General features: G+C 35.0%; 13 protein-coding genes and 3 pseudogenes across 23 annotated transcripts; 8 read left to right on the top strand and 8 right to left on the bottom strand.

Moving 5' to 3' along the window:
- The first annotated feature begins 8,207 nt into the window (after positions 1-8,207).
- Positions 8,208-13,378, top strand: LOC147291229 (uncharacterized). The gene is made up of 4 exons (XM_086236718.1): positions 8,208-8,607; positions 8,873-9,156; positions 9,418-9,924; positions 12,386-13,378. Exons 1-4 carry the CDS (start codon positions 8,418-8,420, stop codon positions 13,031-13,033), a joined length of 1,629 nt encoding a protein of 542 aa, XP_086092844.1. The 5' UTR covers positions 8,208-8,417; the 3' UTR covers positions 13,034-13,378.
- A 3,000-nt stretch (positions 13,379-16,378) lies between these two features.
- On the top strand, positions 16,379-21,303 carry LOC147291228 (NAC domain containing protein 2). Of its 4 annotated transcripts, none has more exons than XM_086236435.1 (6): positions 16,379-16,751; positions 16,865-17,142; positions 17,233-17,427; positions 19,704-20,276; positions 20,355-20,469; positions 20,675-21,303. In XM_086236435.1, exons 1-6 carry the CDS (start codon positions 16,586-16,588, stop codon positions 21,082-21,084), a joined length of 1,737 nt encoding a protein of 578 aa, XP_086092561.1. In that variant the 5' UTR covers positions 16,379-16,585; the 3' UTR covers positions 21,085-21,303. The 4 variants fall into 4 exon arrangements, with proteins under 4 accessions (XP_086092561.1, XP_086092560.1, XP_086092559.1 ...); XM_086236434.1 differs by having other exon boundaries at positions 20,352-20,469; XM_086236433.1 differs by having other exon boundaries at positions 17,230-17,427.
- A 290-nt stretch (positions 21,304-21,593) lies between these two features.
- Positions 21,594-26,244, bottom strand: LOC147291227 (lactate/malate dehydrogenase family protein). Its single transcript, XM_086236925.1, has 14 exons — positions 25,936-26,244; positions 25,760-25,853; positions 25,058-25,144; positions 24,705-24,789; positions 23,901-24,082; positions 23,730-23,800; positions 23,527-23,617; positions 23,342-23,416; positions 23,156-23,257; positions 22,933-23,055; positions 22,643-22,711; positions 22,490-22,558; positions 22,057-22,110; positions 21,594-21,955 (listed from the first exon to the last, which is right to left on the bottom strand). The coding sequence occupies exons 1-14, from the start codon at positions 26,097-26,099 to the stop codon at positions 21,902-21,904; spliced, it is 1,320 nt and encodes a 439-aa protein (XP_086093051.1). The 5' UTR covers positions 26,100-26,244; the 3' UTR covers positions 21,594-21,901.
- Positions 26,245-33,915: 7,671 nt separating this feature from the next.
- Positions 33,916-36,182, top strand: LOC147291226 (beta-phenylalanine coenzyme A ligase-like). Its single transcript, XM_086237879.1, has 4 exons — positions 33,916-35,322; positions 35,683-35,750; positions 35,853-35,961; positions 36,044-36,182. Exons 1-4 carry the CDS (start codon positions 33,922-33,924, stop codon positions 36,170-36,172), a joined length of 1,707 nt encoding a protein of 568 aa, XP_086094005.1. The 5' UTR covers positions 33,916-33,921; the 3' UTR covers positions 36,173-36,182.
- On the bottom strand, positions 35,912-40,688 carry LOC147291225 (Ubiquitin carboxyl-terminal hydrolase family protein). 4 transcript variants are annotated; one of them, XM_086237881.1, is made up of 3 exons: positions 38,805-40,688; positions 37,495-37,552; positions 35,912-36,051 (listed from the first exon to the last, which is right to left on the bottom strand). In XM_086237881.1, exon 1 carries the CDS (start codon positions 40,277-40,279, stop codon positions 39,017-39,019), a length of 1,263 nt encoding a protein of 420 aa, XP_086094007.1. In that variant the 5' UTR covers positions 40,280-40,688; the 3' UTR covers positions 35,912-36,051; positions 37,495-37,552; positions 38,805-39,016. The 4 variants fall into 4 exon arrangements, with proteins under 4 accessions (XP_086094007.1, XP_086094008.1, XP_086094006.1 ...); XM_086237882.1 differs by having other exon boundaries at positions 35,957-36,101; XM_086237880.1 differs by lacking the exon at positions 35,912-36,051 and adding an exon at positions 36,192-36,886.
- Positions 40,689-43,427: 2,739 nt separating this feature from the next.
- LOC147291224 (Galactose oxidase/kelch repeat superfamily protein) lies at positions 43,428-49,117 on the bottom strand. Of its 2 annotated transcripts, XM_086236693.1 has the most exons (15): positions 48,936-49,117; positions 48,166-48,291; positions 48,013-48,090; positions 47,819-47,932; positions 47,588-47,654; positions 47,432-47,493; positions 46,878-47,017; positions 46,666-46,792; positions 45,758-45,872; positions 45,523-45,611; positions 45,051-45,134; positions 44,303-44,614; positions 44,116-44,175; positions 43,805-43,994; positions 43,428-43,711 (listed from the first exon to the last, which is right to left on the bottom strand). In XM_086236693.1, the coding sequence occupies exons 2-14, from the start codon at positions 48,289-48,291 to the stop codon at positions 43,815-43,817; spliced, it is 1,554 nt and encodes a 517-aa protein (XP_086092819.1). In that variant the 5' UTR covers positions 48,936-49,117; the 3' UTR covers positions 43,428-43,711; positions 43,805-43,814. The 2 variants fall into 2 exon arrangements, with proteins under 2 accessions (XP_086092819.1, XP_086092818.1); XM_086236692.1 differs by having other exon boundaries at positions 43,428-43,994.
- A 5,511-nt stretch (positions 49,118-54,628) lies between these two features.
- EMB3101 (Tetratricopeptide repeat (TPR)-like superfamily protein) lies at positions 54,629-57,038 on the top strand. Its single transcript, XM_086237846.1, has one exon. The coding sequence runs from the start codon at positions 55,170-55,172 to the stop codon at positions 56,679-56,681; it is 1,512 nt and encodes a 503-aa protein (XP_086093972.1). The 5' UTR covers positions 54,629-55,169; the 3' UTR covers positions 56,682-57,038.
- A 5,611-nt stretch (positions 57,039-62,649) lies between these two features.
- On the bottom strand, positions 62,650-65,328 carry LOC147291222 (uncharacterized). The gene is made up of 3 exons (XM_086235900.1): positions 64,236-65,328; positions 63,742-64,150; positions 62,650-63,289 (listed from the first exon to the last, which is right to left on the bottom strand). The coding sequence occupies exons 1-3, from the start codon at positions 65,326-65,328 to the stop codon at positions 62,650-62,652; spliced, it is 2,142 nt and encodes a 713-aa protein (XP_086092026.1).
- An 8,332-nt stretch (positions 65,329-73,660) lies between these two features.
- On the top strand, positions 73,661-74,613 carry LOC147291221 (uncharacterized). The gene has a single exon (XM_086238716.1). It carries the CDS (start codon positions 73,765-73,767, stop codon positions 74,377-74,379), a length of 615 nt encoding a protein of 204 aa, XP_086094842.1. The 5' UTR covers positions 73,661-73,764; the 3' UTR covers positions 74,380-74,613.
- Positions 74,614-77,464: 2,851 nt separating this feature from the next.
- BTR1L (binding to TOMV RNA 1L (long form)) lies at positions 77,465-86,506 on the bottom strand. Of its 4 annotated transcripts, XM_086237376.1 has the most exons (9): positions 86,140-86,506; positions 84,231-84,469; positions 83,982-84,088; positions 81,929-82,122; positions 79,011-79,141; positions 78,199-78,294; positions 78,056-78,117; positions 77,863-77,967; positions 77,465-77,718 (listed from the first exon to the last, which is right to left on the bottom strand). In XM_086237376.1, the coding sequence occupies exons 1-8, from the start codon at positions 86,222-86,224 to the stop codon at positions 77,871-77,873; spliced, it is 1,011 nt and encodes a 336-aa protein (XP_086093502.1). In that variant the 5' UTR covers positions 86,225-86,506; the 3' UTR covers positions 77,465-77,718; positions 77,863-77,870. The 4 variants fall into 4 exon arrangements, with proteins under 4 accessions (XP_086093502.1, XP_086093501.1, XP_086093503.1 ...); XM_086237375.1 differs by having other exon boundaries at positions 77,465-77,967; XM_086237377.1 differs by having other exon boundaries at positions 77,465-77,967; positions 79,011-79,078.
- An 11,622-nt stretch (positions 86,507-98,128) lies between these two features.
- On the bottom strand, positions 98,129-99,563 carry LOC147291219 (uncharacterized). Its single transcript, XM_086235899.1, has 2 exons — positions 99,253-99,563; positions 98,129-98,864 (listed from the first exon to the last, which is right to left on the bottom strand). The coding sequence occupies exons 1-2, from the start codon at positions 99,561-99,563 to the stop codon at positions 98,129-98,131; spliced, it is 1,047 nt and encodes a 348-aa protein (XP_086092025.1).
- A 2,327-nt stretch (positions 99,564-101,890) lies between these two features.
- LOC147291218 (agamous-like MADS-box protein AGL61) lies at positions 101,891-102,541 on the top strand. Its single transcript, XM_086235898.1, has one exon. It carries the CDS (start codon positions 101,891-101,893, stop codon positions 102,539-102,541), a length of 651 nt encoding a protein of 216 aa, XP_086092024.1.
- Positions 102,542-103,924: 1,383 nt separating this feature from the next.
- On the bottom strand, positions 103,925-106,036 carry LOC147291217 (L-type lectin-domain containing receptor kinase IX.1 pseudogene; annotated as a pseudogene).
- Positions 106,037-112,966: 6,930 nt separating this feature from the next.
- On the top strand, positions 112,967-119,236 carry LOC147291216 (heat shock 70 kDa protein 4-like; annotated as a pseudogene).
- Positions 119,237-124,374: 5,138 nt separating this feature from the next.
- LOC147291215 (uncharacterized) lies at positions 124,375-126,112 on the bottom strand (annotated as a pseudogene).
- Positions 126,113-126,355: 243 nt separating this feature from the next.
- LOC147291214 (O-fucosyltransferase family protein) lies at positions 126,356-134,036 on the top strand. Its single transcript, XM_086235180.1, has 10 exons — positions 126,356-126,494; positions 126,580-126,748; positions 128,655-128,733; positions 129,787-129,857; positions 129,962-130,050; positions 130,724-130,847; positions 130,950-131,233; positions 132,479-132,608; positions 132,834-133,562; positions 133,740-134,036. The coding sequence occupies exons 1-9, from the start codon at positions 126,487-126,489 to the stop codon at positions 133,449-133,451; spliced, it is 1,572 nt and encodes a 523-aa protein (XP_086091306.1). The 5' UTR covers positions 126,356-126,486; the 3' UTR covers positions 133,452-133,562; positions 133,740-134,036.
- The last annotated feature ends 4,019 nt before the right edge of the window (positions 134,037-138,055 follow it).

The following is a 138,055-nucleotide window of genomic DNA, read 5'->3' as shown; positions in this document are numbered from 1 at the left end:
AATAGCTCGGCCTATTTATAAAACCTTACACTGATAGGTTGGTCTATTTTAATGAGCCGAGCGCTTATTGATTATTGTTTTTCGTTTTTTATAATACAGTTATTGTTGGACCAATAACAACCATTAACTATAAAAAGAATGCATATAAATAATACTTATAAATATATTTTTTTGTCTTTCTCTTATATGAACATATCAAAAATTAATAAACTAACATAAAATACAAAAATCAAGCTTATAGAGTTATATACATCATAATTTCAATAATAACAATGATTGTTACTGTTTGTTAGTAACTATTTGACAGTGTTTGTTTGTAAAAAATAATAATAAAAGAGACGTCGAGCGCTTGGCATGGGGTGTCAAGACGTCATTAACGGAGTATAAAGTTGATTTATGTTTATTTAAAAAAAAATTGTTTTTAATTTTCAGTTTTTATCCTATAAACTATTTTATATAGTTCCTCTCTCCCACAATATCACACCCATCATCTCTTCTCACTCTCCTTTTTTTTTTTTCTGTTCTTTTATCTTTTTTTGTTTGGCTTGATTTTCTTTTTCATCGTTAATTTAAGAATATTGTTAGAGCAACTACTTTGTATTTCAACTTATTAATCTCAACTAATGTGGTAGATGATATATTAATTTTATACTTGTAAAATTGTAAAATAGGACCATAAATGAAAAACTTCAACATAAGTTGAAATTTATAAAATTGTGATATAAAATGGTGCATGTAAATGTAATAACTCTTAATTTTTTTAAAAAAAAATTAGAACCCAAAAAAATGAGAGAAACATGTATATAATATTATATACCTATGAAAGGCATGTGAGAGTTTATCGAAGCTCAATACCCAGTTTGTCCTAAACTCGTAACTCAACTCTTTTAATGGTTGCCAGCATGTGGACAACCTAGTCTACTGACTGATGTTGGCTGTCTTTATCAAGACATTTGCTTTATCTCTCGTGTCAAAAAGTTGTCTCTCTGACTTTACTGCAAGTAAGTACAAGTACCACTACAAAGATTAGGGCGGGGCCCACTTGAGACATTTCTCTACGCAAGCAAATTTAGTGCCAAAAATAAAAAATAAAAATTGGGGGAAAGTTAATTAGAAAGTTAGTTTTCTTTTGCTTTCATTAAAAACTAGAAAAAAAGAAAAAGAGAGAAAAGAGATGAGGGGAGGGTGTAGGTGTGGGTGGCAAGGGTGCTGCGAAAGGTGCTGGGTGGGTTTTAGTTAGTTGTCTTTTAATTTTTAAAATCTTTCATTTTTCTTATTCAATTTATAAATAATTTTATGAGATAAAATGTTTTTTAGAAGTTTTTTTTTTGTTTAATTTTTTAAAAGTCTTATGTATGATTTGACGAAATTACTCTTTAATTTAAAAAAAAATAGACGAAATTAATGGTAGATATGACATTGTTATACGGAACATAATTTGTATGGCAATTAGTAAAATTTTTTTGTTGGGTGATACATGCACACATTCCCTATAATCTGAGTGATAAATGTGCAAATTTCTTTAAAAACTATTAGCATTGTTGTTTTAGAGTTTTCAAAATGTAATTACGAGTAAATACTCGAATTCCTCTCATGTAATATTTAAAAGGGGTTTAAATCGTACCTAATAATTATATTTCCAAGACTTTTAAAGAGTTAAATTATGGAATCTTTAATATTCAAATTTTGACTAATTTTTTAAATTTCTCAAAATATTAATTACAACCGGAGGTTTTACTGCTGCTACTCTAACAATACCTTAAAAGTCAAATTGCTCTATGCTATATGCTAGCTTCACCTTGCATTTTATGCAATCCTACACATGGAATAAGAAGTCTGCAATCGATGGACAAATAAAAACATTTTCAAGATTCGCACCGAGTCATGCACTTAGTGTTACTAAATCCACAGATTCTTGCATGCAATGAATGTATAAAAAAATGTGATTAATAGTAAGGGTAATGTTATTTATCTTCTTCACCGACCTTTTTTTTTATTATTCTCATTCTGTAATATATTTTCATGATCAGAACCGTTTATTTTTTATATTATTATTTGAAGATCATTTTTATAAAAAATTAATTAAATTAAAAATCATTTGGTCAGGTAATCATTATTAAATAAACAAACGGTCTAAAAGTATGATTAACCTCATAGGACGTGTGATGCATGTTTGATAAAAACATTTCTTAAAAAAAAAAAAAAAAAAACTCATCAAGTGCGCATGCATGTAATTTATTGTTTGTCAATTTTATCTAGTGTTAATGTTGAGGGTAATCATATCACAAATGTTTTTATGTTGATATTAGCATTTTATTAACAAAAGAAACTAAAGGAGGGGGTTATACTAAACTAAAAAATGCATACTGTAGAATATAAATTTAAGGCCAAATTACACAAATGATCCATATGGTTTGGATCCTATTTCAATGTTAGAGCATCTCCAAATTCATTAGGAGTTTCTATTTAGGGTACCAATACTATATTTGAAACCTCATTTTATTCCTCTTTCAAATTAAGTTGCTTCAAATTGTGAGATTCTCTTTAGAAGTCTCAAAAATAAAGTTGGTACTATTTGGAAGTCTCAAAGTTTGACGCAGCGAAAATCTAAGGGATTCAAGCGAAACCCTAAAAGTAACAGATTCTGGAGTCCACCAGAGAGATTGAGAGAAAATTCTCATTTTTAATATTGATAAACTGAATAATAATCATCCAGGCAATTGTAAAATTGCTTAAATATGTTTAGGAAAACCCTAGGGTGCTAACAACCTCATAACTAAAGCCCACGGACATTAAGAAACCCAAATAAAATAGAAGCAAAAATTAATAAAATGTATGAAAATTTGGAAAATAATTAAAACGCTATTTTGCGACCCTAAACGAAGGAATTTAGCCAAAAACTGAACGGGCTCATAGTTTCCTATGAGTCTTGTAGATCTCGTCGTTTCTCTTGAAATCGATATATTATGCGCCCAATTCTGACACCAAAATATTTTTTCTTGCCTTTTATGTCGCCATATTAACTGTATATGATTTGTTTCTTTATTTCGTGTCTTCTTGCTAATTTTCAGCCGCTTTCTTTTCCTGGTTTTATTTTTCTTAAATCGAACCCTAACTCGTCCTACATCAAAGTTGCTCCAATGAGGAGGTTCTATTTGTCTAGCCCACTATAGTTGGTTTTGTCTAGACAAAACGTACAGGCCAGCGTTTTATCTAATACCATTTTCATTTGAAATCTCAAATTTGATAAATTTTTTGAGATTGTACTAAAGTTCGTATAACTTCAGTCTTAATTCATATGCATTGGAGCACATGTTAATCACTAGTGTACTAATTATAGTATAGCACCCCTACTTTCTAGTGCATTTGAGGTGGTGTTGCACTTATGTGATTCTTTTTTTTTTTTTTGGTGAAACACTTATGTGATTCTAATTTTATTTAATAAGAGTAATTCTATATATACTGTCATAAATGCTCAATATACCTTACTCTCAAATTTTTTCATCAAATCTTTTTATTTTGCATTTCTTAAATAAAAAAATTATAAAATCAAATGAAAAAAAACACAATTAACACCAAATGCCACCCCGACATACTCACCCCTTTTTCTAGCCACCGTGGTCGCCACCATGGCCTCCTCATGTTGATATTTTCCCTCCTTGGCTAGCCTCCCCTCTAGTGGCTTTTGGATCATGAGATCGTATAGAGAGAGAGAGAGAGAGAGAGAGAGATAAATATAGGGGAAAAAAAGAGAGGGAGGGAGGCGGAGAAGATGTTGGTTGGGTTTTAACTTTTTTTTGTTTTAGTTTTGTTAAGGGGTAAAAATGAGATTTAGAGTTTACATCAAAATATAGGGTATTTTAAGTAAACAATAATGATTACTCGCTCATCATAAAACGAGGAATTCCCGCCTCACCTAACCACCACCCAGCAACGAATTTTAATGATCGAAAACATTCATATTTTAGGCCATCATTCAAATATCACCCTTATAAAAAATCAGCCAAATCAGAAATTGTTTAGCTATTATATTATTATCAATATCATTTACCCTTTTATCTGACAAATTGTATTTTGTCTGCACAGTTTGGGTGACCAAACAATTACGAATTTAGCTGATTTTTTACATAGATGACCTTTAAAAAGGAACCTAAGAAATGGATGGTCCCGATTATTGAATTCTCCGCTCTATGGTTGTTGGGTGGTTAAGTGAGCGTATAATTTTTAACTTTATGATGAGCGAGTGATTATTTTTGTTTAAGCAAATGATACGGTATATATAGAAATTTTCTTTTAGTAATATCCTTGTGGTCAATTTCATTACCAATCTTAGTATAAATTGAAAATTTTGTCCACTTGGAATATAGGTAGGTACATATGTGTCATTTTACAAATATTAAGAAATTAAAAATCATTTTAACACTAAAAAATTAAGAATCTTTTTCCCAAAGGAAAAAAATGATGCGTATAGTGTACCATAGCTTAGTTACTCCAATTAGACTAATTTAGACTAAGATTCGTAACAAACTTGACCACAAATGTATTATTTTAAAAATTGAAACTTCACGAGTAACATTGAAATTTGACCCAACCACATTGATGAGATGTGTAATTTAGCTTAAATCTAAATTGAGATGAAAATAAAGTGACTAAAATTAAATATTGTATGAGAATTCCTGATAAAAGTCATTAAATTAAATTTTTAATTAATGATTTGATCGAACAAGGAACGTCTTTAGCCATGTATGCTACTATTATTGGACCGATATAATTATAATGTGGTGTGTTTTGAGATGGATTCTTATAGATGGTATGAAATTCTTGCAAGAATTTCCAAATTGAGGGAAATTAAAAAATTGTTATCAATAGAGGATCGTAGGAACTTCAATTGTTGAATTTAGGGGTGGACATTTAGACTAAAAAATCGATAAACCCTGGTTAGTATGATTTGTTTTTTCATTTTTTGGAAAAATTTGATTTATGAATTGAACCCAACTGGTTTATTTGGTTAAATTTCGATTTGGGGCATCTCAAACTGTCGGTAAACCGAATCGATCTATATGGGTCCATTTACACACACAATTTAGAAATACATTAAATGTTCATAAGACGGAGTGGGGAAACGAGCCATAGACCTGTGAGCGAGATAAGGGTATAACGCCTTACCAACTAGGCCAATGACACTTTTGTTATACTATCACACATACATTATATTCAACCACTTTCAAGCACGTCTATTGTCTTAATATAAATATGTTGCAACCAAACCCAAACCTCATTTTGTATCCTAGTCGTAACTCTTTCAATCTCATCTCTCTCTCTAATTGCCCCTCACGAATATGACCGTATAAGCTCTCAGAGATCTAATAATCGCTTGACCTCTCTCAGCTCATAGATCATCGTTTAGCTTGTGTTCACCACTTCTCTCGCAGAAACCGACACCACTGAACCAATTTCTCAGTGCACAGACTTCATATGAAAGAGACTTTATATGGACGGTGTCAGTGCCGGAAAATCACATATCGACATAATCGATTCGGTGGGGGAACGATAAGAAACCCGACTGCACCAAACCGTGCCCACTCCTAGTTGAAGTATTCAAAAAATAGTTAGTGGTGTTATTAATGCGTATTAGCTTAATTGATACATGTTCATATACAACATGCATGTTTGTGACCAAATTTATATGGTTGTTCACTCTTTTAGTAGATATGCCATATGTGATATTAGGACATTGAGAAAATGTAGAGTATCATATGGATTTACTTCATGCACAAAATATTTATGTCGTTGATGTCTTGGTGTATTTGAAATTTAGTTTGTGACATTAAATACCTATTAACTTAAATAATGCATGTTTAGACACCACATATCTGTGGCAAAATTAACATTGTTGCTGATGTTCTATACATTGGGTTTAGAATATAGAAGATACAAAGATTTGGCATTCTACCAATTTTCAGTACACTTAATTGGTTTTTTCTTCATGGTTAATTTGTTATTTATTCATTTTATAAAACGTTGTAATTATTTTTTGGTTTGTCTAATATTAGGGGAATTTGTTTTTTGAGTTTTTTAAGACCTAAAATAAAAAATGGCCTAATAGGCCGACCTACCTACACAAACATGGTGAGTGATCGATTCACTTTAGTGAGTCGGGCACTCGGCATGACGAAAAAAAAAAAAAATAAACACCCTTACTCACCTTCTTTTAAAAAGCAGGCTTTTAAATTATTAAATATATTTTTTTAATATTCTAGATATTATCATATTGGGGATTGAATAAACTTATTTATCATTTACTATTGTTTTTTCTTTTATTTAGGAAAAAAGAAACAAAAGAAAAATTGTGAAAGCTGCTTTGCAAAACCCACTTTTTGCTTATAGGCTTATAGCAAAAAAAAAAAAAAAAAAAACCCACTTTTGCTGGCTCGGGTAATGAATGACCATTCACAAATCTCACCGTTTAACTTCTACAAGTTCTACTTTGGGAATATGAACACAATAACTAAAAAAGAAAAGAGGGTTATCATATTTTGCTTTTTCCTTCATAGAAAAAAAGAAAATTTACTTTCCTTTCAGGTGAAGCATGTGATGGTAACGTCTGGTTTACTCTCTGTGTGCTAATTACCTTATCTATACACAGCTTTTGTTCCACCAGAAAATTGTCATTTGTCTCACTAAACCCACTTGTCAGATTCATTTAGCAAAAACCCTAAAGAGGACAAAATTTTCTCACACATGCAGAACCTCCCTCCTTCTGACCAACATGGAAAGTGCTTGGCTGATGTTTGAATCCTAAATAAATGCATCTTTATCGGCTTTTTATGTGTAAAAACACTAATCCAATCCAAAAAAATCCAGGTTGGTCTTTCCAGCTTTGGATTCTGCTCTCTCTAATTGACAATTAGCAAACATGTACAAAGCCAGATGATACTTGGCAGGCATGCAATAAAGATTTTTAGAGTATTAATGTATTATCCAGAAATTGTTGTCCAATTTTCTTTTTTGGATTGTTTTGCCATATATGGCTTTATGTGTTAGATCCTTACCATAATAGCATTCACATGAGGGATTGTTATATCTTACATGGTTAAGTACTTGCCTGTACAATTCAAATTGCATTTGACAAAAAAAAAAATTTAAAATAAAAACGAGTAATTCAAATTGCAAGGCAGTCTGAGTCTCTCCCTCTTTTTTTTTTTTTCTTTCTTGGGAAATGATTACTATTTCTTCTGAAATTGTTTTAATTTTGAAATTTGAAAATATCTTAGGCAACTGACACAAGTTTCTATGTGGTAATTGGCTAGTTTCTCATTAGACCAATCAATGTTTAAGTCACAGCTTTTAGTCTTTGACCCTAAAGAAAATGTTTTTTTTTTTTATAAGTGAAATATGGATTTTGTTAATTTTTAAATTTTATACTCAAACAAAGAAAATATATATGAACAAATTTAGTAACTTACAAATGGACAATATTATTCCAAATTTGTAATGAATACAGATTTAATTACCAAAAATCTTTAAAACAGAAATGGATAAAAACTATTACTAAATTTGTCTCTGGAGCTGAGCTTAAGTGACATAAGAATATAAGATGGCATGGATGAAGGATAAATCTGTATTTGTAATTCTATTTGTTTTATTTTCTTATGATTCAAGAAATGAGTAGGGTAAAATTCGAACTATTAGAATGCATGTTAAATGTAAAGTATATTGTCATCGGAGTAAGAATAGGTAAACTAAAACTACTTTTTAAAATTTAAAGAAAAGTATGCAAAATTCTCAGTAACTACTATCTTATCGTTAGTGTATAACTAATTTTCAAAACAATAGCATACGGGCCATCAACTACCGTTAACTACTTATAAAATATAAAAAACAGTACATGGTAACTATTATCTATTTGTGATGGAAAGGAAAATAGTGTAACATGTTTTTTATTTTTATTTTTTTTAAGAAAGAAAGTGTACACTAGAAACACATTAATTTGTAAAACAATTTATACAGACAATTTCCTTTACTAGAAGCCCCATAAACAAAACAAAAGGCTAGACTCAAGCAAAAAAATAAAAATAAGAGTGGAATATTTTATTTTATCATTTTTTTTTTCTTTATCAGGAATATTTTGTATACAAGCCAAAAAGGAACTTCCTGTATAAATAGGAACAATTATCTGCCATACACTCCAACAAAACAACCATGACATAAGAAGTAAAATGAAAGAGAGAGAGAAATAAAAATTAAATTCCAAAACTGTTTCTTGTAAACTAAGGTATTCCCATCATTTCATTTCTTCAGCGCCAATCAAAGCCCCTATCTCTCTTACCTTTCCCCTCTTCCACCAAATCCCTAGCCTCCTCCATAGCTGAGACCACCACCACCACCAGAACTAGACCCATCTCTCTATTGGGCTCATGGGTCGCGAGTTAGCAGTAGCATCACCAGCGCCAGCGCCTACTGCTTTGGCCCCAGGCTTCAGGTTCCACCCCACCGACGAAGAGCTGGTCATTTACTACCTCAAGCGCAAGGTCTGTCGCAAACCCTTCAAATTCAACGCGATCTCCGATGTCGATGTCTACAAGAGCGAGCCCTGGGACCTCTCAGGTCATACCCTCCTTTCCGATTTTTTTAATTTCTTTTTTCTTATCTGGGTTTTCTCATTTTTGGGTATTTTTTTATTTTTTGTTGATGTTTTTTTGGGTATTATTTTGTTAATCCTTGTTTTGCAAGCTAAACTTGCCTTATTATGTTTGTGGGTTTTTTTTGTTGCTCATTTTTTTGGGCAAGGTAAGGGTTTTTTCTTTTTGGGCTTTTGGTTTTTTGGGTTAACATTTCATTTCTTTTTGAAAATTTTGAATGGATTTTTTAGGTAAGTCGAGTCTGAAAAGCAGAGACCAGGAGTACTATTTTTTCAGTGCATTGGACAAGAAGTATGGAAATGGGGCAAGGATGAATAGGGCTACAAGCCAAGGGTACTGGAAGGCAACAGGAAATGATAGGCCGGTCAAGCACAACAATAGGACTGTGGGGATGAAGAAAACCTTGGTCTTTCATAGTGGCCGAGCTCCAGATGGCAAGAGAACCAATTGGGTTATGCATGAGTATAGACTTGTTGAGGAAGAAATGCAGAGAGCTGGGGTTGGTACCAATCAGGTGAGGGCTTGGCCTAATTTTCGTTAATGCTTTTATGTGCTATATGCAATTCCTTGGTTTATGACAAAATTTTGTGAGAAATTAGAGAAATTCTATTTTCGCACTCATACTGGTGAACTTGGTTATGTTGTGTTACACTAAAAGGAAATACTAAGATCCATGCCTACATTTTATTTAGTGTTGGGTATTGCAATATTGTGGAGACTGATTTATTATTTTTGTTATCTTTTTCTTTTCTATTTTTTTTTTTTGGGCGTGGAGGATCCATATGTGCTGTGTAGAGTATTTCATAAAAGCAACATAGGGCCACCAAATGGGCACCGATATGCGCCTTTTGTTGAGGAGGAATGGGATGATGACAAGTTAGCTTTGGTTCCTGGAGCAGAGACCAGGGATGAAGTTGTAGCTGGTCGTGATGCATTTGTTGGGGGAAATGGCCATGTTGCATGTATTGAAAAAAAGGATCATGTTGCATGTATTGGTGGAAATGGTTGTGGAACTATTGTTGAAGGAAATGGTCATGGAACAATCATTGAAGGAAATGGTCATGGAACAATCATTGAAGGAAATGGTCATGGAACTTTCGATGAAGGAAATGGTGATGGAACTATTAATGAAGGCAATGGTGATGGAATTATCAATGAAGGAAGTGGTCATGGAACCATCAATGACGGAAAAGCTCATGGAACTATCAATGAAGGAAACGGTCATGACACTCGTATGGAAGAAAATGGTCACAATGTGCACAGTGCTGGAAATTTTGAGCAGGTTTGTGCTTTTCAGTAGAGTTCTTCTCTTCCTAAATTCCTCACATAAAGCATTTTTGTTTTTTATCGTGGAGGCTAAGGTTTGCTCATTTGCTATGCAAGATTTCTCCACTTTGTTAATTAGTTAAAACCATGATGACACTGAGTGATAACAAGACAAACAACTTTTCATTAGCATAATCCACTCAAAGCATTCAAACAAACAAGTGAAGTGTGCACCTTGATTTTGATTTAAGGTCATTTTTATACAGGGTTTTTTGCACTAATACCACTCAGACTATAGTCCATGTGTAAATTTACCACCCAGAAAAGTTTTTTTAACTATTTTCCACCCAGAATTATCGCCGTGTAGCAATGCCACACTTCCATCAACTTGGTGGTGCTGTGTGATTTGGGCGGGGGTGATAGGGGGTCTGTTCGATTTGGGTTGGTGGGTGGTGGGGCTGTGCATAGGGTGGGGTTTGGTTGACTATTTCCCTTTAATTGATTCAAATGTAAAATAAATTTTTATTTAAAGAAAAAAGATTTAGTAACACTTTTAAAAAAGATTTTATTTTTCTTAATTTTACTCCAGGACAAAATGTAAAGTTTGGGAAAAAGGTAATTCTGTTTTAACAGAAAAGTTGACGGAGGTGCCACATTGCTACAGAGCAACAATTATGGGTGGCAAATAATAAAGTTTTTTTGTTCTGGGTGGTATTAGTGCAAAAAACCCTTTTATAAATTCCAATGACGCACATGAAATAATAAATAAGGCTTCATTCCTTTCATAACATCCTATATTCACCAAATGCAAGGATTTATACTGTACCCTTAGAAACAAGAGTTTTCATGTCTTCTTTGGTTGTGTGGACTAAATTCATAGATCGCTAACGAAAGTTCTCAATCTTATGGATTACAATTTCCTAAACTAATACATGTCATCCATGTATTCTTTCTTTCCTTGAAGAGGTTTGGACAATTTAATGATTCATATTTCTTAGATGATAAACCCAGGCCCCTATGTTGCTCTGTCATCTGTGCACTTATCATTTTAGTTTATCATTTTAGACTTTAGAGGCATCATCACTGTATCCCTTCAAAGTGGAATTATTGCATAAATGAGGAAACTGAAGTTTGAAAGACAAAAAGATTTAAGGGCTACCTTATGTGGAATGAAGCATCCAAAGATTGCTTGATAAAATAATAAATTGTCTGACAAGGTACTCTGAGTGGAAGGATGGTGTATTTTCTATATCCTTGGTTTGGGATTAGAACATGTGGTCTGACTGAATTAAACTGTTTTGACTGTTTTAAACTGTTTTGAACTGTTTATGAAAAATCAGGAATGAAAAGTTTAAAAGCAGATTTTGAAGGTCTTAATTAGCCCTTGTAGTGAGTAGATACATAAGGATGGTGTATTTTCTGTATCCTTGGTTTGGGATTAGAACATGTGGTATGACTGTTTTAAACTGTTTTTACTGTTTATGAAAAATCAGGAATGAAATGTTTAAAAGCAAATTTCGAAGGTCTTAATTAGCCCTTGTAGTGAGTAGATACATAAAGGATGGCGTATTTTCTGTATCCTTGGTTTGGGATTAGAACATGTGGTCTGACTGTTTTAAACTGTATTTACTGTTTTGAACTGTTTATGAAAAATCAGGAATGAAATGTTTAAAAGCAGATTGTGAAGGTCTTAATAAGCCCTTGGAGTGAGTAGAAACATAAGGATTTCCATTAAACTCCAGATATTAATTTGAACTAGTGACAGGGTTCTCAATCTTCTAATTGAAGGTTTTGCCATTGTCTCTCCAGAGCTTTACGTTCGAGGATTGATATCAAGCTGTTTTTCCAATTAGATCTAATATTAATTGTTTGTTGTTACATGCATGATTTTTGTTGGCGATCAAATAATAGATAACAGAAGAAAATAACAAAATGATTGAAATGTACAGTTTACCATATAGTGGTAAAAGATGATTTGAATTTTTCTTCAACACAGTGGTCTGTTACTCTGCAGCATATGGAGGACCTGCCTTACATAGAACTTTAGAAGTGCAACATTGTCACTTGCTAAAACACCTTTAAATCATTAAATATTAGCCTTAGAATAATTTAAATCACTATCATTCTTTAAACTCTAGCTAAAACAAACCAAAGTAGACAAAAATATTCTATTTAAAACAGCTACTGTAGCTTGCTTATAATGCTACCTGTTGATGCTGACACTACAGTATGAGCTACATGTTTACAACCAATGTGATATGTATGAAACATTTTCATCAGCATTGTTCTCTTATATAAAATAGATCTGGCTTGTGTCACACGTATGTATTGGATTTATTTGTTCATTATATTGGATACATTTGTTTTGTTTTGTTTTGTTTTTATTTTTTTATTTTTTATCATAGCTCCTTGGAATTTGCTTTTGTATTACCAATTCTCCATATATCTTGTTTTTCTATCTTGGTTGCTCATTTCAGGATACTCAGGCCATTAAAAATGCTCCTCTTAGTGCCGCTGAACTTCCAAAAGACAATAAAAATGTTTTACCTCCATTGAAGATAGAGAGAATGGATGATTTTCCTATGACATGTGTGGTTAATCGAGAAGAGAGATTGGACGACTATCCACCGTCACCATGTGCAGATGATCAACAACTCCTGCTAACCATGTTCGATCGACAACCCGGGCAACTACGCCAGTATAAAAGAAGGCGGAATAATGATTCAAATTCTAACCAATCAAATGCTTCAGAGATTTCAAGTCGGATGACTCATGATCCTTGCTCGTCTACAACAACAACAGCTTCAACAGAGACATCTGTGGCGACAACGAGAACAAGAAATTTTCTGTCTGCACTGGTGGAGTTTCAACTGTTAGAATCCCTTGAACCCAAAGATCCTACTCCAGCACCTCCGCCTGAATATAAGGCTGCTATGCACGAGTCATCTGTGCCTCCTAGCTGTGTGAAATTCATAGAGTCTTTGCAGAGTGAGATCCACAAGATTTCTATTGAGAAGGAGACACTGAAATTTGAAATGATGAGTGCCCAAGCCATGATTAACATTCTTCAAGCTCGAATTGAACTTCTAAACAAGGAGAATGAGGATTTGAAGGGGAAGGCCTGAGATGTCTACTGCTTAGGAGTATCGGTATGTACTCTTATTTGTTCGTCTTTGTATGAGTTGTCGGCCCCTTATGGGCCCTTTTCAAGTTATCTACAGTGCGTCTGTTTTCTTTATTAGCGTCGGGAACTGTCTCTGTTGTTAATTGAACAATGTTGTAACATGCAAGCTTGTTGCAAGAGTAGCAAGCCGAACAATGTTGTATCATTTTCGGTGTAGATTAGCCCTGTCCTCAAAGTCAGTAGTTTAGAACTCAATGGTTTTTAATTTGAACCTTATTGTCTTTGTTGGAATTAATATTTTGTTGTAGACTTTTAGGACAGAAAGATTATGTGCTTCATGGTGATATATGCAGACTCTAGGATGCTTCAGCTTGTGTTATGTTGACGTAGTAGTATTGGTATTACCACCAACAGATGCTACTGACCAAGTGGGGAATCGCTTAAAAAGTGAAAAGCATATAGATAGAGGCTTTGGGTAGAAGCTTAGGTCAGAATTTGTTCTTACAAAATCAGTTTTTACGGAGAGGGTGTTCATATACTGGCTCAAAAACTAATTTGAATAAATATGTAAAAACTTCTTATAGGTTTCACGGGTAAAACAGATATGCATTTTTTTTTTTTTTAATTAATCAAGTGTCAGTCTATGAAATTTGAACTTATAATCTCCTCCCACAAAGGGAAGGCTAAATATCACTTACTAGACCAAATGGTTATGGTCAAACAAATATGCAAGTTTGACAAACAAAGGTGTCTTCTAATCCACCAGACCGACCTAAGCAACACTTCTAGTTCTAACATGGTTTTCAGGGATTAGATATTTGGGTTGGAGATTTTGGGCATGAATTGTGTGGTAAAGGGAAAATGTATTTTCTTTCTTTCTTTCAGCATGGATTGGGCTCTGTTGGACCAACCAGAGTTGAATAGAGCTGGATTGTTGGACCAGTAACGGTCATACGTCATATGAGTATTTGACTATTAAAGGTTGAATATTCAATATTGTATAAATGTTCACTGTTGAAAACTCTAGTTAGCCAAAAGGGCCACAAAATTGGAAAGAAAAAACAAGATTTCTGAGTATAAAGTAGAGAAATACTAAAATATTCCTAAACAGTTATTTGTTTATCCATTGTGCACACAAAAAGCTACATGAGATGAGAGAATGAACAGATCAAAAAAAGAAAAAAGATGAGAGAATCAACAGACCAAAAAAACAAAAGATGAGAGAATGAAAATGTGATTTGTGTAAAAGGGAGGGTGGAAGATAAGGGAGGGAAGCGTAGGGATTGGGTTAGGAACTTAGGTGAGATTGTGAGAGTCATGTTTTAGGGTGTGTTTTCTAAACTTCCTTCTTCCTTTCAGTAATTTTGTTCATAAATAAATTTAGAGTCAATTACATTTTACACTCCTCAAGTATAGGTCGTTTTTTACATTAGTAATTGATGTTCAAAACGTTTCAATATAAAATCTAAAGTTTATGAAAATTGCAAAGTGCCCATTCCGTTAACTTTTCTGTTAATTTTGACTGTCTATAGCATGTGTGAAATTCATTTACACTGATATAGATAGTAAATTTACGCTACGTAGACAAATAAAATAAACAAAAAAGAAATTAGAAAAAGGCAACTAAATTATTATATATTAAAAAAATTTAAAGATAGCATTAAAACTAAATATAAAAAATTATCTCCTTCATCCCTACCTCTCTCTCCTCCTTCAATTCGATTATGATCCGAATTAGATAATCCTTTAACTTAACAAATTAAATATGAATTTGTACTAATCGGACTTGACTAAAAGTAATGTATTTTTATATTTTTAATAAAGATGGTATGTGCCTAAAAGTAATTTGAGGTTTTTACACATGGAAAAATACACTTAAGTTACTATACTAATTTATATAAGTTAAAAGTTAAAAGTTAAAAGTAAGGATATATACATTGAACTTAATACTAATAAAGTTTTATCATGTCTAGGTCTAAATATATTGGTTTAAAATTTGACCGACTCAATCCTAATCGGATATGAATTAACATGTTAAATTTGATCATCTCAATATAATTTGAATTTGATAATTCAATTATAAATGGATTCAAGTTTGAATTTACACTAATCTCAATCGAATTCGATCCATTTTCGGGCCTAATTTCACGGACAATATTTGGGTCACTCCCAGGGGATATTCCAAGGTCACCTCATCCCCTCAAATTTCGATTTCAGCAATACCGATGAATGATAGAAACCGTTCACTTTTTAGATAACCAATTAAAGATCATCTCTGTAAAAAAATCAAATCAATCGGAAATCGTTTGGTTATATAACTTTTGTCAATTAAGTAAAAAAAATTGATGGTTTTCAATTAAAGAGTGATTTTTTGACCAAATTGTTGATTTTTTTCATTTAATTAACAATAATTATATAATCAAACGATTTCCGATTGAGTTAATTTTTTACAAATATAATATATAATAAGTGATCTAAAAGGTAAACGGTTCTGATCATGCGGCAGCATTACCAAAATTTCAATTTTGGAGGGAAGGGAACAAAGGAGTGAGGCTATGCAGACCACCCTTAGCTACAGAGTTGACCACCCTAACATATTTTTTTCAACTTTTTTCCTATTTTACCCTTTATTGCAAAAATATGATGAAATCACTCAAATCCATTCGGTGGTCATCTACCGAAACATCCACCAATGTTTGACAGATAAATGTCGAATAAATACAAATATTTCGGCAGATAACTGTCGAATGCCTTTTTCATTTCTATTCGGTGGTTATCTATCGAATAATTCACCAATTTTCAGCAGATAACTGTCGAATAACCATAAATATTTCGGTAGATAACTGTCGAATGACTCGACGAACAAAATTGAAATTTTTTGTTTTAAGGGATAAAGTTGAAATTTTAAAATATGGTGGTCAACTCAACAATTTAGGGTTGACGAAATACACTAACCTGAACAAAGTAGTGTCCCTAATTTCACACACCCTCTTTAGAAAACCCTTGCGGGATTTCTACCTATATTTTGTCTAATATTTATTTCTTATTATTTTTTCGGTCCATAACTTAAACTTCCTGCGTCCCATCTTTTTAGTAGCTTGACGGAAGCAGTTACATCAGCCGCAACGAAATAAAGACACATGCCACGTGTAACCCGTCCACGATCGCCACATCAGTCAATTATGCGTGGGTCAGGGTTAATGAATTCTCAAGTACGCTTCCTTATGTGGCCACGTCATATCGGTGACATAAACACAAAATTACCTGCCTGTGACATTATAATATCCCAGTCATTCCTTCGCTCCGTTAAGTAACCAGACTATATATTTACCTAACCTTGTTTTCGTCGCACTCTCGCACCCACCAAAATGGATTCACCAGCTCTCCTCTTTCGTTTCCCACTTTCCACTTTCTGACTTCGATTCGATTCAATCAAAACCCTAATTCCCCCAAACCCTAATTCCCGATTCTTTCAATTTCAATTTCTTTCTCTCGCTCTTGAAACCCTAAACAAAATTTGGATTCTTTTTAACTCAATTTGATTGATTAATTCATGGGCCGTGAGTCAGCGAATTCACTTGCTCCCGGGTTCCGATTCCACCCAACCGATGAAGAACTGGTGTGGTATTATCTGAAGCGCAAGATCTCCGGCAAACCCTTCCGCTTCGACCCCATCTCCGTCGTCGACGTCTACAAGACCGAGCCTTGGGACCTCCCTGGTCAAGATCATGAAACTTTATATATTTCCCATTCATGTGTGTCTATGGCTGCGCCTGTATTATCTATATTTGTAATTCGTTTCTGTTGGGTTTTGTTTTTTTTGTTTTATTAGGGAAGTCGAAGCTGAAGAGCAGGGACTTGGAGTGGTACTTCTTCAGTTGTTTGGATAAGAAGTATGGCAATTCGTCCAGGACGAATCGGGCTACTGAGAGGGGGTACTGGAAGACTACTGGTAAGGACCGCCAGGTTCGCCATAATTCCCAGACAGTAGGAATGAAGAAGACCCTTGTTTTCCATAGCGGGCGAGCGCCCAAAGGTGAAAGAACCAATTGGGTCATGCACGAGTACCGCCTCGAGAACGAGGAATTGGAGAAAACTGGCATTCAACAGGTTAGGATTTTGTTGGTGTTGTTATTGATGTCGGTGGCATTTTTGATGTTATAGAATTGTGATTGATTTGCTGTGGTTTGGATCCAGCAGGATGCGTTTGTGCTTTGCAGGATATTCCAGAAGAGTGGTACGGGACCAAAGAATGGGGAGCAGTATGGCGCTCCATTTATTGAGGAGGAATGGGACCTCGAGGATGAGGTGGCTTATGCACCTGGTGAAGAGGCGGCTGCTTGTGAAGTGGTAGTCAGCGACGGAGCATATGTTGAAGCAAATGACCTTGATCAGGTTCGTAGTTCATTTCAACTTTTGCAGTTCATGCTTGGTAGGTGATTTGTTTATATGGGGACAAGTAGGTTTAGCTAGAACTACTAAATATATAATTAGACCTCTGATGTGTTGTGAAAATTGAAAAGAGATATCTTGATTTTGCCAGCATTTGGAGTTCTAATATGGTATGCTTGAATAATCATGAAAAACTATGCTCTAGTTAAGTCGAATATTGTAACTTGATTCCGGCTGTGCTTTACATGACTATGTGGAAAGGTCTCCATTGTATTCTAACTGGAAGGTATTGAGAATACAAAATGCTAGAAGAGTGAGAATTCATGGACATGTATGCTTCTTCGAAACTGTACGTGCATCAGTAACCCAATATCTGCAAATGAACAAGTTATTGCATTCCGTTTAGGTAGCTCCTTTCCAATCGGTAAAGGAACTAGGTCATGTTACACTTTGGGATCAATTGTGTAAATTTCACTACTTATGCAGAAGAATAGCTAAGATAACCTCTCAGTTACTTAAATAATAATTATCTTCTTGCTGCTGCTGTTTTTTTGTTCTGGAAAGCATTTCATTCAGCATAACTTGCTCATTAGTATTTTGATGCATCTTTCACATGATTGTATATGCTTAAGCTTTGATGATTCTATCTTGAAGTTCTGAAAATGGTTCTCCTAATTAAGGTTGAAGCTTGGCTTGGAATTAACTCTTAAGTATTAGTTCTGCATGTTTTGCATCATTAATTTAAATCTTAAGTATTTTTATGATTGTCAGGAATTTAATTCCCTGCTTTTCCTATTAGAAAGGTTTTCATTTTTGGAACTTGGCATGTATAGTTGTCAGATCGTGCATTGCATTTTAGCGATGAACATTCTTCCTTTCCTAATATCAACTCAAAGAGCAATATCAACGTATGCAACTGAGAGTATTGAAACCTGTAATGTACACTTACAGGTGAAGATGCAATCCAGTGAATTTTAACGCTGAAATATTAGATTAGATATAATTCAACATATAGCCCGTATTTCTTTGCATGATAAATGTAGAGCATGCTGCATAAAATTATTAAGTCTTGAACATTATATTTCAAGTGTATTCTGTATACCAATTAAAGTGATAAACATAGTATTACAAGTCTGCTTTTCCCTATTATGGTTTCGATAATCACTAAATATAACATGTGTCTCATCTGTGTTGTAATTTTTTGTGTTTGGATTCTGAGGCACAATTTCCAAAAGTTGGTAAACACAAATAACTATGTGTTTTAAAAGAAGGGTAGGTTTTGCTGACATAATAAGCTCCAAATGGCATGCTTTAGGGAGTTTTTCCCCCTTTCTTTAATTTAGAGAAGGCTGTTGAAGTGTGAAGATATTGTATATTCTGTGTACAGATGTATGGTTTGAGATGATCTCGGCCATTTATATATTTGCATATGATTTGTGTTTTCGTTATATCATGTCTGTTATAACTTTGACAATACACTTGACTAAAACAGAAATCCTCACCAGTATAAAAGTTACTCATCTCTGATTTATCTTGGATAGGGAATTGCTCAATATATGGAGCTCTGGTAATCTTATCCTGATATTAGTCTAACAGCTCAACCTGCTTAAATCCTTACAGTGTGATCATTTGTATTGTAATCTTCCTCCAGATCATTATTTCAGAAAATTGTTTAGATATCTTCCAATTTTATCGGATGCCCCCAAAGAGATGAATATGGTTTAGATATCAAAGTCTCAAGGTTGTACAACCCAGTATTGTACAATCAGGACCTGAGAGGACAATGTTCTATAGAGTGCAAAAAATTTTATGGGTAGTTTATATCTTCCCCTCTCTCTCTCTCTCTCTCTCTCTCTCTCTCTCTCTCTCTCTCTCTCTCTCTCTCTCTCTCTCTCTCTCTCTCTCTCGGTCCTTGATGGCGCCAAGAACTGTCTTTGAACTGAAAGAGCATTGCTGATGCTGAGGCAGATATTTAGAAGATCATTGTGTCATAGAATTATGTGTTGCACACTATTATGATTCTTCTTGACATCTGAAACTTCATGTATTAGGACATAGAAAATAAAACATTTTCTACATAATGTTCTTGTATTTTCCTATTTTATATTGATTAGTTGCATAAAAATATATAATGCCAGGCGTGCTCCATTTTATCAGGCTTTCTTTAGTGTAAACTCATTCTTTATGACCTCCGTGCTGCCTGTGCTATCTATGTATATCTTCTTGATTCACTCATGCTCGTATTCTGTATATTTAGAAATGTTTTTTTTTTCTTCCAGGATCTAGACACGGGCATTCCATTTGAAAATGCTTCTCGTCCATTGAACTTTTATTATGGGGAGACTAGCAACTATGTTGAGAATTCTGGGGCCTTCGTTGATGATACAAAGGTTGTGATAGGCACTGGGGAGACTTTGGAATATTGTGAAGATGATAAGTTCCTTGACTTACCAGAGATGGAAGCAAAACCAGTCAAACATGAATTTTTAACTTCAGAATTCAATGAAGACCAGAAGTTCTTTGACTTACCAGAGCATTATGAGACGGATGCAAAACCAGTCAAAGATGAATATTTTCTTGAACCAAGCAATGCTGTGAATCCTGCGGATGTCAATTACTCACTCAATGAGCCATATTTAAATGCTATGGAGAATCCGCAAGTTGGTGATGGGCTATACCTAGAGACTAATGATCTTTCAAATCCAATCGAGTCAAATCCTGCAGGTTTTGACATGCTCGATGAGTACCTTACATTCTTTGATGCAGATGAGGACATCTCTCAGTATATTGATTTTGATTCTTGTGTGGGGATTGAAAATTCTGTTCCTAACCAAGATGGGGCTGACCAGACGGTACAACTTAAGCTTCTTCCTCCTGTTATTTTTTATTTTTGAGTTGCATTTTTCAATTAACTCACTGTTCTGTAGCAGCTTGTGAATGGTGAAGCTCAGCTACTACCAACGGGGAGCCAACATCTTGTAGAAGCACATGATATCAATGATGCATCTTCATCAAAGCAAAAGCCAGAGCTCAAGTTTGACTCGGGTATAATATCTTGTTTTGATTCTAGCAGGCTAGCATCATTAGTCGCATTGATAACTTATCCTTTTAGAATTTCATAATATGAACTTATAAAGAGTTTTGAAAGCTTAAGTTAGGTCTAATATTTGAAGAGCGTTCTGCATTCTGGCATTGGTCTTGTTTTCCTCACTATCTGGGCTCATTCTTGTGTGCCTTATTTATGGTGCAGATGATAAGTATCCCTTCTTTAAAAAGGCCAGTCACATGTTGGGCAGCATACATGCTCCTCCTGCATTTGCATCAGAGTTCCCTTCTAAAGATGCAGTTCTTCGGCTAAATTCTGGAGCAGAATCTTCCAGTTCGATTCATGTTACTGCTGGCATGATCAGAATTAGGGACATAACTTCAAGTGACAACAGGGTGGACTGGTCTTTTGGCAAGGATGGGGTTGTCAACCTTGTCTTTTCTGTGCAGCTGCCGCAAACTGATGTCAACTCCTTCAATCGGGTGCCAATTGATAGCTCACTCTCGGGCAAGACAGGATCTGTAGTGATGCGGGGCTGGTTTTTGTTTATGTTCTTTTGGGTCCTATTTCTTTCCCTGAGTTTCAAAATTGGGAACTATATCTATACTAGGTGATGCTGCCTCAAAATTCGACTCTAGGACACGCATCTTCTTGCAGATTCAACATTTTAATTATTTGATATACTGACTTCTGAATTTACACTTTATACAAACCATTTGCATACGATAGTTGCAGGACTAAGGAGTGTGTACTATTTTGAATAGTTATGTACTGAATGTAAACCTGAATTTTTGTTTTATATATTATTTATTTATTACTAAAGCTTGCACAAACTATATGGTAGGGTGTATTTTACAACTATTATGCTTATTTTCGGACTCCCAAATTGAAGATTTATAAAACGTGCATCAAAGTAAGAAAAAATGCAAGGGTGTCATTTTCACAAGCAATTGCTCAGATTGGCTTGTGCATATTTATTCTTAATTAATATTCAATCTCAATGTACTATTGTATGAGAAGACCATAGTAACACTTGTTATTCTGCATGGCATAAGAGTTTCTAGTAATGATCCATGCAAGACTCAAGAACATGTTGTGGGTCGGAAGATATTTGGGTAATCAGTTGATACAATGGATCTTGAATATCATATATATATATCATTTCTGAATATACAGTTATTTGCAACTACTTACATCTAGGCAACAACTCAACAGAGCAAGCTAGAAATAGGCATCAATCAATGTTCAAACTCCAGGCTGCACAACAGAAACTTATTACAATCTCAAAATTTGACAATTGACCTAATATTTTACTCCCTTTAACTTATTCTCATGCTTACTCTACATAACCAATACTATATCGTTTGCCACATTTGCTCATTGTGGTAGCTTCATAACAGTTCTCAAGATACAGAGTTTATCTGCTTAGGATTACATCTCTCCAGGAAGCATAGTGTCCTCGGGTAAATCACACACTGCAACACCCTGAGAAGCAGTAAACATGGAAATTAATTTTAACTGGTGTATCAACACAAGGGAGCAAAAGCAGAATTGTAAACTGTAAACTGTAACAATCAAATGTGTACCTGTCCAATAAGGTGACCCACACATCTTTTCTCAGCTAGTAACTCAGCTTCACTCTGCAAAATTATAGCATCAAATGAGACAATTAATCCAAACTATGGAAATACTAGCTGGGGATGATCTCTCTCTCTCTCTCTCTCTCAAACACACAACTTCTCACTCTGTGTGTGAAGATCAAATTATTTTCAATTATGCAGCACATAACACATTCTGTCTCTTTTAGATTAAGTAGTGAGACTTACTGCGAATCTTATTATAATTGATGTCAATCAGTTAGGTAATCAGTTAATCCTAATCATTTTTATCAAAATCTATTATGATACCTGCACTTATTCATTCAACTGCATTGGATAGAACATAACTTCCCTTATTTCCATGCATGCATAGTCCTTTTCTTATTCCATAATCCATGCACAGGATGAGAAATTGGCATACCTTTGTTATTCGCTCGAGAAGATAGTCGTCAAATTTTATGTCCTTCACAAGTTCATAGTCACCATCACCCTGGAGACACGAATTAACTTTATTGAAAGTGCCTATATTATAAGCACAAACATTAGGAAAGAAAAATCTCCAACAAAAACTTACTTTAGATCTGCATGGCATACTGAATACTATATCCTCTGCTATACCATAGGGATTTCCGTTGGTGTAAACCTACAATAAAAATGTACACAAAAACTGGAGATTAGAATCACCATGAACTTTGTTCTATTGAGCAACCAAAATAATTGAAATTCATGCTTATGATTGAAGTTGTCTAAAATAAATGAAGTTCATTGGTTGGACTTTTTTAAAGGACCTGTGGCATTTCATATACATCTACATACACACACAGGACTTTTTTTGGCAACAAAAAAGTCGAAACATGAACTTACCCCAGAAGAAAACCAATCACCCTCAGGGGTAGGAGTAACCAAAGACTTTATGGCATCTACAATCGACACGGAAGTTGATGCAGCTGAAGATCTTCCCCATTTTTTGATGAGCACACCTCCTCTCTGCAAATTGAATCTGTGTTCAGTGTTTGATGCTGAGGGGCAGACATGGTCTTATAACAGACAATGCTGAATTATGGAAATATGTGTTCCACAGTTTTACCTTCTGGACCTTTTCCGTAAACTCCTCTTCTAACCATTTTTTATCCTTGATGACCTCTTTGACAGGCAAGCCATTAATTTTAGCATTTAAGAAGTCTGGCACCTGGTAAGAATTACACAATTCTTCTTCAGAGAGAGAAGCAAGAGAAAATATCCATGCATTTACAACAGAATGTTTTCAAATGACCTGAGTGGTTGAGTGATTTCCCCAGATGGTCACATTTGACACTTTATCATAGAAGACACCTGCTTTGAGGGCTAGCTGAATAAATCATAAGCCAAATATGTTCAACAACTATTCCTTTTGGTCCTGACATCCACAGCTGAAAATCATATTTATGATTATACTACATGTTCATGAGCTATTTTTACCTGACATTTTGCTCTATTTTCATCCAGCCGTGTCAAAGCATGGAAATTTTTTGGAGGTATGTTTGGAGCATTTTTCAAACAAATTAGTGCACTGCATAAGGAAGAAATATAATTAGCAGTGACAGCCATAATAATTTACTCCACTACTTTTGCATCCCTCCACCCCAAAAACAATTTTAAAGAGAAGGAAGATAATATCTTACTTTGTGTTACAAGGGTTGCCAACCACCATTACTTTAACGTTACGAGATGCAACGGCATTAAGAGCTTTTCCCTGTTTTTTCGAAATGAATAATATATAAGCTGAAACTATAGAACTACTTGTGTAAGCAAGAGTAAGCATAAATGATATCATCTGAAAATACTATAGGCACCTGCTCGGCGAAGATCTGCCCATTTATATCCAACAAGTCAGCTCGTTCCATTCCAGGACCTCGAGGTTTTGCTCCTATTAAAAGAGCCCATTCTACATCTTGGAACACCTCATATGGATCAATGCCTATGCTCACCTCCCTCAACAAAGGAAATAGGGAATCTTCCAATTCCATAGCAACTCCTGCACATACATACTGTCCTCTTAATCAGCATGGAGATATGTCAGTCATAATTCAGAAGAATTTTCTTTTAAAGATGCTAAAGAAGGATGACTAATCAGAACACAATAACTTCCTGAATACTCGGTTTTCGTGCAAGTCATTTACTTATTACTTACTAACTAACAATGATAAATGTAAATATTTTATCGATTTTCTCACTACAGAAACACAGGCACATCCTCAAGTAGGGCATCCCAGTGTCTGATACAGTGGTCAAATGTGATCCACAATTCGAGATTGGACTCAGTGCAGACATAGAACGCATTGACATCCTTAAATCTATTTTTCAGAACATAAAGTTAACATGTGATTACTTGCATTGTATCAGTTACTTGATTACATGACCATATACACACATAGACATCATGTCTACATGTGTTTCTTTGCTTCCTCACAAGTCACAACTATTAAGGCTGAAAAATTAATCATAAGCGGCTGCACAACAATTTATGTTTACTAATTTTATTATATGCGTGATTCAGGTAGGCTTGTAGGTTACACGTCGTGCAATAAATAAATGCTGCTTGGTACTGCACATTTTTATAAATCTGTAATTAAATTATATCTATTTAAAAACCAAACCTTCAAGAGCTTGGAATGACCTTTCAGATCCCAATAGTTTCAACGCAATAGGTTGGTCTGGCCCAAAAACCTCACCTGAAGCAAGCTGGATAATATGCATGTCATGAACATTGTTAAGTTCTGATAAAAAATTAAAAGAAGTTTTATTTCACTTATGAAAATATTCTCAAAAATAGAAACACAGGAATTTCTTTTTACATTCTAAAATAGAATAGTCTAAATCTTGAAATTCAAAGGATGAGCTGAACCACAAACTAAAGATTGTCATTTGGAAATGGAATCACTTTCAACTAAAGAGTCAAACTACAACTAATTGTCCAGTCACTAAGGGATTGGGTGGAAGAAATACTTACTTTGAAAAGTAGATGATTAGATATCATCCCAGCTGCACCTGAGACTGCAATATTAATTAATTTCTTCCAGGATTTTGTCTCTTCTTCCTATGAACATTGGACCAAAGTTATTAGACAGACAACATAAATAAAGAAAAGATTGATCTGAATAGCCCATCATGGAATAGAAAAAGCAACTTTAAGTCAGTATTCAGATTCATGGCATACACCATGATTCTGTAAAAAATTGCATCTACAACCCCATGAATTTCAAACACGCAGTAATGTGCAAACATATGTCCATCTAGCCTTGAGCAAAGCCCATTTTCCATTAAAATCCCCAGTTTGGAAATTCTTAAACTGCATGGTTTCTGTTTTATGAGGAAAAAAAATTAACGGTAAAGTGATTGATTTTTGTGATTCACAGATAAACAGTAGAAAATTCTTTCAAATAAATAACAAATGGGTATAGTTGGAAAAGAAAAATTATTTCATATAATAACTACTAAAGGAAACATAACAAATTGTCAAATTCTACTAGTTGGTAAAGAGAGTCAAACATATTTGAGTGACTTGCACAAATTGACAGTCAACTTCAAAGCACTTATATAACAAGCTGAAGCTCCACAGTTAAGCCTACTAAGACAGGGTGAGAACCACAGAAATCTATAAGAAATCCATAAAATCAGCATAAACGCAGAAAATAAAATGAAGAAAACATACAGCTTTGAGATCATAGGTGAGGCAGAACACGCCAAAGCACTCAGCCTTGTTCTTGGGGTCCTCGGTTTGCGCAGGAGCAGGAGCTTGAACTTGACTGAAATCAAGAATAAGAAAATGAATATTAATACTAGCAGAAAAGAAAAAAAGAAAAGAAAAGGATGAGAATGGTAGCTTACTTTGGTGCAACAGAGCAAGAGATTCTGGCATTTTGGGTCCGAGGGAGCTGTCGAAAAGCGACACGGCGGAGACTGTGGAGATGGGTCAGTGAGAATGAGAGCTTGGATGAGTGGACAAGGCGGGCCTTGGTGTATGAAGGTGTTGATAGCTCTGCTACTGCCATGGCAGCAGAGACAGAGAGCTTCAGAAAATTTCAGAGAGAGAGAGAGAGAGAGAGGAAAAGGGTATGAAGAGAAAGTGTGTTCAAGACAGAGACTGATTTGGAGGGAGAGGGAGAGAGTGGGGAGATGAAGAGAGAGAGAGAGAGAGGCAGAGGGTGTTTGTGTTGGAAAAGGATGATTTGAAATATTAGTATAAGGCCGTGCAGATGACACTTGTCAACACTGCCTCATCCATAAATCTCTTTTCTTGTTTTTTTACTTTTAGAGTTTTAGGTTCACCCTCTGAAATTTGGTGGCCAGGACTTTCAGTTAAGCAACTAATATATACATATTATTGAATATATATATATATATGAAATTTGCCATGTGAGAAAAATAAAAAATAAAAACTGGTCCTAAGTTCCTAACAAATGGCTAATAGCCTAATACTACTGCCAATAAGACAATAAAGCGAAGAGGTCAAAAGGAATGTCAGACCAACAATGGACCATTTGTTAATTAGACAGTAAGTGAAGCTCATTAACCTAATACAAACTACAAACTGCATGATTAATAGTTATGATTCTCAAAGTTCTATAGAAAAAGTCAATCCAGAACCTCTTAAGGTAAATAATACTTATGAACAGAAATTCTGTCAGAATATTGAGAGGATAATTTGTTAAGCATCAAAGAATTTTTACCAACATTACACTGGTATAATTTTGATAACAGTTTCTTGTTTTACAAGGTTTCTGAAAACAACACACACTACCAAGCAAACTTATTACCATTGGTCCAATTTACATAAAATTAGGTGCACACACACTACTATTAAACCATGATGCGCAGTAACAAAAAATGAGCAATGTTATCTCGTTCAACAAATTTCCGAGGGTGTAAAAGCTCGTATTTATACAAGACCAATCTAGATCTAGGTAAAGTATGTACATCTAAATCAATTATGAGAGAGAATGAGGGAGAGAATAGGGGATGTTAGTCAATTAAGAGAATTAAGGATAACAAATTATTGTAGTTGGTGATGCATATATATTACTTTTGAGAATGTAAATTTTTAGTTGTTGATATTAAAGGAAAAACTTTCTTGCTAAAATATAATGTTAGTACCACTTAAAAAAACAAGAGAGTACGTATTACTATTATATCATGTCATCGTATTGATGTTGTGTCTCTAATAATTTATAGCTAAGAAAGCATTTGTTCATGTGCCTAGTGTGCTTTTTACAAAGTGCAAACCCTTGGATAGCCAATTATGGAGGAATTAATTAAAATTAGAAACTATTAAAATATTCATCCGTCTTTCTTTGCTTGCTCAACATTTCAACAACAACTAGGAGGGAATTTCTGTTGCTCATGGCTTTATGTATTATTTGCTGCTTATTTGGCTGAGAAGGTCAGCCATTCAGCTGAAAGTCAAGTAGCCTCTACTCTCTAGTGACTATTTTGAGGTATTCTTAATTTTTATAGGTTTCAACTTCCAAAGGCTGGATTCACATGTACTGTTTAATTATGTATATAGTTAAGTTTGTTGGACATGCACTTGGACCAACTTTTAAATAATATTTTTGTCTTGCAGATAAAAAAAAAAAGGCACATCATTTTCCACATGAACTTATTTAATCTTTGGAATATAGAATTCTTCATTAGGAATGTAATGGATTAGAGAAAATAAAAAATAAAAATCTAAGCCATCGATCGTTTAGTCACATGCTTCCAGCTTAAATAATTATCTTGCAGCCTGGCCTGAAACACTGGATGATAGGTTGGGAAATGTTCTAATCTGAATCATTGATTAATTATATAGATCCTTATTTGATCAAATGTTTGATACAAATTAATATTTTGATAATATAACATATTACATATGAAAGTATTTGATAATATCAATGTATATATAAATAGAGAATATATGAGAATTGTTTAACCTGCTAGATCACTTGTTTCTTGTATACTTGTGGTTTTTGTTGTAGTCCAAAACTTTATAACAAGAGGCTCAAAATGCAATTTTCAGACAATGGTGCATATATATGCATATTTAAATTAATTAACTTTTCAATATTTAAAATCAATAATAATGAAATAAAAGAAGAAGCAATTGATGGACTCTCGTGAACCTGTTGAAAGGACCCCGTTGAAAGGACCGTAAAATTTCTCACTCTGCATTCAAGTTCGATTCCCCCTTCTTTTGAAATAAAAGAAAATAAAAATAAAAGAAGAATAATAATTCAGCAGTAGCATTCCAACTGCCAAACTCCAAGACTTGGACATCATCGGCTAGTTCTGTGGTACCTACGAGTGCAAGTGCAAGTGGGGTTCAGTTGTAAAATGTCAAACAGCTAAGAATGCAATTATGAGTGACAAGTTGATAACCTATAATATCCCTTCACTCTCTGGACACAATTTCATGAACATAAAAAAAGTGCACAAGTCACAAACTCAAAGGGGTCTATCTCCATCTCTAATATTTATCTCCTTTTTAGTTCCACCTTAATTTATTTTGTGTTGCTTGAGCTTTCTAAATCCCACACGCTAAGACAAGAATATCACTAGCTATAACAGTTTGTATTGATTAATTCCCACCATACATATTCGGTTCCGTTTCAACAAGCCAAAAAAAAAGAGGACAAGTTTCTATCTCCCTTTATGTAGAGATTGAAAACGAAGTTCCAATAAATAAGAAGACTAGAAGTATCACTTACAAGAAAAATCATTAAGCTTATTCGATACACTTACACCAACAAGGTAAATATCCTATACCATATCAAAGTATTACACACAACTTCACTTTCTCTCTCCTACATCCTTTTTTTTCTCACTCCCATTTGCAAATGCATGACAAGTGTTAATATTATTAGCTATTAATAAAGAAATGGTTAATTATATATAATACTTCCAAATTATGCTATATATTTGACACTTTACCCCTCACGGCCTCACACAAAATTTGTTGACACTTTACTGCTAGTTAGCTATTCTATATGGGCTCAATCCCTTGTCAGACTAGGAATACTCTTGTAATACTTGTGTCCTAAGTCTATGGGCCCTTGTGTATTTGTATAAATACGTTTATGTTTAATGAGAAGATAATCAAGTTTTACCAAAACTCACATTTACCTTAAATTTACTTTCGTTAAATATTTTACACAAAAACTGCTAAAAATTCATTTTTTTCCGTCAATTTGCACATGTGACACAACAGGATCTTTTGACGTTTAGAGAAATCCAATTGACATGAGATTCTGAAAAGCCAATCTTTATGACTTAATTTGAACGAGGTCAATTAGGCTAATATGCAAATCAGAACTAAAGAATGTCGACTACTTAATTTTTTTTCATACAAAGTTGTTGATTATAATTTTCTTGTGTGACTTTTACGAATTATACAATTTCGATATTAACATTACTTGTTAAATTTATTATTATAATTGTTTAAATTATAGAAGTATACAGATTAGTAGTACGGAGTAGTAGTGTCAAACAACAAATTTATTATTAGGTTCTTGGTGGTACATACTAACATGCACTAGGGTTTTACATGTAATTAATCTAGCATTCATTAGTTCTTAATGACTACACGAAAGGTGCCATCTCGTGTCAGGTTCACTTTGTGTGGTTACCTTATTTAAGTCTCCCACCACATTCATAACATTCCGGCATTCCACATGTTAGTCATTTGAAAGGGTAATCGACTCAATCAATTCGAACAAAAATGCTTTTCACTTTTTTATTTTATTATTATTATCAATAATTATCGTTCATTATATTTGAATTCAGATCTTCATTTCATAAAAAAAAAAAAAAAGACTGAGTGTTATAACTAGACCAAATAATTATTAACACATAATTGGACAAAAACTCAAATACGATCGTTGATTTTGGATTAAACTCACCGTTTTTTGATTATCAAATTAGGCCCAATTTTACCTTGACACGTTGGATTTCTATTTTTATTGTATTTTTTTATTTACTTTGAATGTCAATTTTACCATTTAGTTGACAAATGACTAGTTTTAATATTGTGTCAATTAATTTCTTATATTAAACAATCTTTAATTATAATTTTCCTAGTAATTACATTCTATTTTAAGTTAATTCCGTACATCATATAATTGATAATTAATTTATGATTATGAATATTGATTGAGAGAGGAGGTCTGCCTCCCCCTTCCTTCCCCCACTCCCTCATGAAAAATTTCACACTGTGTCTAATCTCCATGGCAGATTGCCATGACTCTTCGTCTATGCCCATCCATCTCAGAAAACAAAACCCACTCTCTCACACCACCGACAAAAGCAATATGACATATGTGAAAACAAATTCCATTGAAGACCTACAAGATCTCCGTACTGAGGAAAACAAATTCAAGAATGGGGTTTCTCACTTTTGCAGCTACGCATGCTCCTTCTGTTTGGCTCTAGTAAATTTATTAGGGGAAGGCAAGCCTTATTCTTATCATATTGCCTTATTTTACCTCTTTTTTTCTTATATGTTTTTTTTTTTTACCTGAACTAGAGATATCTTCTTCTTTCTTCCTTTCCACCTAAGTCAAAGGTTTGTTGTTCTTCTTCTATCTTTTTCTGACCTAAATACAGGTATTTTATTTTCTTTCATCCTTTTTTTTGTGTGCCTAAATTAGAGGTATCTTCTTCTTATTATTATTTGGCTTTATTACACTTTACCCACATGAATTTTGAGCTCAATCTCACTTCATCACCTAAACAAAAAATTGTGTCAATTTACCACCTGAATTAAAAATTTGTTGCAATGTACCACACATGGTTCATTTTTGTCTAAATTTTTGTTAAAAATAAGAGTGTTTTGGCTTTTTTTAAGTCAATTTTTTATTGTGTTAAAGCAAATAATTGACACAATTTTTTTTTAGGTGGTGAAGTGAGATTGAGTCCAAAGTCTAAGTGGGTAAAATGTAGAAAAGCCTTATTATTTTTTTAAACCTGACATAGAGATATTTTTTCCAATTTTTTTTTCAACCAAAGTTATAGATGTTGGTACATATTTTGATTTATGTTGATATACCTAGCTCACAAATAGGTTTGTTTTACTTCTATATTATGTACATCTTAGCTTAACTAGATGTATATTATTATTCTTCGATCTTCTTTGTGTATTGTTTCTTTTCAACCTCAATCATAGGTTTCTTCTTTTCAACCTCAACCTCTAAGTTAGGTATTTTCTTATTCTTATTTGTATTTTATATTTTTCTTTACCTAAGTGAGAGGTAGCATCTTTTTCCTCTTTTTTTGTTTTTTTTTTTTGAACTATGATAGAAGTATTGGACATTTTGGCATATATTATGATTTATGTTTATATATCTCGCAAATAAGTTTGTATATGTGTTGCCATTGTTACCTTTCTATTTTATTCTTTTTTCTTTACCCAAAGTGAAGGTTGACTGTTTCAATTTTTCCTCTATACAGTACGTAAGTTATATAAATATTGGATGTTTAACATGTTAATGATATTTAGGTTTTTATATGTTGACCTTCATATTTGTTAACGATTTTTTTTTTTTGAATTAGATGTTGGTGTCATCAAACTTTTGGAAATAAAAACATTGAAATTCAAAATTATGAGTAAAATGGCTAAAATTAGGGATTTCTAATTTATTTCCATTATTTATACAAGGGGCAAAATGGACATACAAAAATAAAAAATGGGTTAAATCCAAAGACAAAAATCCTTGGGTTAAATCCAATATTTCATTGCCAAAATGGGCTTTTATCTAAAAACCTCAATTATTAACAAAATATCTTTCACATCTATATATATGAAATATTGGAGGAAATTATATATAATAAGTTTGCAACATTGCAACTTTACATATTTGACTCTTAAATAATGAAAAAAAAGCCACATAAGAATACGTACATTAGGAAATTATTTGTCTAAATGACTTGTTTTGTCTATATTAAGAGAATCATCTAATCATTCACTGCCTTTTCTCAATTAACTTCAGTTTGGAATTGTATTTGTGAGACTCCTACCACTTCTACGACGAATTTAAATGATTGGTTGGAAATTAAAGATCTCCTTTAGAGACCATCTACAGGTTCGGATCCTTCTATATATGATCATCTCTAAGGTAATCTGTTGGCAACTTTGGGAGACTATTATTAATGCTCTTTTGCACATGCCTGCCTCATAGGGATGACAATTTTGAGAAGCAAGCAAATGCTACCACAACATCCAAACACGCCTGCCATCCTCATTTCATTAAATGGAATCCACCCACACCCCCTTGTGTTGAGCTGAACTTTGATAAATCTGTCAAATAAGATGAAAATATGTTCTTGGATGGCTCCTAGAAGCTCCATGCATGCCTCCTTAGCTCTCCTTGTTGAAGGCCTAGCCCTTAGAAATGGCTTGCTTCATGCGTGACGCTCAAGATTCACACACATTCAAGTTGAAGGGGATTCTAAATTGTTCATCGACTCTCACCAACAAATGCTCTATTCCATAGAATATCTGATCAAATCACATTAAGCCATATATACAGAGAAGCCAATTTTGTAGCTGATGCCCTAGCAAACATGGGACAGAATAACTCTTTTCCTTCTCTTGAATGGGTATGGATTTGTTCCATCCCTGTCTGGGGCTTCCCCTGCCTTACAGTTTGACCTTCTAGGTCATGGTTGTGACTTGTGAGAGGGGATTTGTTTTGTAATTTCCCCCTCAGCAAAATAAAAATAAAAATACCCTTCACCTCTTTTCTGATTTAGGCCCAGTACTTCATCCCATATTACTTAGGGTGTTGAAAGAAAATAAAGGGCAAATGACATTTTGGTTTTTATACTTTTACAAGATTTTCATTTTGTTAAAATTCTTATAAAAAGCAATTTCAGTCACGTACTTTTAATATAATAGTAATTAAATCTAAATAGTTAACTCTATTTAAATTATTGATAGAAATTCAATGTGATATGAAACATTTTGAACATTTCAAATGGTCCAATTGTCCAAAAGTGGAGCTCCTCTAGTCTAGTGACACGACTGATTTTGAAATGTCCAAAATGCCCATGCCATGCTTGGGTAAGCTTTAATTCATGTTACCTAATAAGTTTCTATTTATTTTTCTTCTTAAATTTAGAAGATAATTCTATATGAGTTACACTTTTATTGAGTTATATGTTGGGTATGGAAAGTAGAATATGTTGAATTATATGAGTTACACTTCCATTGAGTTATATTGAGTTATATGTTGGGTATTTATGTTGGGCATTAAAAGTAAAATAGGTTGGATGTGGTGTTGAGTTTTAGTAAAGGTAATTTGGAAAAGCTTGTTGAGTATACTAATAAATTTTTATAATTTCTAATTTTTAGTTAAATGTAAAAAGTGTGTTAGAACTACTAATAAAAAAATTGGTTCAAAATAGCGGGCACCCTATCATCATTCTAAATTCCCATCAATTATTTATTCTCAAGTTTTGTTTCATAAATGAGGGCGGCAATAGCAGCCGATGACTCGGATGATGACCCGTTTATATACAATTTTCTTTCCTTGTTCAATGTTCATGGAATATGCATGACAAAGAATCTCTGTCGTCTCATCAAACCCAACTGGCCTTAGTCCATGTCTTATTATCAAGCATGATATGCATTGCCCAAGGCATCAACATACATGAATATTCGTTGAATTGGTCGGCCGGCTACAAAGCACATACATATATGTTTCAAGTACTTGACGTTTTTAACAATGCTAATCCTCGACCTTGTCATACTCATACAACAACAATAACCCTATTTATTTGCAATATCTTACACCTTTTGTTCTGTCAATTAATGCAACACATTTGCAGCTCAATTTGAACATGTCTAACGAAGAATTCTTCTCCGCCGATGATCAACTATGGATCGACAGAACAAATAGTGGTTTCGATTCGAAAACCGGGATCTATCATTCCCTAGTCAACCTTGGAGGCAGCCACAAAATTCCCACTAGGCCTAACCTTGACACTGCCACATTTGTGTTGTCACAGTTCCCGCCAGAGGCCGAGTCACGAGCTGCACTCATTGACTCGGCCACCAACAAGCGGGTCACCTATGCACAGCTTCATAGATCAATTGGGTCTCTTGCTTCAGGGTTGTACCTGGGACTTGGGGTTAGAAAAGGGGATGTGGTTTTTCTCTTGTCCCCCAACTCACTACTGTATCCAACCATATGTTTGGCAGTGCTATCAGTTGGTGCAATTCTAAGCACAGCCAACCCACTTAACACCGAGTCAGAAATTGTCAAGCAAGTTCGCGACTCAGGTGCTAAATTCGCTATTTCAGCACCTGAGGAGCTTCACAAATTGGCTCCAACTGGGGTACCTACAATTTTGACATCACGGCCATCAAATGGCCGTGATGCTCACTTAGTGTCTGTTGAAGAGTTGATTGAATGCTGTGAACCCACCGAGTTAAACCAACCCCGGCCGACACAGTTGGACACTGCAGCTATATTGTACTCTTCAGGGACTACTGGGACCAGCAAAGGTGTGGTTCTAACCCATGCAAATCTCATTGCCATGATGACAATGCTGAAATGGTGTGTGGACGAGACATCAGCTCAAAACGATGTGTTTTTGTGCTTCATTCCCATGTTCCACATCTACGGGCTGGCTTTCTTTGCGCTTGGACTCTTTTGCTCCGGAACCACCACTGTGTTGATGCAGAGGTTTGAGTTCAAAGCCATGTTGGATACCATACAAGCACACAAAGTGAGTAACATACCTGCAGTGCCTCCGGTGATTCTCGGACTAGTGAAGTATGCAAGCAAAGCTGCTTGTGACTTGTCATCGTTGCGAAGGGTGGGTTCAGGAGCTGCTCCATTAAGCAAAGAAGTGGTTGATGAGTTTAGAGAGAGGTTTCCATGGGTTGAGCTAAGGCCAGGCTATGGCCTAACAGAAAGCTGTGGTGCAGCAACTTTTTTTGTTTCTGATGAGAAAGCTAAGCAGCAATCTGGGTCTTCCGGGATATTGCTTCCGAGCTTCTGTGCTAAGATAGTGGATGTTGAGACTGGAAAAGCTTTGCCACCTTACAAGGAAGGAGAGCTGTGGCTGAAGAGCCCAACTATTATGAAAGAGTATTTGGGGAATGTGGAAGCAACATCTGTGACTATTGATGCAGATGGGTGGCTGAAAACTGGTGATCTTTGTTATTTTGATGAGGATGGGCTTCTCTTCATTGTTGATCGGATCAAGGAACTCATCAAGCATAATGGGTATCAGGTAAAAACTCATTTTGACACCAATGCTTTCCTTGAATGGATTTTCAAACCAATTTTTAACATGCATGGTTAACAGCTGAAAAGAGTAATGCTAGAGTAATATATTTTTTGGCACATTAATTGATCACATGGAAGTTGATCTGTCAACGAAAAATTAGTCATAATAATTAATGCAAGAAGTACACATTAACAGCCATAACATGAAATCAGATAATGAGTCGAAAATGTGATCCCTCTAGCATTATGCGTAATCGAAATGGTAACACCCAAAGTAAGCCACTTAATTTTGATGACCAAAAAGCAAAAGCTACTGATCATTTATTTCAGAACTCCCAAATAAACTGTTTGAATCATTATGCAGGTTGCTCCAGCAGAATTGGAGGCAATACTTTTGAGTCATCCACAAATTCTTGATGCAGCTGTTATACCGTGGGTTGCCTAAACTCTCTCTCTCTCTCTCTCTCTCTCTCCCCACATACATATATATATATATATATATATATCTGTTTCTCATACAGTAACAAAATGCAGGGTTGAAGACGAAGAAGCAGGACAAATACCAATGGCATATGTGGTGAGAGCAGCAGCTAGTCCTGATGAACTCACTGAAGACCAAGTCATTCAATTTGTTGCCGGCCAGGTCACTCTTAGCCTTTGCCTCTTTTTCCAGTAGCCATTAATCAAAGAAATATTTTTCTAAACTTTCTACTTGGAAATTTCAGGTGGCTCCCTACAAAAAAGTCAGAAAAGTGGGTTTTATCTCTGCCATTCCAAGGTCATCTGCAAGCAAAATTTTAAGGAAGGAACTGGTTAATTTACAAAGCAAACAGCAAATAGTCTCCAGATTGTAATGGTTTTTTCTTCAGGCCCAGCTTCTTTGATAAAGTTTCAGCAGAAGCTAAAGATCTAGAAGCCCTTTAGAAAGTCAAACGTGTGTGATGGTCTGCTAATGCATGAGAGCGAACATAATTAGTACCTTTATATTGAGAATAATCTGAGTTAAAAAGAATACAGATTTTTAAAATGGTAAGAGTTAGATTAGAAAGCTTGTGACTGTCATCTGAATCATACATTTGAGTTTTTACATTCTGGGAAGTGAGAACCAATCCAGTTCTCCATTCTAAGAATTACTCCAATTCCCCTCTCATTCAATCAACAAATATTGGTCACTCATAAAATGTTTTAGACCCAAATGTGGGGTTTGAAGCAATGCTACGAGGTTCCTGTGATTTTTAAGAAGATTAATGACCTGAACTAGCCATTGAATTGCCGGTGCTGTTGGTTATAAAATAATATCAAATTGGAAAATACTTTAGGCAAGAAGAGTTCTGGTCTAACACCTCTCTCATCCACCAGAAACTAGACAAGATCTTGTCACATTGTTTTAGGAGCATAACAAAATGGAGTTGTGCCTGTACAACAGATGAGAGATCAGTCAGTTGGTCAGCAAGAGTCATCAATCCTTGCACCACCGCTAAGGGACCACGCATCCATCATAAAGGATACGTTGCCAGGTAGTGCAGCCGATGATGCAATTTGGTCGGAGGCCCCGTAGACTCCTACTCCTAGAAATGAACATAATAATTATCAATTTTTTTTTATCTTTTTCGCATTTAACATTACAATTTGAAAAGGAGGTTAGCTCCAAAACGTCTTTTTGAGAGGCCTAACAAATGTTATTTTAGAAACCCACCAGACAAGTTATCTTGGAGAGCATTTCCATTGAGAATAAATCACTTCAGCTTTTGTAGTTTCCTAAATGAGCTCTCTACTGCAAAGGTTAATAAAATATTTCTGTCCACAGACAAGACCAATACCAGTTGAAAATGAATTAAAATATTTGATTTCTGCCTAATTGGGTCGCATGGAGCTTGTCAAGAAGTTTCTTAAGAATTTAGGGTGCAAAAAATGTTATATTAACAAATAAAAAGGTTTTCTGGGAATAGAGGATGCCTAAAGGGAAAAAGAATTCAAGACTCAAGCAGAGCCACAGAATATCTAACGCTACCACATGTTAAACTTTACAATATCAAAGAAATTATCTACCTAAAGCGAAGAAGAAAAAGGAACATATAAAAAAAAGGAAAAATTAATAAAATATGAGGATGATTAATGCAAACAGTCTACAGAAATTACACAAAAGATAGGAAGCAGTAAGACTCTTCAAACATACCTGGGTAAGAAGCATCATGAAACCACAGTAGGCTTGTATACTTTCAAGGTCAAAGAGGCTGAAAGGACCACCAAATAAGTTAGGAATTAAACATAAATCCTAGTACAACCTGCCACATACCATTTTGGCTCTAAAATACACATTATGGGGTTATATTAAATTAAGATTTAACCATTGTCATGTTCAAGGCAAGAAGCCACTTTTGCTATGTATGAGGATCTTATAATAATAGAAAATTCAGATATGAAAACATATGGGTAAATGGAGAGTTCGCAATACAAATATAAAAACATCAACCACAAAATTTTGGAACAATTGTATCATCTTTTTCCAACCTCAGCAGTTCCCCTGGGACGGTAGCTGAAAATTTATTTTTCCAAGTAATTTAATCAGATGGACAGTGTTGATCCTTAATATTGGAAACAAAAACAGTTCAACTAATCTAGTTTGAGACCTCCCTGTAAGAACCACGCCATTACATTCCATTTCTTTATTGTGTAAACCATCAAAGAAGAGAGATACTAGGAAACTGGTTGATTACTTGAGACAAAACTAAGTCTGTAATTTACTTCTTTTTAGTTTTGGGAACCAAGGCTAATAGTTTTTCCTCTACAAGTAAAACTACCTCTTCTGTCATTAGAATTACCAAAAAAGAAAAGAAAAGAAAGATCCATGTTGCAATTGGTGTACAGAAAGAATATATTCTAAGCATTTGCCTAAGCTTCCTAAAATACTTGATAACCCCACTCAAATCCGCAATTAAACTAACTCAGAACCTCTTTTTTCTCACTTCCCATCCTTAGTTTGGACCAACACCATAACTCTGCTAGGGATCTAGGTATAAAATACCATGAAAGAAGAACAGTATTTTCTGAGTAAGCAGATATGACTCCACAGCAAGCAAATAAAAGTTAAAATGGCATGTCCAAGACTAACTCGGAGGATTTCATGCTCTGCATGATCCTGGTTTCAGCACTAGATTAGTTATGAGATGGATAGTAATATGGGATTCATAATCCTCTAAAAGCTATATCAATGGTTATTTAGAACGAAATTATAAGTATGAATGCTTGGCTATATTCAACAAGTACAATCATGGGTTGCAAACGTAGATAAGCATGAGCTCTTTCACACAAATATTAACCAATTTTACTGTAATTGATGTAGCCCTTGTAAATTACAGAGTAAAATTCTCAGACCAAGTAGGAGATCCTTTCTCCAACCACAAGAATTCATATATATAATAGGTTTAAGATTATCTAAGAAAAAACATTGTCAATAGAGATGTCTCAAGGGGGAAAGTGAATTACCGCACTCTTGGAATTCACGTTAAGTGGTTTGTGGGAGAAAGCATTCCTCATTTTTATGAAGTGTTCAACTCAAGTTATTGAAGAGATGAACAATGTTTAAAAATAAGGTTCATCATCATAACTTCATAAGGTTAATTCATTTCAACCCTCAAAAATATATCCCTTTCACTACTTCCAGCCCATTGTATTCAAGAAACTTTGAATCACCATTTTCAACTTTCATTGTCCAAGTTCTCTAACATTGGGATAACCCAGTTTCCATCCATTGTACCACCCCCTACCACTTTAAACTCTTTGATTTCCTTTGGAGGTGGCATTTCTCTAGTATTTCGACATCCTAGAAAAACAAGGTCCAACATTTTCTTCCGAACATCATGTATGGGATTAGACTCAATCAGGCACCCTTTACTATATGCCTCTCTAAGAAAAACAGTTTGACTATTACGTTTGGTTGAAATGTAAAAAATTCCAGGGTGCTTCAAGATAAGCTCACGAACATTAACATCCAAAGCAAAATCCCTCCGAAAGTGAGCTAATCTTTCAACCTCAACCATCTTCTCCACTGTCAAACTCAAGAACTCATGAAGAATACCAACGGTTCGTTTCTCATACCTCTCAATCCCTCCACAAGTACGAATCCGCACAACCTCTTTCCGATCATAAGGCTTCATGTAAGGAAGCCTTTGCCAATTCTTCAGCTTATCTCTACACCCTGCCTGGATCTTAAACCCTGTTGGAAAATTTAGAGGGAATGCATACTTTGTCTCGAACTCACTCAACCACTTCTCTCTAAATTCCTTCTCTCTCCAATCCTCAATTTGAGCCACACCCAAATCCTCATCTCTACCAACCAATTCCACAACCTCTAAATCAACCAACTTAAAGTCCTCTGAATACTTACCAAGAACGGACTCCCTGAAATCCTCAGGCAAACCCAATTCTCTCCTAACCAACCTCAAAGCATGGATATGAAGAGTACCACTCACAGACATCATCAGCAACTTCTTCACACGCCGAACAACTTCCAGCTCCCATTGTTTCATAGCAATCATCTCTTCCTCTATCAAACCCTCCATTTTCTTACTGATCCTACAGCACACATTGCGTCGAACCGGGTGCGTAAACGCCTCAAAAACATGTGGGTATTTGTGAACAAAGGCCCCAATGCCAACATTAAGCCCCACAAGGTTTCTCCACCGGGACATTAGCTGTACGGACACAAAGGGCCCGCGCTTCCGATTGGACATGAGTTCATGGAGTTGTAGAATGATATCAAGCTTCTTCAGGTGGGTTGTGAGTTTGTCTAGCTTTGGGTCCCTGGTTCGGTCTTCCAAGCGAGTTTGGGCAGAAATTACAGGCTTTCTCCACCTCTTTTGTTGAAATGAACTGAAGGGGCCAAAAGGGTTTGCTTGTGAGCATATTGTGGAGGGTTTGGACTGGAAGAGGCTGAATTTGAAGCTCTGTAACACTCTCATGGTGTCTGAATTTCTGGTGGGTTGAGCTTCAAAATTTGAAAAAGCTTTGAAATTGCTTCATCTCAAAATCGAACAAGAACCAAACTCTTGAAGCAAAGAAAGCAATGACCAACTTACACAGCTCTCTTCGAAGGAAATGGTGGTTGGCTTCATGGCTTGCACATCATCCGCCGCTGGCTGCAATTGTCGAAAGCCCAAAACGCAAGAAGACGATCACCGAAACATACCCAGAATGTGATTTTATTTAATAAGTAAAAAGAAATTTTAAATAATAATCCGAATCACAATTGTAACCGGGTCCGGGTTTGGTTTGGGTTTGTCAGGCTAAATGAAGGTTCTCGGTTGGAATAGCCGGGTCGGGTTGTACCCGGTTATGAATTTTGGGTTCTAAAAGTCAGTGCAGGAAACTGGGAAGTCTAGCAGTTTTCAATTGTGAGATGATAGAGTTTTGTAGACTTTGTAGGATTTGAGAGGATTTTGAAGGAGTATGTGTTGAGCTATAAATATGAAAGCCAATTAGTGCTAATTAGGTCTTCTTCTGCTTGCACATTTCGAAGGGTTAGAACTTAGAACGCCGTCATTGCTTACAGGTTAGAGCCTCTCTTTTTCGTCTATGAACTTCTATTTCATACACACAAAGAACATGTTATGAACAAAAATTGTGGTGAGCGCCTAGGCCTAGCAAATAGGAGTGGCTAGATTTTATTTGCATAAATGAGGTTTAATTATGCTTGTTTGGATGACTAATTTGGTTTGATTGCATCATTGGGTTTGTATCTATGATCTAATGTGCATAGATTTGGGAAATGATTTTTTCTCTAATATGGGATGTGAGCACTAATCGATTGGTGACTATACACTAATTAAGTATATAGCGATTCATGGGCACTCACATTTTCGTATATATGATGTGACCAAAATATTCAGTTTTTTCATGTAGGATATTTGCCCACATTAGAAAATATCTCTAACTATGACTGTCTATGAGTGAATTGTAAGTCTGTTTTTCTAGTAACCAGTATTTTTCGTTTGAAGTATGTAAACTTCAACTATGCACTTCTTCTTAATCTTTGGATGGCTGCCTCTCTCGTTAATCTTTAGATAACTTGCCTATATATCTCCGATTATGTTTCATGAAATTTTATCCCTATACTACTTTCCTTGTATTCCACGTTGATAACAACTAGGGAGAAACCAATTATAACTTGGGTAATCAGATTTACTCTACTTCACCACTGTAAATAACTAAATATGATTCAATGCACAATTTAATGTATGCAATATGATATCAATTGGATTGTGATATTTGTTCTTTGTTGATTTTAATTGTGTTGTGTTATATATGATGCAAGAATATATATATAGGATGGATGGAAGCAGAGGTGTTGGGATAAATGACTTACAAGGTGAACATGAACCATCATACCAAGCTGTATCACCAGGACGATCTCCTTCACCTTTACTTTCTCAGGCCACAAGTATTGAGGTTTCCTCAAAAACAAAAAACACAGTTGAGAAAAAACGAAAGAGAACCAAGAATGAAGGGAATGCTACTACGCAAGATGTTCTAAACAGAATGTGTCTTGCTCTTGATTCAATGGCCAAAAACTTAGGGGCTATCTGTAGCTTAATGGAGAAAAAAGAATTAAGAGAGAGTGGTTGTTGCTGGGATGCTATCAAGGAGATTCCAAACTTGGATAATCGTGCTCGCTTTAAAATACTTGGCTGGCTTGATAATAAAATAATGAAGGATATATTCGTAAAATGGTCACTAGAAGAGCGCTCAGAATGGATTTCCTACAAAATGTCAGAATGATTGTGTTTATTGGGACATGATAAAATTTGGTGGGGAATATTTGCGATCTATCTAGCATTTTGGAGTAGGCTTAAATATGACTTTTTTAAAAAATTAATTGCGGATTTTATGATGCGTCTTATATTGGTATGGATTTGGATATGATAAAGGTCATTTTCGACCTTCCATGGATATTTGAGTTGCTAATTTAATGTTTACTAGTGAATGTCTTTTATTTGTCAAACCCTTAGCAAAAGTTGCTGTGAATATTTACTACAATTCTTCAAAACATCTGTGTTTGGTTAAAAGGCCTCTTTTTTTTCTTTAATGGCCAAAAAAAAAAGGCCTTTTTTTTTATTAACTTTTGGAATGTTATCTATTATGTCAAGGAATCTATTGCTCAAGCTTTAGGCGATTGACACAAATTATCTTAGGCAAGTATTATGACATAGTGAATTAGGGATGGAATCGGTCGGTAACTAAACTGATTTAGAGGAAGCTGACACCGAACCAAACGGATGCCACAAAGCAGGACCGACGCCGATCCGAAGTCATTCAGTCATCTCGGGTTCGGAAGTCGGTTTTTGGTTTTTTTGGGTTAAACATCACAGCCCTATAGTGAACAGGCTTAATTATATGTACACCCTTGAAATATACCTCCTGTCCACACTTTTTCCTCTGAAACTCATTTTGGATCACATTACCACCTAACTGCATTATTTATGTTAGCCAAGTTGACATGGCACCTGGATGGTAAAATGCCCAACAAAATTGAATCACCTAGGCGCCAACATCAACCTAGGCCCCAACATCAACTTGTCTAATGGAAGAGATGACAAACTTGACGAAATGAACCTAACACACAGCGTAGTTTAAGTAGCAAGGTGGGTCGAAAGGGTCAAAATGAGTTTTAGAGGACAAAGTGAGATACAAGGAATGATTGGTGCCTAGAAATAATTAAGCCTATTCCACGTTAATTATCTTTGCATTACACAAAGTCTCATCCCAAAATGGTGGTTCAATTTCTACAGTGTAACGTACCATTCACTTCTCAAATTCAGTGACCATCACGAATTTCCAACTATTCCATTATACCTGATCTTGCTGAATTTGGAGTAAAATTTCCATATATAGGTTGTATACACCCATTATGTCGGTAGCCTGTGATGAGATATCCGCCAGGATCATATTTCCAAAACTTGCCTGATGATGTTAATCAAAGACTATTATAATGACATGGTTCGGATTGGCCAAGAAAATTAAAATATCATTATTTTTCCAAGGAGGCCAGAAGAATCTAAAGACTTTGAACAACTATATCATACTGATCCAATGTGTAATTACCACAAAAAGAATCCAACATGGCACTTTCCCATAAAACAAGAATAAGAATATGAAGATCTAAAAAATGATCAAGTAGCTGATTGTGGATCTGGATTCTAAACAAATTGGTATATAGAAGTATATTCACGGCTTAGACTATAATTTTCATCCCTTTAGTGTATCTAAATAAGAAAATCTTACTGTAGTCAAGGTCAGCAAGCACTGCAAGATTTGTCCTTCTGACCAAATGCAAATAGTTTCACATAATCTTCCACCAGGCCGCTACTGAGATCTGCCTGAGCTTCTTGAGAGACCTGTGACAGATGACAGATACAGGTATTCCCCATTTCAATATTTGGAACTGACTTCTAATTTTTTCTCTTTTTGTCAGGAATTCATGCGCTGACCTTGCAACTTTTATGCTTCACCACCACCCCCAGCGATCCATCGCCAAACCCCACCAGAACCTTGCCTCTGAACAGATGAAGCAAGCTCCATATCTCGTTCCAATGCAGATTTCTGTCCACGAAGTGCCTGAACCTCATCCTCAATGGACTGCATCGATTCCAGTTTCTTTTGTACTTCATTGATTTGAGCCTAGAAATAAAATTTCAGAGAAGAAATCAGCTGGTTATATGGAATGAGTTAAATTCATTTAAGGATACATAGAATAATTGACCCAACTCAGCTAAAATAAATAAATGATGGAAGAAGAGACCTCCAATTTAAAGCATCTTGATCTCTCAGCTACAAGTTGCCCTTGGACTGAATGAAGTTCCTGAAAGAGAATTGAAAGGATGAAAAACTCCAAAACAAGATAATCAACATGAGTATTGTTGGCTTCTTCAATCTCCAAAACAAGATAAATGATCTTCTTTGTAACTAATATATCAAAAAGAGCATACCTTGGACAACTCAGCATGAGTGTTGTTGACTTCTTCAATCTCCTGCGTGAGCCTAGAATTACCTGTCCGCACTTCTGCAAGTGACAATTCCAACACACTTTTCTCTTCTGTAAGGGTCTCTATGTCAATTTTGAAATCTTGTTGATGGTTTTCAGTTCCATTGGAGTTCGACTCTGCTGTTGTGAAATCCAATTTTTCTGTCTTACTTATGGCATATGCAGCAGTAACAGAAGCTGCTGCTGCAGCTGCTGCTGGTGACTGGAAGATCTTGGGTTGTGATGAGTCCCTAGGTTTGGGTTTCATAACAAAAACCTATAAGAAAAAGAAGGCAAAGAAAAGATATAAGAGAACAAGTTACACTGACATACTGCAACACATATGAGTATGTTGCACAATACTAGAGCATGAATTTTTTTTCTTCTTTTACAAACAAGCACCACTCCCAAACCAATTGGAATGGAGTTACAAATTGTACAATGAACATCATTTGAAAAATGAACCACTCCGCTTTGTTTTCATGTAGAAGTTGGTCACTGTGGCCCAATGTATTTCGAGTAGCCACCAGATCCACATATCACATTAGACAATTTTAATTATGATTCAGTGGAAGTTACTGGTAACAAAACCAACACTAATGCAATTTCAACATGCCAACAGCCTAACACATATATAATCTAATAGATAATTTGTATTCATCTAATACAAACTTAAAAATAATGCATATGAAATCTGCCATTGAATAAGATACCTCGTTGCTATAGTTCCCATTATAGCCACCAAAGGCAACCAAATGCTTCTTGCCATCAATAGTCACTGAGCAGACGCTGAGTCCCTGTTTTCCAAATCATATTTATCAATTATGTACAAACCAACATAATAAAATTCTATGTTTACACATAGAAGGCATCATCCTCAACCATATTCAGTAACATTTGAAGTAAAACCTTTTATGTAACAAATTGGAACACAAGTCATATTTGATTACTGGCACTCCACCCTAACAAATATAGACTGAGAACAAATGAACATAGAAACCATGGTCCATAAGGGAAGTGTATAAAGCACATCTTGCTGAGAAATATATAGACTTATGTGACAAATTGTATCTCAATTGATAGTCATCCAAATTTCAATCAAAACTATAATGTCAGAGAATTACATAGGATTAAAAAAAAAACCAAAAAAAAAAAACAAAATCTGAGACGGAACAAAGTAGAGACCTCACTAGCGAGTGGATCCCTTTGCATCACACTTGTTGACACTGACCAGACTAGCTTAGACATATTCAATACCAGGGTTTCTGGGCAACCTGTAAAAATTTACAGTCTATTACAAAAGCTAGCAAAGTAGATTTATCAATACATTTTAAAAATTAAAAAAAAAAAAAAAAAGCGACCAGAGTAGATAAAAAGAGCATAGGCATTTTCAGTATAGATTTTGTAAGCATATATATACCATTTCTGTTATCTCCACCACCAACTATATACCAGTTCTCATCAATGGTTATACCAGCATGCCCAGCCCTTGGAGCAACTAGGTCACCCTGAATTTGTGGTTGGGACCACTCCAACTGCAACAAAATGGCAAATTGTGGGATAGGAAAGAAAAAAAAAAAAAAGTTACTACAATAAATTGGTAAGTTAACTTGTGCAGTTTAAAAGCATTGAAAATCGTATGATTAATAGTAATGCAACCTATGCTGACAAAAGGTTATTTCTAGTATAGGATGAAGTAATAATCTTGTTACGGTATCAAGGGAAACCTTTAAAACTATGCTCCTCAAGCATTAAATGATGAGTTCAACAAAAACTCAACCATCCAACAGGAAGTGTAGTATCTGGTAAAGGGAAAATGGACAGACTCAACAAGGTACACGGTGCTTCTTAATATTCTGCATATGAGTGCTTAACTACTTTTTATTTCAAGAGTATATGGAAAAGAAAAAGTTGTCCCACTTGATTGAGGCCTCAAGTTGTGGGGAAGTATGGAAGCAAAAATTTTGAAATACTCATATTCATGTTTAATTAAGAGCTCTTACAATGTATAGCAATTTCAACACTAATCTGAAGGAATACCTATGTGGAATGGCAACTATTTAATTCTTTAAATATAATTTGCAGAATGGTCTCAGAACTTGTTGATAACAGTTGCTGTCTTGACAGGTAGATGGCATATTAATTATCAACAAACAACATTCTGCAATTAATTTGGACAATAACCTGCAACCTACCTTCTAGCCCAGGAATCCTCTTGTCATCATATAAATAATAAATCAAAACATTTTAATTTATGAATGTCCGTTGTGTGTGTATTTGTATGTTCAGTTTGTAGAATAAATTTTGAAGTGATCAATAAGAACTTACTGCTTGCAAGTCCAGTACATGAAGATCATTGAAGAAAGTAGCATGAGAACAACCGCCAAAAATTAGAAGGTAACGTTCTGCATGTACTGCAGCTGTGTGATCGAATCTGGGAGCTGGAGGTGTCTGCCTATCATAACACAAGAAAGTAATGCAGAACTCTTCCAAAACCACAGCACACAAGTAGTTTTAAACAAAGGCATATAGATACTTACATTGTTTCTACCACATACCAAGTCATTGTCTCTAGATCAAGAACATTGACATCATTCAACAGTCTTCTGCTCCTGTCTTCTCCACCAAACATTATCAGTCTAGAACCAACCAGTGTTGTGGACTGCCCATCACGAGCTACCTGAAAGATAATTCACAAGCATAACCAGTTTCATTTACCAGAAAAGAACGAATCAAAAATATTACAGCTGAAAAATTAGAGCTGGTACATTATATATTGAGACCCCATTGTATAGTCCATTTTCACTTTGCAACATGTGGTTGTGCTAATATCACTTTGCCATCCAAAAATTGCTCTGGCACATTTTACAGTGAGAATGAATAGAGCATGCGTGCTAAATACACTTGCCTAGGGAAAGTTTATATATCATGTAATTTGACAAAAAAATCACTAGTAAGGCAAAGTGATACCACAGGGGGGAAAAGTATTATTCACTGAACTTTAAAACTATAAATACAAAGTACAAACAAAACAAAATAATGAAACAGTTGAAAGCAATAAGCACAAGGATAAGCAAGGATTCAGCCATCATACCGGAACTTTTCCTGAAGTCTCCAAGATGCCACAGACATGTGTTTCCAAATCAATGAACCACACTACAAGTCCATAAACATGGCATAAGGTTTTAAGCGATACACAAAATTACAGTATCCATTTACTAACAAGATGGTTGTTGAAGAAATAACAAACCTATTATGTTATCAGACAATTTCTTTGAATTCCCACCTAGGAGGAGAAGTTTGTTTCCCCACTTAACCTGGTAAAACATAAATAAAATTGTCTAAGTGGCCACTGAAAACCATGTCTGTTTATGAGACAAACACATAGAAGCCAGACAAACCAGAATAGTACATAACAAACAAATAACTATACACATTATGCGCACAAGCAGAAAAGATAACTGCGCACATAAATTCTTACCAGATTATGAGAAGCAGTGGCTGGAAGAACTTCCTGTAAACCATTGTCCTCAAATTTATCGGAATTTGGTTTCAGTTTAATAATAGACCATAACAAGTTTCTAAAGTCAAAGACCTGCAAGAAGAGTCCAATGTTACATGACTCAAAAAGATGGACCTCAAAATTCAAAAGTAGATGATGAGCATCTACAATACCTGAACATCAGATAGATAGCGACCATTACGACTCCCACCAATAATGTATAGTTTTCCATCAACTACTGCAGCAGCATGCTACAGTGAAAACAAAAATAGCATGGTAAGTATCTCTCTCTCTCTCTCTCTCTATATATATATATATATATGTACCTTGTAGCGAGCCGGTGGTCTTGGACCAGATACAGGGAGTGATACCCACTGGTCATGGGCCAGTTCTGATTGCCAATTGCTGACATCCACATCTTTCTTGATCTCTTCTGTTCCCATAGCAGCCATCTGCAGGTAACCCAATTGCATTAGATTGCTTAATAGTTAATACTAAATCAAGAAAAGGGTAACAGGACTAGTATAATAATTCGACAGAAAACGAACATGTTCCATGTTGAGAGCATAAGAATGTGGGAGATTGGCAACAAAAAGGAAAATATTGATGATCTGAGCTGATTAACAATACTCTCATCAGAAAAACTGCAATCCGTTTCCTTCCCTTTTTTTTTCTGTTTAGTTCAGAAAAAGGGAATCTTTATAAACCTTCATTTGATTCATACACATAATTAGGCATTGGTTCAACTATCAAGTTATTCCATATTTAAGTAGAATTCACTATTTTCCAGCACAGAGCAACAATTAAATAGTAAAATTTAAGTAAAATAAAAAATAAAAAAAATCCAATTACCCATTTCACTTTCTGCTCAACAAAACCAACCCATCATAATTCACGTGAAATGAAGCTTGAATTTCCAAATTCCTTTCTCAAAATTCTCAGTACCCAAACAAAGGTGTCCACATTCATTCATAATTCAACAAATAGATAGACTCTTACACCAATGACTACACTGCCCAAATCCAAAACTGATGCAAACAACAATGAAATGAAATGTGTTCATATTTTGACAATGAGAAGAACATGGTCAATGTACCTTGAATTGTAAGTGAGATACAGTCGTTGAGAGGAGATCAGGGTCGAGATGGCCGGCCGGAGAGTTGGATCTGAAGAACAATGTGGAGGAGATCGGACGGTGGGGGTTCGCTGATTCGGAGCGAAGAATCGAACACCACTGTTAAGATCTTCAGGCGAGGAGTGAGTGTGTCTGTACGTATCTCCGTACAGACAATGGAAACAGTAAATTAAAGTCGTCGTTTGGACTTAATTGGCAGATTTCAATTTTAATTTTTTAATAAAATAAATAGGAGAATATACACTATATAATTATATATACAGGTTATATTATAGTAACTACTAACTATATAGTTAATTTAAGTCTTATTATATTCTTAAGCAAAATAAAAAGGTCTTTGTTGTAAAATTGATGAAAAATTAATTAAGATTTTAATAGATTTTAAAAGAGTTATAGACTCTACAAATTTCATTGATTATATGGATTCTTATAAAATTTTATGGAATCTATCAAAATCTAAGGGAAAAATATTAGAATTCTCATAACCTTTGTTTTATATTTGAAATTGATCAAAATCTTTCACTTAATGAAATCCTTCAAAATTCATGAGAAATTGAATGCACTTAGATTTCAAAGTAATCCTTAAAATTCTGAATTGAATACACCTAGATTTATATGAAATTCAACAAATTATGAATTGAATACACTTAAATTTCTATAGACTTTTAAATTATTCTAAAATCTATTAGAATCTCAATTGAATACACCCCCAATGGAAGAGATGAGAGAGTTTATTCATTTCTTTATTTAGGATGCCTATTTATTGACAAGACCGTTCTCGGATTCCATCTTGAAACCCGGAGAGGTCCTGTGGAATCCAAAATCAAGGAAAATCCTACCGAAAATTCGGCAGAACCTCCCCTTAAAATGGACTAACTCAAAATTTATAAAACATGTAAAAGCACTTCTAAAAACATCAGCAGCCTCTACCACAACCAAAAAAAGTCTCAGACTCACTCACAAAACCAAAACAAAAAGTTTTTATTCACCAAAGCACAAGATAATCATAGCATAACTAAATTTTCATTATAATATAAAAGTTAACTCCTTAACTTAAGGGAAATGACACTGAAGATCTAAAAGTCATGCCTCGACGTGGTACGGTCCAACTTCAGCGATCTATAATACCTGAGGGAAAAATGTTATAAACAAAATAAAGAAAACGTGAGAAACTCTCAGTGAGTGGACAAAATATAGCAACAAATATTTAAGTTATTCATCCTTTCAAATTCCTTTAAAATCAAATCTTCTCTAAACCCACGTCACTCTTTGAAATTCTCCAGTTTTAAAATCATCTTACGATCTCTAAGGACGTCATAAAACTATTTAAACTCCAGAAATTTAAATAAATCAAAATATAACTTCTCAATAGACAACCTGCTAAAATAAAAAAAGTCATAAAAACATTATAACAGAAATCTTGATAAAACTCAAAAAGAAAATTCTCAATCAAACTCATATTTAATAACTTCTGAAAAATAACAATTAAATCTCATCATGCTTATACCCTGAAAAACCTGGCCATACACCTGTGCGGGATTCCTACATCGCACAGGCAGGCGATATCCTGGCCATACACACGCGTGGAGTAAAATCCAACACGTGCAGGCAATCCTGATCATACGTGCACGCAGAGCAGCCCCCAAAGGGCGAAGCATCCCGACACATGGCCCAAAGCCTATATGTGTGCCGTGATAGGTCCCAAAGACCTATCCAATATGATAATCTAGAGGGTACTGCAAGAGGATGGTTTGAAAACCATCTTCCATAACCAAATCATAAAATCATTTTCTCGTCGCAAGAATATATTATTGAAACCTTCCTACAAACCTTGAATCAATACGTCAAAGTGTTTTATTTCAAATAAACTTATTATACATAAAACCATTTATAATATCTCAATGCCATGCAAAATATTTTCTTGAAAATGAAAAATTAACTATGAAATTATCACACATTTTGCTATCAACTCAAGGCTTACTCAAAATTTTGAAATGGATTTATTTTAAATAAATTCTTGTATAAATCACGTTTGAATTCGTATATTTCTCACGACTCTTAAAAACCAAGTTAATTCATCAATCTCGTATGAAAAATCATTTAATAAGGCTTAAAGTAAGAACATTAATCAACTAATGGAAATGTAAATTTTGAAAATCATAATCATTTATAACAAGTCCATTCCCAAAATATTTTAACTTAATCCATACTCAAATAAATCAAGAAAAGATTAATCCATACTCACAATTCATTATTTCTCAATTAAAACTTGGGATAAGCAAATAAATTCAACCATAGAGTAAACAAAATGTTTTTAAAACAAAAGTCCACTCACAAAGATAGCCCTAGCTTCGATTCTCTGCCAGATCGTCACGAGCCACGGTTATCTCGCATATAAAATAAACAATCAAAGAAATACAATTAGTTCCGACTCGAGACACTTAAATGTAAATGTGTGCTCAACCTAACGTAACACACAACTCTCGTTCTAACTCAACGGTTTACGATGCTCAAATTAAACTCACAAACACCTCCTCAAATACCCCAAAGCTTCTCGGCTCTAACCAACATCACTAACCATCCAAACAAATCCTAAACTTAAAAAAAAAAATCTGCACAAGACTTATTTTGGTCGAAAAGCTCGTTTTAGAGAAATTTAGTATCAACAAGGTCTCAATTTAGTCCTAAAACAACTTCGGTTTCTCCAATCACATTCAACATAGCCAAGATCAACAACTCACTCAACAATTGCCCAAAAATAATCCTTTATTCACAAATGGCAGTGGGGGTTCGGAATCACTGTGGGTGCCGCCCAAAGTGGCTGCCCCAAATCCAAATTTTAACTAAAATACCAAATTAATCAAATCTACTCAAACTTTCAATTCTAAACAACAATTGGGGTTCCTAGGGATGCAATTTATCCAAAACCATCACTAATAACAACCCCCAATCCGAAACCCAAAGGAAATCCGAAATGGCTCTATATTCCAAAATTTCAAGTTTCTAAATTCAAGGTTTTAAACTACAAAACCAAAGGAAAGTGAAAGCCCAATAGAAGAGGAAGAAAACCCACCTAAAATGGAGGTGATTGGCGCCAGAAGTCTAGTTGGAAAATGGAAGATAAGCCGGCGGTCTGTGAGAAATTTCTCGAGTTGTGGTTGCGCGCAGAAGGGCTGGCTGGCTGGAGGAAGAGCCGGCAAGCTGGCCGGCGTCAGGAAGGTACGCCGGTGATCTCAGGTGGCTGGAAATGGCTGGGCGAAGAGAGGGGCGGCGGCTGAGGGTTTTCTGGCTTGTTCCCCGCGCGAGTGAGTGTTGGCTGGTGAAAGGAGTGGCGGGGAGTGGTGGTCGGCCTGTGGGGAGTTTGCCAGTGAGCTTAGGTCGAAGGGAGGTGGCCGGCGGTGGTGGCCATGGTGGGTGGTGCGCGCGGAGGGAGGTGCGTGAGGGAGAGAGAGAGTGAGCGGAAGGGATGAGAGAGAGAGAGTTTAATTGGGTATTTAAATCATAATTCAAGTTTTGAAATTACTAACATACCCCCTTCTAGAAGAATCTACTTAATTCCTTCCCCGAAACTCCGATTTAAAAACCGTTTGCCCATGTGTTCGGGAATTTAAGTTCTATTTAAGAGTCTCAAACAATATTGGCCAAAGTTTCATTTTTAAATTACCCCTCTAAATACTATAACTCCTCTCCAAAAACTTAAATAAATCCGACAATTAAACTTTAAAAAATTGGCGTTCAAATTAAACTTAGGGTCGGGTTGTTATAGTTTATAGGTAAACATGACTTACATTTAGTAGTGGGGAATTCATCCACTAAATTAGTGAATATCCATCCACTAAACTCGTGGATGGATAAGGGATGTCCACTAATCATGGACGGTTGCCTTATTAAAATCTTATTTAGAAAAATCCAGTGGGATAAAACATAAATGAAGGAAAAATAGTACAACTCTTCTAAGATCACCAATATGGTGTTGGACAAACATAATGATGCCTCATTAAAACTTTGTTAGGAAAAACCAAGGTGTTAAATTTTAAAAATTTCGGCGAAATTTTCAACTAGAGCCAGGGAGGCAGCGACCAGAGGGAGAGATGGGAGGAAAAGGAGAGCCGGCCTTGTCACCTGTCGTCGCCGGGGAGAGAGAAGAGTGAGAGATCGGGGAGGGTGAAGGAGAAGAGATCAGAGAGGGAATGATGACTTACTGCCTGAGGGAGAGAGAAAGAGAAGGTGACTGAATCACTGAAGTAATGAGAGATTGAGAAGGAAGATGGCCACTGGAGAAGTGGAGACTTACAGGAAAAAGGAAGGAAAGAAAGAAAAGAACAAAGAGAAGTGGAGACTTACGGGGAAAAGGAAGCAAAGAAAGAAAGAAGAAAAGCAAAATAAAAGAAAATAAAAGAAAAGGAAAGAAAAAAATGAAATGAAAAGAAAAGGAAAGAACAAAAAAAATTTAGGATTGATTGAGGTTTGGGGCCTTTGGGAAATTGAAAAGAAAAAAAATGTTTGGGGTTTCGTTTGGCCGTTTTGAGATTTTCGTTTAGTTGTTTTTAAACCCAATATATTTTTATATAAAAAAATAATTGAAAATATCCTAAAATGCCTAAACTTTAACATCCTATATCATATTCTAAACAATATAGAGTATAGATTATAAAATATATAGGGTTTAGTGTATAGATTATAGAGTATAAAAAGTATTATGGTATATAGGGTTTAATATTAGGATTTAGTGTATAGATTATAGAGTATAAAGAGTATACTAATTTTATTTAACAGTATTTGTCTTTAGCACACATTATATTTATCTTAGATCACATGAAACTTATTATATAATTTGGTTTCTTCAATGTTTTTTTTATCAATATAGTAGATAATATATTAAATAAACATATGGTAAAGTTTTATTCAAAATTTCCGTATTTTGATAGCAATTTTCGTCGTTTTCGTCTAATTTTTGTTGAAATTTAAAAGTCTTCGAAATTTCCGTCGAAATTTCCTCGAAACCCGAAATTTTATTCATTGGGAAAGGCCATGTGGAATAAAACCCTAGTTGAAGTTAAAAAGAATACAACGCGCATATGTCTTCTAGAGCGGGATGCTCCCCCTGATAAATGCATCTGTCAATCTGATAGTTGAGAAAGCTGACGTAAGCTAGTACCATGCACTAATTTCTAGAATGTATATTTTGGTAAAACTTTGGTGAAGAGATCTGCAAAATTGTCACTGTAACGAATTTGTCTGACTTCAATTTCACGATTTTTCTAAAATTCATGCGTGTAGAAGAATTTTAGTGAAATATGCTTAGTTCTATCATCTTTAATGTATCCTCCTTTAATCTCAGTGATGCATGCAGCATTATCTTCATAATTGGTGAGGTCGATCAGAATATTTTTTCATCGGGCCGCTTATTCCTTGTACCCGGCCGACAATTTATGTCACTTGGTCTTTTCCTTCTGCCTCACATTTCGATCGGACGCCGACCCACTTTTCTGGTCTAAATACCAAACATTGGCGGGATCCATTTAGGAGAAGACTTCAGTTCAGCCCGACATCATGTGTAGCAATCGCCCAACTTACAACCTTTTTCTTATTACAAATTCCCAAACAAACTAATATGTATAGATGTATATATATTAGCAGCGACAAGTGACAACTTTCTTCTTTTCTTTTCAACATAACTGACCAACTATTATATTTTGAAAACCCAACCATTCTCTCCTTTCTAACATCACTCCAGGCCAAACATATATATCCTCCAGATCAACAAGTTGCTGCCCGTGTTTCTTTTCATCTGAAATATCCAGCCACCTTTGATGTTTCAATTTGATTTCAGCAGCCCAAGCTCCAGTATATATAATATAAATCATATATACACGCATAAATCACCCTACTTTTGTTCCTCTACACCAAAATACATTAATCATAAACAACAAAAACCCATTCTCACTCCCAGGCCGAAACCAAGTGTTTGTGACTTGGACTCACTCAGAATTTGTACAAAGCTCAAACAAAGAAAAGGTATTCTGATTACTGTCAATAATTTCACACCAATCTTTGTATTTGTTCTCCAATCGTTGCTCCAATCAACGCCCCAAGGGCTTTGATAATTAGACGTTAATAGCCCTGCAGACCAAGTGTTTGAGAAAGTGCCAAACTGAAAGATTGCATAGTGACAGTGGTGAATATTGGGTGGCCATGAGTGTAAGATGGCCAAGGCTTCTGACACCCACACACCTCTCTCAGATTATACAAAAGCAGAAAAACCCATTGACAGCTCTTCAAATTTTCAGTGAAGCAAGAACCAAGTACCCCAATTACCGTCACAATGGTCCAATTTATGCCACTATGATTGGTATTCTTGGAAACTCCGGCCGAATCACTGAGATGAAGGAAGTGATTAATCAGATGAAGAACGACTCCTGTGAATGCAAAGATTCAGTTTTTGTAACTTCAATTAAGACCTACGCAAGAGCTGGGTTGCTTGACGAGGCAGTGTCTCTTTTTAAGAACATTTCGCAGTTCAACTGTGTGAATTGGACGCAGTCTTTCAATACCCTTTTGGAGATTATGGTCAATGAGTCCAAGCTTGAATCCGCTCATCGTCTTTTCTTGGAGCATTGTTGTGGGTGGGAAGTGAGCTCTCGGGTTCGGTCCTTGAATTTGCTTATGCATGCTTTGTGCCAGAAAGGTCATTCAGATGTTGCTTTGCAAGTTTTCCAAGAGATGGATTATCAGAGTTGCAATCCGGATAGGGAAAGTTACCGAATACTTATGAGAGGATTGTGTGAAGATGGGAGGCTGAATGAGGCAACCCATTTGTTGTATTCAATGTTTTGGAGGATTTCTCAGAAGGGTTGTGGTGAGGATATTGTAATCTATAGAACCTTATTGGATGCCCTCTGTGATAATGGGCAGGTTGAAGAGGCTGTTGAAATTCTTGGCAAGATATTAAGGAAGGGGCTGAAGGCCCCTATGCGATTTCGTCACCGTCTTGATCTCAGTCGGTGTGGTAATGGCGAAGACATAGAAGGCATTAAGCGTTTAATTAATGAAGCTCTGGTCAGAGGTGGGAATCCCAGTTTGGCTAGTTATAGTGCTATGGCAGTTGATCTTTACAATGAAAAGAAGATTGATGAGGCTGACAAAGTACTAAAGCAAATGCAAGATAGAGGCTTTAGGCCAACGGCTTTGGTTTATGAAGCAAAGGCGGCTGCATTGTGTAAGGAAAGGAAAGCTGATGAAGCTGTGGAGGTGATTGAAAAGGAGATGGTGGAGGCAAATTGTGTTCCAACTGTGAGAGTGTATAGTGTTGTGGTGAGAGGCCTTTGTAGCCAAGGAAAATCAGATTTGGCAGTTGGGTACATAAAGAAGATGGAAAAGCAGGTGGGTTGTGTTGCTGACAAGGAAACTTATGGCATTTTAGTTGATAAGCTTTGTGGTGAGAGTAGATATCTTGAAGCGAGTCGAGTATTGAAGGAGATGTTGATCAAGTCATATTGGCCTTGTGCTGATACTTACAATAGAGTTATTAGGGGTCTTTGCTCATTGGGCAGGCAATATGAAGCTGTTATGTGGTTGGAGGAGATGATAAGTCAGGCTATTCTACCAGAATATTCTGTATGGAACTCATTGGTGGTATCTGTGTGTTGTAACATGGCCAATATTGAGGCCTCCTCCGAGGCCTATAACCGGCTAAAGAGTTCTTGATTGGAAAGTTTGATGAAATTTTCCAACTGTAGGATGCAGTTTGTCCAGGCGGTCAAGGATTTGTACAGCTTGTGTTTTTACATGAATCTCAAAATTTTCCCCCTTACAAAATTAGTCTTGCATCGATATCTGCCCTAAATTGCTGCAATTCAATGCTTTAAATTCTGGGGGTGGTTACATGTCACAAATATTTGATATTTGGATTGTAGTCCCTTAACAGGTTTTGATAAAATTTATAGTGAAAATATATTTGTTTAAGTGAAGGTAAAATTGTCCAACTATAATCTTTTTAGTTGTGTTCTCTCTTGTGAACTATTGTTGTCTGTTGGTGTAGTATAAAACTATACTGTTTGCTCATTATCGTCTTTAAAAGATATAGTTTGGTATAATTTTACTAAGTATTTGTAATCCTTTTGAGATTTATTTGGGACCTTTGGTTCATAAGCTAGATATTTTTAGACTTAAAAGAAAATTAAACGGAATGTGACAGACTGACAGCAAGTGTCACATTTGCAGAGTTGGGTTTTGGGGTAAATTGTAGAAAAATATTAGTCTAAATGGCAACATGTCGTATATAGTATAGTTTGGGGGTGGTATATGTAATTAAACCTTGACAAAGAATGGAAAGGAGTGAGAGGGGTGGTATATGTAATTAAACCTTGACAAAGAATGGAAAGGAGTGAGAGGGGTGGTATATGTAATTAAACCTTGACAAAGAATGGAAAGGAGTGAGAGGGGTGGTATATGTAATTAAAACTTGACAAAGAATGGAAAGGAGTGAGACATATATTGAGACTGAGAGAAATAGAAAAAATATAAGGGCAATATGGTCATTTTTGCACCCAAAGTTATATGACATAAGTAAGTGGGCTGAGTTCATTGACCAGTGTGGAACAAAATTGTAAAGTATTATAGACACATTGACCATTATTGGATATAAAAAAAAAAAGGTCTACAGTGACCATTATGTAATATAGAAATGTTTCATTGATTTTTATGGAATTTCTAAAGGTATTTTTATATTTTACTAACTTGGAATTTGGAGTTAATCTCACTTCATCACCAAATAAACAAAAATGTTCGTTGACTTTAGGTACCAAATTTCAATATCTATTCATTTTAATTACTAAAACTTTTATGTCATTTCAGTTTAGATACTAAATTTCAGTTAGGTACTAACAATTAAAAACGTACGTGGTTCTATCGAGCACTCAACACTGTTCACCAAGCCCCCATAAGATTTTTTGTTTTTTGAAAAACTCAACAGTCACAGCTTTTTTACTTATTTGTTGTTTTTCAGTATTTGTCAGACTTAAGTTTTAATGTTTTGTCTCTAGGTTATAAGATTTCATCTCCAAGCCTAAATCAAAAGCATTAAATCCCTATGAACTTTGAAATTTTATGAATTTCATATAATCACAATTGTGATTGCATGACAGTCACAATTATATGGAAAACCGAAAAAAAAAAAAAATCAATCGGAAACAACCTAGCGCTCGACACTTTGGTCAAGCGATCGGTGTCAAAAAATTCACGTTTCTTATAGATTTGTGACCTAATCCAAAATGTCTTACTCTAGGTTAGTATCTAAACTTTAAAAAAAAAAATTGTGACTTATTGTTTTACTGAAAACTTATTGGTATTTGGTATTTAATCTTAATTTTCTATTAAAAAATTGTACCAATTTACCACCTTAATTTTATTTTTATTGCAATGTCAGACATGGGGGAGATTCTGCCACACTTTTTGTGAAAAACAAGCATGTGCGACGCATGTAATTCTCTTTTAAGGAGTTTGTTAGTTTTTTTATGTCTAATTGGAAGAGTATTTGGAACATATATTTTCATCGTAAACAAAGAATGCATGTAAAAGAAGCAAATCAACCTTATATCAATTGCACATCAAATATCCCACAATATGTTGAAAATCTTCCAATTACACTTCCAATTTTACATAAAAAGACAAAAAAAAAAACCCTTTAAAAGGGCGTCAGCGATACACGTACTTATTTTTAACTGAAACTATCGTAATCTGCTACCTAAGGTCTGACATTGAAAGAGTTTTTAAACTCAAGTGATAAATTGACACAATTTTTTTATTAGGTGATAAAATGAAATCAATCCCAAAGTTCAGATGGATAAATCTGATTTTGTAATGGGGATGAATCTGATTTTGTAATGGAACCTAGAAAGAATGCAAGGAATGATGGTCCACTTGATCCACCTATTGCAGTGATCATGACAGATGAAGATAGTTCCGACCAAGATAACTCACAGGTCCACAAGTCTTATGAGTTATTAAAAACAAATGTTGGTATGTATTTCGGCAGACCGGAACGACAAAAATTGGAAGATTTACTAAACACCAACAATCCCAGGTTAGGTTGGTTTATTGTTCAGCTATCATGTAGTAACCTTTTTGTTTCACCTGATTAGTTTCAAAGGTTTTTGGTGAATATTATAAGTATGTGTTAAATGGTATTTTAACTATATGAAGGGTACCATTATGGGAGGGACCGACTGCCACAATTACATGCTTAGACGTCAGTTTGTTGGTGTTTGAGAAGAGTATCACTGGACAGGTTTGCACTTATGCTATATTGTACTTTGAAGTACATTTATTTATATTTGACTTATTTTTTTGTTTTGATTTGGCAGACAATTGATGCGTTTGGTACATTATTGGAGAGGTCTCTTGCTCAGCCACATGTACGTCACAATAAGTGTTTTTTCATGTCACACAGAATTATTACATCTTATGAGTGGTGCTTTGCAATTATTAGAACTTTTCCACTAGTTTGGTACATTGTTTAATGCAATATACTGTCCGCATATGTTGCAGGAATGTCATAGAAGAGGGTTGACTAAGCAATTGCAGGGTTTACTTTATTACACACTATTCAGAGTCTTTGGGTCGTTTGAGATAATTTTCTTTCCAATGATGCATGTTTCTCCAAACCATTTTACCCTTCTCATTCTGGATAGGAGTGAGAAAAAATGGTTCCATTATGACTCATTAAAGCCTAGACGAGTTGTTAACCGTCCAGGCACATGTTACGGGGATGCAAATGTGCTGGTAAGAACTTGAGAATACGAGGGTAACGTATATGTACAATTAAGTAGTTAACTAATTCATATTTTGTTTCATGCAGCGTGATTTGGTAAATTCTTTTTTGTGTTGGTGCAAACCCTATTCCAAAAGAGGGATCCAAAGTGGATTTGTGCCAAACCACATTGTTGATGATGTAGGTTTTGTGAGGAGCAAACATGGGGATTATGTACTGTCTGAATCTGAAAAATTGACTTTAGCTGCAATAGAGCAAACTGAAATTAATTGGCTGCTTCTTAACTGTGATAAGGCGCCCCAACAAAAGGCAGATTCGTAAGTTGAATACTCATTTTAAATACTTGTATTATTAATTTAGTTCACACTAAATTGGTTCTAAATTTTTTTCCAGTCTGGATTGTGGGGTAGCTGTGATGTGGTATATGGAGCATTATGCGCGCCAGATGGAAATACGACAGATCTTTCGACCACGTGACATGGTGGAAATGAGGGTGAGGTGTCTGTCAATGATGTTAGGTGATTTAGAAACAAATGCAGTCCAAAAATGATGAGTAGCAGCAGCAGTGACTTGTGACTTTAAGATGTACATGTCGTTGGTATTTTGTGTTTTTTTATTGCTAGGTTGGTTGGTTCATTTAGGCCAGATATTGCTATACTTTTGAAACAACCATGGTGTGTAGGTTTGGTAGATCATTCATTTTGGTACAAAGATGCAAGAGAAGTTCATTTTGGTCTAACATGGGTTTAGGGACTTTGTGAATTTATTACAGTTAATTTATAAATGGATATTTCAGTTTGGATTTTCTAGAATGTGTGTGGTTTGTAAATATGTGCTTATGTGAATAGGTGAAGGAATGTGTATGGTACTTTGTGCTATTCTGCACTTAAATATTTTGTGTACAGAGATGAGGACATTGTACGAACATGTGCATGATGAGGGAGGTTTGTAGTTAAAATATTTAGCCGTGTAAACCTGAAGGGAAATACCAGGTTGTTTTAGGATTTGTTATCTGATTGTACCAATTGTGTTTGCAAATGTACCAATCCATGTACAGTTTTTTCTAAACTGTGCTTCTTCAATGGTAATAAATGATTTTACATAAACCCTAAACCTTAAACCCTAAACTCCATGTAAACCCTAAACACAAAATGTACCAATTGTGGTTATAAATGTATCAGGACATATAAACCCGTAATGTACACGAATGTGTTTAATTTCATGCAAACCATAAACTGCGAACTTCTTAACCGTAAACCATATACCCTTAACACTGTTTTTTTTTTGGCTGCTATATATCCTCAACACTATTAATTGTATCTAAAATGTACCAACTCATTTAATTAGGGTACCAATTGTGATTGTAAATGTGACCATGTAGAGTTGTATGACCGAAAATGTACCAACTCATTTAATTAGGGTACCAATTGTGATTGTAAATGTGACCATGTAGAGTTGTATGACCGAAAATGTACCAACCCATTTAGTTAGGGTACTAATTGTGATTGTAAATGTACTCGACCAAGTAGAGTTATAGACCATAAACTCTAAACTGTAATCCTTATACCATAAACCCTAAACCCTAAACCCTAAAACACTAAACCCTAAACCATAAACCCTAAAACCCTAAACCCTAAACCAAAAAAACCTAAACTCTTTAACCTAAACCCTATACCCCTAAACCCTAAATACTAAACCCCGAGACGAAATCCTAAACCCGAAACCCTAAAACCATAAACCCTAAACCCTAAACCCTATACCCAAATCCCTAAACCCTAAACCCTAAACCCTAAACCCAGAGACGAAACCCTAAACCCTAAACCCTAAACCCTAAATACTAAACCCCGAGACGAAATCCTAAACCCGAAACCCTAAAACCCTAAACCCTAAACCCTATACCCAAATCCCTAAACCCTAAACCCTAAACCCTAAACCCTAAACCCCGAGACGAAACCCTAAACCCCATGTAAACCCTAAACCCTAAACCCTAAACCCTAAACCCTAAACCCTAAACCCCAAACCCCATGTAAACCCTAAACCCTAAACCCTAAAAATCCTATACCCTAAACCCTATACCCTAAACCCTAAACCCTAAACCCTTTACCGTATACGTTATTCTAAAACCATCAGTGTTTCCTTTATTATTAAAACCTTTATATTCCACATGTACCAAAACCCTTTACCTTATACATTGTTCTAAAACCATCAGTGTTTCCTTTATTTATAAACCGTTATATTCCACATGTACCAAATGTACCGATTTTAAAATTCTAAACCCTAAATAATAAACCCCGAGACGAAACCCTAAACCCTTAACCCTTTACCCTATTCATTGTTCTAAAACCATGTAAATTTCCTTTATTCTTAAACCGTTATATTCCACATGTACCAAATGTGATTTTAAATGTACCGAGACACATAAACTCGTAATGTACATGCATGTGTTTAATTCCATGCAAACCATAGACCCTAAACCCTGAAACCGCGAACTTTTTCACCGTAAATCATGTACCCTTAACACTGTTTCCCCCCCCCCCCCCCACTATATACCTTTACCACTGTTAATTGTACCGACAATGTACCAACTCATTTAATAAGGGTACCAATTGTGATTGTAAATGTACCCAACCATATAGAGTTATAGGAGTGCTTCTTCAATTGTAATTAAAAGCATTAATTCCACGTTAGGTAATGTGTTTTATTTCTACATTTAAAAGCTTAATCATAAATACTAAACCCCGAAAAGAAACCATAACACTTTGCATATTCGCAAATTGGTGGAAGAAATATGCTTGTATAAAGCATAAGGTTTATGAAAATTACTACAATTTGAAGGCAAATGGACAAATGCAATTTATAAATGTGCAAGGAAATGGAAAATAATTGAAGGAACAACATAAGCATTTAGAGTACAGATGGGCATGTTTTCCTATTATGGTGGCCTAATTTTCCACAACGGCTACACTTGATCGGCCGCTTATCTTCCTCCACTGGTGATTTTTTCCTCTTGTTCCTTGGCCTACCGGCTTGCTTTCGTGTGGAAGGAGGTAGGAGCAATGGTTCTTCAGGGGTGATGGTACATGGTTTGTCTATATCTGGGATGGGTGAAATGGGAAATGAATACGTAAGGACGTAATTCTTCACACTGAAGTAGTCATCAACATACTCATATGGGTTGTCATTGTTCTTTATGGCTGCAGCAAATGTATGGGCGCAAGGGAAATTATTGATCTGCCACTTGTGACATGAACATTCTTTGGTTTGTAAATTAACCATCACAGTAGCATCACTGTGCACTTCAAAGACACTTTCTTCAGAGCGGCTTATGTCCCAATGCCTCCCAGCTTGTATCAGCTTGTCCACCATATCCTCAATATCAGGACACAATAAACCATTCCATTTTTTAGATGTGTGATGTCGGTCTGCAATCATTTTCATCATCTTCACTCTTATACCATCAACCAATTGGTATATTGGTAACATTCTTTCATAGTTAATCCAGTTGTTGAACGACTCGGCGACGTTGGACCACATTTCTTCATATCTAGAAAAATCATGGTCAAAATATGAATGAAATTTCACCATTTATGTAGGCTAAGCAAGTTAGGAAAATATCAATAATTATCACACACTGACACAATAAGTTGTTGATTATTGTATTATATATATTTTCATGTACCAATAGTGGACCCAATGGCATGACAGCAAAGAAGGTAGTGAAAAAAAATGCTAAGATAGTTTGAGACATTTGATCAAAAGTTTGTGGATTGACTGAAGATTATTAAAAATTCACAGAATGAAACAAATCAATACTAATGGAAATTAACCATCACAGGGTGTATAAAACTTCAATTTTTGTACGCAATATCCATACCATACAGAATGAAACAAATCAATTAAATAACAAATGTCCAATGACCAATGCCTTTCATATAACAAAAGTGATTAGTTAACACCCCAAGCAAAATACTACGAATTGACATAATTAATGCATACCTGGATCCCTTGAAAAAGGCATTGGACCAATTTTCTTTTGGTAAAGCATTTAAAAATTCTTTTGTTTTATCACCACCATTATTCCACAAAAGTGCATAATTAGACTCGAATATCTCTGGGGTTGACGCATACGCACAATTGTTGAGCAAATGAAGCATATAATCTCGGAATTTAGTAGCATGACCGGGTAGCTTCAGCTTTAGATTTTCTTTCAAGTGTTGTAAGCAAAAGGCATGATGGTGGCCTTTAAAAACCTTGCCAACAGATTCCAATAGCCCCTTATTACGGTCCGAAATAAAAGTTATAGTGCGTTCTTGTGGGGATAAACAGTGGTACAAATTCTCCAAAAACCATGTCCAATTAGCCTCATTCTCAATATCTACCATGGCAAATGCTAGGGGGTAAAAACCTACATGTTAAAATAGAATAATAACTATACGTAATTTGAGTGACGCATAAATTTGATCCTGAAATGGAAACAAGTGAGCACTAACCTTGGTTTGCATTTTTCCCGGTGGCAGCAAGCAAAGTGCCTTTGTATTTATTCTTGACAAATGTACCATCCAAAAACAATAGTGGCCGACAATATCGAAAGCCATCAATACAAGCACCATATGCAATGAACAACCGCTTAAAGCGGGATGTACGTTGATCACACTCTAGAATACAATGAGAACCAAGATTGGTGTTGTTCAAACAATCAACATACCATATCAGCTGCTGGTATTGTAAACTATCATCACCAAGCACTACATTCTTAGCCAACTCGTTACCATACCATGCTTGGTGGTACGCAATATCCATACCATAATTTCTTTTAAAGTCCTTAACAATTTCAATGGGTTTTAGTAATGGTTTGGTTCTTACCTGGTCAACCAAAATGGAAGAGATGATCTTTGAAGTCATCATGATACTCTTCTGGGCACGCACCCGACCTTGGCAAGTGTGCTCGTTATCCAACGTTCTAATATAAAAGTACTTATTCGTAAGACATACAGATGCATGCACACGCCATTGGCATCCTTCTGAAGTCTTCTTACTGCATTCCGCAGTGACCCTTTCGCCGTCATTCTTAATGTATTTGAATACAAACCCTTTTTCGATGGCATACTTCACTAATTTTTGTCTGAATTCTACAACCCCACCTTCGAATTTCTGGTCAACATGTTCTATGTAGCTTTTCCAAGGGTCTGATAGGTACATTTTTGTGATAGGAGTTGCGTACTTAGCTAAAAAATTATCCCCATCATTGTGCACTTGGCCTTCAGCAGCAAATGATTGCGTATCTATACTATTTCCATTATTGCCACAAACTCGATGACAATGTTGCTCAATTATTTGTATATCGACGGAGTGTTTACTTTCGCTCAAAACATCCATGTGTAGCATATTCAAATCCATGTCTGTCTGCAACATACATTGTGGGTGGTTATTAATAGAATATTGGAGATGATACGACCCAATCACTAGCTCATCAAATCGAGAGACGACTGCTGAACATAGTTCCATAAAGGATGTATGGGCAGTTATAGGGTGTAACAATGATTTGCCATTATATGCGAATTTCCCAATTACAACACCATCCATAGTTACCTGTAAAAACAATATAAACACAAAAAACAGTTCATGGTGAAAGAAATGAAAAACAGAAACTGCTTATGTGTGAACAAGAACATAAACACCATCCATATATAGTTATGTGTAAATTATACCATGTACCAGGGTTGTACCAGGGTTGTACCAAACAAGCAGTTGATGGTCAGATAGAATAGAGGAACTACTTCTAGCCTAATTAAAGTACGTAAATTTCCATAAACTAGTTCATATTCGTTTTCACATAAATTTCATCCCTAAAACATATATAATCGGTATATATAACAACAAATGCAAGTGACAATTGAACAAAAAGAGAAAGAATGAGAAGAACCACCAACTTGGATTAAAGAATAACAAAGAATTAAGAATCTGCAATAGAAACTGTGCTACCGTGGAACAAAATTGCAGAGGAATACAGAGAAGCTGGCCGTCTTGAATTATCGAATGAAGTAACCAGTCCAAGATGAGGACAACGCGTGAAATAGAAAAACAACAGACGTCCAAGATGGGGACAACGCTTGAAACAGGAAATCTGGGCTTGAGAACACACGTGGGCTTGAACTCCTACAATAATGTGGTTTGTAAATTCAAACTCCAAAAGATATATATTTGGTTTCTTAATTCAAAATTAAGTAAAGATAAATATCAAATATCTGTTTGGTTTCTGAAAAATATAATTTAAATTAAAAATGCTGACGTGTATATATCATTTAAATTACAAATGTTGACGTGTATTAAATTTTCTGATGTGGGAGTCAGAAAAAGGACCTTAATCTATATGAAAAGGATTTACTTATGAATTTTAAAACACCCCCGGCCTGTGCGTAAAAATTGTTGTCTAAAAGGACTTAAGCCTAATTTTCTGTATTTTTTATTGAGTTTCTTTTAGTACGTGCTTTCTTCATCTCCTTCCCCTACAAATTAAAATCAAATTAATCTACCTGCAAACTAAACCACTCACGGAGGTCTAGATTATAAAAAAAAAAAAAAAAACCACTCATAGAGGGCTTAACAACTTTGACTTGAAATCTCAAAAAATTAAAACTTTAAGAGTTTAAAACTTGATGAGATCTCATTCAAATCCCAAATTTGGCAGAAAAATAAATAATAAAAACCCATTGCTCAATTTGAACAATTGTGGTTCTCCTAGTTTCCATTGGGTCATTGAACTATACATGCTTGAATTACTTCTAGTGCGTATAACATTGATTCTGCTGATTAAATATTGTTTACTTTTGCTTGTTGATTCATTTGAGTTGAGTTGCAAAGATATGAAAGAAGAAAAAAACATTTATTGATCAAGAATCCATTGTTGGACATAACTGGAGAGTTATATATGCTTGCAGAAGGAAATTAATAACTTTGAATTATGGAGAAGATGCAATATAGATTTGTTATTACTAAAGTAATAATTTTAACAATTAGTTTTGGTTGGGTAATATATATAGTCTTTTAACATTAATTATATTAATATGATGTGGCATATAAATAGCAATGTGGCAAAATAATTTTGCCACATCAAAATAAGACACAAAATCATTTTCCTTTAGTTAATATATAAGGTCCATTGATTTTAACTACTAAATTTAAATAACTTTTTAGTTTAGGTAACAAAATTAAATAACATTTTAAACTAGGTATTAGTTGAAAAGTCAAACAAATTAATAAAGTAAAAGGTATTAGAATTTACATATATTACATCACATGCCACTACAATAATAAAATAAAAATAATATTACATCACAAATATTAAATTAATTTATACTATATTATATTTAAAAAAAAAATCAGTACAGTCATAACCTAACTGTGACTATCTTGATAAATTGAAAGAGACAACTCACACCATTATACTATATATTATTTTGAGTAAAAGTATTGTTTTGACCTCTATTTATATTATATTGTAGTATAATTTCTCTAAAAAAAATTCAATTAAGTCACAACTTAACTGTGACTGTCTCACAACTTAGATGTGACTGAATTTGAAGTTGTGAGTGTCGTACAGTCACAACTAAATGTAAAGTTGATACTACATTAGCAAATTTTCAAGATAATATAAAAGTTTCAAGGGCAATATTGTCAAAACCTTATAAATTTTAACTAACACTCATTATATGTGGGCCAAAGGATAAAAATGTCAAATGGAAAAGACTCAAATCAAAGGGGTCAATATATTTGTGACCTAATCTAAAAAACTACATTTAAATTTGATAGTTCAATTGAAAAATTATATGGTATTCATGCTATACTAAAAAATTATTGAGATTTGGTATTTAATTATAATTTTCTATAATATATATATGTCACCATTTATTTAAATCACCGTATTTTTTAAGAATACTTATAAGCTCATTTTTTAAAATGCTTTAACCATTAAAATATGTGAGAGGGTACGTCCGCTAAAAACCCTATAGTATATATTTAACTTTAAAGCAACAAATAGTTCTAAAAACAAAAGTGCAAAAGCAATGGAAAAAGTCCATTTGAGATTCCTTGTGGTAATAGTATTGGGATGGATGAGTCTCATCCAACTTGTAGTGCAAGCACGAGATACTCCCACTCTCTCTGTCTCTCCTTCTCCTTCGTTTCGCCCTCATGATCTCCTTCCACACTCTTCAGTTGATGGAGTTCTTGGTTTCGTAAGGAAGGTTAAACTTAAACGATATCTCAATAAAGTAGCAAAAAAGGGTGAATGTGCGGCTCAATACTGTTGATGCTCAAAAATGGTAAAGCAGTCAACGTCGAGTCGAACCACGTAGGCCCGTTGACCTACCACTGAGTGGATGACACGTCGAAGTGGGGCAGGAACGGGTAGCTGGGTTCGACTGGTGAGTAACGGGAGAGAATGATATCCAAAGCACCCTGCGCAAGTACACAAAAGTGAGCGGGAAGGGCACCGGTGTGGTGCCGGCCAAAGCTCCTCCGACGCTCAAGTCAGTGTTCAGAGAGATCTGAGAGCAGAGTGAGTGAATAGTATAATATTGATTGAATCGTCCTTTTGTGACAAGAAGGTACCTCTTTTATAGTACCTTTGGAAGAGTGTCAACCAATCCGGTGACGACACGTGTCCTTTGTAGTGACTTGCACTGTACGAGCGCCACGTGTCACCGGTCTCGAGGATCCGAGTGAGTTGACACGGGTCGGGGGCCCAGGAGGCTTGAGCTTGGGAGGCCGGAGCCTAAGAGGCCGGGGCCCAGGGGGCCGGAGCCTAGAAGGTCGTGGCCTAGGAGGCCGGAGCCTAGTAGATCATGGGCTAGGAGCCTAGGAAGGGCTTAGTCTTTTGGGTCTAGGCCCAAACAGCATGGTGTTAGGCCTTGTGTGACTTGTCGTTATGCCCAGACGATTAATCATACGAACAAATACCTTAAAAATTGTGAAATCCATAGAGACATTGAGACATGTGTTAAAATGCATTCTGAACATTGTAAAAAAGAGCATTAGCCATGAGGAAACTTTGTATTTGGTATGAATATTCTTACTCAGTCCAATAAAGAGATTCCGAATAGTACTGGAGAAATAGTTTTGCACAATTGTGTGTTCGACATAATCGTTTAGAGTGCTTGAAAGTGTTCATAGAAAAGGTGGGAGAGGATAGCGACTTCCTCAACTCAAGAGACAAAACTGATGGTGGTAAGACCATGCATCCTGCACTTGGCTTAAACTTTAAAACGTCTTATTTTGTAGTTAAGGACAAAAGCTGATAGACATTTAAAGAGTTAATGGAAGCGGTTATTTTAACATTTATGTGTTTAAGGTTTTTTCACGAGCGATATTAATGCATGTGTTATAATTAAAAAGGACTCATGATAATACATTAATACATTAGTATATTACGTGATGTTACCGTTATATATCAATTTTTTGAATTATATCGTAGCTAATAATAATTAACCAAATTGAGGAAGACATTGAGGATTGAAATATAGATGGACATTTCAATTAAATCAAAACATATCTAAATCTAATTGTAAAAACTAAGTTTAAGACCAAAAAAAATAAAAGAACTAAGTTTAGACTGCTTAAATGCTAAAATTCATTGGTAACATCAACAACAAAATTCGCTTAATTTGGCCATATGGGGTCTTAATTGGCATCCACATGATTACACCTTAATTTGGCCAGTGACTCAGCTTGTGCTTCATGGCCCAGTCTTTTGTTTGTTCTTGCCACTTGCGGGCTTCATTAATGGTCTTCCACTTCCTATTTTGCATCCTCCGAATTAATCAGTGCACAAAGCATGCATGTGCATTACATATATTTAGTCGCATCTCCTAATCATTATTGTACGCAAATGTGCGATGTCCAACTCAAAATTGTTCATTTGGAATTTTGGATTCTAACCTATACGAATCTAAACTCTGTTGATAATTAAGCTAGCTTTATTATGGACTACCATGAATGACTCATTTACTCACTAAATGATTTGACAGAACTAATTTTTCATTTGTAATTAAATATTTTGACTCATTTTAATTAAGTCTCATTTGTTTCTAACGAATAAGTTACATGCAGAAGCAAAGCCACAACAAGCCCAAAAGGAACTCGTTCGTCCTCTCAACCCCTTCGAAATGGTGTTTTTAACAAAAATAGATATATTTAATTATTTGATAACGAAAATTACAAAATTATTCTCAAATTTTCAAGTATCTCTATTCCCCCCTCTTTATGTTAGGTTTCAAATCTCCCGATCTCTGTTACCCTGATCAGTGGCTGAGTCTAAATTATGTAGGTAGTATATAGACTTAGTTCCAATTCTTATAGTGTTTTCGTAAATGTTTTAGCTGCATATATATATCATAGTTAATTGAATATGTTTTGTTAATTTGATCAGTTGCATATGTTATAGTATGAAAGATTATTAGATTATTAATGTAACAAGTTAAAAAAATAGAGAAGCAACCACATAATGAGGAACTTTATAACAAGATAAAAATTAGCTTGAATTGTCTTAAGTGCCTCCCTTATTAAAAATTCATGGCTTCGCCACTTCTAATACATATATACAAACTTATCATTTGATAAACTAGATAAATAAATTTGGTGAGCCTAAAATTATTAAGTCAATAACTATAAACTTAAGGCTAAATTGCAATTTTGGTTTTTGTAGTTTCAATTATTTTTTATTTTCGTCTTGTAGTTTTAATTTTGACAATTTTAGTCATATACTTTCATAACTCGTAATCAAGTTTAGAATATTAACCTCGTCTATCTTGACCACATAAATCTAATGTGACACGTAGGTTAACTCTGTCTATTTAAAACAAAAATGTTCAAAATATTCATACATGAGTCAAATTATTGTGTGCCACATCGAATTTCCATCTTCAAAATAAATAAATTTAACATTTTAGACTTAAATGCTAAGTCTAAAATTAAAATTGTCAAAATTAACTGCAGAACGGAAGCGAAAAATGATTGAAACTATATCAAGAGTGTTATTTGTTCTAAACATAAATTAGGTGCCCATGCTGTTTTGCTAAGATTATGATGCATGCATGATAGCTACACCCATAATGCTATGATTGAAATTTGAAAGTAGGCAAAGTGCATGCAAGCTAGCTGATGTAGCTCTGTAAATGGTCACCCACGCAAAGTAGAGAAGTGTGTTGTACAGTTGTGTATGAGTAGGACTGCCATTTGTCATCCTAAGCGTACATTTCAAGAAAGAGGACAAAGCCCCACCAAACATATCACTATATCAGAGATATCGGTTGATTTGAGTAGCTAGGAATATATTTGGGTAGGTGAGTTTAGTGGGTTTTTGTGGCCTCAAAATTTTCAGGGTCTCCCAAAAAAAAAAAAAAAAAAAACATAATTGTTAATCAAATGGCTAGCTAGTAGCTATGAAACCTTGATACGCATAGGCCTACGAACAAGTTCTTCCTTTTGCTGGTTATTAAAAAGTTGCTAAGAAACGTGATGTATGTGAACATTGTGGTCAGAATAATGCTCAAAGCAGACAAAGGAGAGGCACTAAAACTTAAAGTTATATGAGATTCAATGGCAATTGCGCAAGTCAACTTAGGATTAAGTTGTGTTGTCAAAAGAGTCATCCCCATTCTCTAAAAACCAATTAAATATGTAAATTGCCTTATCAATATTGTTGCGCAAGTCAACTTAGGATTAAGTTGTGTTGTCAAAAGAGGCATCCCTATTCTCTAAAAACCAATTAAATATGTAGATTACCTTATCAATATTGTTGCTGTAGATCGAAAGCCTCAAGTTAATCCGTATAGTTCCTATATATAAACAAAATGTCATGGTACAAATACAATGATATATAAAGAGAGATGGAGTAGAGCACGTCTTCTTTTTAAAAAAATAAAAAACCGAATCTGAATCGATCTCACATCATAATATTGTTTAATAAATCGTCTCTCTTTTAAATCTTTATTGGAGGATTATTTTAAAAAACAAAAACTAATCAGAAATTTGAAATCATCTAGTATGTCATGGAATTATGAGAATACAAGAAATTAAATTCTTATTATTATAATCAAATAGTTAAACAACATTCAATAAGTACCAGCAAAAAAAAAAAAAAACTTTCAATAAGTAATTGTGAATTAAAGAAAAACGAAGCAATGAGATTATGAAGTAAATATTCTCGTTCATATCTATTGGAGAAATTATTGGATAGTACTGATACACCATGTGGCTGGTGTATCCAATTGTTATGATTAGTCCACCTATTTAATCTAATGTTAGCTCAGATGGTAATAAAAGCCAAAATTAAAACAACGTTGTTTACCCAAATTCAATTTTATGATAACCCAGTATCAGAAAGAAAACTCCATTATTGTAACTCTGTTTCCAGATTCATTAGCAAGGAGATTATCAGATGGCTTGGATAATTGTATACGCCAATATAGAGTTGAAACAAAACCCATAAGAGCTCATATTTTCTTCCATCAAAACCTATAAAATAAACTTTCTTTGAAAATATTTGTCCCCACATTCTGATGCGGCATTGGGTACGTTTATTCTTATCAATTCATTGTTTTTCTTTTCTTTAAATCTTTGAAAACCTGGATGATCAAAAGCTCAAAACTGTAAATAGGTTGGAGCAAAGGGAGCTGATATGTATTTTATTGAACTCTATCAAAACAAATTATTCCCGTAAAACTGGAAGAAAAGTAAGATTTTAAGGCATAAATGCATAATTGAGCAAATACGCAGAACACTTGGCCAATAAAAAGAAGAAATACGCAGAAAAGAATTGATTGTCTATCATATTCTTGGAAAATCGAAGAAGCCCTTGGAAGTTTGATACAGGGAATGAGAATAAGGTCGATCCATCCTTGGATGGCGATGAACCTGAGTATATACGACCAATAGCACCCTTAATGGCACTGTGACTTGCGTTGAAAACTAGTTTTTTAATTTTGTTTTTTATCATATTCAGATACAATTTAGACTTGAATCATATAATATTTAGGTTTTTTTTATTCTGAGAAAATTCATATTTAGGTTTATTATTACCTCGTTTGTTTCTAACAAGATATAAGATATAACCATGTTATAACTTATATCTCGTTATATCAATTCGTTAATGAGTTTGACATTATTATTATAATATATCAATTCGTTAACCATGAATATTTTGTTCCTTTTCCATTTTCACAACAATGCCTGAGAATTTCTACTGGGTCTCATTTATGCCAGATGTGACTAGCTAACACGCATGACAACCATATCTAGTTAGAATGCTACTTATGAAGACAGATGTAACCCACATCACCAGCAATTCAGTGAATGCAAAATTCCATGCAATGATTATATATATATATATTGTGGCATTCATATTCATATTTGGAACACAGAACACAGACTGAAGTGTGAATGCATCTTATTGGTCCATTTCAACTCCCAATTAGTTTACCCCTTAGGACCCCTTGGAGTCAAAAGTGGAAGTTATTTTTTAGAAAATACTAAAGAAACCATCTCTTTGTATCATCTCTCTGTGAGTCTCATTTGTATTGGTCGGTCTCTTAATAGAGATGGTACAAAGAGATATATTATTTCTAGCACAACCTTTACTTTATTCAATAGCAAGGAATTGCATGAATAGACAAGAATTAGAAGAGCATGCCATATCACCCACAAAACCACCACCGCCACACCCACCAGTCACCGCCAACACCACCAACACCACTAAACAAAAACCAAGGACACGTTTCCATTTATGACAATATTGTAAGTGAGAAAGAAGCTACTAGAAAGAATGTCTGGAAAATGTTTGAAAAAGAAGTTTAGCTTTTGTGTGCCTATATAAAGGGACCTTACCTTAACCTTGTTCACTCACACACACATCATTGGTTTCTCTGCTTGCTCACTCACTAAGTGATTACTACAATCACTCACTTATTCATTCTCAAGAATATTCTTAAACAACCCACATTGAGTTTTTGAAGTTTGGATCATATGAACATGGCCAGCACTAGGGTGATTGGTGCTGCATTCTTGGTTTTGCTCCTTGTGGACATCACCTTTGCTGCTAGATCATCAAAGGCCATTAGAGCTGGTGGCAGAGGCAGCGGCGGAGGTGGTGGTGGAGGAGGAGGAGGAGGAGGGGGTGGTTCATCTCTTGGGTCGGGTTCTGGGTATGGTTCGGGGCGCGGCTCTGGGGGTGGTGAGGGATATGGTAGTGCGGGAGGAGGAGGTGGTGGTGAAGGTGGAGGCGGCGGTGGTGGGGGTGGATCCGGTGCAAATGGCAGTTCTGGGTCCGGTTATGGGTCCGGAAGTGGCTCCGGGTATGGGTCTGGTGGTGGGATTGGAAGTGGTGGAGGCGGTGGTGGTGGAGGTGGTGGAGGTGGTGGAGGTGGTGGCGGAGGCGGAGGCAGAGGCTCGGGAAGCGGAAGTGGGTCTGGTTATGGATCGGGATATGGAAGTGGAAGTGGAAGTGGCAAGGGTGGAGGTGGTGGCGGTGGCGGAGGTGGAGGTGGCGGCGGTGGTGGCGGCGGAAGTGGTAGTGGTTCTGGGTATGGGTCGGGTTATGGGTCTGGATATGGTGGTGGAGGGGAGGATGATTCACCATGAATTACATGATTACTTGGAACTTATATAATTATATTTCATTTTTAGGTAGTTTTAATTTTCATGTCTGCCATTTGTAACGCTGGAATAAAATGCATAGTTCACCATCATCTAGTGCATCTATATAATATCAGCACGAAGTGGTGTGAACGTTGCATCTGTGCATGTGGGCGTTTGGTATTACACAAATAATTCACATTGTTACTCCTATATAGTATCAATAAGAAAGTTTTATCTTCTTTTTATAAATTTATTATCCTCATTCTGGACTACGCATATAGCTAACAAACACAGAAAAATGTGAATTCCACCTTTATGGAAAAATGAGATCTATAACGTAATTAATGGTACATATAGTTTGACATTGCATAATTATTATATTTCAATACTGTTATTGTGTTCGTTCTAAACAATATATAGATGACACAAGTGTAAACGGAGATATCGTAAAAATAGAACAACGTTATTTTTGTTGCTAGTAAAGTAAAACAACGTTCAAATTTGAAAATATAGATAAAGATCAATTACACTTTACACTTCTCAAATATAGGTCATTTTTCACTTTGATACCCGATGTTCAAAATGTTTCAATGTAATCATAAAGTTTATAAAAATTACAATGTAATATTTCCGTTAACTTTTATGTTACTTTTTACTATATATAGTAAGTATAAGATTTACTTATGCTGATGTAAACAGTTAATTATGCCACGTGGATAAAAACAAATTAAAAAGATTACAGCCTAGTTCTTCCTGTCTAGGATCCACCATAATAATGTAAGAAAAAATCTTGACTTACAACCTAATAAATAATTACCATGTTAGAAATTACAAGATTACAAGATTGTAAATTAGAACTAATATCTCGGAGGAGATGAGGGTGAGAAGTGAGTTCGATGACAAAGGAGTGCGAACTAAACATATCTACCATAGGAGAAGATGAGGGAACTGGGAAATGAAGAGATGATGGAGGAGGGAGAAGTAGGGATGAACGAGATAATTTTTTATATTTAATTTAAATGTTATCTTTTAATACATAATAGTTTAGTTGCATTTTTCTTATATCTTTTTTGTTTGTTTTGTTTGTCCATGTGACATATTTTATCTTGCATGTTATAATAAATGGGTTCCTACACATGCCACATAGTCAAAATTAACATAAAAGTTAATAGAAGGGTCACATTGCAATTTTTATAAACTTTAGGTTTTATATTGAAACATTTTGAACATTGGATACCAAAGTGAAAAACGACATATACTTAAGGGGTGCAAAATATAATTGACTCTATAGATAATATACAAATCTTGACCTTGAGCAAAGGTGAAAAATGTTTGGGTGCAGCCGTAACATTTAATTCTTCATGCCTGCTATGATTGTAATCATACCATTATTGAGTTACAAAAAAGGGGTTTTTTTTAAAAAAAAAAAGTTCGTTTGAAAAATAAGGTTGATAATTCAATCCACATGCTATAGTAAATTTCAGTCCAGTATACTTTAGTGAAATGCGTCGACACGGAACTCACCGAGTACTAGGTGAACAATATCGAGTGCTTGATACTGTTCTCTTAGTGCTTGGCAATTGCAACTGTTAGACAATGGCAATTATTGCCACTGTGCAATTGTAACTATTTGAACTACATAAAAATAAAAATAATACTTATATATATACTTTATGTCTTTCTTTACAAAAACATGTCAAAAACTAATGAAACCAACATAAAATACACAATTCAAGTTTAGGAAGTCACATCTACCCGTGTTATAATGTAAAAATGATTGTTACTAATTTTTTTAATTTTCCTAGTTTAAAAAAAAAAAACCATGCCAAGTAATTGGCACAAAAAACACGAAAAAATTATAATGTGGGTTTTTTTTTGTCACAAAATGGACCTATTTGTTATTATAATTTTTTAGGTGAATTTAGTAATCATTAAAAAATGTAAAATGAGCTTTAAAATAATTTATTGCAAAACTTTTTATAAGCGACAAAAATACTCGTAGAATCAAAATAAGAATTGCCCAAATAGTTTTCTTATTTAACCGTGTAAGTCTAAATGAAGGGCTTAGATTTTGTCTCAAGTAGCTTGGTGTGAGTTATGGTGGCTTGCCACTTGTGCCTTTTTGTGATGATGATTGATGGAGCACTTATGATGACATGCGGAACCGGTAAATTTTTTCTGTGGGATTTTTAAGTACCTCATCACCTTTTTAATTTCAGACTAGCAATTTATGTCTTTCTAATTTTTGATTGCAATCATTTCATTATCACAATTCTAATTATACCGAAATTTATATTTATTTTTCAATTAATATCTAAAAATGATCTCACTTCTTAAAATTATGAGATTGCAATCTATCTAATTGGTAGACAATTTTTTAAATTTATTCAGAGTCTGATTGCACCCAACTTTTTAGGCCATGTCGCCTAAAGGAACACATCTTGGTCATTTGGGACTTTGTGGACCCTGGTCTTTTTGCTTTGCTTGGCATATCAAAGTACAACTGTACAACTAAGTTGTCTGACCCAAAAAAAAAAAGAAAAAAACAAAACAAAACAAAACAACTAAGTTGTGAGGTGTGCAACTCCATCGTAGGGTACACCTTGATGTACTTGGCCGACCGGAAAAGTGGGGAACAAATTTTGAGGCACAACTTGTTGACCTTGTCTCATTACCTATAGATAGATTCCTTCAAAGAATTTGTTAAGTCTCATTTATTTTTTTGATTTTTATCCTTTGGAAAATGTTAATATGGTATCTAATCCTAATTGTCTAAAATGTTTATAGTCTTGATAAAGAAAAAAAGAAAATGTTTATATTTTATATTCCTGTCTTTTAGTTAAAAAGATAAGACGTATAATACATGAGATATTGAAGGAATGAAAACAAGATATGACAAAGATTACATAAAATTAAAACTACAAAAATTATTTTTGATTTAGTTTTTAGTTTTTTCTTAAGTGTTTTTAATTTTTATTTTATGAATGATTTGTCTAATAACCCAGCATGAAGATCCCATTTGTGTACTTATATGTATTTATGTATAAAAAGTAAAAACACATAAAACTGGGTTGCTGAACAGTCAATGTGGAAAAAATGTTCCATTATAGAACTTAATAAGGTGAACGAAAACATCTAACAAAGGTATATATATCAGACAACACCTACCAATTCAGAAGTTACAATTGTAAAAATAAAGAAATAAAGCTAATCCTTCTATTTGGTCAATTAAATAATGGCTTTCTCCAACATTTTTCTTTCTGAAATATGGTTCGTCTCAGATAAGTCCCTATAAATTGCTCTACTCAGACAAAAAGAAATTCTTGTTTCCGGTTCTTGCTCCTACACCACAGACAGCATTCAGATTTCTCAACCAAATTATCATCGACTAGAATTTAGGTCGACGCACTCAAATATCAGCAAATGTATAAGAAGTAATGCAGGCAGGTCCACCCAGGGATTCTCAAAGAGAATGAGTTGAGATACCCGGAAAGCTAATCCAACGCCCTCTCGGAAGCATAGGATACTTTCTGCAGTATCATGGACTCAGCGGCAGAGATTGCCCTCTGTGACCCTGTGATAGTCACTTTCCTGCGGAACAAAACAGATGGTGGAAAGTCAAGACATTAGTAATCATCGCTCGGTTCAGAAGATGAATGATCTCCAGAAGTTGTTATACCTATCAGTAGTTCCAGATATGAAATCACCCCGATCAGATATCTTTATCCTGGCCCCACTAACCTGCAAAAACGAAGTGCTCTGGTTAAGCACGCTTCTGCAGATGTTATGGAGATAAGAGATACAAGTTGCTAATTATAAAACCTGACTGATCTCCATTACAGTCCTTCCACCACGACCGACAACCAACCCAATATGACCGTCTGCAACACCGATAGTGACCGAGTTACTTCGATCCTCCTGGAAAACAAGGACTTAAGAGAATTAGAAATCAACAACTCCAAGGATGAATATGAGTCCTTACACAGTAACATTGTTGACGGATTTTGTGGACTCGTCATGAAAGACGAGTTTGGATAACAGGCAAGAAGCAATGCAAAAAGAATATTTTAATGTACACAACACAAAACCCTATGCAGAGCCGCAGAGGAGCCATTTGGTAGTGCAATGGTAAAATCTTGGGATTTCTAACAAAGCACCACACATGATGGACCAAGGCCAACACATGATAATGGCCTTTTATTAAACCTATACATGAGAAATCAGAGAGATACATAGATAAAATGGCACAACTATGCACTTGAAATTGCCATTCAGTTACATTTTTTAACATTTATGGCAATCAGGTTCATGCAATATTTCTACTTGCGTACTGACTACCAGTCCAAATCAATCCCATATTTAATGTGCCTGCCCGCAGAATTTTCAGTTTTACTATTTTGGGCATAGCATAAACCAGTTCCAGCATAACCACCTGATAATCATGTTTTCAGTCTCATCCACTGTTAACATCTATCTTTTTTAATATTCCAATGTGATTTCCTTTGTCTACACTAACCAGTCAAGAAAATCAGAAGCTATTAAACTTATCTATCCTTGTAAAATTAAATCACAAGTCCCTGTGCGGTTATTAATTTGAATAAGATGATAAATAGCATAGTGGAAAAAGGATGAACCTTGTTATTCTGAAACTTTCCTCCAGCTCCATTTGGTGGTGGTCCATAGCTCATTGCATTGTACGCTGCTGTTGCAACAGAAGGAAGCACATATGTATATGGAATACCATGAAAACCCGAGAAGAAAACACCTATAAGTTCAGTTGGAGAGAACTTACAAGGCATCAAATCTCACCATAGTAATTTTGCATATAATCCAACTTAGACAATTATATGAAACTACGCAATCAATGACTGTCTCATTTCCTTTATCATACGAGGATTTAAAAATGGCCATCAAGAATAATTATTTACAAACATGGAATTCTAGTATTCAAAAATTTTCATCTGAATTTTCAAGTATTGTTTTAAAATGTGATACATGTAGAATATTCAGTAACAGGCCCCTAAAGGGATAGCTCGATCATAATCCAGAAACCCACCTACTTTTCAAGGGCTGGTCCTGAGTTCCAGGCCATGCCCCTCAATTGCCTAGAAATAATTACAGGGAAATTTGGAAATTAGACCCTTGTATTCTAATTTGTAGTTACAGTCAAATGGCTTTCAAAATTTTTAAGTGCGGTCCAACTAGAAAAGTGAAATGCTGACACATAACACATACCAAGAAAAAAAAGAAATTACAAACATGCCATTCTGTTTCACACACACACCAAACCAACCAAAGGGGTTTTAGACTTTTCCTCAAGCTTTAAAATACCATATCTTTCATCCTACATGTCTACTTTTCATAAAATATAGTTTTTTGGAAAGTTCTTGTTGAAATATATCAAGCAAAATGTACAATGAATATATAATGGTATAAAGAAATTAATGTCTGTGTTTCAAGATACGCATAGAACAATAGATACATTTTTTATAGAAACAATATATTCATAATTTGTTTCATAGAAACATTACATAAACCTATTTATTTTGATGTAATGCACCATCGACAGCATTACAACAATACTTCTATTTGTTTATTCATCTAGTTGGAACCAAATTATTTGCAATCTATGTATGTCACAAGTACATAATGAAATTATTAAATACATACTGTATCCCTTGGAATAAAGGCTTTGGAATTAATTGGTGCGACGGCGGTAAGGATTTGGGAGCTATGGGAAAGCTGGAAGAGAAAGAGACAGAGTAGATTTTCCTATGTGCCATGATTGAATTAAAGGAAAATGTCAGTGTAGGACCTATGGTTGATTGTTTGATTAGTGTAATTGTAGTGCAGTTACATTAATTTTTCTTACATAATTTCATTTTCAGCATGGGTTTTGTTTGATAGATACTAACAAATGATTTCAAGAGTCACAAATTTTAATAAAAGAAGGCACACGTAGACTGGAAGTTATGATATTTTAAAAGTATGATACTTTTAGCTTTACTATAGAGGTTAAGTTGGGTATTTTAAAAATATCACATGCATCCTGAAAATATATGGACATTGAAACAAGTATTGAATGATTACATGGAATAAAGTCCATAACCAAGGGACATAATCCATAATATATATACATATATTATATATATGTATGTTGTACTTTTAACTGATGATAAATATTATCAAGGACCTTAGGCTAAGTACAAAAAGTATCAAATTTCTATAAATCTTGTCAACAATCATTCCTACTTCAAAGATTAATGATGATTAGGGTGGGGATATTTCCACCCCCAAATGGTTTTATCCACAACTCTATATGAGAAGGGGATGACTTTTGACTCATGCAAGTGCAGCCATTTAGTGTGTCGAAATAGTGTTCATCTTAATGATTATGATACTTATATTAATGGTGATGACAATGAGGCAACATAGAAATTGTAACAAATTTCAATGACAAGCAAGAACTCACTGCCTTGATATCATGTTTTCCGACCTTTTGAAGGTTTCCAGTTTGTGACTGAACGCAGTCCAACATTTCATGCTAAAATCATTCAAGTTGTGAATAGACACCTCTTCTAAGCATTTTACATCTATCAATGCAGACTCCTTAATCCTCGTGTTGTAGTTATATAATTCAAAGTAACATAGCTAATAAAATATGGTAACAAAGCAACAATGGGAGAGAGAGCAAAGAGTCGGAATATGGCATGGTGCTTAATAAATGTTCCAAATATATTCATATTTGTAATATACTTCAAATTCCAGAATGTTGTTCCAGTAAAACCTTTTGTCTGTTTTTGTATTAATCTATATAATAATATCGTTAAGAAAAAAAAAAAAAACATTATTTTGTGATTGTTTATTCCAAAGTAAAATGGTGTAACAACTTATTTTACATCAAAACACAATACATAGTAGAAATTGACTTCCCCTATTATCCACTTCAGATAAAATCGTCAGATATCACTTTTGAAGGGATGTAGCTGTTTTCCCTCATAACTTACAATCATTCAAACATAGGATGGTAAATATATACCAAGTTTTCAGATCATTTATAATATTACACAAACAAAGAAGATGATAGTAAAATGCCCTTGTTTCAAGTAAATGGTTTTCTTTTAAGGATAAGTAACAAATTACGAGACCTGTGCATACTTTTTTAATCAGTTATGACTTATAACATTCTTAGTGCGGGAAGGGGAGATTCAAACTTGAACCTCCTGTTTAGAAGAGAGATGCGGCCACTAACCCAGCTAATCGCAGGCATAGTTGGTTCTATGCCTAATATGCTCTACACCGTAAAATGTTTTACACCAAATCATATGGAATCTAAGAAATTCTATAATTTGCATGAAACCAATCTAAAAATCACACTTCAGACCGAAGCAAAATACATATAAAATGTTTGAAAAAGAAAACAATACACCATCAATGAATCATGAGCGTAAATTTCAAAACCGTGCACACACATTTATGAAGTTGCCTATTAGCATGCAAAAGCCCAAAGCAGCTCTCTACAAATTAAGAATATGATCATAAGTGGACACACCTGGATATGAAAATGGGGCATTCATAGACTGTGTGTAATGAGAGTCTTCAGATAGCTTAGAAAGAACTAAATCAATTGCCCGCATTTGTTCATCCAGAGTTCCTGTTAATGTCACCAGCCTATCATTCAACCCAAAATAATTATTGTCCTGAGGGGATATTTTAATTCCAGCTTGTGATTCTTCAATAAAAGACCTGAACAAAGGCAAACCCTTAATGTCAGCAACTTCTTTTATTTTTGGCGTGACATACAAAAAAAGAACCTGGAAATATAAAATTAAAAAGTACTGAAACTTTCCTCAAACATGACTGGAACATAACAGTTTACAAATTAATTTAGAAAAAATAAATGATTGTTCTATGTCAGTTGCCCATACTCCTTAAATAACACCTTCATAAGCATGTAAATCTCTGCCTCAGCATCAAAGCACCAAAAGACTGTTCATCCTTTTATACCTTACTTAGCAGCATGTAATAAGCATGCATCATCTTTAATGTAATCAAATCATACAAAAAATAAGCCAAGGCCCAGCAAATATAAGACACAAGAATATGACAAAATTTCAAGGGAAAAGAGAAAGAGGAAGTTAATTGCGAGAAGCTCCATTTAATATATGTGCTGATGTAGCAGTAGCAGATGCAGAAGCAAATATGAACTACTTGGCAAGCACTAATGTGCCACCCCACCCCCACCCCCGAAAAGGTCAATTGTGCATCTCTGCCATCTGTCTACTCAACATCCATAAAAATTTTCTCAAGTCAAGATACATTTCAAATTTGAAAAGCACAGCAAGATAAGCGAGTGAATCACCAAAACAATTGGCAATATGTGATGGACTTGAACAATAGGAACGTAAAATCCAGGCTTAGATGGAACAATTATATGTATGATATAATGCTTCTCCATCTTGCGTATATCCAAACCATATTAGTAATTAATCTTTTATCAGCAGACTCTTCAGCTCAACTTTTGTTTGATAGAACTGCATTTGTTTTTTTTTTTTTTTTGGAAACCACCTAACATCATTCTCCATTCACCTCCATATCACACCCATTAACACCTCTTCATTTTCCAAACCCTAGATTCAAGTTTATCTACAGAGTCCAGCTCTCTCAATGATTTATGTTAGTGAGCAGAAGCCCAACAATATGGAGCCAACTCTCAAAAAAGCCCACATCTCAATAAGCTTGCTAATTCTCTCGTGATTACTAAAAGAAAAAACTTCTATCCAAAATCCTCAGCTAAATATTTTAATAAGCAACTTTGAACAACTTCATCCTGACTTATTACAGAAAAATATTTAAACTCCTCATTTTCAGTTTCCTCCTTACTTAGGTACATTATTGAATCACCATAACATATTTATTACTAGTAAAAGCCAAATTTTCCCCTGATGCATAATGATGGGTTTCCTAAGCAAAGAAACTGCTCACACCATGTTGTGCTTTTTACATATTTTCTCCCCTAGCCAAGCCATTCACATCTAACATGATCTCATCAGCAAACCTCAAAGAGGGCTCCAAGTTTTGAAACAATATTGCGAGTATGGGTTCTCATCCCCAAATTTGTTCATATTCACCCTCTCTTGTGCTTCTGAGATTGGGCAAGTGACATAGCTATGTCTCTACTCCCTGGTGAACTAAAGAAACAATAAATAAGCATCTTATACATGATATTCACTACTTGAGAGAAGTACAAACTACAACACCAGGTTGTGCCACTTTTTTTATTCACCTTCATCGAAGGTAAAAACATAAAAAGAGTTACTTTAACAATTAGTGTCTCGGGTATATCTAAACCTTATGCCAACAAATCCCAATATCATCTCATGAATTTACAATTAATTTTCAGTCGAACTATATACAGAAAACATTCAATGAGCATAGAAAAAAAAAAATTAATATCAGAATTTCTATGAGACAGACTAAATAAAGCAAGAGTTTCAAGTACAAGACTTCAGAATGTCATCGCTAAGTGAAACCGTCTTATTTCATCAGTAATGTTCCAACAATACGTTATGCTATTAGGGAAAAAAAGTGTGTCCTGTTCTTACTTTATGGTAGACCCTCCCTTCCCAATTATGCCACCACAAGAACTATTTGGAACAACTAGTCTCAGCTTTGTTCTTGGTTCAACCTCGTCATTTTCTTCAGAATAAAGCTGGCAAGCATAAGAAAGTACAATTAACACAAGAAATATATAGTTTAATGTTGTAGAAATGTTGTACAATTAACACAAGAAATGTTGACTACATAAAATTGTTGTAGAAATATATAGTGTAAAACTGCATCATAATAAGTACCTCACTCAGTAACTTTGCAAGAACAAGTTCCACAGCCTTGAGTATTTCATTAATTGTTCCAGAAATCATAATAATCCTATCAGTTGTTCCTGGAAAAAATTCATGATTGCGTGACAACTGAATTCGTGCTCCAGATTGCGATTGAAAATCAGTGATTGTTGCACCACCCTTTCCAATAACAGAACCAGCTGCAGCATTTGATACCAGAAACCTAACATATGTGGGCTTCTCCGCAGAATCTGGAAGAAGCAAAACAGAAGAAAACTACCGTATAAGAATAACAAGGCTGGTTTATTACATTACAGAAACTACATATATGAGTTAGATTGTGTCTGGGAAGATAATTGGTTCAGATCTTACTTGAAAAGAATATCAATAAATATCACATACACTTGCAATACTACATAGTACAGCAGTGCAGGTACACAAATGCCTTAAAAAGGTTAAATATCAGGAGTTCACACAGCAATAGATTAAGAAAAAGTAAAAAAATGTACATCGCTTGCAAACAGTTTCCACTCACTAAGCTATCTTCAACTTTGCTTTAACTTCTTCCATTATATTGATGAGTTAAAAGTATAAAATTAAGAAGTTCCCCAGCCTAATATCAACAAATGAGCCATTAGCCATTCCATATTTTAAGGAAACAAAAAATAAAATGAAAATTTTCCATCTAGAAGCTATTAGATTTTTCTACCAATTAATCTATAGAGATACATGTAAAAATTGAAATGCTAACCAAAGCCAACCTAAACTATTGAGAAAGACTTTAGCACGGAAAAACTGTATTTGGTAAATACAAACAATGTCTGAAAGCACCAGCTATCAAATCCATTTATTTGCATCTCCTTCCACCACCATTATTAAAATCAATGTTTCTATGAATTGTCTCATGACAGGATACAGCACTTCCTTATTTGTAATGTTCTTCAAACCAAGTTGAACTACGCAGTACTTGTCATGCACAAAATCTAAATCCAGCCACCTCAACCAACTGTGCATCAAACATCCCAGAAATCTGTTCATGCTACTTTAGTAAATGCATAATATGTCTCCATTTGACAGTTGGCATACAAAAGTTTAAATAACGTGTTGCAGATTTCAAAACATGCAAAGGGTCAGAGCAATGTCTTATACTGTTATACACTATCCTTTCTTTCCTTTCCCATTCTATGCTCTCTTTTTTTTCTTTCCTTGTCCACCATTTTTGCAAATGATAAAAAGAGGCTTTAAAACCAAAGAAAGAGTAAGGTCAAAAAGACAAATCCCTCTTAAATTTCTCATGCTGATGTCCCACACTATACTGAATCATAATTTAGATATTTGAATCATGAGCCCAGGTATTTCATACTATACTACAATTCAGCAGACAAGCCCAGGGAAAAAAAATAGATTGAAGTCCAAGTATTTGAGCATTTAAGACTGAAGCAAATCAGGTCCTAAATTGAGCTTTCACTCTAAAGACACTTGCAATAAAAATCATTATGTATTTGGACATATGAAAACACTAATTACAAAACTAAAAAATACAAAAATCACATCGCCATCAATTCAGAGCACGAAATTATTTTAAAACGGACATGCCAAACCGAATCCAATACGTTTAAATGCAATTCACAGCTCTACTTTCTTTTATTCGAATCCCCTCCATTTTCTCAGCAAACAAACAGAACATTAGGGTTAGGATTAGGGTTTCAGTTTAGAGAGAGAGAGAGAGAGAGAGAGAGAGAGAGCGAAAACGGCATCATAACTTCAAGGAATCTGACATTTCCATGATTGTACCATTTCACCGAACAATTGAAGTAGAAAAACAACAAAAATCACCACTAATTACAGAACACAAACAGAGAGACAGTAGAGAGAGAAAGTGGATCAGATCAGAGAGAAACAGAGAGAGAGAGAGAGAGACCTGAGGCTGGTGATTTGGGCGGCGGCGATGAGCGCCTCCGAGGGGCCTCTGGTGACGACACGTAGGAGGACTCCGTGGACTCCATTGTCAGCTTCAGCTTAGATACAGAGATGGCGAGAGAGATAGCGAGAGAGAGAGAGAGAGACTCAGAGCATTCGCGGAATTGAAAATGGGGTTTTGAACTTTGAAGACGACAAAGCGTTCGATGAAATGATTAAGAGAAAGCGAAAATGCGAAGGAAATTTTGGGGGTTGGGTTTGGTTTGGTTTTGCGAAGAGCGAGCGAGTGTTTAGCTGGGTTTCAACCTCTGTGCCTGCTTTGCCCACCTACCTATCTATCCATCTCTCTCTCTCTCTCTCTCTCTCTCTCTTTGTTTGGCCGCCAGAACCGCCTCCTAGTAGTCCTCGTATTGTAATTTTCAATCTTTTTTGCTTTTTCAGATCGGATGGATCTCCACCGTCTGTTTTGTTGACTTTGTAGGGAGGTCTACAAGATTAAGGGTCCGGATTTGTGTAGTGGTCAGAGTAGGCAAACTGTGACCACGGGTCCCACAATTCCGTATGAGGATAAACTTTTGATGCTCACCGCCTTCCCCACACGTTTTTGTTTCCATATGCCCCTACCATACACTCGCTTCTCCAACACAACACCTACAAATCTCACTTACTCGCTTGTAAAAGTAAAACAGTTTAGTAGGGATACTTTTACCAAGTAAAAGTGTAAAACTATTTAGGATAACAACAAAAAAATGTACAACTATAACTAACAATGATTGTGTGTGTATGATGATGATTATAATATTTGCAATGAAAAATTATGCAAGCTATAAATAAAAATTATCACCACATGTTATTTAAGCAAATTATCACAAGCCAATTACTTGTAATTTTTCATGACACTAATTATAGTTATAGTTATATCAAATATAATAAGTCAATAAATTATTCATTTATGAGATTACACATTCAATCAAATTTTAATTATTTATTACTTCTTATAGAGTTGCTCAAATTTTGTTGCTATAACATTTATGGCTAAAGTAGATTAACTTTTTTCTATAATAAAATATTAAGTATTTAACTAACTAAAAAATGCAATAATGGGGTCCACATAAGGTTATAAACTTTTAACATTAACATTAATATAAGTCTTTTTCTTTTTTCTTTTTTTTTTGTTATGACTTATGAACGCACACAAAATAAAAAGTGGTAATTAAAATATTGGTGACAATCCAATAAAGCAAAAAATATATATATATATATATCCCTGACTCCAATATTTTTGTTATCTTTGTTTCTCCACAAGCAATTAGCCAATTAGGAACCCTAGCATTAATTAGCTAGTATATGAGTGGAGTCCTAGCTTGGTTAGGAAAAAGGAAACCAATTAATCATTCCCTATATATATACCTTCGTATTTGCAAACTTCAATTGGCTTCTCAAAAACATTAGGAACTCGCTCTAGCTTACAGTACGACGTCGTAGCTACCCCTAAGACTACCATTCAAACGCTTGATTTCTTGTTCAAAATTTGAGGAACTGAAGCACCCATATACATATAATGTCCCGTAGCCATGGCCACTACTAGTAATCAACGTTGGATAGTGTTGGGTGACACTTGTTGCAATGTTGAGCTGCGACAAGAGGTTCCTGAGGGTCAAAACGACTTGTCGTGCAGTACTATCACCATGTTCTTGATAGACATGAAGGCCGCCATTGGACGACAAAGCGTGCAGCAGCATCCCAGTAATTATGAGGACAACTTGTCGTTCTTGTTGGAAGATGATAACTGGAGTGTGGACGAGTACGACGCCAGGATCGAACTCTAACAAAGCTCCCCAAACGACACAGGAAGTGCTGTCGTCCTATCCGACACGCTCTCTCAGCTGCAAGTCCCGTTGGAGGCTCGTGAGTCAATCTTAGAAAGAATACTGTTCAAGGCAAGGGAATACGAGGCTTGCATTGATGAGCAACCTGCAGAGTGGTTAACTTGTGCTGTGGCATTTGCATTGATGACCGTTAATTCAGCTTATGGTCTTGGACACCATAAATTATTCATATCATAATTGGTAACTTTAGGACCCATCAAGAGAGAAAATAAATACTTCTTTAATTCATTACCAATGAATTAAGTATAATTTATTCGATCTGTTTGAGAATGATTGCACATCAAACACTTGAAAATTAGACCACTTCAAATTAATATGAATTCAGTGACTCAATAACCCCAGCCCTTGTAGAAGAACTAGTAAAATTAATGGAATTAGAATAAGCAATCAATAATCACACATACGTCCAAAATATGGCATTGAATTTCTTGGCAAAAAAACAAAATTAGACCACTCATGGAGTTATATATATGCCACCAATTATACCACCACAACAACTATTTGGAACAACTAATCTCAGCTTTGTTCTTGGTTCAACCTCGTCATTTTCTTCAGAATAAAGCTAGCAAGCATAAGAAATTAAGTACAATTAACACAAATATATATAGTTTAATGTTGTTGTACAATTAACACAAGAAATTTTGACCAAAAAAAATGTTGTAGAAACATATATATAGTGTCAAACTGCATCATAATATATAAGTACCTCACTCGATCAGTAACGTACTTAGCAAGAACAAGTTCCACAGCCTTGAGTATTTCATTAATTAATTTTTCCAGAAATCATAATAATCCTACAGTTGTTCCCGGAAAAAATTGATGATTGCGTCACAACTGAATTATCGAGCTCCAGATTGCGATTGAAAATCAGTGATAATTGGTTAGCTTGTGTCTAAGAAGATAATTGGTTCAGATCTTATATAAAAAGGTTAAATATCCCTATATCAGGAGATCACACAGCAATAGATTAATGACGTCATAGGTTAAATGCATAACACATGTCTCCATTTGAAAGTTGGCATACAAAAGTTTAACGAACGTGTTACAGATTTCAAAACATGCAAAGGGTCAGATCAATGTCATTATCCTTTCTTTCCTTTCCCATTCTATGCTTTTTTTTTATTTTCTTTCCTTTTCCACCATTTTTGCAAATGATAAAAAGAGGATTTAAAAAAACCAAAGAAAGATCGAGTAAGGTCAAAAAGACAAATAAATCCCTCTTAAATTTCTCATGCGGATCAATGTCCCACTGAGTCATATTTTAGAAATTTGAATCATGAGCACAGGTATTTCATACTATACTACAATTCAGCACACAAGCCGAGGGAAAAAAAGAGATTGAAATCCAAGTATTCGAGCATTTAAGAGTTAAGACTGAAGCAAATTAGGTCCTAAATTGAGCTTTCACTCGAAAGACACTTGCAATAAAAATCATTATGCATGTATTTGGACAAATGCAGACACCAATTACAAAATTAAAAAATACAAAAATCACATTGCCAAACCAAATCCAATACGTTTAAATGCAATCCAATGTGAAACTTATTTTACGCTGCACCTCACAAGGTCGACCTCCGTATAGGGGTGGATGTCGTTTTTCATGTTGCGAGTCTATCGGCAACAACACGTATATGGTCGGATTTCGGGGGGGCGTGATTGTGGATGCTGATGATAATGGTTAGTGACGGATCCAGAAATTTTATCCCGGGGGGTCATAGTGTAAAACCCGACGAGAGCCGGCAGGTCGCAGGCTGGTGGGGGCTGGCCGGCAGAGACTTGGAAGCGGGTGGGGCAGCGACATTTCATTGTTTTTTGCCAGGCTTTAAAAAAAGAAAAGTGAAGAACGCCTCACAACCATTCAGACATTTCGTCGAATAGGTTGTGGGCGTGCTTGCAGTGGTTATTTTGGGAGGGTCATACCCAACGAGTTTAGCAAGGCTTTTCCGGTGGGCCGGGATCAGAGTCAACATCGGGGCTCCTATCGAGTCTGGGGGTTGCTAGGCTTGGGTTCTAGGGGTTGCTAGGTGTTTCGAGCTCACAGGGATGAAGAGGGAAGATAGAGGAACTTAAGGGTGGTCCTCTCGTTGCCATCCATGGCCGGATGCGCACACACGTTGATGAGGAAAGTTGCAGCGAGGGAGAGCGAGAGAGAATAGAGAGACAGTGCTCGGGGAGAGAAAGAGAGTGATGAGTGACCTAATTGTTAAATATTATAAATATGTGTATTACATGTTACAAACAATAAGTAAAGTGTAACCCATAATAATTAATTCTTTTATTTAATATTTATATAGATTATACCATATAAATCAATAAAACAAATCTAAATTACATAATAATCAATGTACGTGGACTTTTTTTTTCCCGATCAATGGGTTTAAGATTTTTGTACCATAATGGTCAATGGGCCTTGCCCAGTGTTTAAGGCAATTTAATATTTGGTGAGTTAAAATACTATCTTGTCCTTCCTTTAGTTTAATGATTTGTCGTTGTCTATGTCTCTCTCTCTTTCTCTACGTGATCGGCTGCTTCAATAATCTATCTTTGATTTTATGATTTTCTCTTTATCAGCTGCTTCAATAATCTATCTGTGAGTTTATGATTTCTCTCTCTACGTGATCGGCTGCTTCAATAATCACTTTGTGAGTTTATGATTTTTCAATTTTGATTTCTTAGGTTTGAATTTCATATTGAACTATGTTTGGTTGTCGAGAAACCATAGGAAAAGAAAAAAAAAAAAAAGTTAAGGCTCAATTTTTCGTTTTCTCTTCTTATTAATTCTTGGAAAGCAATCAGAGTTCTAGATTCAACGATAGATTGATCTTTGTTTTTGGTGAGCTAGCTAGGGTCCAATTTCTTAATTTGGTATAATTTCTGGAATTATAGCTAAATTTCAATTTTTTTTTCTTAGGTTTTTCAATCGATTGCCTCATAGCTAGCAAGTAGATTATATATGTATTTTTTGTGCCTAATTTGATGGATTTGGTGATGGGAAGATAATTGTAAATTTGAGTTAATTAATTTACATCGTTTTCTTTATTATCTAACTGGCTTCCATGAGTTTTAAATTAAATAATCATCGACAATTAATTTAAATATTTTAATAGCTTTTACAATTACCACAATAAAGCAGTTACCAATTTTAAGTACGTTGTTGGATGGAAATTTGATCATTAATAAAACACATACTTACATACTTTAAGGCTATCTTATTAAGTTTCACACTTTTATTCAAGAATGACCTAGCTAGGGTAACCGGTAACTATCTAGCTTAAACAAAAATAAAACATTTATCATTTTTTTTTCTTATCAATGCACGCAAAATAAAAGTGCATAAATTTTTTTTTTATTGACTAATATTAATTAAGTTTCCTTTTTTTGTTGGATGTGCATCCAAGAGGATTTCATATCCCTTAAATCCATATCAGCAAGATTTGAAATTTGAATAATTTCAGAAACAATATCCGAAAAGCAATTAAAAAGAATCCTTCACTTCAGATAAATGGGCCCGTTTGGCACTGCTTTTAAAATTGTCAAAAGCGCTTTCAAATTAGTAAAAGCGCTTTTGATAGCGTTTGGCAAAAATAATTAGAAGTGCTTTTGAGTTATAAAAGCACTTTTAAGGAGTTTTTTGAGAAGCACCTGACAGGTGCTTTCTCAAGAAGCACTTTCAAGTGCTTTTGCATAAACAACTTATAAGTTTTATAAAAATTTATATGTGCTTCTTAACAACATAAGCGCTTCTGATAAAAGCGCTACTAAATAAAAGTGCTTCTAAGAAGCAGTGCCAAACGGGCCCTTAATATTATTTTTGTTTCTCTCTCCTGAAGCAATTAGGAATAGGCGAATAGCATTAATTAGTATCTGAATCCCAACTTGGGTAGGAAGCCAGCTATAGCACTATATATACATATATATTAACCTAGCTTGTATATATTTCCACATAGCTACTAGTCCGGCCTTCTTCAATACAATTAACTCTTTTAACTTCATTCCATCTTTTCTTCAATTTCGATCTTGGCCATGGCCGAACGTTGGACATTGTATGGTGACCCTAATTGCACCGTTTACTCGCGAGGAGTACATGTTGAACCAGATCAAAACGACTTGCCGTACTGCAGTACCATCAAGTTCTTGATCGATATTAAAGCCACAGTTCGACGACTCGCGCAGCAGCCCAGTAATTTTGACGAGGAGGACGACGATGGCGGCATGTCGTTTTTGGAAGAAGATAACTGGAGCGTGAATGAGGAGGATGCAACAATCGAACTACAATACAACGAGCCATACGACATCAACATGCGCACTGCCTTGTCACACACGCTATCTCAACTGAAGGTCCCGTTTGAGGCTCATGAATCCTTGGTCGACAGTATACTTTTCGAGGCGGCGAGCACTGCTTCTCTTAATTATGGTGCGGGTCGCAGGGTTGTGCGTTTGGCGGCGGAGGTCGATGTTTACGTTGTTTCCGAGTTGGGTGCGGATGTTGATGGTGGTGGGGGTGAGCGTGCGTTTGTGCCGGCAAGTAAGTTGTCCATCGAGAAGTTGGAGAGGGCGAGAGTCGAAGGAGCCTCGATGGTGTGTTCGATTTGTATGGAGGAGATGGTGGTTGGTTCGGAAGCAACTCGTATGCCGTGTTCGCATCTTTATCATCAAGGTTGCATTGTGGAGTGGCTCAACAAGAGTGGGATTTGCCCATTGTGTCGGTTTTGCTTGCCTACGTACTGAGATGGATGATGAGCAACAGAGTTCTTCATGTACTGTGTCTGAGAATTAATTAGCTCAATTTTTTGTTTTTATAGCCAGTAATTAATGGTTGAAAACTGATGTATTAATTTGTTATTTACCGAGTAATATGATAGCCATCTTTCAATTTGTTAAATTATCTGATCCTAGACAATTTTTCAAGCACTAGAACAGTAGCCGCACCCAGAAATTTAGTAATTAATACCCAATATGCAGTATCATTGCTAGTTGTTAACTTGATTAAAAATTAAAAGATTTGATGTTCTTAACCATTTGTGATCGATAAAAAATTCATCATTCGTATTCTTTTAAAGTTTAAGCGAGTGCTCTTGAACAGTAACATATATACAGGTGTCAAAGTTCAGAACATGTACTCAACTCAACCAAGCAATTCTATAGAGATAAATTTCAACTATAGTCATCATATGTATAATTCAAATGAAATTAAATTATGGTCTAATCTAAACTGTACAGACAAGAGAATAAATTATGCATACTATATAATTAGATACAAGTAAAATTTATACAAACAGTGACGTATAATGAATTAATGATAACCAAGACAAAATAATGCCCGCTTAACCAAAGAATACTTGTATCTTACTCACTCAGAATTAATCCAAACACATTATAGAAATTTCTATAATGTATTTATAATAGTCTATTACAAGAGTCATATACAATGGAAACAACTATTTGAATACATGATAAGATAAGTGATATATCAGCAAGAAGATAATAATGCAGCTGGAGATACGTTTGAATTTGAAGCAGGTGATCGATAAGGAGGAGTCCTAATCTTTAGGATGATCATTCTAACTCAAGTTTGGTTCAAACATAAGAAGGGTTCAGAAGCAAGGATTGGTTTTGGCCCTGAATTCTTGCAAAACACAAAGAAGCTGCTAAAAGCAATATATAGCCAGTCAACTTGCTAAGCATATATATATATATATATAGTTTCAATTTGAAGCTCTGTCTGTACTTCCCTTTCTGGATGATATTCCTTTGGATATTAAATGATGGGTATTTGTGTTCAATTGTAAACTTAATTGGATTTGTTGTATGATATGTAGTCCCCAAGTATTGTAATTAATTTTGATAAGAGTTTTCCATTTTTATTCTCTTTATTTGTGTTTTATTGTGTTTGATTTATCCAAATTAAGAATTAATAGTTTTATTATTCTGTTTCTGTTTGTTATTTTGAAGTTTGGGATTTGGCCGGCCTGATGCAAACTTCTTCAGTTGGCGGTCTAAGATGAATAAGGCTTGACTCCTTACCTTTAAGAGTCACGTCATTCATCTTTATAAAATTACAATAATTTGACACTTATTGACTTATAAGGAAAAATTAGTAATTGAGAAATGATTATTAAAATTGGCATGTATCAAATTATAATTGAGTTGCAAGAAGCCAAACATTTTGAAATTCACCAATGTCAGAATTTGGAATAGAATAAAGTTAAACTTGAATTGACTCAAAACTCTGACTCACCAACGCCGACCACGTACTTCTTCTGAACTGTAAGACATTTCAAACCTACAAGGCTACAATACAGAAAGAAGAAAAAAAATGTAAGAATATTCAAATTTAATCCGACCCTGTCGAAGCAACTAATTAACCAGGGAACAAGGCACAAATATATATATATATATATATATATATATATACAGATAAAGTGATGAGTCCAAGTCTGATGTATAGTACTGTTTTAGAAACACAAGGAAAGAAGAAAATTTCCCTAAACAGCATAAACACAACATAATCATCAATTATATGCATGCCAGAACCGCAATTACAAGACTATGTAAACTAGAGAAACCCAATCTACTTGCAATGTTCATTAAAACCCATGAAAGGTAATTGGATGAAATGTGTTTTTATTATTTTTTTACTTAATGACGTACTCTTTGTTTTTACTAAACAGACTTTTAAAGTTAATGGCTTACTTTTAAATTAGTATTGTTCTCTCTTCAGATTCAAAAATGTTTCAAGTATTCTAGCATCCTTGTTATTCTTTTATAAATGATTCTTCGTTTTCATTATTTGGTTGGTTATTGTGATGTTTTTTTTGTCTTCTTTGATGAATATGATGGCCATAATTAGACAAGATCAGATTTTTGGGTTTATTGGTGGGAACAAGTTAGAAGTGAATAACTTGGGTAGAGGCGAAAGCACACAGTTGGTGTTACTGCAAACCAAACCAAACCAAACCAATGTGCATCAAGGGATCAGAATTGGCCAACCAATTAAAGATTAATGTGGTTGATGAGGATTTTGAATAAAAATTTTGCTTCTAGAAATCATGACAGAATTACCACGGTTTTTGGAAAGATTTACATGCTATATATGATATTTAAGATGTGGGCTTTTTTGAGATCAGTACCTTATTATTGGCTTCTGCTCACAAACATAAATCAATGAATGAGATGGACTCTGTAGTTGTTTAAACCTTTTATTTTTATTATTATTATTATTTTGTAGGGTGTACGTAGTTGATTATGCTTGAATCCAAACATTTGAAAATGAAGAGGTGTTAGAGATTGTGATATGGAGGTGTTAAAGTTGTACTTGTATCTGAAGAATGTACTGATAAAAATTGATTAATTAGTAATACATTCACAAAATTGTTCTGCTAGATCAGCTTAGTTCTTACAGTATTCCTATATATTGCTCCAGTTTTTCATCACATAATGCCACTTGTTGTGGTGATTCACTCAGTGTCCCTTGTCTTGTTGAGACTTTTAAATTTGAAAAATATCATCACTTGAGAAGAGAAAAATTTATAGATGTCCAATAGACAGATTGCAGAGATGCACAATATATGTTCTTGACTTTTGGTTCACATTTTCTTTTTCTAAGTACAATTTGCTGCATGGATCATTTCAGAATTTATCGGACTAGTGGCTATATATGTGTTGCCTTTGTTCGACAACCATTAGACCCCGAAACTTACAGCAGAGAGATGTAGACAATATATGTGCAGCCTCATCTCCTACTGGTTAACATGATAAATAAGTAGGGGATTAGCGGCGAAGGTTTCAAACGCATGACCTCCTGGCACTAGAACTCTCATACCATGTTAGACATCCACTAAAGTTATCAAAGAATGGATCAACAATGCAATGTATATCAAGCTAGTTAACAGCCTCAACAAATTAACAGTAAATGTAATCTAGTTTGACACTTAGAACTAAAATTAAGTTGAACATATATAAGGTATGAAAATGAAGCAACCTTCCTTTCCTTACACAAATGAAACCCAATAGAGGTAAAGCTCAAAAAGCCATTAGGTACCCATTATCCATGTCCAGAAACTTTGCTCTTCTTGCAGTAGTACAAGTTGGCTATTGGGTTCCCAACAATGGTTCTACAAATATAATTTGTATCCACAAGTGAGCAGTTCATAAAGAGGCCATCATATATAAACTATATGCAATGCACTCAATCAATAGTCTATCTAATCTATGATTCAGATTCACAGTCTGACAAAACCACTTAAGCTTCAAACCATGCATCAACAACTTCCAAGTCATCCTTGCCCTTATTGACGTCAAGCTGCTTTTCCAATTCAACGTTGATACAGCGAAGTTTCTCCTTTTCACTCTGCCATTGCTAGTCAAACCAAAAAAAGGAAAACAATATTATTGTTCATGAATATATATATATATATATATAAATGATTGTTCATTAATCCAAATCTCCAAGTCAAACAAATAATCAAATTAAACAAACCTTCCGTTCTTCTGCCAACCATGACACCAATTCATCAGCCTTCTTTTGTTCTAAACTCACCCTCTCATTCTGAAAGGAAAATTTCACAATAAATAGTAATTGCCAATGGTTCTGGCCAATAGATTGCGAAAAGGACAAATCAATGAAGAGTTTCTAAATCATCATGACAACTTTACAATCTTACAAGCGGTGGAAAAAGAGTGGTGGAAAAAGAGTGTCAGATTAATCATTGTTATTCTAATTGAATATCAATAAATTGGTCTGGAACAGCAAAGGATATCCTATCAGCAATCTTTAGTGGCAAAAAAGAAAAAAAAGAAGCATAATCTTTCTTCTCCTCGATCTATCTCTCATTTCCTTTATCGTCTATCCAACTATCTCTCTATCAAGACTTTTGGTATATTAATGCTGCAAAGCACGCGCTCAATAAAAAACACTTTATTACATATAGTTTCACCCAATATCTCAGTTTTATATTATTGCAAATTTGTTGAAAAATTAATTATAGTTGTGATAATTAAAATCATAGGCGAACAAAGAGTTAATTCTTTTAATACTTACTTTCATTCATTTTAAATATGTGCTTATCGATCCTCATCCAATTCTTACCTAAATGTATCCTTACATATAAATGTGACCATAAAAAAGAATCTTTTGTGTGAAAAAACAATCATATTTGTATGAGAATTTCTACTAGGCGTAATCAATTACCTTAATTTTAATAGTGAAATTGAAAACTACTTATTTAGAATATAAATATTATTATTATGATCGTATTACATAAATTTTTGCATTTGATGTCCACAATTTTAATATATTTAGGCAAAATAAATTTATGATGTAACCACTATTTTATCTTAAAAAACAAAATAAAAACGCATTATACAATGCACTAAATAAAATTAGCATAGTGGTATAATAGTAAAATAAAAACAGAAAAATGATAAAATAAAAAAAGTAAAATGAGAAACAATTGTCAAAAGAGATAAAATTGGTTTCAACTCCACTCCATTATTTCGTAAACAATTGTAGTAGTGTTTTTATGAAATTTTGTTTATTTGTTTTATTTTACCATTTATCCTCTTCAAATAAATTTTTTATTTAAACAATTTCTTTTAAAGAAAGATATTTTTTTGGTACAAAAAGTTTTACATTTTTTTGTTTGCTTAAAATCTAGGGCTTCATGTTCTTCCCTCTTTCATGCTTTAGCATAAAGTTCCGATTTTTTTTTCTTCTCTTTTTTGTGTTTTTAACTTTAGGGTTGTTTACCCAGATGGGTCGTCTACAGTCTCTTTGTATAATTTTAGGGATAACTTTTCAGTGTAAATTTTCCCTTAGTTGGGTCAATATTTATGGCCTTGATTAGGGTTTAGGGTTTTTTCGTAACTTAATTTAGGATTTTTTTTCTTTCTTTGCTCCTTTGTTTTCAGGATTTAGAGGGTTTATGTGGTTTTCCTCTTTAGAGATGATTTAGAGGATGTGCTCTTTCAGGATAAAAAATTGAATATCAAAAGATTATTCTTCAAACACAAAGGATATCCTACAAGAATACAATTAAGATAATGAGGAGGAATTCAAGACAAACTACAAGTAGCTCCAAATCTCCAACGAGTAGCTCTAGGTCATGATAAACTACGAGTCTGATTAGCCCCTATACCAGATTCAAGTTCTCTATCTTCCAATTGTCTTGCAATTTCATCTTCTCGAATAGACCTTAACTCAGAAACTCGATTGGCAAAAGAACCAATCAAGTTCACAATATTATTCAACAATGAGAAAAACAAATAGATATCTTGCACACTTTGAGCTGCTGCATTCAAAGCTAGTTGTAGACGATGAACAAAACAATGTACGTAATATGCAAATGAACAATCTTGAAGAAATAAAGTCTTTAATCCATTCCATTTATTTCTCATATTGCTAGCACCATCATATCCTTGACCACGCATATTTTCTACTTGAAGGTTGTATTGACCAAACACTTTCTCTATCTCACTCTTAAGAGTTAAGGCACAAGTGTCATCCACACTCACAACATGAATGAGCCATTCTTTAACAAACTCATTAACATCAACAAATCTTAAAATAATGGTCATTTGCTCCTTACTAGATTCGTCAAGTGCTTCATCAACAGGTATACAAAACTTGGCATTCTCAACCTCCTCACGGATCTTACTCCTAACTTTGTTAGCAAGAATATTCAAAATCTCTTTTTGGATCTTAGGAGAAATATATTTAGCATTTCCAAGAGCTCGGTCTAAGACAACATTTGCAATATCTTCATTCAAGCTTGCACTATATTTGAGCAATTCAACAAAATTTCCACGACTAGACGATTTATTAGATTCATCATTGCCTCTAAAAGCAAGTGCTTATTTAGCAATCACTCTAATGGTCTCTATTGTGGCCTTAAGCCCCAACCGATTTTGTGCAACTTTTTGTGGTGGTTGTGGATTCATCACTTTTTTTATATGCCCACACACATTTTTCAAGCTATACTAACTTTGCATATTAAGACCATGTGGTGAATTTGGAAGGAAACAATGAGCCCCACCGACCCTCTTCCTTCCAATCATCAAACCCTTGAGAAGTGAATAAAGTATGACATGATGTATCACTTTCAAAAAGGAAGCAAGGAAAATAATATACCTTGTCTTTATCTACGGAATACTCAAGCCATTCAAACTTTTTGAACCAATTATATTGAAACCGACGATATTGCTCTTTATAGAGAGAGTGTGGATACTCATCTAATTTAGGTTGACAAGGTCCATAAAGCAAGTATGCTCTACAAACATCATCACGAGAATTGATAGGATATGTTGATATTACTCTACGTTTTCCCGGATCACGTTCAATATTTGTGGTATCAACTTGTTGGGGCTCAACTCTTTGTGACTCAACTCTTTGAAATTTAGAAGGTGATTCCTCATCACAAATTGGAGCATCACTTATAGGTGGAGAAGCATGCTCACTTGATGTTGATGGTTGATGTTTTTTCTTGAAAAATAAAAGAATAGTTTTTCTTGACTTAGAATTTTGATGTTGATTCGACATTATAAACTGTAAATCATATGTAAAACATTAGAAATGTGTAAACTAATGTTTAATGTCTAAAAAAAATCATCATCTTCACAAAATAACAAAATATCAACAACTAGCAGCCCCTAAATTAAATCAAATGAACTCTTAATTATCACCATCAAACATAAATTAAAAATGTAGAACCCTTAATTAAAACCCTAACTCAAAACTTTAAATTAAAACCCAAAAATTAAATTCAAAATTTAAAAGAATTTAAGAGAATTTACCTTTTCCTTAGGCTTTAGGGCTAGGTGATTGGGGAAGTCAAGCAAAAACTTGAAGGAGATATTCAAAAATGCCACACTACATAGATGGAAAAAAAAACTACTTTTACTAAATGCTTGGAATTTGAGAGAAACACACAAAAAACCATAAATAAGTTGAATTTAAGAGAGCAAGAGAGAGAAACTTGAAATTATGTACCTTAGACTTGGGCAGTTGGGCCTTGGGCCACTTGGGTGACTGGCTAAGCTGAGCGCACAAAGAAGGGGAGGCTGGGGAAGTGGGGAGCGCACATGGGAGGCTGGGTACTGGGTAGTGTGAAAATGAAATAGGGTAATTGGGTTGATGAGTTAAATGAGGATAATTGGGTAATAGACTATTAGTAATAGGGTATTTATCTTTTTTTTTTGGCAAAAAAATGGAGCCCACCCCAGCCCATACATAAGGTCCGTCACTGTACAAGATAATGAGGAGGAATTCAAGACATGCATGATGCATCAAAAAAAGTTCTTGGGAGTCGTTTGCACTTATACTGATCATAGGATAAAAAATGTGGGTCTATACCTTACGGCGTCTGGACTCTGACCACAGCTGTCAATCTGTCATACTTTCAAGCTAAATATATTTTAGGTTTAATTACGTAAAGAATAAAGACTCTAGGGAATACTGAGGGTTGACGGTTGATGCTTATTTTTATTTTCAAGATTGATTTGATGTAATATCATTTATTCATTAAATTAAGACTTGTAAAAAAAAAAAAAATTAAAATAAACTTATAGTGGCATCAATTTTCACCATTCTTTGTGACGGATGGACCTAGATCCCTGCCTTGCTTTCCTGCAAGGCTAGTACCAGGCTCAAATCTGAGCCTTTAAAGATAATTTCTTTCTCCCTACTATTTCTCTCTTTATTTTGTTTTCAAAGGCTCAGATTTGAGCCTGATACTAGTTTTGCAGAGAAGTAAGATAGAGGATCTAGTTCTTTTTGTGACAATATTTTAAGATTTTTTTTTTTTTTTTAGGATAACATGCAAGAAGTGCTATGGTAGAAAAGTTTTATATAATTTCGGTATTTCAAATACAATATTTATCTTCTAACAAAAGCTTATAATGAAATTAATCACTTTATAGTACTTGAGAGTGGGTAGTAACGTTGAAATAAAGAGAAAAAAAAAAAAAAAAAAAGGAAGAAAACTAAACTAACAACCCAATAAAAATTGGATCTTTACCCTGAGACTGCATTCGTGCATGCTCCCGATTTACAACCTCATATGGATGTAATTATTTCTTCATTTCTTTTTTTTTTTATTTGAAAAAAGAGGATTTAGACTTGTAAGCTCTCCAATATTATAAAAAGAAATATCATTAGACCATAAATCAGTTAGTTTTTCTTGTTTAATTTTCTTTTAAGTTCACCGGCCAAAAAATTTTATTTCAAGTTTTTCTACGTCTTGTGGGTTTCATAAAAAAATGGGTTAATGGGTCATGGCCCATAGGTGTTTTAACACTGCCTAAATGGGTTAAAAAGGTCTTCTAATAATCTAATTCTAGCTTCATGTGCAAGCAAGTAATAACTTGACATCTGAATCCTTTGGAGAGAAAAGTAATAATCTGAATCATATCCTTTGGGGAGAACAAGTAATAATCTTAATTCTTTTAAAAAAAATAATAATCCGAATTATTGAGGGAAAAAAAGGTAATATAATCTGGAATTTTGGGTCCTAAGTAGTAGTTTCCATAAAGTTTCAAGCATATTGGGATCCAATAATCAATAGCATGGCTACGGTTTTCAAGAAAGGAAAGAAAAAACGTTGATGAAGCTGATGACGAGTTGCCATGCATACAAACTTATCCAAAAGTTCAGTGGCACAAAAACAGAAAGGAATGATACCTCTAATGCATCAAAAACTGGAAAGATGCATGATTCATTATCCACAAACAATAATCCAAATCATTGATGCTTATCCATACATAAAAATCCAAATTCATTTTTGGTATAATGGGTGACACATGAACAATATAAAAAGGGTCGGATCAAAGCCGATCCAATCCATGATAGATTTTACTTCTCTTTCAATCATGGGTAAGAAAAAAATTGCAATTGAGAAAATTAGTGATGATACCAAAAGGAATACCACATTTTCAAAGAGGATGAAAGGGATTCGTAGCAAGATAGTAGAGCTTTGCTTGCGCCACAATGCACAAGTTGCTATGCTATCAACCTCGCCAAGCTCAAATTCCGGAGTTTATTCGTTCGGATATCCTTCTGTTTCTAATATCGTTAATGCATTTGTTGCAAATTCTCCTCCAGTTTCTGTTGATGCTGATTTCGGAGAATTTGTTCGTACACAATATTGTGAGATCAAGAAATTGGAACGTCGGAATAAGATGATGAAAGAACAACATCAGAAGATGAAAATGAATTTTTGGTGGGAATTTGAAGACATGGAGAATTGTAACTCGGTCGAGAGGCTACATGCTTATGCTGATGCATTGGAGAAGCTCAAAGAAAATGTCTCCAACAAGTTGAAGTCTATAAGAGACAACAAAGGCAGCAGTAGTACTACTAGTACTGCGAATCAGGATTTTGAAGGTTTTGATCAAAGTCAGAGTATTAATTCTCCAAATCCAATGTATGGTAACATTGAAGAATATGCACCACAACTGGATAATATTGAAAAATATGCGTCTATGGTAGATGATTTATGGCAGTTAGTTAATGGCAATTGAACAATATAGTTTAGTCATTTGATCATTTTGTACATAAAAAAGTTATCATTTTTATTTGCTAGGTTTGCGTTCTATGTAAATTATTTGACTTATCCGAAGAATTAAGATTTTTTGTTATTTTGTTGGTTATTGTCAATATTTTTTATTTGATGAATATGAAGGCCATAATTAGACATGATCAGATAATCAGTTTTTTGTGTTTATTGGTGAGGTCATGTATGTTAGATGTGAATTGAGGTGTGGATAGATTTACATGCTATATATGATAATTGAGATGTGGGCTTCTTTGAGATCACTTCCTTATTGTTTGGCTTCTGCTCACAAATATAAATCAATGAATGAGCTGGACCTGTAGTTTATTAAACTTGTATCCAAACATTTGAAAATGAAGAGGTCTTAAAGATTGTGATATGGAGGTGTTAAAGTTGTACTTGTATTTGTGTTGATAAAGAATTGATTAATTACTAATCCAATCATAAAACTGTTCTGCCTGATTAGCTTAGTTCTTACAATACTCCTATTGTTCTAGTCTCATCACATAGAGAAGAACTTTGCTTGCGCCACGATACACAAGTTACTATGCATGCTATCAACCTCACTAGCTCAAATTTTGGTGTTCTCTCGGCATCATGGGGATGATTGGAACTCCAGAAACAGAGAACATTGAATTGGTGACCCCTTGTAGACAGAGTTGATGGTAGATAGCCCAAAAATAAACCATTCACATCAAAATCATTCTAGATTTCAGAAACATACTTAAAAGACCAAAGCCAAAGTTGCTTTAGGTTGATACTGGAAAGAGTATGTTGGATCTAAAACAAGGTGGTTTGGGTCATGCTGATGTACTATTTGAGTATTTTCCCATTATTTCTCACATTTGTTTTTCTATTACTGAGAGAAATACTTCATGGTTATCCAACAAGATATATAATGAGAATGTTTGGTTGAATTAAAAGAAATACTTCCCATCTCGCATTACATTTTGCTTCTTACCCCTTCTGTATTTTATGATTTCTTATTGAGACAATATCTGATAAAGGCAGTGATCTAAAGTAAAATTGAATGCCATGTAGGTGCTAGATTCTTTAGGTTAATTACAAGGTCAATGAAGTTCCATTCTTGCATGCCTATACTGCTGCAGATTGTTATTTCAATAACAAATCAAATGACCCCATATGCAAAAGCATGTAGAACAACACCGCAAAAGATACTAGCACCAGAAAGCAGTGATGCTAATTCTGACTTTATAGATCCGAATTTTGAAAAAGTGAAAAAACTACAATAACAGCAATGTCAACCAAAGCTCACAAGAAAATCCGCAGAGACTAAACGCGCAATTATCTCAAGCTCTTAAGCCATTATGCGCTTGGTGGCTGTACTACTTTAGCGAACCACTGTGTCAAAGCTAGAAGTTAAGGATACTTGAGAGGAACCAGCTAGAGCTTGTTTTTGAGGTTGCTGCGGCAGTGGACAATCATACATGTCATCTCGAAGTATTGGCAGTGGTGCTTCAAGCTGAAGAACCTTCATCACTTGTCCTGCTTTTGGCCTTTCTTTGCTGTTGGGGTTGGTGCACCACAATCCCACAAATTAACAAGCACTCCATTTCATTTCTATCAAAATTCATTTCCAATCTCTTATCAGCTACATAGAGAAGATTTCCTGCAAGGTACAGCTCCCAAACCCACCCAAAAAGTGGCACATGATATTCTCCAACCTGGTAAGTCCTCATTCCAGATGCAAGTTCCAAGGCCACAACTCCAAAAATAAACATGTCAGATTCTTTACCAGCCCTCCCTTCGTTGGCATATTCAGGGGCCATGTATCCAAAAGTCCCTACCACCCCAGTTGTCTGAGTCATGAATCGGGGATCCACAAGCTTAGCAATCCCAAAATCACCAAGCTTAGTGTTGAAATCATTGTTTAACAATATTTTAGCTGGTTTGATATCCCTATGAAGGACACACAGCTCTGCATATTCGTGTAGATAATGAAGGGCTGAGGCCAAGCCTAAAGCTATCTTGTACCTGAAATCCCATTGCAGGGTTGTTCTACAGCCAAATAAATGTGTGTCAAGGCTGCCGTTAGGCATGTATGCATAAACAAGTAAGCATTCACCTTGCTCGTGACACCATCCAATGAATTGCACCAGGTTCCTATGTATTAAGTGGCTTATGATTTTGACCTCATTGATGAAGATTTTCTCATAGTACTCAGAATTTGCAAATTGCAACTCTCTTCACAGCAACGACGTAGCCTAGATCTTGTATGATTCCTTTATAAACTTGTCCAGACCCTCCTTGTCCAAGCCTTCTTTCGTTTGCAAAGCCATTGGTAGCTGCAACTAATTCTTGGTAAGCAAATCGTTTTGGCAGGGCTAGTCTTTCAAGATCCGTATTTATAGAGGACGCAGAAATATTGGAGTTACTGCCTATTGGCTTCCTTACCACCAGCAGCCAACATATGACCACGCCAAGCATCAAAATAAAGTGCAATGACTGCTATCAAGAATGCCTTGTTCCCTTTTTCCAGCTTGTTTTCCCCATTGTTCTCATTATTAGAATCCAATTTTGAATTGAATTCCCATGAGTTTATAACATGCTTCTCGAGGTACATTCCGGTAGAAGCTGAAAAACCAATTGTTTCCCTTTGAGGGGGAAACTTTCGCTAGTCCATTTGGTAAGAAAGAGAAGAATTGTCCTCAAAAACAGGGTTTTGGGAGTATGTCCAAAACACACTGAGGTTGTGGGTGGTAGCTTTGTAAGTTATCCATACATTTGCCACCTTCCCACTGTTGCTGCTGACAGTATTCCAAGTGGTATTAACAATAGAAGAGTTTTCATTGATATTGATCCCATTCGTTTGAGTAAGTGTCAAACTCAACTGCAACAATTTTGTTTTGGGGCACTGCAAGACAAGTGGTGTTGTTGAATAATCCAAGAAATGCACCCGCAGAGTTAAGCGGGGAATGGATAGTCAACAGGAGCAAGGAAGAAGGCAAATCCATCACTGAAGATGTCATTGTCTCCGGTGTCAACAATGAAAGTGAAATGAGTAGTTAAGTCTGCTAATGATCCGGTAGTCGAGTTCCATAGGAGCACAGGTTCTGCATATGTAGCCCGCCCAACACGGTATTGGAAACTGATGGTGTTGAGTTCATTCCCTCTTTATGAAGGTGTGGCTTCACCTTCATAGACTAGGTTTTTTGTACCAGCTAGAAGGGTAGAATTGAGTTATATTGAAGGAAAGTGGATGAACAAGGCCAGGTACAAAATTGATGAAAAGGAAGAGACTTATGAAATTTCTGCAAATTAGGTACATAATGATCTAAGGAATTGAAGTCTATAACTTAACAGTATAAGTACTAATTTTCTAAAGGCAAGTATCAATATTAATAGCTACATGGATAGCTAAATTAGCTAGCCACCGGCCCCTAATAGAACCAGCAGCTACATAAATAGAAACCAACAGCACAAATACATTTTTCCACACCATGCGTGTGGAAAAATGCATTGCAGCTTAATTTCCCAAGTTTACTGAATGCATTTATTCACCAAATGCATTGCAACTTCCCAATTAAGTAAATTGAATACATGAAAATAATTAAGGAGGGAACCAACCTAGCAATCTCTCCCCAAGAGCATCAAGATTTACATGGTTTAGCAAAATCTTGCCTCAATCCACTTATAGTCTTCGTCTTTACTATGAGAGAAAATAACATTATACAACGATTACCGGCCACTTTAGAGTTTAATCCCAACCTGAGTCAGTAGATGCTTTGTACATCCTCGCTCAACCTAGACGATGACTTTATCCTTGCTCTCTCTCAGCTTATTGTGATATTAGAGTAAATATACCACAACTTGAATTGAGTTGGAAAATGAGGCCTTAACCTGCCACTTATATAGCCACAACGATAGCTGAGATTAACCACAAGCTGCTAGATAAATGGAAACCTAGAGAAAAAGACATATTATTCCACATTCACCATTTACCAAGCATTGTATTAACCCCAGTACAATCCCTGAATTTGTCCATATCCCAGTTTCCACATTACTCACCAAATGCAATGCACTTTCCCAATTAAGTAATGTGAACAAGTGAAAATAGTTCCACTAAGGACTAAGGAGGAGGGAACGAACCTGTTACTTTGTTAGGTGAAGACTGAAGAATGACTGACGAGCAAGGATATTAAGGAAGAAATTGAATGTATAAGCAGTTTAAATATTAAGTGTATGATGAGGATTTTGATATAATTTTTTGCTTCTAGAAATCATAAGAGAATTAGTGAGTTTAAATTTGGAGGGCTGTACATGCTATGATAATTGATATGTAAGTGGGCTATTTTGAGAGTCAGATCCTTGTTAATGTTTAGCATCGCTTCTGCTCACAAACATAAAACAATGAATGAGCTGGACTCTAATTTAAACTTGAATCTAGGCCTTGGGAAATGAGGGGGTGTAAAAGATTTGATAAATAGTTAATCAAACAAAAGTTTTATTTTTGAAGACTACCAGATTGCATGTTGAGCTTTACAAACTTCAAAGATGCCATCCTTAACAAGAGAAAAATTTATAGATGTCCTGTAGGCATATTGCAATGCATAATTCTGACTTTTGGTTGTGGATGGCGGTGTGAGTCTGGACTACATAACCTAATCTAGGATCCAGATTCACAATCTGACAAAACCAACAACTTAAATTTCAATCCACGCATCAATAGCCTCCAAATCCTCTATGCCCTTCTTGACATCAAGCTGCTTTTCCAATTCAATGTTGATACTGAGAAGTTTTTCCTTTTCTCTTTCCCATTGCTAGTCAAACCAACAAAAAAACAAAGAAAAACAACATTATTGTTCATGATTATATATATGATTCATTCATTAATCCAAATATCCTAGTCAAAACAAATAATGGAATTAAGCAAATAACCTTCCGTTCTTCAGCCAACAATGACAACAATTCATCAGCCTTGTTTTGTTCTAAACTAACCCTCTTATTCTGAAAGGAAAAGGCAGTACATCAGCTCACAATAAATAGTAAATGCCAATAGGTTCTGGCCAATAGATTGTGACAAGAAGATTACTGAACAAATCAATGAAGAGTAGTTAAATCATCAAGAAAACATTATAATCTTACAAATAGTCAGATTGAGTGTCAGATTGATATTCTAATTGAATATTGATAAATTGGTACAGGGAACAGCAGAAATTTCAAAAATAACTTAATGACTTATGAGAAGGTTGTAATCCCAGTGTCAATGGAGTAATGTTCCCTTCCCAAGGTCCATTACCAAGGTCCAGAATCCAGATGTTGCTAGACTGTTTGACAAGAGAACATTTTTATGTGTGTGTATATATGTATTATAATGTATTAGTTCATGTGTGGCTGCGGAGAATCATCATTTACTCATAACAAGACCTAAGTAAATTGATTTAAAGTTAAGTAGAATAATACCATTTGTTGCAGTTGCATCTCAAGCTGCTCATCAACTTTCTTAAGGTCTTTCTTTTCTTGTTCACAATGCTCGAGCTCTTTCTTAAGGTCTTTCTTTTGACCCTCACTCTGTTCAAGCGCCTTGTTAAGCTGCTCAACCACTTTCTTAAATTCTTTCTTTTCAGATTCACCCTGCTCAAGCTCATTCATAAGGTCTTTCTTTTGAGACTCACTCTGCTCAACCACTTTTATAAGCTGGTTCTTTTCAGATTCACTATGCTTAAGCTCTTTCATAAGGTCATTCTTTTGAGCCTCATTCTGCTCAAGCATTTCCATAAGGTCTTTGTTTTGAGTCTCACTCTGCTCAAGCACTTTCTTAAGTTCTTTCTTTTCAGATTCACTATGCTTCAGTTGTTTCTTAAGGTCTTTCTTTTGAGCCTTACTACGCTCAAGCACTTCCATAAGCTCTTTCTTATGAGCCCTCTGCTCATGCACTTTCTTAATTAACTCATTTTTTATTCTGATATTCATGTCTATTTCCTCTGACCTGTGAGACATTTCAAACCTACTATACAGAAAATAAAAAGAAAACAAATTATATATGTAGGATTCAAATTCAATGCAACCCCTTCAAAGCAACTAATTAATTAAACAAGGAACATGATATAGAAACAATATATGTGTACAGATATATAAAGCGATCGATGAGTCTCTCATGTTTAGTGCTGTTTTGGCAACACAAGTAAATAAAAAGTTCCCTACTTAAACACAGGAGGTACAGTATTTGCAACACTACCATTAATTAATTTTCCTATTTAATTTCTTAGCAACCAAACAATGAAACAAGATATTGCATTTTTTAACAATAAAAACAGCATAAACACAACACAATCATATACATCAAAATTAAATATGCTAGTTATTACCAAAATGTCCTTGGCGAATGCTCTATTTGGTTTCCCAGGAAACACTCAAAAGAACCTCAATGACAAGACTGTAAACAAAAGAGAAGCTTGGTTTACTTGTAGCAGAAAGTACAAGTAGACTGATTATACCAAAATTTTCATTAAATTTATCAAAGATAATGAGAAACAATGTATTTGTTAATGACTCTACGTTTTTTACCAAACAGACTTTTTAAATTTCCAAAAGCAATTGATGACTTACTTTTAAATTAATGTTATCTCTTCAGATTCAAAAATAAATTTTTTAGTATTCTCACATCCTAATTATTCTTTTACTATTAAAAATGAAAGAGTCGAAAGAATCATTTATTTTGATATAATTAAATTGATAATCAGAATCCCGGCTCGATTTCAAAACAACGAGATCTGATGTTATCCAAGTGAATAGCATCAAATAAATTCAAATTCACATAATATACTTCAGCCAGCGCCTAAGACATGTCTTATCCTAATCTTTGTAATTTAAACTTGTGTTATCAGATTGTTAAAGATAGAGTTATAAAACATATTGTAAGTTAAACTTGTGTAGTCAGATTTAGCTATCTTAAAAGGTCTTCATAAATGACATAAATATTGTTGTCAGATGCTGGGTTTGTTGGTGAGATCATATTAGATATATATGTGAATAACATGGCAAGAGGAGGATATATATGAAGCACACAATTGGTGTTACTACAACTTTGTGAGGTATGAGGCTCTCAGCTGTTTTTTTTTGCTTTTGGAACCGAACCATTGTATATGCCTTAGTGAAAAATTGCGTCACATGAAGAATCAAATTAAGAAGCAGGATCCTTTGCTTCAGGACGAAAAAATAAAAAATCCTTTATTGATCTTTTTGACTTTAAAAAGACGGTTTGGTTACAAGTAAAACATCACAAGAGAGAACTAGCGAGGCTTTAACTTTGAGGGATTCATAAGTAAGTTCACACAAGATTCACACACACAATTATAGAGATACAAACACATGAACATCAAGCCAGTTTATTAATAAAGTCAGAAACAAATACCTGATAATGTTAGAAACAAGGTCTTCTGCTCTCTCTGATTACCTTAGTGCTCTATCTTTCAATGGGGCTAGACTTATACGTCATAAAATTGTGAGAGCAGGACCTTGCTTATATAGGTGTTTATGGTAAAGCCCTAACCCATTAAGGATCGAGTACTTACCATACTAAGATTACACCACTTAAAAGACAAGCAACCAAGAAATATCCATTATATATTCTCTATTACTTAACCAATAAAGGCATCACATATAATTAGTGTTAATCCTTAGTAATATATGATATGTCCATATAAGTTCTTACATTATATACTACGAGTCTTCTCTCATGAGCACTAGAATCGTCAGAATCTGATCCGAACTCGATTACTATACAATTAATGATATTGATGCCATCATATATGAGAATGTTTTCATGCATGTATAGGATAAGCGTCATGTATCGCTGTATAAAGACGTTCTGGTATAGGATGAACATCATGTATCGTAATATAGCATTCAGATCTAGACCAGTCCTCATGACCCAGGCGCTCATGTGAGAATTTCCATTATGCACTATGATAATTGAGATGTGGGTGTTTTTCTGAGAGTACGTAAGATTCTTAACGTATGGCATGGCTTCTGCTCACAAGAATAAAACAATGAATGAGCTGGAGTACTCTAGTTAATGAAACTTGATCTAGGCCTTGGGAAATGAGGAGGTGAGGCAATGCACTCAGTGTCTCTTATCTGGTTGAGCTTCTCAAATTTGAAAGGTAAAAATCACTTAAGAAGAGAAAATTTTATAGATGCCCAGTAGACAGATTACAATGCATGAATCAGACTTTTGGATGTGGTAATCGCTGTGAGTCTGGACTATTCATTGAGTCAATTGTCAACCTAATCTACGATCCAGATTCATAGTCTTGCAAAACCACTTAGATTTCAAACCACGAATCAACAACTTCCAAGTCATCTATGCCCTTCGTGGCACCAAGCTGCTTTTCTAATTCAATGTTGATACTGAGAAGTTTTTCCTTTTCACTCTGCCATTGCTAGTCAAACCCAAAAAAGAGAGAAAAGAAAACAACATTATTGTTCATGCATACATATATATATATATATATATGCAATGATTATATATATGATTGATTGTTTAATTCAAAACCTCCAAGTCAAAACAAATAATGAAATTGAACAAACCTTCCGTTCTTCTGCCAACCATGAAACCAACTCATCGGCCTTCTTTTGTTCTAAACTAACCCTCTCATTCTGAAAGGAAAAGGCACTACATCAGCTCCCAATAAATAGTAATTGCCAATATATATATAGTTCTGGCCAATAGATTATGAAAAGGAGAATACTGAACAAATAAAAAAAAAAGTTGCTAAATAATCAAGACAATATTGTATAATCTTATAAGTAGTGGGAAAAGAGTGTCATATTAATCATTGTTATTCTAATTGGATATCAATAAATTGGTACTAGAACAGCTGAAATTTCATAAGAAACTTTAATGAATTATGAGAAGGTCGTAATTCCAGTGTCAATGGAGTAATGCTCTCTTACTAAGAGCCCATAAGTTGTTAGACTATCTGACAAGAGAACATTTTTATGTGTGCGTATATATAATGTACTAGTTCATCTGTGACGGACTGTGGAGAATCATCATTATTTAATCATAACAAGACCTAATTAAATTGATTTAAAGTTAAAAGGTAGAAGAATACCATTTGCTGCAGTTGCACCTCACGCTGCTCAACAACTTTCTTAAGCTCTTTCTTCTCAGATTCACTTTGCTCAATCTCTTCCTTAAGGTCTTTCTTTTGAACCTCACTTTGCTCAAGCACCTTTTTAAGCTCTTTCTTTTCAGCATCACTCTGCTCAAGCTCTTTCTCAAGGTCTTTTTTTCGAGCTTTAATCTTCTCAAGCAGTTTCTTAAACTCTTTCTTTTCAAATTCACTATGTTTAAACTCTTTCTTAAAATGTTTCTTCTGAGCCTCACTCTGCACAAGCACTTGTTTAAGCTCTTTCTTTACAGCTTCAATCTGCTCAAGTGCTTTCTTAAACTCTTGGTTTTCAGGTTTACTCTGCTCAAGTGCTAATTTTATTAGAGCTTCCTTCTTCTTCCGAATAGACTCACCTATGTCCATTTCTTCTGAACTGCAAGAAATTTCAAACCTACAATACAGAAATACATATACATATACTTATACATATACATATAAGATTCACATTCAAATATTCAATGCGACCCCTTCAAAGCAACTAATTGAAAAAAGAACAAGGTGCAAAGTATATATATATACACATACACATACACACACAGTGAACAAAAAGTTTGCCAAAGCCTAAAACTAAGGTAAAGGGTGGATGGATACTAATTACAACCGCAGGTCCCAAACATAAGAGGTACAGGATTTACAACACTACATAATTAAGAATTAATTCTATGAAAACAGAAATCACTTCATCCAAACACAGGGTTAATTAATTTAATTTCCTGACTGTTTCTTAGCAACCAAGCAACAAAAAATTCAATTATATACATACCAGATCGATTGTCCTTAGCGAATCCTCTATTTGGTTGCCAAGAAAACGCTCAACAGAACCCCAATGACAAGGATATGTAAATTAACAATAATAACAATAGCATGGAAAGTTTAGGTGATTAATAAATGGGTGTGATCTAAGATTCTAAATAAATAGCTGACATGTCATATCTAATTAATGCATATGTGCCAAGGTGGAAAAGTCAAAGGATGTGAATCAAAAAACAAAATAGAATTAGAGTTCAATCAAAAAAATAATACAAATAAGGATTAGAGTCCAATTAACATTAGAATTAGAGTTGCAGCTTATTATTGTAGTGGATGGTTTGATTTACATTACCATTCCCCTAAGCCATTATTCATTCGGACTGCTTTCAAATTGTTCCCACTAACCTATTCGTCAGTCATCACTCTCCCAAGCATTTTCAACATTCTGTACCACCATTGTTCTTGTGTAATTTATATTTGCTCTAGATGTTTTCAAGCTGAGAATGGCAGGAGAAGAAGAGTGTGGTCATGCTATTGGGATTGATCTGGGGACAACGTACTCGTGCGTAGCAGTGTGCCGGAATGGTAATGTAGAAATCATAGTGAACGATCAGGGAAACAGGACCACTCCATCTTGTGTTGCCTTCACTGATTATGTAAAGCCTTTGGTGGGTGATGCAGCACTTAACCAGGTCCTCAGTAACCCCACCAACTCCATCTTAATGTGCAGGCCTTAATGTGCTACGTATTATAAATGAACCAACTGCAGCAGCTATTGCTTATGGCCTTGAAAAAAAGTCCGGTTGGAATAGCAAGAGAAATGTGATGATATTTGATTTGGGTGGTGGCACTCTAGATGTGTCACTACTTACCCTAGGTAATGGTGTCTTTGAAGTCAATGCCACAGCTGGAGACACTCACCTTGGTGGTGAAGACTTTGATAACACAATGGTGAACTACTGCATGCGTTGAGCACTTTAAGAGGAAGCATAAATTGGACATCAGTGAAAACTCCAAATTAAGCTCTTCGGAGGCCATGAAATGCGTGTGAGAAGGCGAAGAGGAGAGTTTCATTTACGCCTAAGACTGACATGGAGATTGATGGTTTGTATCAGGGTACTGAATTTTATATAACCGTGCCAAATTTGAAGAACTGAACATGGATTTCTTCAACAAGTGTATGGAGCTTGTGGAGAAGTGTTTGAGCGATGTTAACATGGACATAACCAGTGTCGATGATGTTGTTCTTGTTGGTGGCTCTTCTAGAATTCCCAAGGTTCAGCAACTATTACAGAATGTCTTCAAGGGGAAGAAGCTGTGCAAGAGTATTAATCCAGATGAGGCCGTGGCATATGGAGCGGCTGTTCAAGCTGCGGTCTTGAGTGCAAATGGAAATGGAAATGGGAAGCTTCAAGACTTTACTCTTTTGGATGTCACCCCTATGTCACCCCTATGTCACTTGGGGTGGAGACTGAAGGAAAACATGTCATGTTTGTTGTGATTCCAAGAAACACTAGGATTCCTATGATGATAAAAAAAAAAAAAAAAAAGGTTAATTTCAGTTTAGTACCCCAAGTTTGCTTCAAATTTCAATTTAATATCTCATGTTTTAAATCTTACAATGTCATATCTCATGTTTCTAATTCGTTACAATATCATACCTCCGTCAACAGATCTGTTAACAAATCCGTTAAATATTGATGTGGCATTCCCAAAATGCTAACTGGATGCCACGTGGCCTGAAAACATGCCACATCATGCCACGTGGCATAAAAAAATAATCAAAAATCTAGCAATTGAAAATAAAAATTCCAAAAAAAAATTTAAAAAATTCACAAAATTAATGAAAAAATTCTCAAAATTAATGAAAAAATTCTATAAAAAATGCTCACTTAAAATTCAATATTGTAATTCACTGAGAGGCATACAATTTCTCACATGTCAGTATTTTGTGAGTTCTACATGAATAATGCAATACATTAAGTAAGGATTCATGAAACTTCACATTCATCAAATAATTCCCTACTACAACAGTGTGTCCCTTCAAAATACAATTGTTATGAAGCACAAAATACAAATATTTGTTCCTTCAATTACCAGCATGAAACTGTTATACACACTATTCCAAAATGACCAAAATATAAACCTAATTGTTGGATCTAGCTATTCATTCTTTTGCAGTACCCTTCTTCATATACTTCATTTTCCCTTCCTAGTACATTGTGCATTTGATGTTCCAAATTCTTGAGTTGAGACATGTATGGGTGGTGGAAATTGTGTGGTTGGTTGGGACTCCTGTCTTGCTAGCCTAAAAGACTGCATCCAAATAACCATTAACCAAATAACCATTCAAATAACCATTAACTGTCAACTTAAATTTTTGTCTCCCTTTACATTAACCCCAAAAAAACAAAAAAACTATAAGACCAAATATTACTACTAAAGTTTTTATGGTTAGTACAGTAAACTTACCTGCTGACTGGTGACCTTTCTTGTCTTACTCTGCTTTTTTGATAAACTTGGATGATTTGTTGTTGCATATGTGGATGCCTGCATCAATAGTAATTTAGTTTTGTCAATCATTTTGGTACATTAAACACAATTATATGTCATTGAGTTTTGTGATATTACCTCACGTCTATCCTTATGTTCAAAGGTCACAAACTTCTTCTTGGGAGGTGGCTTTGCCCTTGGCTTCAAGTGTCTATGACAAGTCCTAGTATTATGGCCTTCCTCCTTACAATGCCCACATCTAAGAGTTCCTTGGCCTGTCTTCCCAAGTTTGGTTGGATTTGTTGGTTCATCAGCCTCCTTTGTTCTCTTTTTCCTTAGTCTCCATGGCTGCCTATTGTATTGTGGATGTAACATTCCAGGATTATCAGTTGGTTCCCACATCTTCATCCCATTCAAAGGTTGTATAATGTTCTTATAAGTTTCCAAGTACTTAGTTGTGTAATACAATGGATGAACATATAGTTCAGGCTTATCTTTCATAAACCAGATTGATGCAATTGCATGTGGGCATGGAATTCCTGTCAAATCATATCTTTTGCATCCACATGTGTGATGATGTAAATCCACCACATATTGCTCATTTGCACTAGCATGAACTTGAAACTTGAACCCACCAGACCATGTGACTATACATGCTGCACTAGCAACCTTGTAAGCCTCTAGCTTTTTCTGAATATTTGGGCAAATGATTCCACTGTGTTTCTTCATTGTATCCCTCCTCATTTGGATTCTTTTCATGAATAGAGTCCTAATAATCTCAAGCATAGATAATATGGGCTAGTCTCTAGCACATAATATGAAAGCATTGAAACTTTCACATAAATTATTTAAAAGCATGTCACACTTTGGATAGGTATCAAAGTGTGACTTGCTCCATTGTTGGGCTGGCCTTTCCATTAGCCAATTATGTGCATATCTGTCTAATATAAGTACTTCTTGCATGCACCTTCTAAAATAATTAACGTTGGTGGCCTTGGCTGCATTCCACAAAGCATCCTTCAAAGCTTTCCCCTTGTAAGAATTTTTAAAATTTGTGTACAAGTATCTGACACAAAACCTATGCTTGCAGTTTGGTAGTACTTTTTCAAGGCTGGAATTAACCCTTTCTGTTTGTCCGAAATAAATGTCCAACCGTACTGATTCAAAATGTTCACATCATCTGCTAGTAACATCAAAAACCATTTCCAAGCATCTTTGTTTTCCATCTCTACAATAGCATATGCAATTACCCAACTCTGGTTATTTGCATCTATGCCAACAACAACTAATTAACAAATGTCCCCCAAATGGCCCTTCCAGATGACACCCATCTAATCTAATCAAAGGTCTGCAACCATTCTTAAATCCTTTCTTGTAGGCCTCCAAGCATATGTAAATCCTCAAAAATCTTGGAACAACCTGGTTTTCAGATTCCATTTTCATCTTCACTATGGTCCCAAGGTTTGTCTTTTTAAGCTCCTCGCAATAGTCCCAAAGCTTTGAATACTGCTCTGCATGACTTCCTTCAATTAGCTTCAATGCAGCTTTCAGTGCCCTATATGCCTTTATCCTTGAAACTCTAACATTAAAGTCAGAACTGACTGTTTTCCTGAACGAATCCACTGGCCATGTAGGATTCATCCTAATTTTGTCCAGGTACTTTTGGGTAATCCAATTTGTCCTTACCAACTTATTCTCAAAAATTCTTGTGCATTGATGATGGTCCACTAACTTGGATATGCACAAGGATTCCTCACCTGGTTTCTTACCAGCCCAACAAAGCCAAGGGCAGTGCTTCCCACACTTAGCATGAATCTTCCACTTCTCATTTCTGGTAAAATGAATATCACCAAATCCATGCTTGACTAAGTATTCTGTGATGGCAGCTCTAAACACCTCAGCATTACTATAAACATCACCCAATTTGAAGTCTGGGTTTTCCATATTAGTAGCAGGGTTAAACTCACGCCACCTTCTCCTTGTTCTCTCATCTCCATCTGAAGAATAAACAGAGTTCAAGGAATATAAATCAGATTCTGCATCATCTATACCAACATCTCCCATATGGAAAAAATCTTCATCTATATCATTGTTGCCGCTATCACCCAAATTATTATCTCCCTCATTGATGACATTTGAATTTTCTTGGTCTTGATTAGTAGGGTTCACTTGTTTTAACACTTCTGCATTATCATCATCCAAGCCATACTCACTCTCAGCAAAGTCATTATCTTCATCAACCCTTCCATCATTTGCAGCATTGTCATTCCACATTTGATGCGTGGGCACATCACACAACATTTCAACATCAACAAAATCAGTCTCCTCAACTTGCTCATGCAATTCTTCATGTAGAGCATCGTTTGTCAATCCATCACCCAAGTGAGCCTCCTCAATATGCTCATGCAGCTCCTCATGCATAGCATTATTTGGGACCTCCATCTCAGCCTCTTGTTGTTCACCTACAACAAGAGATAAAGACCAAATATCAGTTAGTGGATAAATTAGAAACATCAGCTATCTCATCAGCTATGTCTTATGGTTTACTAGACAAATATAGTGGACATTCAAGCAATAAGAGAACTCATGTACCCATAATGAACTCAAAAATAAAAAAGCACATACCCATATCCCGACATTAAGATTAAAGATAAGCAAGTGGACAATAAGACCAATGTATGAACCACATTGTTTTTACATCAACCAATTTATTATTCAACCACTATATCAGTAAAGTACTACACATGGCTTAAAGCATTAAAGATTCTTCAAAAAGCCCAACAATACTATTAAAAAACCAAACCTATACTAGGCATAACACAACCATAAAGAATATTCTGGTAGACAAAGCATTACAGTAGATGGATGATTTATTTTTAAAAAAATAAAAAATAAAAAATCATACCATTAAAGAAAGCATAAACCTTACATCAAAAGAAGACAACAATGTTTTACTATTAAACAACCCTACTAGAAGACAGAAAAGTGCCTTTATCTATTGTCTATTTCAAAAACCATCACATGACAATAGGGAAAGTTGTCTAAAGATTCGACTCTATATAAATGCAAAGAAAATCACAGACTTAGAGAGAAAGAAGGAAATTGTGCTTACTGTAAGGTGGAACCTCATCCTCTTTGTCTAAACATACTTTCCGACCTATGTGGCCCTAAAGAATCTTCGATTTCTTTGTCTAAAAGTGCCTTTATCTATTGTCTATTTCAAAAACCATCACATGACAATAGGGAAAGTTGTCTAAAGATTCGACTCTATATAAATGCAAAGAAAATCACAGACTTAGAGAGAAAGAAGGAAATTGTGCTTACTGTAAGGTGGAACTTCATCATCTTTGTCTAAACATACTTTCCGACCCTTGTGGCCCTAAAGAATCTTCGATTTCTTCTTCCTTCTTGCTTTTCTCAAGTTATGACTTGAGAGTTTTTAGGGTTTTTTTATTTCAGTTTATGATTTGCAAAGTAAGGCTTTCGATTTGGGTTGAGATTCTGAGTTGGTAATGAGTTTCGAAATTGGGTGGGATTTTCAATCTGGGTAAGGGTTTCTCATTTATGTAATGGGAGGGAGATAATTCGTGATTTAAGTGTGGTTTCTTTCTTTCTGGATCTATTTGGGTGGGTGGGTAGATTTTGTTTTTCGATTATTTAGTTAAAAAAATTGATTTTAATTTGAATAGATTTAGGTTTTTTTTTTATTAATTTATTTTTCAATTTTTCAATTTTTAATTATTTTTTTTATGCCACGTGGCATTTAGCATTGCCACATAAATAACACGTCAGCAAAATAGTGGGACCTGTAAAAGCCACATCAGCATTTAACGGATCTGTTAACAGATTTGTTGACGGAGGTATGATATTGTAATGAATTGGAAACATGAGGTATAACATTGCAAGATTTAAAACATGAGGTACTAAATAGAAATTTGAAGCAAACTTGAGGTACTGAACTGAAATTAACCCTAAAAAAAACTTTAAGAATCATATATGACAACCAAGTTGCTATTTGCTTCCCCATTTTTGAGAGTGAGAGTGCAACAATAAAAAATAATAACTTTTTGGGTGAATTTAGGCTCGATGGAATTCCTCCGGCTTCTAAGGGTGTTCTTAAGTTTGAGGTTTGTTTTAATATTGATGCCAATGGCATCTTAAGTGTTTCAGCTAAATGCATGTCTAACGGACAGACAATAGAGATTACAATCACAAGTGGAATAGTGACATAAGAACATGTGGAGGAATTGAGGCAGTGGAGTATGAAGTGCATTAAGTGAAATAGCATATATGTTATTGAATCTTTTTGATGTCCTCTTAACAATTTTGCCATATTTCTAGTGTTTTGTTTAAGTTCTAATGGCCTTATCCTGACTTTACTCGAATTAATATAAATGGAGGCAGCAAATGGGCACAACTTCATGGCTAGTTGTGATTTGTCAATTAACTTATATTATGTTTAGAATTAAGACGCATTTTCTTTGTTTATGTTTCTGTTCATGAACTTAGTTTGTCCTTTATTCCAGTTCTTCCTTACTCTTCTTGATTATATTTATAAGTCTTATTGCAACATGAAAAATTGTAATTGCAAAATTTGTGTTTTGGTTTACTTTCTAGACCAAAATTAGTTTGATGTAAGCATTAGCACATGCTATTGAGTCTTAAGTGGTTATGAAAGATTCAAGTGAAGATTGAAAATAAAGTTCCAAGACTAAGTAAGAAAGGTAATGAGAGGCCTTGCTCTGATATCTAAATCAGATTAGGTGCTAGCTCTTAAAAGATGTATATTAAATCCAATCTCTTGATTCTTCTTACAAAAGAAAAAAGTGAATAATAAATTTCGGAAAACTATTTGTACACATTTTTTGTACCACTCTGTAATTGGAGAAATTCTTTCATGGCACATCTTAGGATATTCTCTCAAATGAGGTAGGACCTACAAACATGAGACTCACCTCATAAAGCTCATTGATTGTGAATCCTCTATTTGGTTGCCAAGAAAACGCTCAACGGAACCCCGATGACAAGAATATGTAAATTAACAAAAGAGAAACTTATGGCCAAAAAAGAAAAACAAAAGAGAAACTTGGTTTATAGCAGTACTAGTAGGTATATAAAGACTGATATTACTCCAATTAATATCCCTAAAGATGAAACAATTAAAAAGTCAACATTTTCATTAATTAAAATCCATCAAAGATAATGACTCTTCGTTTTTACTAAAAAGACTATTAAAATTCCCAAAATTAACACAAAGAGGCCACCCAATCCGTTCAACTTTTGCAGGAAAATAAAAATAAAAATCATCCTATTCATTTTCAAATTTCGAACCCACCATAATTATACCACTATCAACTTGGTGTATTAAGTTGGGATTTTAAAGGAGTTATACAGTTCTGCAGATTCCATGGATTCTCATGGGTATTTGTTTTATGTTTGAAATCAATCAAATTTCACTCCTAAATGAAATCCTTTAAAATTCATTAGAGATTGAATAAACCTAGATTTCAATAGAATCTATAAAATTTTGAATTGAACACACCTATATTTTCCATAGAATCTATCAAATTCCGAATTGAATACACCTAGAATTCTATGGACTTTTAAATTCTTTTTAAAATCTATTATAATCTCAATTGAATACACGCTTATCGAATTCTTAAAATCAAGATAATGGGAAGAGCTAGCCAATCCCCCATGGAAAGTTTAGGTAATTCTGTACGTAATTAATAAATGGGTGTGATCTAAGATTTTAAAATAAATAGCTGACATGTCACATCTAATTAATGCATATGTGTCAGTATTTCATTGATTCATACATGACTCACCCAAAGAATTATTAATTTTACCACAGTTAAAACACTGACATGTGTATTTTGGGATCCCAATTTGGTATATAATTTTGGGATCCCTAACATTATTGATAAACAAAATAGCATTAGAGTTTAATAAAAAAACAATATTGTAAAGTACAACACGGCTCAACTTGGATAATACAACTTATATATGAGATATGCGAGGGATATGATTAGGTCCATTAGGATAGGTTGGGGTATGTTTGTAATTATTTTTTAAAAAATAGGGGTTTGATCGAAAACTTAAAACTTTATGGGTTAAGTTTGAAAATTTGAAAATTAAATAGAAAGAGAAAGGGCTAGGGTTTCTATTGGTTTTGATCAAAATAGAAAGAGAAGAGAGCAGAGAAAAGATAAGTGACTTAAATTATTTTTCAAGGATAAAAATATATAGAGGAATTCTATGTATCCACCTTCTCCACCGATGTATTTTCATGATCATAATCGTTCATATTTTAGATAATTATTTGAAGATCATTTTTGAAAAAAATTAATTAAATTGGAAATCATTTGATCATGTAATCGTTACAAATAAATTAACGGTGAATCAAACAATTATCTAAACCGTCTGTTTATTTTATCACAGTTACATGACTAAACGATTTTCGATTTGATTATTTTTTGCAAAGATGATCTACATAGTTAGATCTAAAAAATAAATGGTTTCGATAATGAATTTGCATTGTGGAATGAGAATAATTAATGAGAAGGTCCGTGAAGAAGGTAGACTAGAGAATGTAGATAGCATTCTCCAAATATATATTGATGAATTATTTTTCAAGGATAAAAATATAAATTGACATATCCCAACCATATCTTAAAAAAAAAAAAAAAAAAAAAAACAATAACAGTATCAGTATCGATCTCACTCTCTCTATCTTGATCTCACTCACCAATGGCGGCGACAAAGAGAAACAGTCGCGCAACAGAGCCATGCATATTCACCGACGAGCAGCTTGACATCGTGTTGAACCTTTTTCAATCTTAACCTATTTATGCAAGGATTAGAGAAGAGAAAGGAGATGATAGAGGAAGAAGGAAGGAGCAGAGCTCCAATGGAGTTATTTCTATTTTCTTGATAAAACCAGAATTACAAAACTTTTTTTGCTTTGGAAAGCCGTTAGACAATTTAAGGCTTCATTCCCATAACTTGTGTGCCACCTAGCCACTCCCAATAACAACCAAAAGTCATAATCCAAGTTACAATAGTAAAACTGTAATGTAAATGAGTAAACAGTAAAAATCACAAGGTTCCTAACAATTATTCTCCCCTTGAGTTCAACCTTGTCCAGAAGGTTGTGATTGATCTATGACTAATCCTCCATGGTAGAAACTTTTGAGATAAAAACTAGACTGCTAAACCTAGAAATTTGGAAACTTAACAACAAATTCATCAAAATCTTCCCAGGTAGCCTCATCTGGAGTGTGTCCCTTCCAATGCACCAAAATCTGAACGCCTGCAACATTTCTTTTCCAGTAGATTCTTCTCTGTAAGATTGCTTCTGGCTCAACTTGCACGATTCCCTCATATGTGATCAATGGCAAGACTGCTCCTGGAACAATCTGAGAGCCCAAATGCTTCTTTAAGCAACTCACATGGAATACTGGATGAACTTTTGTGCCAGCAAGGAGTTTCAATTTGTAAGCCACCTTTCCAATCTTCTCTAGAATCTCATAAGGGCTATAATATCTAGGATGTAATTTATGATGTGAATGTGAGGCCAAAGACTGAAGCTGATAAGGAACCAACTTAAGATATACAAAATCACCAACAAAAAACTCACTCTCTGTCCTATGCTTATTTTCTTGAACTTGCATTCTGTTTTGAGCAACTTTCAGATTAGTTTCAACATCTTCAGCATTTTGTCTCTCTCAATGAGGCTTTTCTCCACTGTGTCTAGCCTTGCTGAACCCAACTCATAAGAAGAAATGTGTGGTGGAAGGTATCCATACACCAACTCAAATGGTGTAGCCTTAGAGGAAGTGTGGTAAGTTGTATTGTAGCTCCACTCAGCCCAAGGAATCCATGTCACCCATTTCTTTGCTTGGTAGCCATTGAAACACCTTAAATAGGTTTCTAAACACCTATTTACAACCTCTGTTTGTCCATCACTTTGGGGCTGATAACCAGATGACATACACAATTTTGAGCCATGTAGTTTGAACACTAGCTTCCTTCCAAAACAAACTGAGGAATATTGGATCTCTATCGCTAACAATTGTACTTGGCATTCCATGAAATTTAAGCACATTGTCAATAAATATTTGAGCTACCGTGGTTGATGTATAGGGGTGTGCCAATGCTATGAAGTGTGCGTATTTGTGAGCATGTCCACCACTACCAAAATCACTGTTTTTCCCTTGCTTAGTGGTAACCCTACAACAAAATTCATGCTTATGTCAGTCTACACATGCTCAGGGATTGGCAAAGGCTGCAACAAACCTGGAGGGGAGATTGTTTCATATTTTTTTTTGCTGGCAAATGGCACATTTAGCTACCCATTGCTTCACATCATTCTTCATACCCTGCCAATAAAACCTTTTTTTCAGCCTCTGATATGTTTTGAGCACACCTAGATGGCCTGCAGCAGGAGTTGAATGGTATTCATCAAAAACCTTGTGTCTCCATAGAAAAGATGGACTGAGAACCACTCTAGCTTGATACTTGAGAAAACCATTATCCACATGAAATTTTCTCAGCCTAGGTTGATCATCAAGGTTAGAATCCAAAGAAGCTACCTCTTGCAATTTATTAAGGATCCACTCATCCTGCCATCCAAAATAAAGGTAAGATATGGCTTGGAGCTTAATTGTAGACTCTTCTAGTTGTTGCGAACCATGCATTCTTGAGAGTGCATCAGCAACAATATTGTCCACACCATGTTTGTACTGGATTTCATAGTCATACCCCAAGAGTTTGACTGCCCATTTTTGCTGAAAGGGTGTGTTTGCTCTATGTGTTAAGAAAAACTTGAGACTATTGTGATCAGTTTTGATCACAAAATGTCTTCCTTGGAGATAATTCTGTCATTTCTTGATTGCAGAGACAATTGCAATCAGCTCTTTTTCATAGACTGAAAGGGCTTGATTCTTGGGCCTAAGGGCTTGGCTTGTAAATGCTATAGGTCTTCCCCTTTGTTGTAGCACAACTCTTATCCCATTCCCAGAAGCATCACATTCAAGAATAAAGGGAATGTTAAAATTAGGAAGAGGCAAGACTTGTGGGGATACCATTATATCTTTGTAGCTTCATTATCCCAATGAAATCCATCCTTCTTAGTGAGCTTGTACAATGGTTGGCAAATTTTGCCATAACCAAGTACAAGCTTTCTGTAGTAACTAGTGAGGCCTAAGAAACCTCTCAATTCCTTCACATTTCAAGGTACTGGCCAATCCACAATGGCCTTGAGCTTGGAGGGATCAACAGAAACCCCATCCCTGGAGCCTATATGGCCCAAATAATCCACTTTACATTGTCCGAAAGCACATTTTTGTTTCTTAACATATAGCTGGTTGTCTTGTAATACCTGCAAAGCCTGTTGAAGGTGTTTGAAATGATCCTCTCAAGTGCTACTAAAGATTAGGATGTCATAAAAAAATACCAGAAGAAATTTCCTCAAATAGGGCTTAAACAAGTCATTCATCAAGTTTTGGAAAGTGGTTGGAGCATTGGTGAGCCCAAATGACATCACCATAAATTCATAGTGTCCTTCATGAGTTCTGAAGGTTGTCTTTTCAATATCTTCAGAGCTCATTCTTATCTGGTGATAGCCTGATCTCAAGTCCAATTTGGTGAAGTATTGGGCACCAAATAGTTCAACTAGCAAGTCGTCAATAAGAAAAATTAGGTACTTGTCCTTGATTGTGAGCTGATTAAGCTCCCTATAGTCCATGCACATCCTCTATGTGCCTTCCTTTTTCTTAACTAGCAGCACGAGTAAAGAGAAAGGACTATGACTAGGCCTTATAAACCCTAAATTGAGTAATTCTTGGACTGCTTTCTCAATCTCTGCCTTTTGTAATGGTCCATAGTGGTAGGGCCTTATACTTGGGGGTTTCGCACCATGAACCAGGGGTATCTTGTGATCATGAGGCCTGCTGGGAGGCAATGTAGATGGATTTTGAAACACTGCGTCGAAAGAATGTAACACCGTCTACAATTCCTCAACTTGCTTGCTACTCAAATCACTGGCCTCAAGTTTTTTCAGCTTCAATTGAATACAAGTGTAGGCCCAAACTAAAAGTCATTAACTCATTTTCAATCTGATGTACAGATGCTTCTTAAATCAAGGGGGCTTGAGTATCAATACTAGACAAGTGGTATAAGATTGAGTTCATAGTGAACTCCATAGTGAGGAGTTGGAAATCCCACAAAATTGGGCTTACAGAGGCTAGCCACTTGATTCCTAATACTATGTCACAACCCTCTAAAGGCAATACATACATTTCAACATCATACGTATAACTCCCCATATCTCAAGGAACCTTCAAACACCCACTGCCTTTTACTTTCCCACCATCTGCAATCATGACCTCAAACTCACTAGTTGTGTGAGCTAACCACCCCATTCTTTTAACCAACCTAGAGTCCACAAAATTATGTGTACTCCCAGAATCTAACAGCACTCTTACAGCATAATTCCCAATCATTCTCTTCACTTTCATGGTTTTGAGTGACTGCTTGGCTTCAATGCCATAAAATGCACATTCACTTAACTCCATATGTTGCAACGCACCCATAGAATCAGTGGTGTTTCCTTTGTCCACCACAAGCTCCTTATCTGTAAACTCTTCATCCTCAATATCAAAGTTCACATCAAGCAAGAGAAGCTGCTTTTGATTGCACCGATGGCCTCTATTATATTTCTCATCACAGTAGAAACAAAGCCCTTTGGACCTCTTGTTTTGCACCTCCTCTGGAGTGAGTTTTTTAACTGGTATATTACCAAACTTGGGAAGGGTGTTGGACCCAAATTTAGTGGATGTATTGGTGTGGATTGGTGGAGCTGGAAGGGCTAATGGTTGGGTTTTAACATTGGGGTTGGATTTGGGAGGAACATGTTTCAATTAAGTGAGCTTGGTATCCATCTGGACAACAATGGAAATTGCCTCATGAACATTGGCTGGTTTGAATAGCTTAACATCAAATTTCAACTCATTTTTTAAACCACCCAAAAAGCAACTCTTAAGCAACACAGGTCCAACGTCTCTAGTACGAGTAGCTAATTGACGAAATTCATAGATATAGTCCTTGAGAGTAGCCTGTTTGCTTGAGCTTAAAAAGTGCCTAGACACTATCATCGAATTCATAAGGCCCAAACTCCTTGCAAAAGGCCCCAATGAAGTCCTCCCAACGAGGCGTGGTGACAAGGCAGTTCATCCACCTGAACCACTGCAAGTTTGGGGCATTACCATAAATAGCATCATAGTTTGGGGCACTACCATAAATAGCATCATAGTTTGGGGCACGAGTGATAGTTTGGGGCATTACCATAAATAGCGACCCGCCCCGTTGCTATCACTCGACACAGTGATAGTTTGGGGCGTTACCATAAATAGCATCATAGTTGAATTGTTTATTATTATTTTTTGGGTCTGATACTATCTATTTTTCAGCGACACCGAGATTAAAGAAAGTGGCAGTTGAACTGTAGAGAAGCTCAACGTCTCAAACAATGCGAAGGTGTAGCTTCTTCACTCCGACTCTAAACTTTTCCAGAGAACCAAACAGAGCTGATCCTAATTTTCTCGGTTTTAATTTGATGCAGACCGGGGCTTCATCATCGGCAGTATGCGAAGCAATCAGGAGGAGGAGGAGGGGTGAAGGGCATGATTGCGAAGCTAGTGATCGTTGTCGTTGTCCTCTTGATCTGCACCGTTTCGTTGCTGTTCACGTCGACGGGCAATGGTGATGGTGGATCTGGCTATCACTCCGAGGTTAGTTGAAAGCAGAGATTTGAAATGATTTGGTTCAATTCTAGTTTTGGAATTCTGAGACAGACATTTCTTTTCTCAGAACCCTAATGCAATGGTTTTATATTCATTATAATAGTAGAGACCTGGAGATGGGTATATTAGTTTCATTATCTGTTTACCTGAATTAGTGATAAGGATGAAATATGCTTAGTTTGGATTGATGGTTCCAGCTTTAAGTCGGTGGGTTACTTAATTTATGCTAATCTGTAAGGCAAATGCTACTTACTCTTGGATTACTTTGGGATTTGGATTTCTGTTTATTAGAATCAGTGTCTTTGGAGAAGTTAATCATATTAGCTAGATATGTATATCATGTTGAAGCAGTGGTTTGAGTGCTATTAAGATTTTTGGATGCATTCAAATGACCCATAACTAAATGATGTAGGACAATAGTAAGAGAAAAGAAGAAAAGAGTGATCCGGACTCACTCCAATAGAGAACTTAGATGAATTTCTGCGTTGCACAGGCCTACGGCATCTCACCGAAGGCGTCTTGGATTCACTCCAAGTCAACTCATTCTTCACACACAAGGATGACAGTCGCAAGAACTTTAATTCTTTCACTATTAACTTACTTTCAAAAGTAACCCCTTTTATGGGACCATTGGCACATAAATCATTGAAAACACCGAAATTAATACACTTAGAAATGCTAAAAGACACAATTCATGACACCTTATATAATGATCATGTGACATAGAGAGACTCAAAGACAATGGACCTAAAATACATGTGTAAATTGCATTTATTAAAGGCTTGTTCGCACAAATGCCCCTTAGAAATAACTTTCATTCTCACTTTGCCCCCTTAAAGTTTAATCTTCTCACTTTGCCCCCCGAATTTTACAAACCCTTTCAGTAAGTTATATTCCGTCAAGTCCGTCAATGACTCCGTCAAGTAAAATACTAGAATACTTATCCACGTAAGTGCCACGTCGGATTTTTTAACAGTCATTGACGGAAGTGATGAAATATAGGGTTTGTAAAGTTCGGGGGGCAAAGTGAGAAGATTAAAGTTTAAAAGGGCAAAGTGAGAATGAAATGTACTTTCAAGGGACATTTGAGCAAATAAGCCTTTATTAAAAGTACAAAGACTCTTAATCATATGGTAGTACTTGGAGCCACTTATTTATTTTACTTTGAACTTGGCTCCTGCATCACTAAATGCCTTTGATTGCCTTTTGCTACCTATTTACTGAGAAATATCACTGTTATGGATAAGATTGTTGAAAATTCAGGATCCATAATGTCAAGGTAATGGATTGATAATAACTAAAATTGATTTTTTTTTTTTCCTTCTTATCACTGGAAAAGATAATGAGGATGATGATCTTATATCTTTTAACAAGCTGATCAAGATGACTGGTTTGTGAAAACAAAAATTTATGTAACAAGCAAAGAAATCAGGCATAAAGTACTAAGGTCACATGATTCACATCTAATATTACAATATTTTTTTTTCTTTGTAAAACAAGAAAGGGGAAAAAAGAACTCACATTCCGAAGTACCCCTCTGAGATGCTTTTAATAATAAATCAGCACCTCAATGTTACTAGGGATTTTCTGTGGTGTATTCATTGGCGACCCAGTAAAAAAAGGGGGGGGGGGGGGGGGGGAATGAGGCAAAGGTGAAGTTATAATATTTACAAGCGTAGAAGTAATTCATATATGTCTACAATAGGGATAACAAAGGTGAGATAGCATTTTTAGTTTGTTCCTTAAATCATATATCTTCCTTTGTGTTCAAAATACTCTGAAAGTTTCATTCAAGGCAGACAATCTTATGTTAAAGAATTCCTGTAACAGTGGAACTGCTTGATATGTATTTGTTGGAACTTTGACTTTGAATTCTCTGGCCATGTATATGCAGATCAAATTGGAAGAACTTTGGAGAAGTGCTGATTCTGGTGGTTGGAGACCATCATCAGCTCCACGATCTGATTGGCCTCGTATGTCTTTTCCTCTTTCTCAAAGAATATTAGGGTCTGTCTGATAACGTTTTACAGAATTATTTTCAGAAAACATTTCCATGAAATGAAAACGAGAAATTGAATTTGTATCTTTAAGATGTGAGAATGCGTCTGGTAAACTAATTCAAAAACAAATTGCTGAAAACAAAAATAGTAAAAACATGTCTGGTACAAATATATGAAAATAGTAAAAATCATGAATATGCATTCAAAACTTGTTTAGAACATATTAATCTAAATGATACAAAATCTCATTACATCTACAGACCTAATAGTTTGAATAGATTAAAAAAAAGAAAAAACAATAAAATTACTTCAATTATACAATTAACAAGTCTGTATGCTCCAACCCCGTTTACATCCCTACTCTTTTTTTAAATGAGAGAACGAACCTAAACCCATAAAATTAGCACATGAGTTCTCTTGCACCATTGATAATCATTCAACGCAAAAAAAAAATTAAGCTCTTTAGTATATACCCATAAAGCTTCAACCCAAAATGAAGAAGTAAGGGAAGGTTATCACGTTTTTTTCTTTCTTATAATAAAGAACAGATCTCGAAGATATGAAAATTCAGCAATAATCAACTAGTTGACCATGGTCCCTCTGTGGAATCTTCAATTTCTCTTTGCCTTGGGGTTCTTCAAGGAAGCTTTTTTAGAAGAAAAGAGAATCAACCAGAAGGAAGGATTCTGGAGAGAGTGAGAGAGGAAGATAGTTTTAGATCTGCGTCAATCGCACAAGATGGAGTGTCTTTGTTGTTTCCCGTGTTTTCTCTTTTTACTAAATTGGAGTTTGAAAATGAGAAAATGTCAAATGATTGTTTTCCAACTTAAAGAGCAACTTTCAAATCATTTCCAAAATATCATGTCCCGTGTTTTCCTGTATCGCCCACCGAACACAAATTACAACCATTTTCATTCTTGCAAAACAGAAAACAGGATCGCAAAACATTACCAAATGGACCCTTATGCTTTGGTTTTTTAAAATCTCATTTTAAATTTTTTTTATGCTAATTCTACTTTGTGACAGCTCCACCAAACGAGACTAACGGCTATCTACGTGTGCGCTGTAATGGTGGCCTCAATCAACAACGTAGTGCGGTTTGTATCTTTTTCTTTCTTCCCAATGACCTAAAATTACATTTTTCATCCTTGGTTCTTATGAGGATAATATTTGTCTTTTGTTACTCTCTTGGGTGGTTTAGATCTGTAATGCAGTTCTTGCGGCAAGAATCATGAATGCTACACTTGTGCTGCCTGAACTGGATGCAAACTCTTTCTGGCATGATGACAGGTATCTATTTTCAATGGTTGTGTGACCCTTAATTCACATGTACAGATTTTGTTTTTACCTGGTGTATTCGAATTCATTCTTTTTTAGAACTGTTAAATTTGTATTTTCTGATTGAGGCTATTAAACCAAGAGAGACGTGGTAGATAAGATTTAATACTCACCTTGATTCCTCGCCGCTTGGTGATTCTCTCAATATGAATTATAATACTTGCAGATTTAATTAGGATTAAGAAATATTAACTTTTTTGCTTTGGATTAATAGCTCATCAGATGGGTTAACATCACAGTGTAGAGCTCTTTCCATTAATATGAGGTCTCAAGGAAATAGGCTTAGAGATATTATTGTAGCAATTTTTTTTTCTTTTGTTTGGCTTGAATATAATTATAGAAGTTCAATTTCCAACTATGGAAAATTAAAGCTTCACAATAATTGCATCAATGCATTTTCCTGTTAAACGCTTGGCATCTTTTTGGTTTCATATAAATATCTGCTTTCATACTTATCATTACAACATAAATAATATATTTTCTTGGGAAAAAGAAAGAATTATTTTCCGAGGAACTGAGTTATGTATCTACTGTACTCTCATTATTTATTAAAAGCTGTTTTGTATAAATGCTATTAAATATTAAATGATTTTAAGTGCAGTTGTGTTATCTTTACCATGTGCAGTGGTTTCCGGGGAATCTATGATGTTGAGCATTTTATCAAGTCATTGAGGTATGATGTAAAAATTGTAGAAAAAATGCCAGAAATTCGCAAAAATGGAAAGACCAAGAAGATAAAAGCTGTACAGGTAAAAAATCCGTGTTTGTTTTCATCATGTCCACAATCAGAAATAATTTTTAGTGCTCCAATAGGTTTGAAATTTTACTCTCTTCTCTAAACCTTGACTCAGCTCCGTCCTGAAAGAGATGCTCCTATCAGTTGGTATACTACAGAAGCTCTTGAGAAAATGAAGGAGCATGGTGCTATCTATCTTACACCGTTTTCACATCGTTTGGCAGAAGAAATTGACAACCCTGAGTACCAACGGTTGAGGTGCAGAGTTAACTATCATGCTCTGAGATTTAAGCCAAATATTATGAAGATAAGTCAATCAATAGTTGATAAGCTTCGCGCACAAGGTCACTTCATGTCTATACATCTTCGTTTTGAGATGGATATGTTGGCATTCGCTGGGTATGTTCTTATCTGATTATCTTTTACTGTTCACGCTTTCATGTGCATGAGGCCTGGGGGTGGAGGGTCAGGTGTAAAATAATTGGTTGACTTTGTTGCACATGTGAAATGTCTGCTTATAAGAGAAGAATGTTATAGGAATGAGAAAACCAAACCAAACCACACACACATTCACATGTAGGCGCACACAAACACACGTTGGGTTAAAATGGAATTAAGTCAAAGATTTGATGGTACTTTTGTAAAATAATTAGGGTGCGGTGAGAGTGGAGGCTCCCTTTAACCTGCCCCTGCCTGAAATTTGAGTAGGGTTAGATTGCTTCTATCCCTATGCACAACTAATGCCCTGAGTGATGGAGAACAAGGAGACAGATGGGATACAAGAAAAACTGGGTCAAAAATTTAGCGCAACAAACTTAATCTTGTATTTCAGTATTCGACCCAAAAGAAAAAAAAAATGTTTATTCAGTATCAAATATCAATAAGCTAAAGCCACTAAACTAGGACTACAAGCACAAGAATGGCCTATCTATATAGCCAAACTAATAATAAGTTTTCATAATCATAAGATGGCTTAATAGCCATTTTGCGCCCTCAACTATGACCCTTGTGTCAAATTGCCCTCCATTAAAAATTCGGTAAAGGTATCAAACTTTTAAAAAATAGGTCAAATTGCTCTATTTTTGCCTTTATTTTGACCACATCATCAACCATGTATCCTCTAGAATTGTAAGTCGAAACCATCAATCATTGTTTATTGCTTTATTTATGATAATTTAGGGGTTTTGTTATCTTATGTACTATTTTATTATTATTGTTTTAGGTTATTAATACTATGAGATTTTATTGTCAGTGTGCCTATATGAATAGGGCACTTTTGTCTTTGGGAACTTGGTTTTGTCTTTTGCCTAATCGATGTCAAACCAATCTGTGTCCTATATCTCAACTGGTTCAGTGGTAAGTTCTTGATGAAATTCTACATAACATGAGGACTGATGGATTATTCTCCACTATATCATACCAAGCAAGTATTCTTCTGTTTAGTATGCATAGCTAGACAAGGGGTACAATCTGTTTGTTTCATGATTGAAATAGTTCATGAGTTCAGATTTTGAAATTATCCGACAATCTCTTAACATCTAGACAAGGGGTACAATCTGTTTGTTTCATGATTGAAATAGTTCATGAGTTCAGATTTTGAAATTATCCGACAATCTCTTAACATCTGGTATGATTTTTCTGCAGGTGCTTCGACATTTTTAACCCCAAAGAGCAAGAGATTTTGAAGAAGTACCGAAAAGAAAATTTTGCACCAAAGAAGCTTGTCTACAAAGAACGAAGAGCCATTGGAAAATGCCCATTAACTCCAGAAGAGGTAATATTATCTTTCTTGTTAATGTTTTTTTTATTTGTTGGTGAAAAAGGTTGTTTATTCTGCCAATGATTGGAGCACATCAATATTTGGGTCACAACCTTACCCTGGATGGCTGTTACCTTGCATCAGTATCTTATTAAGTTTTTCTTATCATTTTGGGGTAGCAGGCAATAAATGCTATTTCCTATATAAAATACTAACACAATTATGACCATTTGGACGCAGGTTGGTCTTATTTTACGTGCAATGGGGTTTAACAATTCTACCAGGATATACCTAGCTGCTGGTGAACTATTTGGTGGGGAGAGATTCATGAAACCATTTCGGGCTTTGTTCCCTCACCTTGAGAACCACAGTTCTGTGGAGCCCACAGATGAGCTAGCAGAGAACACCCAGGGATTGTTAGGGTCTGCAGTGGATTACATGGTTTGTCTCCTCTCTGATATTTTTATGCCTACATACGATGGCCCTAGCAACTTTGCCAACAATCTCCTTGGGCACCGCCTCTATTATGGCTTCCGGACCACAATTAGACCAGATAGGAAGGCTCTTGCTCCAATCTTCATTGGTCGTGAGAAGGGACAAACAGCAGGTTTTGAAGAAGCTGTTAGGCAAGCCATGCTCAAAACAAACCTTGGTGGGCCCCACAAGCGCATTTCACCTGAGTCTTTCTATACAAATTCTTGGCCAGAATGTTTCTGCCAGACATCTCCAAAGAATCCGGCAGATAAGTGTCCACCAGATAATGTTTTGGAAATTCTTAACAGCCAGTTAAGTGAAGCCACTGATGACCCAGAATCCTTGACCCAATCAAATTCAACAATATCTGTAGATGGAAGATGAGAAAGTGGCCTCATGATTTTTGGTTGGAGATTGTTCGACTACCATACTAATGAACCCCTGTATGCCTAATTGATAAGGAAAGGATTTCCAGGATCATGCTCTGCCTTTCAGGTAATCCTTTGATTTATACTTTTGTTGGTCTGTTCTGTTTTGTATCCATATATTCAATTTTGTTTTATTCATCATTTGGACATTTAATAGATTTTCATGTTCCTCTTGATCTTATAAGCTGATGGTTTCTCAGTATTTCTGATTTTCTGGTTTCAATTATTTGGTGATTCGAGACAGGTTCCATGTTGGTGATTTGAATTTTGAGGTAGGGTCATGTTACTGTTATATGGGGTTCAGACCATGGTGCTTCAGTACACGGACTTGCCTTACACTGATGCATGGGCCGGAAAACACACGAGCTACGTTGATAGTTAGCAGATTCGTTATGTTGTGATCTAATTTTACTTCTGATTCAAGATATGGTATGATAACTGATTGAGTTGTATGAGTTGACTTGTATAAGTTGTATGTTTCTGCCATGTATGACTAATCATAGTTTATAAAGATTTTCTAGTCTTGCCTTGCAAAATGCAATTATTAAATTTCTTGTCGTACTCGTTCTAGTTTTGATGCACAGTGGGAAAGTTAGGATTTTGACTTATGAGAGAACTGTAGAGGGAAATTTATGAAATATCCCATTGAAATATCGTTTTAGCCCTTCTATTTAAAAAAGGGAAAACACACGTTTTCATGCATGTATGGGATGGGCGTCATGTATCGTTGTATAAAGACGTTCTGGTATATGATAAACATCATGTATCGTAATATAGCATTCAGATCTAGACCAGTCCTCATGACCTAGGCGCTCTTCTGAGAATTTCCATTACGCACTATGATAATTGAGATGTGAGTGTTTTTCTGAGCTAGTGTAAGATTCTTAATGTATGGCATGGTTTCTGCTCACAAAAATAAAACAATGAATGAGCTGGAGTACTCTAGTTAATGAAACTTGATCTAGGCCTTGGGAAATGAGGAGGTGAGGCAATGCACTCAGTGTCTCTTATCTGGTTGAGCTTCTCAAATTTGAAAGGTAAAAATCACTTAAGAAGAGAAAATTTTATAGATGCCCAGTAGACAGATTACAATGCATAAATCAGACTTTTGGATGTGGTAATCGCTGTGAGTCTGGACTATTCATTTGAGTCAATTGCCAACCTAATCTATCTACGATCCAGATTCATAGTCTTGGAAACCCACTTAGATTTCAAACCACGAATCAACAACTTCCAAGTCACCTATGCCCTTCGTGGCACCAAGCTGCTTTTCCAATTCAATGTTGATACTGAGAAGTTTTTCCTTTTCACTCTGCCATTGCTAGTCAAACCCAAAAAAAAAGAAAAGAAAACAACATTATTGTTCATGCATACATATATATATATATATATGCAATGATTATATATATGATTGATTGTTTAATCCAAAACCTCCAAGTCAAAACAAATAATGAAATTGAACAAACCTTCCGTTCTTCTGCCAACCATGAAACCAACTCATCGGCCTTCTTTTGTTCTAAACTAACCCTCTCATTCTGAAAGGAAAAGGCATTACATCAACTCCCAATAAATAGTAATTGCCAATATATAGTTCTGGCCAATAGATTATGAAAAGGAGAATACTGAACAAATAAAAAAAGAGTACGTTGCTAAATAATCAAGATAATATTGTACAATCTTATCAGTAGTGGGAAAAGAGTGTCATATTAATCGTTGTTATTCTAATTGGATATCAATATATAGATTGGTGCTGGAACAGCAGAAATTTCATAAGAAACTTTAATGACTTATGAGAAGGTTGTAATCTCATTGTCAATGGAGTAATGCTCTCTTACTAAGGTCCAGAAATTGTTAGACCATATGACAAGAGAACATTTTTATGTCTGGGTGCGTATATATAATGTACTAGTTCATCTGTGACGGACTGCGGAGAATCATCATTATTTAATCATAACAAGACCTAATTAAATTGATTTAAAGTTAAAAGGTAGAAGAATACCATTTGCTGCAGTTGCACCTCACGCTGCTCAACAACTTTCTTAAGCTCTTTCTTCTCAGATTCACTTTGCTCAATCTCTTCCTTAAGGTCTTTCTTTTGAACCTCACTTTGCTCAAGCACCTTTTGAAGCTCTTTCTTTTCAGCATCACTCTGCTCAAGCTCTTTCTCAAGGTCTTTTTTTCGAGCTTTAATCTTCCCAAGCAGTTTCTTAAACTCTTTCTTTTCAAATTCACAATGTTTAAGCTCTTTCTTAAGATCTTTCTTCTGAGCCTCACTCTGCTTAAGCACTTCTTTCAGCTCTTTCTTTACAGCTTCAATCTGCTCAAGTGCTTTGTTAAACTCTTGGTTTTCAGGTTTACTCTGCTCAAGTGCTAATTTTATTAGCTTCTTCTTCCAAATAGACTCACCTATGTCCATTTCTTCTGAACTGCAAGAAATTTCAAACCTACAATACAGAAATACATATACATATAAGATTCACATTCAATGCGACCCCTTCAAAGGAACTAATTAAAAAAAGAACAAGGTGCAAAGTATATATATACACACACACAGAGTGAAGAAAAAGTTTGCCAAAGCCTAAAACTAAGGGTGGATACTATTACAACAGCAGGTCCCAAACATAAGAGGTACAGGATTTACAACACTACATAAGAATTTCTATGAAAACAGAAATTACTTCATCCAAACACAGGGTTAATTAATTTAAGGGTCCATTAACATACAGGTATTAGCATCTAAATTTATTAACCAAAACCACCTAAAGCCCCTTTCTTTCTTTGCGGGCCAACTATCACAATTCCATTATTCCTTGCGGACACCACATCCACTGGATAACAAAAATTAAAAATACCTGCTGTGTCCTCACCAGCTGTAACATGCCAAAACACTAATAAACTGAAACTGCAAGTCAGCAACTCCAATAAACTGCAGTTTCAACTCTAATAAATTGCAGTTTCTGCAGTTTCAGTTCACTTACAGTTCCAGAAACTGCAGTTTTAGTTCACTTGCAGTTTCAGAAACTGCAGAAAGTTCACTTGTAATTCCAGAAACTGCAGTTTCAGTTCACTGTAAACTGCAGTTTATGCAGTTTTTTATGCAGTTTCAGTTCACTTACAGTTCCAGAAACTGCAGTTTTAGTTCACTTGCAGTTTCAGAAACTGCAGTTTTAGTTCACTTGCAGTTTCAGAAACTGCAGAAAGTTCACTTGTAATTCCAGAAACTGCAGTTTCAGTTCACTGTAAACTGCAGTTTATGCAGTTTTTTATGCAGTTTCAGTTCACTTGCAGTTTCAGAAACTGCAGAAAGTTCACTTGTAATTCCAGAAACTGCAGTTTCAGTTCACTGTAAACTGCATAAACTACAGTTTTTTATGCAGTTTCAGTTCATTTGCAGTTTCAGAAACTGCAGAAAACTGCAGTTCTAGAAACTGCAGAAAAATGCAAAAAACTGCAGTTTGACTTAAAATGGCATAAATGCATAAAGAGAGAAGATGAACGTGAAGAGAGAAGAAAGAGAAAGACAAAAAGGAAATAAAATGGCAATTGACCAGATTTCAAGATAAGCCAGCTAGCTGCAACTTACCTTGTTATTAAAAAAAACTAATTTGTGCACTAAAGAGTAAAAACAATAAGTAAAAGGTACCTTAGAGTAATTAATTCTTAATTAATTTCCCGACTGTTTCTTAGCAACCAAGCCATGCAATTTCAAATTCTAACAATAGAAACAGCATAAACACAACAAAAACATCAATTATATACATACCAGATCGAATGTCCTTAGCGAATCCTCTATTTGGTTGCCAAGAAAACGCTCAACAGAACCCCAATGACAAGGATATGTAAATTAAAAAAGAGAAACTTGGTTTATAGCAGTACTAGTATTTATAAAAGGACAGATATTACTCCAATTAATATCCCTAAAAGATGAAACAATTAAACAGTCAACAATTTCATTAATTAAAATCTATCAAAGATAATGACTCTTCTTTTTTAATAAACAGACTTTTAAAATTCCCAAAATTAACAAAAAGAGTACTAGCCAAGGCCACCCAATCCGTTCAACTTTTACAGGGGAAAAAAAAAATTATCCCATTCATTTTCAAATTTCAAATTCACGATAATTACGTACACTACAATCAACTCTAAATCGAATTCCTAAAATCAAGATAATAACAACAGTTAGCAATCCTAGCATGGAAAGTTTAGGTAATTAATAAATGGGTGTGATCTAAGATTCTAAAATAAACAGCTGACTCGTCATATTTAATTAATGCATATATGCCAAGGTGGAAAAGTCAAAGGATGTGAATCAAAAAACAAAATAGAATTAGAGTTCAATCAAAAAAACAGTACAAATAAGGATTAGAGTCCTCAGTGGCCAAATGAAAAAAGGATTAGAGTCCAATTAACATTAGAATTAGAGTTGCTGCTTATTATTGTAGTACTGGATAGTTGATTAACTTGATTTACATTACCGGCCATAATGCATATGTTCCGAGGTGGAAAAGTCAAAGGATGTGAATAAAAAAAAAAAATAGAATTAGAGTTCGATAAAAAAAA

This window comes from Dryas octopetala, chromosome 3 (genome assembly GCF_963921425.1).
Source record: "Dryas octopetala chromosome 3, drDryOcto1.1, whole genome shotgun sequence".
NCBI lineage: Eukaryota > Viridiplantae > Streptophyta > Magnoliopsida > Rosales > Rosaceae > Dryas > Dryas octopetala.
The sequence above is the reverse complement of the archived record's forward strand: the minus strand, read 5'-3'. Positions and strand labels throughout refer to the sequence as shown.

What these genes read in the sequence shown, in the direction of transcription:
- LOC147291225 (XM_086237881.1), bottom strand. Translation starts at nt 40,279, where the DNA reads ATGAGAGTGTTACAGAGCTTCAAATTCAGCCTCTTCCAGTCCAAACCC.
- LOC147291218 (XM_086235898.1), top strand. Translation starts at nt 101,891, where the DNA reads ATGGGTAAGAAAAAAATTGCAATTGAGAAAATTAGTGATGATACCAAA.
- LOC147291227 (XM_086236925.1), bottom strand. Translation starts at nt 26,099, where the DNA reads ATGGCAGTAGCAGAGCTATCAACACCTTCATACACCAAGGCCCGCCTT. An exon ending in GGCAACCCTTGTAACACAAA is followed by an intron (nt 23,618 to 23,729) that starts GTAAGATATTAT and finishes TTCCTTATGCAG; the next exon opens with TGCACTAATTTGTTTGAAAA. An exon ending in GTATGCCATGCAGATCTAAA is followed by an intron (nt 22,559 to 22,642) that starts GTAAGTTTTTGT and finishes TCGTGTCTCCAG; the next exon opens with GGTGATGGTGACTATGAACT.
- LOC147291222 (XM_086235900.1), bottom strand. Translation starts at nt 65,328, where the DNA reads ATGGATGGTGTTGTAATTGGGAAATTCGCATATAATGGCAAATCATTG. An exon ending in CGGGAAAAATGCAAACCAAG is followed by an intron (nt 64,151 to 64,235) that starts GTTAGTGCTCAC and finishes TTTAACATGTAG; the next exon opens with GTTTTTACCCCCTAGCATTT. An exon ending in GCCTTTTTCAAGGGATCCAG is followed by an intron (nt 63,290 to 63,741) that starts GTATGCATTAAT and finishes TGATTTTTCTAG; the next exon opens with ATATGAAGAAATGTGGTCCA.
- LOC147291219 (XM_086235899.1), bottom strand. Translation starts at nt 99,563, where the DNA reads ATGTCGAATCAACATCAAAATTCTAAGTCAAGAAAAACTATTCTTTTA. An exon ending in TGTCAACCTAAATTAGATGA is followed by an intron (nt 98,865 to 99,252) that starts GTATCCACACTC and finishes ACTTGCTTTTAG; the next exon opens with AGGCAATGATGAATCTAATA.
- LOC147291228 (XM_086236432.1), top strand. Translation starts at nt 16,586, where the DNA reads ATGGGCCGTGAGTCAGCGAATTCACTTGCTCCCGGGTTCCGATTCCAC. An exon ending in CGAGCCTTGGGACCTCCCTG is followed by an intron (nt 16,752 to 16,864) that starts GTCAAGATCATG and finishes TTGTTTTATTAG; the next exon opens with GGAAGTCGAAGCTGAAGAGC. An exon ending in AGAGCTCAAGTTTGACTCGG is followed by an intron (nt 20,470 to 20,674) that starts GTATAATATCTT and finishes TTTATGGTGCAG; the next exon opens with ATGATAAGTATCCCTTCTTT.
- LOC147291224 (XM_086236692.1), bottom strand. Translation starts at nt 48,291, where the DNA reads ATGGCTGCTATGGGAACAGAAGAGATCAAGAAAGATGTGGATGTCAGC. An exon ending in CCACTGCTTCTCATAATCTG is followed by an intron (nt 47,655 to 47,818) that starts GTAAGAATTTAT and finishes ATGTTTTACCAG; the next exon opens with GTTAAGTGGGGAAACAAACT. An exon ending in GGGATCCACTCGCTAGTGAG is followed by an intron (nt 45,135 to 45,522) that starts GTCTCTACTTTG and finishes TTTGGAAAACAG; the next exon opens with GGACTCAGCGTCTGCTCAGT.
- LOC147291214 (XM_086235180.1), top strand. An exon ending in TCAATCAACAACGTAGTGCG is followed by an intron (nt 129,858 to 129,961) that starts GTTTGTATCTTT and finishes TGGGTGGTTTAG; the next exon opens with ATCTGTAATGCAGTTCTTGC. An exon ending in GATATGTTGGCATTCGCTGG is followed by an intron (nt 131,234 to 132,478) that starts GTATGTTCTTAT and finishes ATTTTTCTGCAG; the next exon opens with GTGCTTCGACATTTTTAACC.
- EMB3101 (XM_086237846.1), top strand. Translation starts at nt 55,170, where the DNA reads ATGAGTGTAAGATGGCCAAGGCTTCTGACACCCACACACCTCTCTCAG.
- LOC147291229 (XM_086236718.1), top strand. Translation starts at nt 8,418, where the DNA reads ATGGGTCGCGAGTTAGCAGTAGCATCACCAGCGCCAGCGCCTACTGCT. An exon ending in CGAGCCCTGGGACCTCTCAG is followed by an intron (nt 8,608 to 8,872) that starts GTCATACCCTCC and finishes TGGATTTTTTAG; the next exon opens with GTAAGTCGAGTCTGAAAAGC. An exon ending in CTGGGGTTGGTACCAATCAG is followed by an intron (nt 9,157 to 9,417) that starts GTGAGGGCTTGG and finishes TTGGGCGTGGAG; the next exon opens with GATCCATATGTGCTGTGTAG.
- LOC147291221 (XM_086238716.1), top strand. Translation starts at nt 73,765, where the DNA reads ATGAACATGGCCAGCACTAGGGTGATTGGTGCTGCATTCTTGGTTTTG.
- BTR1L (XM_086237375.1), bottom strand. Translation starts at nt 86,224, where the DNA reads ATGGAGTCCACGGAGTCCTCCTACGTGTCGTCACCAGAGGCCCCTCGG. An exon ending in GCCCAAATCACCAGCCTCAG is followed by an intron (nt 84,470 to 86,139) that starts GTCTCTCTCTCT and finishes TGCTTCTTCCAG; the next exon opens with ATTCTGCGGAGAAGCCCACA. An exon ending in TTGCAAAGTTACTGAGTGAG is followed by an intron (nt 84,089 to 84,230) that starts GTACTTATTATG and finishes TATGCTTGCCAG; the next exon opens with CTTTATTCTGAAGAAAATGA.
- LOC147291226 (XM_086237879.1), top strand. Translation starts at nt 33,922, where the DNA reads ATGTCTAACGAAGAATTCTTCTCCGCCGATGATCAACTATGGATCGAC. An exon ending in TCAAGCATAATGGGTATCAG is followed by an intron (nt 35,323 to 35,682) that starts GTAAAAACTCAT and finishes ATCATTATGCAG; the next exon opens with GTTGCTCCAGCAGAATTGGA. An exon ending in CTTGATGCAGCTGTTATACC is followed by an intron (nt 35,751 to 35,852) that starts GTGGGTTGCCTA and finishes AACAAAATGCAG; the next exon opens with GGTTGAAGACGAAGAAGCAG.